Below are 144179 nucleotides of genomic sequence, written 5' to 3'. Positions count from 1 at the left end.
TTTAAATTATAAATGTGATTCTATTACTGTGCTTTAAAACTGTTAAAAATTTAATTAAATACGACGCGTTATTTTTATTCGTGTTTACGTATTTATAAAAGTAATACCATAATGTTTGTTTATTATTTCTATACATCCGTACCCTCTGAAAATATGACTCCGCGTTGAACTATGGTATATGTTTCTTTTATCGTAACACGGTGCAATAATGTCGAAAACTCATTAGGATCTTAACTTGAATTAAAAGTAAGATTTCACACAGAATTTAAATATCATGAAAAATTAGTTCAATGTTGATCCAATTTAGGCTTGCTTCATGAATCAAAATACTGTGCAAAAATGTTACCAATTTAATCAAGTGTTAAGTTGAACAAATGGCAAATAGAATTCTACTGAGTTTATATTTACTGTGAAAGTAGATGAGACCAGAATTTCTCCCTGGAAACGACGAGATTGATTCTTTTTTGAAGAAGATTCATCTATATTCTTTTCAAACAATTTTATTGTATCTTTGTTCTTGTTCTATCTATTCATTATGTTAGTGTCTAAATTTAATTTTAAAAGGATTTAATGAGTATCTAGAATAAACATAATTAAAAAAACATTTAAACAGATTTTAAATAATTTCTTTAGTTAACCAAATTTATTATTTTCATTTTTTATTTTATCAAAGATAAAACTTTTTAGAAATTAATTTGGATTCAGTTTTTAATATTGGGAGAAAAGTTTCTACAAATGTATGGGTAACTTTATCTATCAGATGTTTTAATTTTTACTTAAAATAAAAACAACCAAAATAAATTAGAACTCCATAAATCTACACTGAAAGTTCTTCTCCAAGTCTAGAAATTATTATCCTCTTTCTATTATCCAAGTATCCCTTTTCTAACTGAAAAAAAACTGCATATCATTCTAGTAATAGTAAAAACTTATCTAACCCCAGTTGACAGTATTTAAAAAAAAACTATAAATAGTAGTTTTATGTTAAAAATATTATATGAACAAATAATGAATCAGAGTTTTGAATATTTATTTAAAATGAAAGCAACGAAAATAATTTTTAGCACCCTAATTCAACACTCTAAGTCTAGAAATTATTATCATTTTAGAAATCATCCTTTTTCGAATTATGTCAATCTTTTTAGTAATAGTTTAAAGCTGGCCTAAACTCAATCGACGGTATTTAAATAGTAATTTTATGCTCACAGCATTATATAAATAAATAATGAATATACGTTGTTAGTTTGATGCTTAAATTCCTTTACCTACTCGTAAAAGATCGATCCAATATTCTCAATGCAAATTCTCATTTCTCTAATTACAGTTTCTGAAATGCTTTAATAAGTAAGTTTAACTGGTAAGATTTCGTTCCGTGACGTTCAAGAGACCAAGTCTCAAGCTAAAATCTACCTCATTAGTTATGTTATGCTAATTCATATCCTAAGAGATACTCTGATGACGTCTGCTATTAAGATGAGTTAATGTGTTGAACATCAGCAGGGGATAAGACGATTTATCTCGAATAGTAACTGTTATGCGAGTACATTGCGCAATGTTTTTACACGAAGATATCGGGTATATCTAGGAATGGAGTTAATTGATAACAATTTATTAAATAATCATCGTATTCCAGCATAGTACTGAAATGGATTGTTTAGACATATTGTTATTAATTAAATGCTTCTGATACCAGGAATTCGAACCAATGATTGACATATTATCTTGAATATTTAATTACGGGGAGAAATAAAATGTTGCTTAGTGGTTTTACAGAAATATCAAGATAGTGAAAATGCATTGATAAAAATTAATAATATCATTGGTAGCACTTTTTTGTTTTTGTTGCATGAGATTTTTGCTTTTTGTTTGATGATAATTTTGTTGCATTTGACAGATCTTAGAGGCAATTGGTTTCTCTCTTTAAACTACTGTTTTCTTTTGAAAATAACAATTTCAGTTATTTTTTTTACCAAACGTTAAAAGTTTAAAAAACGTTATAAATAACATGGGATCATGTAAAAGATGCCACAACATTGTCAAAGTTACATTGCCAGGATAAAAATTACATAGAAAACCATGTTTACAAATGCCGTCGTACACCGCTTCTCTATTAGAAGCTGTTTCTTCATTCACTTCTGTGAAGTAAATTGTGACAAAAAATGAACTTAAAATGTATTTGTAAGACAGTCTGCAGCTAGATTATAATACTAAATTATAATTATAGATTTGAATTTCTTACACCCGAAATCCGAATAAGGCAATATAAATTATTCGTAAATGCAACAAACAATTTATTCCCAAGTGTGATTAGTTTCTTTAATATGTGATATTATATATTGTGGGACTCTATCATTGTGTAATATTTTACTAGATATAATATTCCTAAGCATTAAATGATTACACACTTTTAAGAATAACATTAACACTAAAATAAGTTGAAATTCCTAAATCTTTGTAGCTGCAGTATGCTTAAATTCATAAATTATTATATTCCTGCCAAGTAATGTAACTTTTTTATAAAATTTGAGTTTAAATATTAGACTCGCAAATGATCAAAATAAGAACCAAAATAATAAATTGATATATATATATATATATATATATATATATATATATATATATATATATATATATATATATATATATATATATATATATATATATATATATATATATATATATATATATATATATATATATATATATATATATATATATATATATATATATATATATATATATATATATATATATATATATATATATATATATATATATATATATATATATATATATATATATATATATATATATCATAAATACAGCAAGAAAAAAAAAAGATTAATGTTTTTAATATTTTTTTTTAAATGTTTAAAGGAACTAATAAATTCGTATATTCATAGTATATTTTTGGATACAGTGGATTTTCGGTATGCATATACCTTATAACTACTAAAGGGAACCTTATACTAAAACCTGCCTGAAGTTAGTTTCGTTGTCCCTCTAGCCCTTCTCACCATTCTAAGTAAAAGGTTCTATATATACAATTCTATAAGGCTAACGAATCAATGATTGAATAAGTACCTAAATTGGATCAAAATATGCAATGCCAGAAATATTCAATTCTTTCAATAAATTTTTTTTTGTACTGCAGAACATTAAAAAGCGAGAGAGGTCAAAGTAGCTCCAACCGTCTTTTTAGTATTAAAAGTTTCAGGAACCAGAAGTTTAATTTATTAGTTAAGTTTAATCTTAAATCTGCTTGAAAGGTTGTTCGGTGATTTGAAGCTATAGCGTCCTAGTTTTAAAAACGTTAATAAACCCTTTTCTAAAACTTATATGGTTTGTGCGATGTGTATATTAAATAGTTATCAGTAAACATGCAACATCTTTTTATCACTTTTAGTAACTTCGGGTGTATTGAAAAAATATTTTTATCTGAGTTTACGAATTTAAAAGCGTTTTTGAGCTTGCTATATTAATTAAATCGATAAAAAGCATGTTTGAAATTTCCTCTCCCCATCTCTTTGACAATCGAGTTCGGTCAGGAGAGATAGGACTTCTTAAGGCTAAAATGAAGCATTTTCTGCTTTAATAACAGTTTAAAATTGCTTTGAAACTAAAAAAACTATATTTTCCTCTTGCTTTGAATTTCTCCCAATTTCATTTATAAAATGTAATATAGAGTTGTAGAGCAATGCACTTTAGTGTTGAAACGATTTAAAGAAACGGCGGTGGAACAAGGATATACTTTCAATGAATATTGAGCTCGTAGAAAAAAAATCAGCATAGAATTCCTTTTACTCTCTGAAATTGAACTTCTCTTCACTTGAACAGTCACTTACAACTAGAAAAGAAAGTATTACTTGTTCAGAACTTCAAAGACGATGGCTCAACAAAGACAATGCAGCAGTATTTCCATATAAAGTGCTGCCTTCCTCGAATAGCTCATGAATTTTCTACTCTAAGAATATTTTTGTTTTTCTTGTTTTATACATAAACAATGGAATATTTAATGTTTTGTTTTTGAAATTTTTCTTAATTTCAAAAGAAAAATGATAATTCGCACTAAAAAAAGTTTTTGCTGTGTTCGTTGTTTATGTTCAGTAATTATCCTAAAATGAACAAAGAATAAACGTTTTGAATTTAATTTTTACAAGGTAAATGTCATACTTATACTGAGTAATAAATACACGCAATATTAAATAAAGTATGAATAATAGGAATATTTTTATTTATTTATTAGTAAATGCATTATAACTGGATATTGACAGTTTCCAAAGTTTCGTTCACATATCAATGCGATATTTGTTTATTTCATGCAAACTATGTTTCTGAAAGCTCGCAAAAATGTCTTCGATTTTCTTTTTGGAAAAGAAAATATAATTGAAAAAGAAGGAATGTTTTCCGACAAAGTGTTCATAGAAATAATTTAGTATTGTGAAGTTAAAGAAATTTAAACTCTTCCGCTGAGGAAAATGAATTAAGAAAAACACTGTTTAACCCCCTAACACTTCAGAGAAAGCTACAATTTTTAATTATATGTACCCTCTTACAATAAAGAATCATCTTGGAATGAGAACAGACTCGAATCAAGGTGGTACTTTTTTTTTATTCTAGGTAGACATTGGAATTTAAAGATCATCAAAAAAACTTGTTTTTGAATTTCTTTTTGGTAAAGAAAATATTGTTGAAAAAATGGTGATAGAAATAATTAAGTTGAAACACTTTAAGCTCTTCTGCCAAAAAAAGTAAGAAACCTACAGTCTCTTAATGCAAAGTTGTAACTTTAAACTCTATGTAACATCTTGCAATAAAGAATCATCTTGAAATAAGAAAGAACACTAAGCAAGCTGACATTTTTTTAAAATTCTAGGTAGACACTGGAAAGAAAAGCTTATCTGCAAAAATTGGTTTTGAATTTATATTTGGTAAGGAAAATATAATTTATAAAATAATTATTTTAGACATATAACTCAAATATTTAAAAAGCTAAGCAACTCATTTTTTTAAAAGAAAAATTGGTGAGATTTTTGTTTGATAAAAATTATTAAACTCAATAAAACATCTAAATTTTTTTAATTTTCATGAACCTAATTAAGGCAACATTGAAATAATTTTGAGCTCTAGTACTTAAGTTCTAATGATTGTTTTTTATTTGCTAAAGCTTTTTTAACCTATAAAACTTCCTTCTAATGAGACAATTTATTTAAAATTTAATTAAATTTTAGGATAAGCAACTATTTAAATTACTTATCGATTTCAAATGGGTAATATAAGATTACGCAAAAATTTTAGTTTTCTCAAGGTATTCGAATTTCAAAACAGGAATTAAGATCCGTTTCAACTAAATGCTTAGCAAAATCAATACTAGCGGAGTGCTTTAAAACGTCTAATTACTTTTAATTTCCTGTTGAAAATCATTGATCTTTTCCACCCGTACAATATAGTTCGTTTTTTAATGCCGCAAGCAGTGAAGTAATTCTTTTCAATTAAATATCTTCTTCGCAATTTATTTTAAAAAAAATAAATTGAAAAACGATACGAAGTTTTTGCTCTATAAATTAAGAATCACATAATATAGATCTAAAATAGATTCAAAGATAAAAAGAATAGATTCACTTCCGGCTAAAATAGATTCAAAGGAAATTTCTTAACGCTGATAATGATTATAATTAATTATTTGTGCATTCAATGAAAAAAAATACAAAAATACTCCTTGTATTCTAGTTTAACGTTCTTGATATTTAGATCCTATAAGCATAAGTAATTACATATTTTCCATTATTAGCGATGAGTCCGGTAAAAAAGAATTAACGGTGGGAGGTTAACAAGATGGTAAATCAATTTCGAATATTTTTAAAAAAGTAAATAATTTAAAATTTGTAAAAAAATTTGAATATTTTCAAAATCCCCACAAAAATGAAGTAAAATGCAATACATATTTTAAATTAATATTTATGTGGCATACATTTGAAATATTATCAAAGTATGAAGACTCAGTACCAAGGTACATTTTAAAGAAGGAAGGATTAAAATAAATAAAGTTAAATGATTTTATGTAAAAAATTGAAAAGTGGCGAAAAAGATAATTAAAGCTTCACATTTTACTTTTATTCAACGATGAAACTGTCTTCGATTTGTTTAATCCCACATTCACTGAAATTAATAGCAAAAATAAATAATTGCTCTTTCTGATTTTAATTTAACAAGGTATCTAAAATCATATATTTAGCCAGATGATTATGAAACATATATGAGGAGATCATATAAGGAGATTTAACCCAGCAGTTATCAAACTTAGAGGGGAGCTTAAAGGTTATTTTTGGTGCAAAGCATATCCTCGTTTGCAACTTTAGATGCATTTTAATACACCCATTTACCTCAGAAAAACCTCAAAAACATCTTATTTTGTGTATGGGTTGATCGTAAATGCCATTGTAGACCACTAGGGGGTCGTTTTCTTATTATGCAGTTGCTATTCATATGTATTTGAAACAATATTTTTAATTCTTTCAATGTTTTTACTTTTATGAAAAATATTAAAATCATTTTGGTAATATTAATTTATAAGGGTAGAAAAAAAAAACTTAATTAAGATAAAATTTATTAAAATTGTTTGTAAAATATGATACAGAAACAAACTTTTTAACGTTATTATACGTAAGTTATACTAATTCCAACTCAATAATGGCAAATTAGGTATTAAAGGTATTTTATAATTTCAGATAATTGATAGGATTTTTTTTTCTTTCTGTCGAACTATATACAATAAAAAAAATATCTTAGAATGTTTACATTAAATAAGATACTTCTAACGCTCCTTTAGATTGATCATACAATATGATACAGAAATAAAATTTCTAATATTAGTAAGTACAAGTAACACTATTTCTAATTCAATAAATACAAATGATATTTATTTAATTTAAATAATGGCCAGGAAAATTTTTCTTGCACTCAAAAGATATACAATTAACCCACTCACTATTTCTGCACGTAAAAAAATCGTGTTTTAATCTGTAGTCTTCTCCGCATAGCAAAATTGGTTTATCCATGTCATTAGATAGGTTAATAGTATATTGGGGAAAGACATTCTCCTAAGTTTGCCCATTTACTAAACCACCAAAGTAAATGGTTTAAGATTGTATACATTTACTAAAAGACTACCAAAGAGTTTTACTTTAGCTTCAGAATTTATAATAATATATTCCACAGAAATTAAATTTCGAATAATAGAATTAAAAATAACTTTAATTTGCTATCTCAATAAATACAAATGTCCCTTTGCTATTTCAAATTATTGCCAGGAGAGTTTTTTCTTTCTATCAAAAGATGTACCATATAAATAAATGATCTTAGAATGTATTTATTAAATAAAAGACTGCCAAAGTGTTTTCTTTTGGCTGCGGAAATTACTATAAATTATGCTACATAAATAAAATTTCTAATATTAGTAAATACAAGTTATACTAAGTCCTACCCAATAAATGCAAAATGTATTTTATTATTTCAAAGTAAGGTTTTCTAATATTAGTAAATGCAAGTTATACTAATCCAAACTAAATAAATACAAAATGTATATTATTATTTCATATAATTGATAGAGAAGTTTTTTTCTTCTTACTACCAAAAGATATACAATAAAAGTAAATGGCCTTCGAATGTATGCATTCACTAAAAGACTACCAAAGTGTTTTCTTTTAGCTTCGAAAGGGGTAACAAATAAAAACACTATCTTGGGAGTGTAACACGTCCCGAGGTGGTTTTATTAGGAAAGACGATTTACTCCATGATGAAGTACTTATTGGTCGAAATAAAATGGAGAAAGTTCCTTGGAGCAAACCTTAACCTTTATTTTGGAGGGCATTTCTCAATCTTATTTCTACTTTCCAAATCTATTTCATCTGAAATGCATCTAAGCTCTTCATTTCTGGAGTAGATTAAATAACGATAATCTGATTACTTACTTGAGTTTTCTAAGTACTTTGATCTTTATGTATCCATAAGAAGAAGGAAAAAGTTCGAGCATTTCAAAGTTTCTATTTCTCAGTTTTTGGTTAAGAAGCATATTTATTACCATTCTATATGTAATATTGTGTATTTATTTACGATATGTACCTGTTCAGTATACTAAAAGAGCCTTGGGTCACAATTGTTTTTATTTTTAACTTATCTTAATTATTACAAACGGTTTATTTATGTTACTTTTTGAACTAGGTTTTAATCGTAGACTTTATAATAGTTTTAGTAGTCAGTTAGGAGAGTTGCAAAACATCTTTAAAAAAAACCTCCCAATAGAAAATAAAGATATAATAAATTTACAACCACGGTGCATAAACACTTGAACTTTACTCACACTTGAGGTTGGCAAAAATTTACATTAAAGCAACCAACCTTTGAGAGGTGTTTTTGAGGTGTGCAGAATATTTTTTTGCATTCCAGGTAAATTAATATATATGAGGTGGCGGAATTTTTAACTAAAACAGAAGAAGTATTAAATAACATGTGAATTTGCTTTTTCTTATTTATACTCAAGCATGTTTTAAGGAGTTATATACTTACAAAGTTGTTGATTTACAACCTCTGAAGTAAACAATAAAATACATTTGACCAAAAAAACTATTTTTAATTGCAAGAAAACACACCAGTGGTTGAAAATGAGGTTATATTTGCCCTAAAAATTACCTCAATGTACTTAAATTGTAACATCTTATAAGCCGCAAAAATACCTTTGTTTGTAATGAATTACTGATATTTATCAAAGTAAAGTTTTGTTTAGTTCGAAAACTGTGAATAAGCTCATGTGTGTTATTTTAAGCATGTAAAGACATGGTACATGTAAAGGCATGGTACATGTATGGGCATGTACAGGCATGTTCAAGCATGACAACACTCAAAATTTTAATATATTTCAATAAGTATATTTCATTTTACCTGCTGCGTTTTTTCTTATTTCTCAAAACCTAAATACATTTCGTTATCATATATATGTTATATCATTTTAATTCGGTATACTAACTTCTGTTCCATGCATCTTCTATATTTCCTTCCCCTTTTATTGCAATATTTAGATTGCAAAATAATGATCTCTAACTGCTGTTGCTCGGTAACTGAGACTCTAGGATTTTCATCTACGCTTATATTTATATGTATTTTAACCTCGTATTGATCTGACACATGGCAGTATCTTCAAGTTAAGGGCTAACGATGTTGCATACAAAACAAACATCAAACCTGAAACGGTATTTGTGATTCTTTTTTAAGTTGGGAGATGGGATTCGAAATACGCTACAGCACCTGAAATTTGTAATAGTCCTTCAACTAGTTAGTACTTTAAATTAAATAAATAATCCCGAGAAACTGAAACGGTAAGATTTTACTTGATTAAGAACTCTATTCACTTCAAAAATATGCACATTGAAAATACCAGTTGACATGTTTTCAATTCTCAAAAACAGTCGACCATTTTCAAGATTTGTCAGACGTGAATGTCTAGCTAGTCTTGAAAATTGGCGCCTGTTTTCGAGTGCTGGGAACTTGTCATCTGTTATTTTCAGTTTGTATATCGTTAGTACTTCCTTTTTTAACTGTGCATCAACTCATACTTTTTATCTCCGAAAGGAATTAAATACAAAAAAATATTTAGAGATAGAAGAGTCTATCAATTTAGTGTTGAAATAATCACATATATGGAAAGTCAACAGAAAATATGTGTTTCTGGTCACTAAATCAAACATTAAAAATACCAAACATCTCTGTTAGAAGATTGTTTTATTTTATTCTTGAACTTTCATAGATAAGAAAAGATTTATTTAGTAATAAGGATAAATAGTTTTTTTTCTTCAATATAATGTTTTTCAATACACGACAAAATAATACATCGGATCGTAGTTGCAATAAACAATCCGAGTATTTATTTATAATATTCTAAAAATGAATAAATAAAATTTATAAATGTAAAAAGTATACATCTTCATTCGATAAAATTATTTTTATAAAATAGTAAATTTCACTGCTGTTATTACATAATACACATATTAAGAATAAGTTTCAGTTTGAAGTTAAGGTTTTTTATTATTACAAAAGTTGTATTTTAATTATTTTCTTATCTGTGTACCTGTTATATTCGTCTTTAAGCACACATAATGGATAGCTCCTAAAGTATTTATAAATATTTCCAAATCTAGAAAGCACATAAACAGTAGGGAAAATTACAATTTGGATCTCGAGATCAAACAATTGAAAAACTCCCCCTGCTCTTGTGTTGCAACATGCAACACGAGAGCATGTTCTACAAATGTTCTGCTCAAACTCTGCAAATTCGAAATTTTTTTCCCCAATGCATTTGCAGATCTTCCTTATGTGAACTTGCAAAAATTAACTGAGGCTACGAAATCTTTCTATTTTTGTTAAATGTAACTAATTTCGTTGACGGCATTTCTTTTTCTCTAGATAGTGTTGCATCTCCTCTAAATGACATTCAATTGCCTTTAAATGGCATTTCATCTCCTCTAGACAACAAGTCTTACAAATGAACCATGGTGGATAAGGGGATAGAGCTTTCGCCTTCCAATGAGTTGAACCGGGTTCGAATCCCAGAGATGGCTGGTTGAAATGAATTCCGCACCCGGCTAGCACCGACCACAGTGCTAAAAAAAGTATTCTCAGTGATAGATGGATTATGGGTTAGAGTCCATTTGCTATCAGGCTAACAGTGGGTGGTATTCGCGGTTTTCCTCTCCATGTGACGCAAATACGTTTTAGTTTCATCAAAAAGTCCTCCACGAATGCATATTTTTATCAATATTGAACCAGGAGATCCCTTGAATTCTGGATTGGGTTCAAATTTTCGAGGCTATGGAATTGAACATAAACCTGAAAAATTGAGTCAGCTGTTAAACAACGATTATAAAACATGAAGTTAAAAAGTGTTGCAAATAAATGTATTTATATGAGATCGTAAAGTTTAATTTAAATTATGGTTAAAACTAACATTAAAAAGAAATACTTGTACTCATCCTTCATAAGACATTTATCTTAACTTGTTTCAGAATAAGTCAGAGACTTTATAAGAAAAATATTATTTACGGTAAGGAAGTATGCGAATTAAAATTTAAAAAAATGAGCACGGAATTGCATCGCTTCAAAATATCGTTTTAAATATATGTGCGTGAATTTTAACTCAAACTTCATAGTGATTTAATTATATGTTAAAAAAAATACATATTTATGAAACAGAAGAATTATTTAAAGCAAAAGCTTATAATGCACAATTTTTCTTCTGATAAAAACTACCTTTTTTAATAAAAAGAATATCATTTCAATCTATAACTACAATTCCTTTAACTATTTTTGAAAGAATTATTTTTTCTGGTTCTTAACTTTACTTTTAAGATTAACATTTCTTTACTGCATATTATTTTTGCTTCTAGTATTATGATCTATATCTGCTCACAATATCTTTTATATTATTATTGATTTTCTGCACTTCAAAGCGGGAAATTTATTTTGAAAGCTCCATTTTATAGGTTATTTTGTGAAGTTGAAGAAAAAAAGGATTTGCAGTAACTTCATTCGATAAAATCAAGTAAAGCATTTTTTCAGTTTAAGGGAAAATATTTGTATTTTCTATTAGCATAAATTTTTGTTATTTGTTTATTTTAACTATATGAAACTATATGAACAGATATATATATATATATATATATATATATATATATATATATATATATATATATATATATATATATACATATATATATATATATATATCTGTGATATATATATAAATATATGAGATGTATAGAACATATGAAATCTGTTATAATTATTTCAGTGCTTAGATAAATTAAGGAAAAAATTTCTTATTCTTTTGTTCTTATTCTCGATGTAACTTCATAAAAGAAAAGTAAATGTAACTGTGTCTTGTGGTAAAAATTTTAATTAATTTAAAAACCTATAAATGATTTTTAATGTAGAAATTCAGTCCTCTATGTATTTTTTCTAGCAAAATAAGCTTTGAAGGTTAAAGAGGACCTATTTATTAAGTCTAAAAATGCTCAATCCTCGAATTTGAGGTTGCTTTGTTTAATAAATGGAAGGAAAAACTCAACCAAATGTGGAGACATACAACATTGCTTAAATGTTTCAAGAGAAGTCTACAGATCTATTCAATCATATATAGCTAAATAAATATTTTAAATTTCATAAAAAAATAAATATAAATTATCAAAACTAAAAATTAGTAAAAGAAGAAATAAGTACAAATAATCCATTTTTATAATTAGAAATATTAAAATGGAAAAATCAGCACATTTTTTGAAAGAAAAAAAAAGTTCATTAAAATATTAGGTTGCAACTTTAAAAGTTTATTGAATTTAATAAACTTTTTTGAAGATTAACATTTATGTTATAAATTTGATGCCTTAAGTCATGATTTTTTTAATAGACATAGTTTCACATTTTACAAGGTATCGACATTTACATGTCATCATTTATTTCTTTATGTATTTTATTTTATGCAATATTATTTTATGTAATATTATTTATTATTATGATTAATTTCAATTTAGAATAGCATTATTAATTTTGTAGCTTACAACTTTATAAAAAGTAATTAAGAACAGATTAAAAACACAAAATCTATTTTGAATTACATTCAAATATATTTTTCAGCATCTTATAGGCAATGTTATCTTTAAATACCGAATATAGTCTATATTTTCATAGTCAGTTTCTAAATCAAGTGAAACAAAATACACAACGTGGGGTTCTCAAATCAATATTTAAACAAGAAAAAAATAGAAACGGTTAGTAATATATTCTAAAAAAATTCTACTAATGCCAGAGGGGCTAAAAACACCCAAAACCAGTTGTTTCCCGACGTTTTTTTTATAACGCAATTAAGTTAGCAACTAAGGACGTATCAAACTATTATCAGACATTTTATGCATATAATATGTCACGGCGAAAGACCGAAATCGGTGGTTGTTGACTTTCACCGGTGAATGTCGATAAACACCAAATACGTCGGTTAAAGATCGAATATTTCAGTACATTCTTGTACATTCGGACCCTCACTGGTGTATGTCGACAATCACAGATAGGCTTTGGTGAATGTCCGAAATATTTATTACATTCGATTTGATATGAATTTATTCATGGATATAATTACATTTATTCGATATTTTAACCCTACACTGATGTTTTTTTAAGGTTAAGTGCCACTGCCCGGTATATATTTGCCCGGTATACCCTACACTGATGTTTTTTTAAGGTTAAGTGCAACTTCCCGGTATATATTTGCCCGATACTCCAAACAGTGATGCTTCTTCTAATCAATTGTCAGTAAGTACTAAAATAAAGAATAAATATAAATATATCAAATAAATATAATAATATTAACGAATAAATTAATATAAAATTGGATATAACAAATATTTCGGACATTCAGCAAAGCGACTAGTTGATTGTTGACATTCTCCTGATTTCGGTGTTTCACCGTAAAATAAATATATATATATATATATATATATATATATATATATATATATATATATATATATATATATATATATATATATATATATATATATATATATATATATATATATATATATATATATATATATATATAATATATATATATATATATATATATATATATATAATATATATATAATATATATATATATATATATATATATATATATATATATATATATATATATATATATTAACTAAATTAAATACAATAGCAGTTGAAATAATTGTGATCAAGAATAATATGCCAAATTATTAAATTTGCTTCTAAACTAACTTAAAATTGTACCGGAATGACCAGATGAGTTAAGAGCTACTTTAATGTGTATACGTATTTTGATTTTTCAAAGAATTCCCTTAATGTAAATTAAGGGCAGGGCAGTACTTATAAATATCCTTGATTCAATAAAAATCCATTCCATTCATCTTACATAAATTTCATATATTAAGTTGTCCTCTAACTATTGAATTAGTGATCAAAATATTTGAAAACTGGATTAATTAGATACCGGATGAGTTGGTAGCTGTGCTAATGTGTATACACTTTTTGGCTTTTTTTCAAGAACTCTCATAATATACAATAAGGTCAGTGCTCAGGAATTACCCTATTAGAATAAAAATCGAAAGTTTAACATACCACATATTTTAAATTCGCATTTATTATTTAACTATTCAATTAGTGATCAAAATACTTGAAAACCAGATTAATTAAATATCGGATGAGTTGGTAGCTATGCTAATGTGTATGCACGTTTAGGCTTTTTTTCAAGAACTCTAATTAAGGACAAGGATTACGAATAACCCTAATACAATAAAGGTCGAAAGTTTAATATATCATCTGCCTTAAACATATACTCTTTAACTAGTAAATTCGTGATAAATATAATTGATCTAACTGAACAGATGATGAGAAGGTATAAATGCTGAAAATATTCTATAGTATTAAGTGTTTAAAGGTAAAAATATAAAATAGTCTTTTGTGAAAGCAAATCGATTTTTGTACGGTTTGTATGTGTAATAAGTTAGAAGATCAATAAAGAACGTTTCTATGCAAATGCAAGAAAGAAAGATAAGATTCTAAAGGCGAGTTCATCGAAATTCGAAAGAAAACAGAAGAATGAAAATTCTCTCTGTTTATCTTGAGCTTTCTTCTTTTTAATCTGATTAGGAAAAGTTTCTTGAAAAGTTGTTGTGTTTCCGAAATGTCAACACTGAAATTATTTTCGGAAGGACACCTTTAATGTGCAAGAAACTTTTAACGAAAACGAATCATCGTTAGGGATTTCCCCCTTTAAATTTATTTAGCGAGTGCTTAATATTAATTTATTTACAGGTTGTAATATTATAGCAAAATATCGAAATGTCTCTTTTAAATAAATAGTTTATTATATTTGTTACAATGTAGATCATATGTTTAAAAGTAACCTTTATTACTATCTTGTTTTTTAATTGACATTAAATTGTGTAGTTCACTGTAAATTTGCAGAGAAAAAAAATTTAAAGAAATGTAAAAAAATATAAATTTGCATAGCCATTTGATTCTTGATCTGATATTGACAGTGACAAGAAAAGCAAAGTATCCTTTAACAATTAATTTGAACATTAAGCATTAATTATGGTAAAGTATGAACCTTAAGAGATTGGAGAGCTTTTGTGGCTTTCGAAAAAGCGAACATAAATTACCGAAAGATAATTTTCATAATCTATTAAACAAAAGCTAGAAGTATATTTATTTGAATATTAATTTTTTTTCAATATAAAAAAGAATTCTAAAAAAGAATTCAATATAAAAAAGAATTATAAGCAAAGTTTCTCAAAGAAAAAGAGCAATTAGAATAAATATAAAAGTTCTACCATGCAAGTACTTAAAAATTATAATGAAGATGATTAAGTACAAATCATTGTTAGTAACTGCAATGAAATATTTTAATAAAAATAATAAAATGTTATATTACATAAAAATGTTTGTTAAAAAAATTAGAAGTTTTTAAAAGTCAGCATGCGAAATTTTAATAGTACTAATTTAGTTTCAACAATAATTGCACAAATTCCTGATTATAGCAATACCAAGTAAATTTCCCGTAGATAAAATCTTGATAAATAATTTTTAAGTGCTTTAATTTTGTATAAATATTAATGGATTATAAATTCAAAACATTTAGACTCGATTTATTTTTTAAAGCATTGACCTCATGTTTTTGGTGTATGAGACGATTTTTCAAATCCCTAAAAATTTAAGTAAATCAAGAGGTCGACTTATACACTATTTATAAACACGGACATTCGTTAATTCTGAAATATGGTTGCATCATAAGCAATGAGATAGATATGAATAATTCTATAATAATTTATCTTTTTAAAAAACTATTTTATAATGCTATATGCAGTTAATTTTGCATTTTTTCTCATCAAATTTTCTTTATATATAAAGGTCGTTTAAAAAATACATGAAACTATGTACAGAAAAGAAATGAAGAACATGCCCGGTTAGGATAGATGTATTCAGGAGAATAAAATTTATTCAATAGTATTAAAGAAATATCACACAATGAAAGCCTTTAAAACATAAAATAAAGCTACAAATTTAAAAATTAAAACACCATCAGTGTTGGATTCGATAACATTAGCAGCACTTAGCAACGAATTCTACATTATCCTCATTTACCACGTTCCACAAAAAAATAATCCCCACCCCTTCCAAAGAATTCGAAACTCACTTATTTTTGAAAGATTTTGCATTTAATATACATTTAAATCCATATTCTGCTGCGAAATTTGTATAATTTGTCACATGACCTCTATAAGAGCAGTACGGAAATTTTCTGTTTTTGTTAAGGTTTTTGATGTGAAATATTTTTAACTTAAGACAATTTTACAAAATTTCTATATTTGCTTTCTTTTAGAGGTTGTCTTAGAGAGGTTGTTTGGCCAACACTTTCAGAATATGGTAAAATGTGCATTGATTTTGGCTCTATGGGAACACCAAAAAGCTCATTATTTTTAACCGAAACGCTTTAGTAATGATTTTGGTAAAATTAACAATAAATTATGGTTTTATAACATATAAATTTTGTAATTTAATTGCGATACATTAAAGCATGGCACAAAAATCATTTATTCAGCTGAATTTACTTTTCAGTTTCATATTTCTTACTATACTTTCTTTAATTTTTTTCCCTTTATACAGAAAATTGCTACCTCGAAATCAAAAATAGGAGATAGACTTACACACCGGAATATACAGTGTTTGCTATTATTTATTATGTTACTTCTAACTAGTTTTTATTTACAAGGTATTGTTTAAAACAAGATTGAAATCAAAAAATATATTTTTAATATACGTAGTTCATTGAACATGATTAGAACCACCAACTCCATTAAAAGATTCAAATTTTTAAAGAATATATTAAATAATTTTCATTTTAATGATCTGTTTACGAGAAACAATTAATTTAAAATGTGATCCTTACTTTAACGATGTATTTTCAGTTTCTTTTCCTTTTCAGTTACATTACTTCACGGAAAACCTATTAAGATTACAATTTCGCTTTCATTTTCATTCATTAAGAAGTGGAATAATGCCAACATGACTTAAGATTATTAAAGTTAAGTTTATTTTCAGAGGCTGTCTGAAATACGAAAAATAACATAAAGTGAAAATTGCTTTTTCGCTTAAATTTTGTCTGAATAACAGACCTAGTAAAGGCGAAAAACGGACGTGTAAAGTTTTCCACTTTTACTGAGCTCATCATGAAATTTGCATTGAATTATGGAACACATTTATTTTCTAAAAATTGTTCTTACTTGAAATACATAATGGTAATACTTAATGAAAAATAAACACTAAGAAATTTAATTTTATTAATTTAAAAAAATTGTCGGATACGAAGATTCTTGAAGATACTTTATTTTAAATTTTATTTTCATTTTTCTTTTATAGAACAGCTATTTTTCCTAACGTATCTATTGAATCCAGTTGATAGCAGTGTGCGACTAAGACGTTTAAAAATATTATCTATGTATCTAGAACCAAAATATCTAAAAAATATACTCGCTTAATTTTTTTTTCGGAACACATATATTTACTCTAGCTTTAATAAAATGTCAGATATATTTTGGAGGATTTCGTTATCAGTGTTAAGAAATGTTCAGGTTTTTAGTCTAAAAAGCGTAATTAAAAATATTAAAGAAATTTAAAAAAGAAACAGCATATCTTATTTTTAGAAAAAAGTCTGGATATTTGTGAACTTGATGTGTAAACAATTAAGTACATATTATTAGTAAATATAAGTAAAGGTTATTTTTATTTTTACTACTGATACGTTAGTGATAGTAAAGTTAACATGGTTTAAAAACAGTTATATTTATGTACTCACTTTATTGTTGTTAGCATTTCAATTTAACGAACAAAACTAGTGAGTAAATATTTAACGAATATTAATCTATTCATAATTATGGAAATAATGTGCGTCGTAAATAAACAATCGTAATTAAGTACATAAATAAATTCAATGTGATAATTTATATAAAGAATAATTTGTTTATTGTAACAAACATTTTTATTTGATATTTTTTTTTAAAAAAATGGAAAGAATTAATAAGTAACTAAGCGATTAAATCATTTTTTTTAAAAATAATTTTATAAAAATAAATAATTATAAATCAAATTTTACTACGAAATTACAATTATAATATCAAAAAGTAAGTTTTTAAAAAAGTTGATGTTTCTAGTTGAAATTAGAATTTTAAAAAAGGATGAAACTAACGTGATTTACACTACCTTGTATAAACTCATTTTGATATTTTCTTTTCACTGATTCCACTTTTTAATTGTTATTATTAAATGATAAAAATATTTGCTCTTGTAATTTTGTTGTAAAACTTTTAAATACACCGTTAAGAAATCGATAATTTTAAAAAAGAAAAAAAAAAACTGCGTTTCATAATTTTTTTAAGCATTGAGTACAACATTCACAAGGAAGTCAAATGAAAACAAAGAGCATAATTATTGAATTTAAAATATTTTATTTCATTTTAACTGTTAAAAACAAAAGAAACAAATGAATTGCGAAGCTGAGAATTTATTTTGTGATAATGTAATTATCGTTTTTTTTTAAATTTAGAAAGAATATCCAAACTGTTTAAATATTTTATATCGAAATAATTTTTCGAAATATTTGATAAAAGTAATTTTGAACTAAATTTGCTAAGAAATTAAAATTATAATATCAAATGAATTTTTTTTCTTCAAAAATTTGATGTTTCAGTAAACTTTAGAGTTGTAAAGTGAAACTGACGTGTCTTAAATTGATTTGTAAAAACTCAGTTTTCTTTATCATATTTTTATTGAAATTATTTATTCTTTTTGTTATTGACTGTTATATTATTTTTACAATTAAAAAATATTGATTTCTGTTCATTAATTTACTTTTTAGCAGTAATATTTAATTACACCATAAAAAAGTATAATCTAAAACAACTGGTAAATACATTGAAACACTGGATAACACTGAAAATCTAATCTAAGAGCACTGGAAAATACTTTGCGATACATTGAAATCTGAATACAACAATCACAACGTAGTCAAATGAAGAAAAAACACAATTATTGAATTTCAATTATTTTTTCTTTATTTTATATGTTATCGAAGAAAGAAACAGAAGAAATGTAAAGCTGAGAAGTTACCTTGTGATAATGTATTAATTGTTTTCAGAAGTCAACATTCTAGTTACTTTCTTAAAAAAATGATTTCTCCGGTGTGTAAATTCATTCTCTTATTTCACTTAAACAAGAAAATTAATTAGTTTTGTTAAAAAATATCAAGGATTAATGACTTTTCTCTTTAATTTTTTGCAAGTCATTATTTCGGAAGCATAAGAAATCATTTTTCACTCATTAGCTTTTTATCAAACAAAAACAAACTGTATTTCTGTCATGTATTTTCTCGCAAAGTATTGTGAAATTAATTTGTATTTTTTGTGCCACGATGATTAATTGTATTTTTTGGTAAAACTAATGCAAGCAATTAATTTTGATGTTAAGTTGGATTTTTCATAGTATTTGTTTTTATATTCACTGTCTCTAGTTTCAACTTCTATTTTAATCAATGATGAATTTTCATTTTAAATGGATTTTTTTTTGGTTTTTAATTTTTTAATTATAAGATTCTAGCAAAATATTAATTTAAAAAACAGTTATTCCATATATGTTATTGATATCAATATGACAAAAATTCTTGATATTACATAAATTTATTCCCATTTTAAACTTAAAAGATACAAACTATAATTGTTTTTCCAGAATCTGTCTGTACAATTGATCAATGTCACCAAAACCCAGTTTTATCATATTATTTGTGTTTTCTATTAGAACACAAATGACAAACGAGTAACACTATACAAACTGAGCATTTCTGTATATTTAAAGAGACTTAAAGAGCCAGTTTGACCCTTCTCAGATGTGAAGATCAGTTATACTTCCGAAATCCCGTCATTTAATCCTAATTAATTTAATAAAAACCTATTATAGACCTTATCAACAAAATTCGTTGGTTTTGATTTCTATTTGGTAAATGAAAGTTTTGGTAAATGACAGATTAGTTTCTTAGATAATTAACCCTGCTTTGCTCTATGATTATACATGTTTTAAAATATTATATTTTGTCTGGGCTCCATTACTTACAGAAAAAGACCTGCCTAACCTGGGACAATAGGATACCTACCAAAATACCAAAGTTTCTTCTCTGGGCCTCTCTTAATTTTAGGTGCCACGTAAGCGTTTCTGTAAGGCTAACATACGAATGTTTAAATAAGTACTTAAGTAGGATCAAGCTATGAAAAGTCAGAATTACTCAACAATTTCAATGAGTTATTTTTTGAATTACAGAGCAAATAATAAATTGATACATTAAACTTTCTCTCGCTTGGCCTAGTGTTAAACGTGTTATGATGTGTATGTCTTGACTCTACAGTCTGGTTCAGGCTAAGACCATTTTAAAGATTTTTGAACAGTTGAACAATTGAATAAACATTTCTAAACATGAAAGAGTTTCAAGAGTTTTTTGACGCTTTTTGTTCGCTTGCGCATCTCGGCGAATTTCTTGGTGTTGTTTTGCAGCAATAGGTTAAATTCAAATTGTAAGAGTAAAAATGAGTAACCACCAGCGTTTAGATGATGGAATGATGTGGAGAATTCTGGGGAGGTTAGAAACAGGCTAATCCCAGGTCCAGAATTGTAGAGAGCATCCCAGACCCAGCATCGTATATAACTTATGAAACCAGTTCCAGGATACAGGATTTATGGAGAGAAAGCCTAAACAAGGCTATCCAAGAGTCATGACGGCCAGAGAAGCTCGCCATTTGTCCATTATAACGAGGCGTAACAGAGGGGTTACAGTTTCTCAGCTCTCTCGTGACTTGTATGTAGCCACAGCAACCCCCGAAAATGGCACCACTATTATTGATGTCTTTTTCGGTTAAGACATTGCAATTGTGCCATTTTCTGACTTGCCATATCACTACTTGGCGGTACACAATAAATAGATACATATTATTACAAATCAATTTTAAAAAACGAAGCACAAAATTAAAAAGTATCTGGAGTTAGCAACTATTAACAAATGTTTAAGGACTTTGCATTCGAAATGTCACCCTGCTTTAAATTAACACATTCTCTAGCCATTGCTAAATTAGATTAGATTATGATTGAGGTGAATTTAACCATCTGATAATTTTAAATTCTAATTAAAACGAAGACGTGAGTTTGATCTCGTCGGGTAGTAAAGCAACTGACGTGTATATGCAGCAAGGGGCACTCAAGTACTGTCCATGTCGTCTGACTCGGATCAAAATTACAGGACATTCCAACCATTGCATGTAAAAGTTCGAGCCCTAAAAAAGGCCAAGGTGCTTGGAAGTGATTAAAAGATGATGTATAGTACGTTTATTGCAATACATTGTTCTTATTTACTTCAATGAAAATAAAAATAAAAATTGAAAGAATAATTCTTTAATTTTAAAAGTCTTAAATTATATATCTGATGAAATTTTACTCTTTGTTGTTTTTAAAATATGGGGTTTTTCAATTACTCGAGGTTACATTAATAGTTTACTTTTAAAATTTAAAGGAAAAGAAAACATATTTGTGCTTTACAAGCATTTACTCACTTTCAGTTTTTACACCATTTATGCTCTTATAGTAGACCATCAGCTCTTATTGTAAACTAAAAATGCTCTAATGTAAACTACCAGCATTGTGTTCTTTATTACGATATATTGTTCTTATCTATTAATGTAAAAATTAGTAAAAAAATAAATAAAAAGCGAAGGACTATCTAAAACATTTAGAATGATGAGTTAATTTTAAAAATCCTAAATTTACATATTTGATAAGATTTTACTTTTTTTAAAATTTAAATTAGCATTTTTAAATGACTCATGATTATATTGTTTTTTCCCTTAAAATTTAAAGTAAAAGATCCCATATTTTTGTTTCACACTCATTTAATTCAATTTTAGTCTTTACACTGATTATGCTCGTATTGTAGACTACCAGCTGTTAGTACACTATCCCCTCTTATTGTAGACTGTAAATACTCTTTTTCTTGACCAAAAGCATTGTCGAGCAAGCTTATTATAATTCATAGTTCTTATTTTTTACTTTACAAAATAAGTATAAGTTCAAATGAAATAGCGAAAGATTATTTTAAAGATTTAGAATGTTTCCCAAACTTTTAATTTTGAAATTCTTAAAATCTTTTAATCTACATAATTAATATATCTTTTTTTGATTAATATGTAACTTTACCTTTTTTTTATTTAAAGTATTATTTTTAATTGACTTGAACTTGCATTATTTTTTTCATTTAAATACTAAAATAAAAGAAAACATATTCCTTTAATTCATTTTTAGTTTTTACACCAATTAATGTATTCAAGATTATTTTTTCTTAGTTTTCTGTCACCAGAAATAGCTAGTTTAAAATAGCCTGAAGTTAATTCAGTTTTTTTTTCTCTCAGAAAAGCTATTTTAAGCTGGAGCTTGGGAAAATGATTTAAAACCTAAGTAAATTGCTTTTTCGCTGTTCTCAGGAACAAAAAAGATCAGCATATTTTAATTTGCTAAAGAAAAGGTGTTGGATTCTTAATTAAAAAGAAGTGATATCATATTGTTATTTCAGCAGAAAGTTGAAAAATGAGCAGTTCCTATATATATATAGCAGCAGATATCACCGTATTTCTTTTCGAAAAAAAAAATATAATTATAATTTTTTTTCCTTCCTTTTTCAAAAATATTGTTACATTCTTCAAATGTAAATATATTTTACTTTAAATACGATTTGAAGTTATAGTGCTATTTTTTCAAGATATTAATAATTATTAACGCTTTAAAATTAGTGTTAAGTTATCAAAATAATGCCTAAATTACTTATATTTAATTGTCTCTTTAATCATTTTCATCAATCATTTCATGTTTAGCCATTTTCACATTTAAAACTTAAACATTAGGAGTACTAATTATAAGTAGTAATATTTAAATTGTAAATTTAAAAAAAATGTTATGAAATTCTTACGAATAATTACCAAAGACAATGATGATCGTAAAACCCTTAAATCATTAAAAGAATCTGAAAGGTTGTTTTAATAAAATTCTTTATGAATCTTTTTTGTTTTTTTGTTCAATTCTGCCTAACGATTATGGTGAGAATAAAGTTTTACACAGAAAAGTTTTTGTCAAAATTAATTCTAACTTAAACATGATGATCTACTCCAAAATACAAAATTATAACTATTTTGTAAAGTACTATTTTGCATTCTTGCAAGTATTTATACTATAGAGTTCTCGCTAACGATTTAGTGTATTAAACAAATTAAATATGACGTCGGAGGTTAGTTGATCGAACAGAAAAAGCAAAGATTGCACAATTTGACAATACTTGGTTACCATGTGGGAAATATTTTTTATTTCATTTTAAAAGCAATATGAAATTCTGATGTAACACTTTTTGGCATATTAAACATTATTAACTCCTGAAAATTAGTGATAAAGCTATGAGTTATCGAAATAATATGTACATTTAGGAACAAAATTGGAATGTGTAATTTACCTTTAATTATTTTCATCAAAATAAATACTAATAATTTTTCGAAATTATATATTTAAACCTTACGTACTTTGAGTTGCAATTATTAGTAGAAGCGTATACATTTCTTCGTCGTTGTTCTGTTGGAAAACTTCAAAAAATGAAATAAAAACTAAACATACGGATATTAGCAAAACTGATTGACTTGAAAATGCGTGTTTCACAAGAAGGTAAAATTGTGTTATTTTCATAAAAAAATTTTGATCAGCAATCATATAATCTTACATGTATGCCTGTGTCTTCAAATATGTTTGACCAATATAGATTCGGTAAAAAAGAAGGAAAAAAAATCATAGATAATATATTTTATTAATCAAGTTTTTTTATGTATCCTTTTCAATAACCAGGAATTTAAGGAAACATCACGCTTCCATTAGAATATTTCAAAATGTTTTTTTAATCTCATTTTTCATGATGCTAATATTTTTACTTAATGGTTTTTGAAGTCCTTTTAAATATGTTTTTATCTACTGTCATTCAATCGTTCAATTCTTACATTTTATGAGTGCTACCTGATATATGCATAGATCACAAGAATGCTATCTGAAAATGGAAAATCGATTATCTTCCGGATTTAATGCAGCGATACATGATTGTCTTCATGTGAGAACTAAATTGTTGATGCAGTGCAGTTGTGCCAACTCATGTCTGTCTAAAATCAGATTAAGATATCCAATAATAGATGGATATCTAATGATAGATGATTCTTCACAGAATATACTCATCAAATCATAATTCTAGCGACAGATATGATAAACGAATGCAGCTCTTTCAATTGAATTTTCCGATTTCGCTTATCAAAACAGTCATCTTATTTCCATTAGATATCAGTCCGGATTTTTTTTAAGGAATAATAACTCTCATAGATAGCGTGGACATAGTACTATCAGGACCAGTATTTATACTTTCGGAGGAGCGTTTTGTTTATTGGTAATGAAGTAAAAATCAATCGCATTGACTAATTGAAATTTTTTTTAAATTTTTTACCGGCCCCTAAACTTGGAGCAAATGATTTTATCAAACTTTTCATGTAGGGGAGAGTTGGGTAGCCCCGCCCACTTAAGGAGTATTGCTTATATTTCTGTATAATATTGAGTAATAATCAATATTTTTGTATGTTTCCTTTGTTTTATCATCTAATTAAATAATGCAGAAAGAATAAACGAAAAAAAGAATAGTTTAACTTAAAAAAATAGAAATTTAAAAAAACATGTTTTTCACCTCTTTTCAAAATGTGTCGGGTAGCCCCACCCAGTTACAAAAATTATGTTTTTTGACTATTTTTTCATGTGTAAATGAAAATGACCAATGTATTGACAATAGATAAACCTCGTTTATCATTTTTATCACAAAATTATTTTATTTATTACATATTTATATACTGTTAGTGAATCTATCATTTAATAACAATCATTTAATAACAACAATATTTGTTGTTAAAAATGCATATAACATTCAAATTTGAAGCAATAAAATAATAATCTTTACAGCCGTACATTTATCGACGAAATAAAATTCGGCGGTGTCCGAAATAAAATTCGGCCAAGTCCCCGACATTCATTTGAGCGGGGCTACCCGAAATCCAATTTTTATTTTGTACATTTATAATTACTCGAAAAATTTTTTCACATATAAACTTCTTTCTTTGTGCAAATTAAACTTAGGACTACATACTTTAATGCTGTATTTATAGAAAAATTATTTTTTTTAGTATTAAAATGAAGTTTAATCGAAACATTCAACCAATTTTTCTTAATTTCATGACTACTGTATTCAACATATTTTCAAAACTACTGTTTACCATGTTAACAGCTGCATAAATACTTGCAACTTTAAAAATAATCTTTTTTTAATATAACAATTAATGTCTGATGGCCCATTGATTTGAAAAAATATTCTATACATATGAAATTGACAGTGGATGGGGGTACCCGCTGGACGGGGCTACCCGACTCTCCCCTAAATGATCAAATAATATTTATGTAATCGTAGTTAATATTTTAAATACAAATTATTAAATTAACGGAATGATATATTAGGTTAGTCCAAATGAAGACTAAACATGTGTGATGACATCAGAAAAACCCGTAAAGACAGCAGTGCCATTCTTCAGAATTATGAAATAAGTTGAGTGGACTGAAAATTGCTTATAACTGACTAACCAGTTTGCTTGGCAACATTAAAAGTGGAACTGTAATTGTCGCATCACGACTAATTAAGATTCACTTTGTACTATTATAGATCGCATTTCTCAAGCATAATGCTGAAATTTATCGTCGAATGATTCTAGTGATGGCGAACACTGTCTAATACAAACTGTTGCGGACAAACATTGCTAAGGTATCGGTACTAGCAAATATTAATATGAAATTCACCAACACCCAAGGTAAGATAGCTTAATGATCTTCATGAAACCAACACTACTTTTGATTTGATTAATGGTAATCACTGATGATGATGAAAATGATTAATGCAAATTTCAACAATGATTAACGGTAATCAATATTTAAGATTGTCTTTGAGTAAAGAAGAAATCGCTTTATGACGCAAAAAATTGTTCCATTATGTATTTATTCTGGGTGCATCCCTTTTAGAGTAACTTTACATTCACTTTAAATGCTATATTGTGAACTTGTCAATCGGTTTAAAGCACTTTGCGTTATAACTCTTTTAACTTCCTTAAAAAAATTTTAAAAAGTGACTGCTCTTTAATGCATTAAAAAGTATGAGAAATAGTTTGAGAAATAAAAATTTTTCAAAATGCGATTTTCCTTTAGTTGATAATTAACTTCTTACTTTTCATTATGAATAATTGAAAATTTTTTGGGCTTTAAAAAAAATCGTTAAAATTAGATCTTACTTCTCTTACTCTTCTTATACTATACTTTATCTTTCAGCTATTTTACTTTATGTTTAAGTTATTTTGTTTATTTTGACTACAAACTTTAAATAGATGATACTCATTCCTTTAAAACTATATATTGAATGAAAGTAAGCAGCATACAGATAAGTTTGTATGGTTTGGGTAACATTGCTTGTAACACTGTAAAAACATTTTTATAAATTTATACAGCACTTTCTCCTCATTTTTGTTGTTTTTCCTCATTATATAGTAGTTAAGTGGTTCAATAAGTTGCTGTTTTCTTTATATCTGGTGTTAATCTTAAAGGAAATATATTTAAAAAAAATATTTCAATTTGCTGGACTAACCTCAGTGCTCTTGAGTGTCATTTCTGTTATCAGAACTGAATAAGAAAATAATGCTCAGCAAACTGTTAACGCTTATAGTGTTACGACTCTATACGCGTTACGATTACCCTGAACATGCGTTTCAAAAAATTTTGAAAATTTTTTTTCTCGGAGTGAAAAATATATTTTTCATTTTTTTAAATGGTCATATTTACTTCATAAACAATTAAACAATTGAATATATTTTTATTATTTTTAAATTTTACAACACTTTCTCAAGCAGTGTTCTCTTCTAACTCGATAGTGCCTCGATAGTGTTCGATAGTGCCTGGAATTTTCTCCTTATTAAGAGAATGCCTCTGTGCCTAATAGCCCAAACCATATTTCAAAATTCCCATAACACTAGATATATGGACTAATTCCTTCACTACTTTGAGTTCAGTACAATTACTGAGCAATAGAGTCTATTCATGCATTCGTGAATAAACGACTGAAATGATTAGCCTCGATTCGCGTTTTCCCTTTATTACTAGTTGTTAGCTAAAATTACCTATGCAAATGCTTGCTTACATTAATATAAATTGAAATCGAGCTAATTTCTAGTTATTTTACAAGAGCTATAATTACGTTGAAGAGGAATTCGCTTACAAGGCATTTATTTTAAATTATTTTACGTTATAAAGATTTGGAAACAATCTAGAGAAAAAATGAATTTCAAGAGTGTTTTAGTGAAAGCATTATTTTGCATATTTTCTGAAACTTACCTTTGGGCTTCTGGAAGTCAAATCACGAAAAAATAAATTTAAATTTTGATTTTACATGCAAGCCCAGCCCTAGTCAACATCTCTCAGAAGAGGAATTCACTTGCAAAGAATTCATTCTAAATAATTATTTCACGTTCTAAAGTTTTAGGAACAATGTAGATAAAAAATGAATTCCAAGAGTGTTTCAGCGAAAACATCCTTAAGGATATTTTATGAAATTTACCTTTGTGCTTTTGGCAATCATGTCACAAAAATATAAGTTAAAGTTTTGATTTTACATGCAAGCACAACCAGCGTTAATATCTCTCAGTTTAGTTACTTCTCATGTCTTGCTTTAAAAATTTTTTTTTTCATTAAGCTTTTCTTAGTTTTGTACAGAAGTTTTTGTTACAGACTTCTCTTATCAAGAGTTCGGCAAATCCTCTTTAAACAATAATTTCCATAATGACATATCTCTTTTGACTCTTGATACATCAACTCACCTTGAGAATTTTGAACCTTGCTTCATTCATAAGATTGGCGATTCCTTTATAAATAAGATTTTACACTTTCTCCTTACATATCATGCACACATCAAATACATAAGTTTTCGTAGCGCTACAGATCAAACTCAGTTCTATCTACTAAGATTGAGCAAAACAAGCGTAGGTCGAAGGGTGGGATTTTAGAAGAAACGTAAAATTTCTCTAGTCAACCCTTATATTCCATAAGAAATTCGTGTCATAAGTCGCTTAATACAGTCCATGCCGGTCTTATTTTATGGCTTCTCATTATCTTTTATTGAACCTAACTTGTACTGTTTTCGTCATTTAAGTCTTGTATTTAAAATGAGTGTCATATTTACTGGCTCAAAAGCTGTCGCCCTTTAATTATGAAAATAATGAAACTACACATGTGTTGGAAAAAATAGTTCGAAAATTGGCTCTTTTATTTGACATAAATTTGCATTTTTTGAACTGGCCATTGTAAGTTAAAGATAATATCCGCTTTTACTGTTTCTAATTTTTTTTGAAATTTTATTGTTTCTACTGTGTTGTTGCTGTGTTAAGTGCCACTTGCCTACATCAGCAAACCTTCCTGGTGAAACCAAGTGAATTTAAGGGAGAGAGTGCTTTTCTTCTTGTCAGTGGTGCCATCTATGAGCAGGAATATGACTTATCATCATTATAGGACAGACCCATTCATACATTCACTAATTTTGCCACAGAAAGTAATTTTGACTGGAACCAGAGAACGATCAATCTCCAATTCAGTAGCAACAGAGGTATAGATTGTTATGGAAACAAGGATGACCTTGTGACCCGACAGATTTAACATACACCAGTCTCCATTTAATACACGGGGAGTCTTCGGCTGCTTGTGATTGTACTCACGACCTGTTGAACATGGTCCCAACGTCCTACCAACCAAGCTATCCCGACGTTTCAATTTTTTCTGTATAATATCGATAAACTACTTTTAAACAAAGCTAACTTTCATCTGTCGAGCTTATAATATTTCTAAAATTAAGCAGAGTAGCACTTTTTTCTTTAACATTTTAAATTTTTAACTGGTGGAAAATATTAATCAATGAAACTACATTTATCTTATCTATGCATAACAGCATCTCCTTCGAACTTTTTTACCTTGATTTCAACAAAGCAAACCCTTGATTTCTTCCATTCCAAAAAAAAAAAAAAAAAAAAAAAAAAATACTGCTCTGATGGAAAGTTTTTGTACTTATTTTCTAAAGTTACTCCTCTGTCAAAAGGTTAACACTGATTAACTTTAAGCGTGTGTCCCAAAAAGATAAATGATTTCTAAAACCCATTAACAAAGAATGACCATTAACTTAAAAACTAGAATTCTTCCTCACTTTAACTTCCCGCATTATTTACAATTTGTTGATTAGTCCAAACAACAGCACTGTCTTTGGATAAACACGCAAATAATTATAAAATTCGATTGGATTAAAATTTTGTTAAGCAAGCGGTACTGTTTTTTTAATTTTACATCTTTTAAATTGATTATCATCCATTAGCTTATTAATTTCAGGTTAGCCTGTTACTATTTTTATGTTTCTTGTTTAAGTAGCATTTTTATTTTATTTCATAACGGCAGTTGGAGAACCAATCAATTTTTTAGGTTTACGACTACTAATATTTAACTACGCAGCTTTGTAGTTTTGGACTTAATCCAGAAGACAAGGTAACTCCTTCATCAAGTATTGGAAGAAAATTACCTACGTGGAGTAATTTATGATGGAAATAACCCCCATCAGCGTTATATGGACAGGAAAACAACGAGAACCTCCCATGGTTATCCTGACGGCAAGGGTACTCTAGCCCATGATCCGTCTACCACTGAGGATATTTCCCGTCATCAATGTGGTCTGTGCGGATGTGGAATTTGTATCGACCAACCATCACTGGGATTCGAACCTGGTGCACCTCACTGGAAGGCGAACACTTTATTCCCTGATTCATCACGGCTCTTAAGTAGCATTTAAATTCTTTGAAATAAAATAACTAAAAAGTGTCTCATCAACGTTAAAATAAATTTTAATCTCGTTCCCTTTTGAGAATCTTTTCACTCAATTGAAATCTTTTCCGCAAAGAGTATAAACTTTAACGGCTATCCTTCCGAATCACACTTGTAGCAACCCACTAAAAGACAATGCGGACATTTTTAATAAGCCTTTAAAGTTGTATTCAATTTAATACAAACACTTCATTTTGCGATGCTACAAAATGTGCTATTTATATGGGAAACTCATTACCATAAGACTTTGAAAAGGGGTTTCGCCACTGAGAGGACCCTGCATAATTGATTAATTAAGTGGGCCATTTATCTCATCTATCATTCATGTCAGGAAGGATTACGGAAGACCTGCATAAATTGTCCTGAAGATGACAGATCAGATAAATTATCCAGAATTTCATTCAAGTAGAGTTCTAATGTGTCACACTTTTGCACACTAGAAGATTTCCTTTCATTGTAACACTAGGATAGCTTTAACACAAGTGCATTATTTTGTCTTGAGTCACTTGTTGTAATAGACAATGAAACGAAGAGAGAAGAAAGAAGTTTTGAAAGCAAACAGAATCACTTGTATTTTTTTAGGTTTTTAGGCACTGAATTCAGGCACATTTTTTAGGCTCTGAAATGGAACTTCAAGTGCAGAAAGATGTACAAGCAGAGCAATTTAAACTTTTTCTAAGTGAATAGGAAACGATTTTGTAAAATTGTGAAATACACTTTTATAAACATTCAACTTATATGAGACAAGGCTAAAGTACCCACATTACAGCAAAAAGATATGATTATGAAAACACATGATTATCACGTATTTTATTGTCCCTACACTTTCTGAAATCTCATTAATGTTTTTCCGCCTCACGTAATTGTTATTTATAAAATGTTTAAGTTCTATATTTCTTAAAGCACTTGTCATATTGATTTTCTATTCAAATCATCCATGTTTTAATCACAAAAAAAGTTTTGTGTTAGTAATAAAAATCTAAGAAAAGAAAAAACCCACATTTCAAATAAAACATACTTTGGAAAAAAAATAAATATTAAATTAAAGAAAAATCTATGTTGAGTTGCAAAAACACACAAATCAATCCAATTTAATTAAAGTATGATAATGGTTATTTCAAGTGAATCGCATATTTTTTAAAGAAAAACATTTTATTCCCTTTTAATTAAAGATTAAATAATTAGGAAAAAATAATTGGAAAGTAATTAAAGTTTCATTTTTGGAAATATCGTTTTTGAAAGGTGTTGAAACTTTTTTCGGAGTTTTTCAATTGTTTATACAATGTTTTCGCTTAAAATGAAAAAATAGGAGAAATTCTCTGACAGTAAGCAAAAAAATATTTTTTAAAAAATTACATGCTAATTTTTAAAAATATTTTTTAAAAATAACCGATCTAGTTATTTGTTTTTTACGAAGAAAATATGAAGGAAATATATTTATGAAAATGTCTTTGAAATGACTATTAAGCAGTTACACTCCTAAAAAACGTTTTTTAATCCTTTTCCGAATTTTTTTTGCTAGTTTTCTTGAATACAAAATCTATATGCTTTGCCGTATACCTTAAAATAACTTTAAAATTCCTTTAACAATGAACTGTTTTTATCATTATTGTATCATTTATGATAACCATATTTTCCAATCATTGTATACTTCTTCTTAAAATCATACATCTTCTTACCCATTAAATACTTCTTCTCCGAATGGGGGGCCAATTTATTAAAACTTTATCATCATTGGTGGGTCTTCTAAGAATATCAAAATGCATGCTAATTTTACTCCAATGATTGCTTATGACGTATCTAAATTCAAAACAATTTGTATCAAAGAATGAATTTTTTGAAAATATTTAACTTTTTTTTTATGCTAAAATGTATGAAAAAAGAAAAATGATCAATACGCCAATACAAAAAAAAATCTACATTATCAGGCACAGACTGAAAGATTCCAACACAATTTACAAAGCTCCACCAATTATCCTTATTATACTTCCCTTTAATACATGGAATGTACACTCTTCAATAAGTCACCCCGGACAACTAGAATAAGAAACTACTATTCATGCATAAATACCCATAACTCACAGAGCAGAGTTCCAACTTTCCTTTAAGTTTTATTTTTATGATTATATATGCTATGCTATTATCAGTCTATGCTAGTTGTAAATGGTTATACAACCATATAGTTTTTTATTCACGTTTGTTTAACCGTTCAAGTTGTATACGTTTCCAAAACAGTGACGGTAAAAAATGTTTCTATTCATAAACTTTATGGTTAATCAGATAGTCCGACTGTGGCTTGTTATTTTACCGCAATTTCCAGACGGAATTTTCTCACAGTGTATTCAGTATTATTTGGCGTGATGCCGTTGCTCTGGGATAACTCATGATAGTCAAAATTTACCACAATCAAGATTTTCTACGCCCTTTCGAGGAGCCAGAGGAATTTTTTCCACAATATCTGTACTAAAATTATCCTATATTTTTGAAATTTCAATAGGTACCAACTAATATAATACATTTTACATATAGTGGTTTTTTTGGTACCTTTTAAATCTGTACCAATTACAATCATAATTGTTGTTCCCATTTTCAAAATTAGTTAAGAATCATTGGCTTCAATAATAGTACGACGATTTTTTACGATTCTTCTAAATAACTTAGTATCATTTCTGCCTAAATTTTCCTTTTCAGTATGTAACTTACTTTTATTTATTTTAAGTACTGTTGACTTTAAGTCATTTAGTATACCTTAGTAACACCTTTTTAAACCATAAATGTAATTAAAACAAACACATCCTTCGTATTTGTTTCCTATTTTTATCTTTCTATCATACTTCTTTTTTTTTAATTTCTTAATTAATTTTAGGTTTTTTTTGTACGTCAGAAAGTGCTCAAAGTCTTAAGACTGAACAATAAAAAGACATTAATCATTGAATTTTTATTTTGTGCAAAAAAAAAAGAAAGATTCAGCCATATCAAATATGTTAGTAGCACTGTATTATTTAAGTGCATTAATTTATCTCGATTTCTCCACGAAAGATTTTTCCTCATATTATTTTATTCCTTAATGATTTTATGTTAGACTGAAAGCACGATTAGAGTAAGAAAAGAATATTTTATAATAAAACATGTATTTAAATTTTGCAATTAAACTCAAAATATGTAGGTCATCTTGCGAGGAATTTAAATGCGAAGAAGAATTCTCAGTACTGATGAATTTGCCACAGAAAAGAACACATCGATTGTGGCGTTTGTTGGCGAGCACTTGGCGATTGGTCGCTTTGATTGGGGATAACCCTTCTTCAGACGTCAGTACACATGAAAAGAGTCCCAGTGTGTAACTAAACCGGCAGTGCTCTGTCAGAATTCGGACGACCTATTTCATTTCAGTTTCTTCCAGTGGTTATTTTAAAGAAAAAGTCTATGGTGCTTACAGAATATTCTAAAGACAGGATAATAAATCTTTAAATGATTTTTGGCATGCATTAATGTAAATTGCATAGGAAGTTTTTGGTGAACGTACAATATAAAATAAAACAAAAATTCTTTTTTTGGAAAGTCATACTTTTGTTCCAGTTTTCCAAACTTTTTACTGACTAAAATTAAAAAAAACTTTACTCAAAATTTTTTTGAAAAAACTTAATTTAAATTAAATTTGTGAATTATATATAACACTTCTCTAACAATGTGGTTTTCAGTCAATATGTTAATAATTTTTGCCTTTGGAATTGCTAGCACAGCTGCTGCAGTCACAGGTATGTTAATTGATAATCACTTGCTTTTGCATGCAAATACTGCTATAGTCCACATATTTAAATGGTTGGTGCAAAAATTTTATACATTATCTGTTACATTAAAATTAAAAATTACTGTAAATAATTTGTAAAGAAATTAATTTCGCCTGTATATGTTGCATATTTAGAATTAAAAAATAATAACATAATCATTTTGAAAAAAGAAATATCATAATAAAATGATATAAAGGAAATAAAAATTTTTGTTCACCAAACAATTAGATTAACATATAAGATATGCATGTCTAAATTCACGACATCAAAATAAAATAAAAAACGCTATCCTAAAAAAATATTAAATTGAATGTAAAATTAAGGTTTCAGAAAATACACAATAAAAAAATACGTTATTTTTAAAAAAATTAATAGTTAACTTTCAATTTTGAAATCATCACGTTCAAAAAAATTAATAATTTAAAAAATCGGACATTCTCTGCATATAAACAATAATTTTAAATTATAGCATATTGCTTAGATCTATGATGAACAAGAAATAGCCATGTATTAAAATAAGCCTTTAAATTGAAACATTTCGTTGTTTTAATTATTTTTTTTTAATTTGGGACAATATTCTAACGAATCAGATATAATAAAAATAAAAGAAATTGACATTGAACCTTAAAATAAAAAATAACAACGACAACTTCCTTTTCAAAATTCCACTTTACGAATCTAGTACATGAATGTCAAATTTAAAAAATTGTATTTTAAAATTAATAACTTTTAACGAGCATGAATCTTTGCAATACTTAAAATGTTGATATTAAAACCATACTGTACTAGTTCTCCCCTAAGGAATTAAAATTTCTGTTTTTAAATAACGCTATGAATTTCTTATATTGCTCTGGATTGTATGTTGTGACTTCGTACTGGTCTTTTCGATATTTTGTAATAAGTTGAATATTAATATTTTGGCGTAAAATAAGATCATAATTATTTGGTTATAATGAAATAAGAAATTGACATTTAAACTTAAACTTTTAATGCATTTATGTTAAATTTTAAAATTAGTAGCTTAATAAAAGTATTAACCCACTGATAGTTCTCCATGTAAAATGTCGTATTTTAATCTGTATTCTTCTCGGCATAGCAAAACAGGTTTATCCATGCTAATAGATAGGGGAATAGTGTATAGGGGAGTAACATTCGAGCCCAATTATGCCCATTTTCTAAATCGCCAGTGGGTTAAGCGAGTATGAATATCCTAAAAGTTGAAATAATAATTGACGTTAATAAAAATAATTTTGACTTTGTAAAGTTGTTGACTTTGTCGAGTAAAAGGACTTTGAAATAATAGTGTACAAAATCTGACCATAAAGAAGAAACAAATCTTATGTTCGGATAACTTTTTAGAACTAATATGTGTTTTTCATTGTTGTGCATGTTTCATCTAATTATGTATTTTTACAATAGTTCAGTGTTGTGCATTTTACCGCCATAAGTTAACAGGAAATATTTGATTTTTCGATGATATTTTTTTCCATCGTACTTTATTAGATGTGAAAAGTTATATCATTAAATTTTCCTTACACCCTTGTGTAAGATCTTACTAAATATATTTTTATTGATATAACTATTGTAAAGCATTAATAATATATATTTTAAAATGCAAATAAGGCTTTTCTTAGTAAGGAAAATTTAGATAACGATCTAATAAATAATTTTTTTAATACTTTTTAAACACGAGAATATTTTAATCAAAATAAACTCAAATATAAAAGTAACATGTTAATGGAATGAGTGAAACACTAGAGTGTCCCTGCATTAAGAATTATTTAAAAGAACCAGGCACCTTTGGCGACCTCACTGGTCACCTTTCAAAGTTATCTTGAATAGTGGATAAATTTTAATGATAACCAAGCCGAATACGCAGCACAACTGTGTTTAAATATTCTAATACTTCAACCTGTCCTCCAATTCGAACACCTTTATTAGTTTTACACAATGTAGTATCCCAATATTTTACTGTCTAGCTGTTTCCTACATTTTGCGCAAAAGTGCGTAGATTTCAATTTCAACTCTTTTCAAGAGATGTTCGCGATATAGTCACAGTTTTCTATGTACTGAACAGTAATAATGATTTCCCAATCTGTCCGGCAGCTATTAAATAACACAAACTACTGATAAGTATGAGTTCGGGCCATTTCAGCATAGCAAGAATCAGACGTATTAAAATTATTCCCATTCCTATCGTGAGATAAGACAGAAAACTCGTCCCAATATTCCATTACGCGTACTGTGCAACTTAATCTCGCACTTCTCGAATATATATATATATATATATATATATATATATGTATATATATATATATATATATATATATATATATATATATATATATATATATATATATATATATATATATATATATATATATATATATATATATATATGTCACCGTATGTCATAGGTACGATGGGAATGCTTCTCAAAGAATTGGTCTTCATCTTCTACTCTACACAATATTTTCATTATTTTTGAAAGCATCATAAGTGTTAAATTGTAAGAATTATATGAGAAGGATACTAGCTATTAATAGACCAGTCGGTGCTCATTACTCAATTTCATATTATGACCAAAAGCTTTCCGCATTGGCAGTCGGTTATTATTGACTAGGTTATAGCCTATTCCTAAGCAATTGTTCACGGCACCTCTACTTTATGGGTAGTTCTACAACATTAATTGCATTGCTATGATAGGGAAACACGTGATAGATCTCCGTGAGCTGTTCCAATAATATGATTGCTACCTACAAGCGGTACTTTTCCCATCCAAATTCTAAACAAATTTCGTCCGCTGAGTAGTGAGATTGATCTACGATTAAGGATAGAGACTCATTTCATTTCAATGTGCATCGTCGAGAACACTTTTCCTAAATGGGAGAATACGAATTCCTAATTGATATCACATAAATTATTTTTCCTAAATGAGAGAATACGAATTCATAGAGCAGTTCTTTTTTAGAACATTCGTATTCGTAGAATACGAAAGAAATTCTTAGAGAAAGCAAATACTTATTATAATTAGCATTTTTAACTATATTTATCTTATTTTGAGTTATATTACAATATGTCATATATACAAGTATTATAGACTGTTTTCACGTAGGATTAAAAATCTGATAGGTTCTTTGCTGGGTTTATTTGATTTAATGAGCAATTGTTACTTAAATAAGTTATATTCTTAAAAAATTACCATTAAATTAAATTTTAAGGTTAGAAGTTACAAACTTTAACATTTGAACTTTTAAACTTAAACTAAAATTTACGTTTGAAATTTACTTTTGGCTATAGTTTAATGTTTTTAAAATATTTATCTCTTTAAGAAATCTAAAATTGCCGAAGAATAATAAAAATAATTCTGTTTTTGCTTTAAAAAATAAGTAAATGAAAACGAAAATGATTCAATTTTAATCAAGAGGAAAAATAATGTGTTTTTAAAAAAATATCCGGAAAAGCTCTTTAAAGTATGGTTTGAAAATAAATAAAAATAATAATGATTAACTTTCGGCACATTGATCGGAACTTCATGTACTGTAAGACTCAATATTAATGGTTAGATGGCCTAACCTTTTAATACAGATGATGTTTTTCGTTGCAAAAAACGTCTTTTCTCTGTATCGTCTTTTCTTACGCCGGATTCGGATTCTTGACATTCAAAATTTGTTCTCAATAGTTTGGGTCAGAAACCAGTATTTGTACAGTTTTATGTTAATATTACATTTTATCATTATTTCGCTATAATTCGGAAACTTTTCAAGCGAATTTAAATTTTTTTTGGCAAATTCATTGGTCTAGGGCAGTGATTCTCAACCTTTTTGTTGTGGCGGCACACTTTTAACGATTTCGAAATTTGACGGCACAAAATGAAAAAAATTAGTTTAAAAGTTGTTTACTTACCTATAATACACTGTGTTAAATAGTTTGTGATAATAATTTTGAATGAGAAATAAAATAATATGTACTGCAAAAGCACGTTTATTAAGGGATTAATTATATCTTCCGACTAATTTTTTGTTAGTTAGTAACAGTTATTTATTTTTTTGCTAGTTATTAATTGTTAGCTTGTTTTCTATAGTTATTATATGTTCGTTTTTTTTACATTAATTCTTATTTTTTTGTGATTTCTTGTAAACTGGTATTTTTGCTAATTCTTAATTGTTGGCTTATTTATTGCTAGTAATCCTTTGTTACTTTGTTTTTATAACTATTTATTGCATAGCTTACTTTAATGATTAGTTTTTATTTCCGTTTGAAAGTTAATATTTAGCTTGCTTTCCTTTGTTAATTGATAATTTTAATAGTCATTAAATTTCCTACCTATAATTTCAATATTTTTTAAAGTTGTCAAAGACAATTTAAACACTTCCTTCTTGTTCAAACTTATTTTAAGATTGTCTGAGACAAGACAAAGATGTTCACGCTGGGAAAGTATGGAAAAATTATAAAAAGTATATATAAAAAGCATTATAATTTTTATTGCATCATTTCCAATATTTGGCGGCACATTTTAAGAATTTGGCGGCACACAAAAGTGCCGCGGCACAGTGGTTGAGAATCACTGGTCTAGGGGATGTTTTAAGGTGAAAAATTAAACACAGAAATGTTCTTTCTCTGACTGAATATACCTTTTTATCGATAGATTCGGATTTTGAACCATTAGATATAAGAAGTAGTCGAAATCTGGGAAATATGGTCCTAATAGTTGGTCAGGAGAACGGTCCAAAGTTTGTTTCCCTTAATGATAATTTTATTCTTTGCGTATTTCGCCATATTTCGGAAACTTCTTTAAGGGGCTAGAAATATTTTCGCACAACATTCATTTATTCAAAGATTATTCTACACGAAAAAGTAATTTTTTCAAATCATTGTTCTTTTCTACATAATAGTCGAAAAAGATTTGAATTACAAGGTATACAAACCTTTACACCATTTTGAAAAATGCAATTTTATATGGCAATGTACAAATTTTAAACGCAATTGATCGAATAGTTTCTGCTATATTCTGAGATTCTTCGACCTCCAGAAATATATTCTAATTAACTTGTCAATAAAAAAATAAGAGAAATCATATTTAGGAGTTTAACTTAGTCGATACATTAATGTATAGAGAAACGTTGTTTTTACTGTAAGTTTGGTCAAACGACGTTTTGATAATCGGAGTTTCACTTATTAGGACTCAATCCTAAAAGAATTTGAAAAGAGTGATTTCAAATATGTTAATTAATTTGTACATGCGATATTTTAATACACAAAATCAGACATAAAACATTCTTTTCGTCGGATTTGCAATCCTTACCATCAAAATATTGGAAGTAGCTACAATATCGGAAATATGGACCGAATAGTTTTACTCGGCTTACAAGAGAGCGGCCGCAAGTTCAGATCCCTTCGTTTAATATCAGAGTAAATTTTGTTCATGTTACTTTTTTGAACTCATTTTTAGTGTTCATAATAAGGGTAACCCCGTAATGTTGATTTTCGTTGCGTATTTCTCTATATTTCGAGAATGTTTTGAGTGAATTAAATTTTTTTTGCTCACAATTGTAAAGCTCGTTTATCCAAAGATAATTCCATCCAAAAGTATTTTTCAATAATTATTTAATATGTTTTATTTAATAATCATCGATTTAAATTTTGTTTCGTAAGTTACCTATGTATATTTACGTTATTTTAAAGATTGTAATTTCATGTGGTAAAATGCAAAATTTGGACGAAATAGGTATAATAGTTCTTAATTTAAATTCATGACTTTTTTTAAAACCGATTGCTCAGAAACTATTCGAATAAGTCGAATGCAGTTTACCTTATAAAATTACTTTCTTTAAAATGGTATAAAAATTTTTTTACGGTATAAATTATTTAAACAAAATAAAGTAAATATTTATTAAAAATGAGTTTTTTGGATAAAGTTATCATTGGGTAAACAAATTTTATAATTAAGAGCAAATTTTTTTCAATTAGCTTCAAAAGTTCATGAGATGTAGAAAAGTACACAAAAACTAAATTTAATATTAAGGTGCCAGCTCTCTTGATCAAATAATTAGAACAATATTTCCCATATTATGTTTACCTTCCATGTCCTGAGACTAAGGATTGATTTCAAATCTACCCGAAAAAAGCTATGTTTATTCAGAGAAAGTACGCTTTTGGGTCTGATTTCATAAAATAGAATATCATCTGCGCTAATTTACTTGCATATCTGTGGCGACCCACGTGAACCATTAAGATTGAGTCCTAGATCATAAAAATCCGATCATTCGATCAGAAGTTATTCCTGTGTAAATTTTAATCTAAAAATCGGACTTTTACCTCGCTTGCAATCTCTTTTGCGAGGGTCTAACCATTGTATTTATGAGGGTCTGTAGTTTTTGCAGGCAATATTTTAAGTTACGGAATTCGACTCATAAACATTCCTTTCTTGAAAAACATGCCATTTGCGATGCCTCCTTGAGTTCTCGGCTTTCAAAATTGGGTAAGGGAGCAGCCAAAAACTGGTAAATACGATCCCTGCAAATTATATTATAACGGGGTCGAATGTTGATAACCCCCTTAACTTTTTGACTTTTCCTTACCGCAATTTTTATTGATACTAATGTAGGCTCTTTTTTAAACCAAAACTATATGTTTGCGTTTTTGTGATATTTAGCGTAAAGTATACTCTTTTTTTAATATTTATATCAATTTTTGTTTTGAGTGCTTAATAAAAATTAACCTAAAATATATTTTTCTCTATTAACAACTTAATAGTCGCATGGTTTTTAAGAAAATGGTCTTAAAAGTGTCAATATTTTTATTCAAGAAAATTATATAAAACTAAATGTATGAATGATACACGATTTTTAAATTTTGGGTATGTCACAAATACACACATCTGATGAGTAATGACATAAAGTTTAAAATAAGATTTAATTTAAAATTAAACATAAAATTTAAAATAACGATCTCTAAGTACATTGCAAATATTCAGAAACTGCCATCTGGTGGTTAGATTGAGAAATAATCATGATTCCGAGAATAAGAAATAGATTTTATTAAATGTTTTTGGAGCTTTACTTTTGAAATTATCATCCTTGAAATATCACGGACACGAGAAATAGAGAAACTTCACTTAGTCATTCTGACTGGAACATGAAGGTAAGGGTTGAAAAATATATTGATATTAAGAAATCAGTTTTTCTTTGTCTTTACGTTTTTTGGAGAAATTTAAAATTCTTATTATACGCTTGATCATTTAAGTGATAGACGTTCATGATAATTTATAATGATTTCACTTTAAATTGCCCTAATTTTAAATCGATGTTTTTCGTATTTCACACTATTTTGTAATTTAAAAAATTAAGAATTATGTGAGTTATACTTGATAATTTGAACATCTCCCTTGCTTCATGAATTATGAAAGTATAAAAATATGACACGTCTTGAGCGCTTTAAAATAGGTATCCATTTTCACGACTCAGCAGACGGGAAAAGAAAACAATGGCCTAAAATCTTGGTATTTGAACAAATTAGGGAAGGAGGAAATTTCAAATATTTAATGAAGGGTAGTGAGAAAGTGAGCTCGTCAACCACGGAATTAGTATCCATATAAATGAAACATAACTCCAGATTAGTTTAGATGTTAGTGGTGGAAGATAGTTTTTTTGTATACCGATAAAAAATCAAAACATTAGACGCAGCGCACTACATACTTTTTTGAGAAAATGTTCAAATGAAAGTATAGTTTGTCTATTGAAAGAACTTCCCATGCCCCAAGCTCTAAGCTCACCTGCTGCTACAAAAACAATAAATAGCGTATTTCCAAGCAGGGAGCTTTACTCTTCTCTGACTCTCTTTTTCTCGCTGACCTTAGACAACACCTGTCGTAAATATTGACCCAAGATCTCATACAATACACGAAATAGTTAAGCCTCTGAACCCGAATCACCACTACAGCTTCAGACAAATGGGGATTTTTTTTTAAACACAGGCAATACAGAAGTTTAAATGCTACTCTTAAAAATAAGAAAAGTATATTACTGCAAGAGAAAACTATACCATGAAATCACTCTAAAAATTCCAGTTTCGAAAGAGTGCTTCAAATGTTATTTATTAAGCATATTTCAAGAGATATAAGTAAGAAATTTTAAATATATAATGTTAAAATGTTTTCTAAAACAAATAAAGTTCACAAACAGGTTATATAATACTTAAAATTAATGTCTGTATTTAATTAGCAAGTGAAAAATGTTTGACATTTATAAAAACCACTAATTATTAATTTAAGAAGCGTAGTTTATACAAATATATGGGCATTTATACTATTTGTAAATACAGAAATTCGCACATTGTTTAAAATAGTTACAATTGGTTTAAGTTCACAATAAAGAAAATCAGCAACGAGTAAAATTTAAAAATAAGACGAATAAATAGTTAAATCACTCAAGTAACTCAAATAAATTTACTCCTTAACGTAAATATTTGACTAGTCGAAAGAAAATTTTATGTATTGACAAATGTATTTTATGTTTATATTGCTGGAGTTCGTAACATTTTAAAGGAAAAGGAGTTTGCCTTTAACGGAAAGAAATATTTTTAGCTATAAAAAGACAAACTTGTATTAAAAATTATGAAGAAAAAAATGAAGCATAGAAAAGAAGATTGAAAACAAAATGCTAACTTCATTTTTTTGTATATATTTTTTTCGCACGGATGCTTAGAAATGTTTCTGAAGGTTTATATTTTTCAGGCTACGCTCAAGGGGACATCAGTTCTGGTAAAATCACTGAACTGTATGGTAATGACGTTCCTGATATATATATATATATATATATATATATATATATATATATATATATATATATATATATATATATATATATATATATATATATATATATATATATATATATATATATATATATATATATATATATATATATATATATATATATATATATATATGACATATATATATATGACGCTGTCGTGCCACAGGTCCCTGGTTCGATCCTGTGGCCGGGCAAGGTTGACTCAGCCATTCATCCCTTCAGTGGGTCGATAAATGAGCACCAAGCACGCTCGGGAACTAAACACTGGGGGTTCCGTGCTCGGCTGACCACCTGACCGGAACATCTGCTCCTGCGCACCTGAGCCCAAGGTCAAGAAAACTGAGATGGGAACAGTAGGCCTTGGCCCTCTATGGGCTGTCGCGCCACTGAGATTAGTTTATATATATATATATATATATATATATATATATATATATATATATATATATATATATATATATATATATATATATATATATATATATATATAAACTATAATTCCTGTTAATAAAACCAAATTACACAATACTTAAAAAATTCAATTGGTAATTTTCCATTCATACAGTAACGGTATCCCGGAAATTCTGATTTTTAAAATTATAGTTCTACATACCACGAATATAGTACAAAATACAAAACTTAAGAGTAAATTTAACAGTATAAATTAATTTTATACCTTGCTCTCAATGTATCATTCTAAAATTACCACATTTAACAAATTTTATTACATATTATAAAACGATATACTTGATTATTATTTTAATCAGAAAAAGTTTAATGTAAAAAAAAGTTTTGGTTCCTTAAGCTTTTACGGTAAAAATAATATACCCGGTAAAAATATAATATAAAATTTTATACCGTATATTTTACTGTAATAATTATTTAACTACAATTATTCAGTAATTTAACCATAAATATTACTGTGAAAATTGTGGTTACTCAGATTGTTTGTCCCATAAAATTGCACACTAGAAATATTATAACCTTTAAAAATGTAACATTATAAAATTTTATGACGTATATCTTACTGTAAATATTGTTTAAATACAATGATTCAGTGATTTAACAGTAAATATTGTGTGGTATATCAGATTGTTTGACTCATACAAATTAACTCTGAAAATATTATTTAAAAAACTTGTAAAATTTATTTTACAGTAATAATTATTTAACTACAATGATTCAGTGATTTTGCAATAAATATTGCTATAAAAATTACGGTATATCAGATTTTTGTTCCGTTCGATAAAAATGAATTTTACCAGAAAATTAATTTTACAGATGATGCACCCAAAGTTCCGGTACTTCTTAGCGTAATTTGATCCGGAATTTTCCTCAGTGTATTTTATTAAAATAACCTTGTCTATCTCATTAAACATTTTATTTTAAGATGATTCTTCTTTACCTTGACTGATGAAATTAGTAATCTTTCTCGTTTAAAGTTAAGCTTGTATCTTTTTACTTAACCATTCTCGCTTTTAGTGTTTGCATCAATCTGGTAACTCTCGGTTAAAGTTACAAAATGCCTGATGCAATATCCGAAGAGCGGTGATTGAAGTGAGCTTACCAATTACGCTTGAATGTAACTTTTCTGGAAAGGCAGAGGTTTCTCATTAGGGGCTTAATGATCAACTGATTCAGGACATTTAGACCAACGAACGGCTCGTTTCATTACTAGCCATGGCTCCGAAAGCCAGATTTGTTTGGAAAGTAGTGTAATGAAGTTGAGGGTGGAATTTTATGGAAAATTGAAGGATATTGATTAAATAGGTTTACTGAAGAGTCAGTGAACTCATTATTAAATTTTATTTAAAATTAGTTTGAATCACCGTTTGGGATCGAGATTTTGCTTTGAGGTTGAATTGTTTTGAAGTTTCGAAATTTGAGGTGAATGAAATTAGTATTCCTTGAAATTTATTCTTCAAACTGGAGTCTAAATCAAAGTTTTTTTTTTCCTATTGTGTAATTTATTTTCGAGATAATGCGAATTTCGAATAATAATAAATCTGATAATACTCTGCTACACTTGATGACTCAATGCGAGTTATTTAATTCGGAGCACTCTAATTTGCATAAAGTCTTAAGATTGCTTTGAAAAGAAATTTTCTTTGTAACTGAAAATTAATAATCCCGCTATTCAATTTCTTATATATATATATATATATATATATATATATATATATATATATATATATATATATATATATATATATATATATATATATATATATATATATATATATATATATATATATATATATATATATATATATATATATGCGTGTGTGCATAAATAAATTTAAATAGATGTTTTAGAAGCATTCGGATTCTAAGTAATTAGTTATTTTATATTACATTTAAAATGAAATCTTTTATCTTATAAATCAACATAGCAGATATTTTTTCATATAATAATAAGATATAATAATAAGATAAATCTAATATAATAATATCAAGGAATAAATCTTCCGTCATAATTATGATGAAAATATGATAAAATTAATTTAAATTTTTTGGATAAGAATTATCTGCTTTGGAAAGGAAGAAAATGTCTACTTTGTTCATTTAAAGTATAAAAGAAATGATTTTAATGTATATATATATATATATATATATATATATATATATATATATATATATGTAGTATTTATTTAGAATAATTTTGTATTTTAATAGAAGTAAAAACTTAGTTATGAAGTAATAATGTAGATTTATTTTTGACCTTTCTGAAAAGGCTTAGGAAATTTTAAACATATACTGTGCTATAGTGTCGTATACTGTCATATCAATTATTAGAGACGGAGCTTACCCTTTTCGAGCAATTATGCGATGCTCAAGTTATGGCTCGAGAGGTATGTGAGGAAACTGTACATTGCGTAATTGAGCATTGAGTGAGTTTTCTATCTGTTCTACCTGCTACCTACTGTGCTGAAATGTCCCAAACTTATACTTGTGGTGGTTTGTGTAATTTAATAGATGTTAGACACATTTAAAATTATTACTAAAATTTTATACTTAGAGATAGTTAAAAATATCGCAGATTTCTTAAAAAAATAGTTAAAATTGAAATCAAAGTTTTTCCGAGTAAGCAGCAAAAAATAACTGGGAACAGCTAGAAGAGGAAAAAATTTATTAATATATAGTTGAAAACTAATGAAGGTGTAACGATTGCTGAAGAGTTTGAATATTAAAAAACAGGTGTGTAGTGTTTTCGGTTTGGTTACCATTAAAGCTTATATGTTGTACAAGAAAATTTTAAAAGATTGCCCTCAAACTTTTAATCAAAGACGGTTAGTAAGGCAATATTTTCTTTAACTTAATTGTGATTTTAATTTTTATTGCGTTTTTCTTACTTTTTTATTACATTTTGAGGTTTTATTTAAATGCAATCGTTAGGGGAGAGTGGGGTCAATTGTAACATTTTTTATTTAACTATTTTTAACTAACAAAAAATCCAATATATTATTAGTATTAATTGACAGACGAGTAAAGTAGACTATCCTCTACTAGAAAAAAAATAATAAATACCTTATTTTAAATGTTATTATATTAGTTATTAACAATTTTTGCCAGTCGAGCACTTGTTACAATTGTCCCCACTTGCAGGGTCAATTGTAACAGTTCATAAATTCAACTAAAACATAGTTAATTATACATATTATCATAGTTGTGATATATTTTTTTATTGATCAAAAGAGTAGTGATATTTTACGAGTAAAAATAATAATGAGCAGAGACCTAAAGGGTTAAATTTTTAACTTTAAGGGGTTAAAAATTTTAATTTATATGTGAAAGGTGACAAATAAAATAATGCACATGCAACATGATATAAATGATATAGGAAACTATTGGTGGTTCTTAAAGAGTTAAGTAATTATTTGTAAACATAAGATTATTTATTTTCATCTGCTACAATCGTCCCTTTACACATTGTTACAATCGTCCCCAAGACGTCATTTCAGCTTCATTTGTTAAAAACAATGCTAGTTAATTAACAAAACAAATATTTTTTTTGAAATGTTAATTAAGGTGTCCACTTACATATTCGGTTAATAATTTTTATTTGTTTAAACAAAATTACTTTGTTACAATATAATATTCTAATACCAAAAAAAGTACTTACGTAACGTGAAAATATCTTTTGTGATGTAACTCTTTCAAAAGTACATAAAAATGGCTGCCAGCAGGGGTGTACATGTAGATTTATTAAATACACCTTGTGCGCCACCTAGGAACCAAATCTAGAACCCGGCTCTTGGAATTTTTTCTCTGTTACAATCGTAGCCTGTTACAATTGACCCCACTCTCCCCTAAAGATTATAAAATGGTGATGACTGTATTACCATTTTTACGATTGTGACTGGCTCCTATGGTATTATTCATATTGGATAAGATTCTGGGATACGATTTTCCTGGCATCATTTTTTTTTAAATATTATTATTATTCTGATAGCAATTCTCATTGTAATACAAATTTTATATTACTTTTCTTTTGAAAATTCTTATAACTTTTCGTATTGTAGAAAAATTTTCAATGTTTTCGTATTTTGCAATTAAATTTCCTTTCAATCGAATACCTTCCAGTACTGACAATAAAATGAACCCATTATTCTTGTGGCGATACAATTATTTTCTGTTTCTATTATGATTTTCGCTTCCAAGGCGATTTCAGTTTTTATCCTGATTTGAGATGTGGTTACGATTTTTGCTGTTAATGAGATAGTTAAGCGATTTACTCGCTACATTTTGAAAAAATTTCTTTATTCTGATTCCATATCCAGTTTTGATAATTCATATTATATTTTCTTATTTGAATTGATATTGATTTTTCTTTTGTAGTGCAATTTCAAAGCTCTCTTAATCTATTTGCAATATGAAGACAAAGGCATCAATATAGCAAAAAAACTGGTTTTACTTTTCTTGTTCCCAGAAATATATTTCTCATAAGGCCGCAAAGAGCTATAGTGTTCCAGTTAAATTAAAATTACTTTATTCGAAACTCTGACAGGAGCATTTGACATACATTTAAAAATTCTAATTAGATTGAAATGAAAGTTTCAAGAAATAATCGTTGTCCCGTCCCAAAATGGATGCCATTTTTTGAAATCTATCGTACAAACTCTTGCGATATTGTAGATATGACTTTTCAATATGTAATTAAATGAAAGGAATAAATTAAAGATTAGTGTTCTGAATGAGAAAAAGAGCAATATCACTTTCGTTTTCAAATTCATCTTACTCAAATTCATTACGTGACCACTTTTGCCTGATACCGCAGTACTTCTTAGATCAATGTTAAAATGCGGATTTCTTTTTGAGAATTAAAAAAATAAGAACAAATAATTGCATTTCTTGTTTAAACTAGTAGCGTCACTTGGTTGGTATTATAATACGGAATAAAGAAAAACAAGAACATTAATTAAAAAATGACACTATTTTTGTGTATTAGAAATAAAATAAATGAATCCTTTATTATATTATAAAATAAATTTTAATTTTTATTATATCTTCATGGAATTATTTAAGCAAACTCTAAGTTAAGTTGGTTACTGAGGTTATTTTATGGGCGATAAGTAGAGTTTTCAATCATAAGTAGATTCACAGTTTTTTTCTGATTCCCATGAGCCAGTTAAAAATTTAAATAGCTTACATGAACTGATTAGTTCTTACCATTCTGTTAATAGTAAAACTATTATATTATTCTTCAGAAAAGATGTTAATCAATATGGTTTACTCTAAAAATATATTGTATTTTAAAATATGTAAAAATTTAAAAAATTTTATTAAATGTTCCTATATTCTTTGACTTCATTTTTAAAAGTGGTATAATTCTTATATAAGTGTAAATACTTTTATTGAATTAATCTTCGTCGACGTTCAATAACTTTTATTCGTTAAAATGAATAAAAAAACACATTTTAAGGTAGCTTTTAATTATATTACATAAATTTTAAATAGAAAATATGTAAGGTTAAACTAACGATTAGAAGAAGTATTCTGAATTTGAATACAGAACTCGATGGAAATTCAAAATAACAAAAATAAAATCTTAATCTTTCATTCGAATTAATTTTTTGATTCAGATAAAATCTTAATCGAGGACAGGAACTGATTTTTGTGATTTATGTAATAGTTAATTATTTATATAATGCTATAGTTATTTTTGAATTAATACACATTGAATGAACGATGTTCCTAGAAGTAATAAATTATAACAAATCTGCAAAAATACAATTGGTGATTCTCAATTATGCTGTAAAACAAATATTACATTTTAATTTTAAAAAGTATTAGGTGATTAAGTACCAAATAACAAAAAATTTCTGATTTATGTACTTACTCGGAAAAAATCAAATTCTGATAAAATTAAACTACTGTATGGTATAGTCATTTCTGGTGAAAAAAAAACATAATTATAGTGTTAGAAACCAAAATATACGGCATTTCAATCATTCAATTTCAGCATTCATATGATAACGGTTTACCAGAAATTCTAGTTTTCAAAATTATAGTTTATGCTGTCACAAATTTAGTAAATGATACAAAAAGGAAAAGGAAATTTTACCGAATTAAACTTTTTATGTTATGATCTTGGCAGCGTGATGAAAATACCAAATGTTACCACATTTACCAAATTTTATCACATATTATAAAAGCATATTTTATTGTTAGTTTTACCAAAATCATTATCACAATGCATCGATAAAAATTCCCGAGCTTTCAGGTGTTCCCACAGAAATTGGAAAACGTTAAATTTTATCATAGTCGGTTAGTTTTGACCATAATTTTTTTCTCGGTGTATTATTTTTATCATTATTTTAATTTTAATCAGATTAAACTACTTATGAGGGTATTCGTCTTTAATCTTAAGAGGTATCTAATCAATTATTTTCAGAAAATATGACCTTTGAAATATAGGGGATGAAAAGTAATAGTTTAAGAAATTTATTTTTAGTCTCAGCGCAGGCAATATCTCTGCATCAACAGTATAAGCGATCGTCAGGGATAGAATAAGAAGATTGATGTTAGAGGTATAAATCCTCTTTTCTGAAAGTTCAAGAGTGAAGAAGATATCCTCACATTCAATACCTCGAATGTATTTTTACGGTAGAAAATTTTCCTTAAGCTCAAAAGAATTCGGTAAAATATTCTTAAAGAAAATTCTAGTTCCAAAACATGTTTTTCTCCGTAAAGTGAATAATGCAGGTCCCACAAAAGTTGCTGTGATTTATTTGGAAGTGAGAGAGAAAATATTCAGTTCAAATGATGCATTCGATCCATCCACTCTTTTAACTTTGAATCAAAGCAAATTTTAAGCACTTGTATTTACCTTTAAGAAAATCGGTGGACCCTTATAGCGAACTATAAGTGGGCAAAACTATACGTAAACCGGCATCATTTCAAGCATAAATGAATATCATTTCTGAATTAAAAGTTATCGGTACTTCAAATTTAATTTTGAATCAAATCAAGTTTTAAATACGTAATTTTGATCTTTTATTTTTACCTTTTAGATCATTGGTGGCTCCTGGTAGCAAAACCATATGTGTGCTCCAATGTATCTTATAGTATGAATGTTTTCGTTTCTGGATTCAGAGGCATGGATGTTTAAAATTACTATGTAGCAAATAATAAGTCATCCGGAAACATCTGAACCTGATCTTTTTTAAGCAATACGTACTAGAACGTCTTTCAAATAATGATAATAAAAAATTAATTATCCAAAATAACAGCTGTTTCTTAACTGGTGGCCTGTACGTGATCATTATTTTTAAAGTTTAGCTGATTAACTTTGAAATGCTTCAGAAATCTTTTTTTAAAATCTATTACTGATATTTAAAATGGTCTATCCTTGATTTTGCATATATCTTTGGCTTTATATGAAACACTTTAATAGGAATCAGGTACCGTGCATAAGAACGAGTCAGAAGCAATTTTATACAATTTATTTAAGGAAGCTAAAAAGTATTATCTATAATTGTTAGCCATGAAAAATCATAATGGCATTATTGACGCCAATGAGACTTAATCAAGTTTGGTGATATGTACAAATTTAAATAAAATATTATCTGTGTATTGAAAAGAAAAAAATAACTGAAAATGGTACTAGTTCATTTACGAGAAACGCAAGAAATCAAACTACGTATTATAAGTGCCAATGATGCTTAATTAAGTCTGGTAGTAAGTACTAATTGGAATAAAAAAATGCAAATTTAAAGCCGAGAAAAAAGCAAATTTAAAATCGAGAAATGAAATTATTATTAGCGCTATTGCGGCTTAATTAATTTGGTAATAATTGCAAATTGAAATAAAAAAAAAAGATATGTTAAAAGCAATATCAATGGAAATATCATAAAAATACGCCAAAATGTTATTGACGCCAATGATGCTTGAATAAATATGATAATAGGCACTACCGGCATTATGGTAATTGGTACAGTTTTAATGTTCACCAAAACTCCAAATATATGTACAAAGTATTATATTAGTTTATTTGATACATATAAGAACTGCATCAATACCTGGAAACTGTAATAAATATAACGTGAAAAGAGTTTTTTGCGGTTTCTCTAAAAGAATAAGTACCGCAGAAAATCAAGTGATTGTGGTAAATTTTACTATCGTGAGTTGGTCTGTGCAACAATATCATGATATAAATTCTGAATGCAGTAATCTCTATTTTGATAGGATATGCACTACTAAAAGCCTACTTTGCTTATTCTAATAACGTAAATCAACCGAAAAAAATATAAAAATAAATTTAATGGAATTAATTTTTAATTATGTTCGCATAAGTCTTTCAGTTCTGTATACGATTTTGTACTGTTGTTCAGTACTGATATATTGATTGCGGATTTTTACGTACGAAGAACGAGTATTCAGCTAGTTTCCTCTAAGTAAATAAAATATTAACTAACTCTACAGTTTAAATTACGAAAAGGTACAAGTGTTCAGAAAGGTCAATAAGCAAAATATATTTTATTCTTTCCTAATGGAGACTTAATAATACGTATATTAATTCGAAGAAGTCTAAATGTAAAGAGGATAGCTGACAATATGATTGAATGCGATGTACAAATAGGAGAGATAAATTTGCCTGAGATAAATTAGTCTGACATTCGGTGCACTACTAGATATAAAAATATCTATTTCTGGCCGAGAGACATCTAATATAGCCATCTATGCGGACTTCCCGTGTTTCCGGGAATAGTTAATAGGAAAGAAGATTGATACAGAGTTCATTTACTAGATAAATTGCGATAATAAAATCTATCATTCGAAATTTATATTCCAGGGATGAAGTTGCGATAAATTAAATTAAATATGACATAAAAAAAGGTATATATATATATACATATATATATATATATATATATATATATATATATATATATATATATATATATATATATATATAATTTCTATTTTATTTTATTATTAACGTGGAACAGATGATCAATATAGCAATTGGGGTTAGATTAATGTTATCAATTTCGTAATTTTGAATTGAACCTAGAGGACAAGTAAAGTCCTGGATTAAGCAATAAAGCATTTTTTGAAGACTTTCTGAGTTAAGTAGCATTCATATGACTTGAAGAGGAAAATTTTCCATGGTTGACCCAGAGGCAATGGAACTGTGGCCTGTTATCCGACTAACATGAGATATATTTTTCTTTTTTTCGTTAGGAGTGCAATCTTTACAAACTAGGAACAGTCTAAATGTTGTCTAGTAATCTCCGGGATTTGAAACTGGTCTTACCGATAAAATATTCAATCTATTGAGCCTATCCAGTTATATAAGTCAGTTGAGATAAAGTTCTCTGAAATAAATTTATTCAATTTCATCATGTTCAATAAAATATGTAGCCATTCAGTTGATTTAAAGTGAAGCACAGAGACTAGTGATTTTGTAATATTTCATCCAACTCAGAGAGCGCGATTTGTTTTTAAAAAAATACCCCACAAGGAGATTAGTATTGAGTAAAGTCTATCTTTGAAGAAAAAAAAAGTAAATTGTGCTAAAATTGGTATAAGTAAAGGAAGAATACCATGTAACTAATTCAAGCATTGTTTCACTACTCTACACTATTAGAGTGCGAAACTATCATTTCCGCATAAATGACGCAACAACCACAGAACTCTAAAGCACATTTAAGATTTATGTTCATGGTTTAGAAATTGTGCTGGTAATAAATAGATAAAAAACTGTATAATTTTGTATTCATGAATTTTTAACTGTACCAGTTAAGCACAGTTCCGAAACCGTACAGGTAAAGAAAGGTTCCTAACCATAAGTTTTATGGTTAACACTAAACGTGTCATAACCGGTCAAAAGACCGACGTACGTTGTGTTGTATTACATTGTAAATTGTTAGTATGTTTAATGTTAATCGGATGGACAGACGGCTGCCAGTTATTTGGTTATTTTACCATAATTTCAAAATGAAAATTTATCACTGCAAAATGAATGCGTGATATTCTGGGTATTTCGAAATGGTTGCCCTTTTGAGCTTGTTAACATTTCCGAACTTAACTTAGTTAGCAATCCCTTTCCTAGCTTTCTAACAGTAGGAAATCAGCACATGTTGATTTGACCGATTTTTTGGGATAGCGATTGTTGTTATAACTACAAGTTTCTAATAGAAAATTAAATGAACAGATGCTTGAAAGAATTTTGTCTTTTCGAGTAGTAGAGTCACCAATTGAAGAGTGTACTGCTCTATAAACTTTTTATGTACTGACTGATTCGAAGAAATACTGTGGTATCAAGGCTGGGATTCGACTTCATGTTCAGTCGATCATGAGATTGCCAAATTAACTCTCTCAGTTACAGTTCGTTCTCAGCTGAACAGAACAAAATAGCTTGATAAGGTGAGCCTGTCTGGCCAGGATAGAACTCTGGTTGTTAAATAGTGTTAGGTAAAAAAAATCAATGCATGTTTCTTTTCTCACACTTAACAGTATGAATAACATAATTTTTTAGTGGATATTTGAGTGCTTTGGTTGAATATGGTAAAACAACAATTGCTATTTAAACAAGATCTTTATAATAGTGTGTTGCACACAACAATAGATGACACACAATCAATTATTTAATCAGAAACTGAAATCGAATCACGAGGCATCCATCCTAATAGAGTAAATCTGCCCACAAGTAATTTCAGAATCTTCCAGGTGCTCGCAAATCAATGCATTTCAAACGTGGTGATACAGCCAATGTGTAGGTGCGCAAATGTCTAAACCGGAAACAACAGTTTTATAGAAGCTAGTGTAATCAGTTATTTATGTGCTTGAACACTCCGTGTTAATGCATTTTAGTTTTATTAAATAAATTGTATGCAATAGTCTCTAATATGTTTTTCATTGATTGTGTCTAATGAACACAACCGATTTTCTTGCTTTGTTGTGTCTTTGTTTACTCTATTATATTATGCAGTGATTATGTTTAACAACGGTATGATAATTATTATTGGGGATCTTACAGTATTGTCAGAACTATACTATACCTTAAAAGTTTTTCTTTTCTTTTTTGACTGTCTGTTTTCCGTTAGTAATAGTTACTTAGTTGCAAAATCATTACGTAAGGAAAACTATTTATAATCATGATTTTATAATCCTCCAAAATATGAAAGATGTTCCGATAAAAATGGATGTTTACAATGTAGCAATATTGTATTCATGACAGATCTGCTTCTAGAAAATCTGGACTAAATTTGTCATAAATCATTTTTATTCTATTATTTTTTTAGACTAACACAATCTCGTTTTCTCATGACCAAGAACGAGTTTATAAAACGTTTTACAGTTAAATCATTTTGTCAACAAACCAGCGCTTACATAAAACTTAGAAAATATAAGATAATAATATTAGATAATATCTTTAAATCCTACGATTTAGCTACATTAATACATTAAGTTTAATTTAAAAAGAAGACTGATCCCTATTTCGTTTCTGTAAAGTTACTAATTCAGCAGTTTTTTACTTGGATGGTAAGGCATTAGCAGAGTTACCAATTTTCTACGTTTTTTGAGAAAATTTCTTATAGTGGTAGCTAAGTATATGTTTTACTTGTTTCGTTAATTTAGTCTGAAGTTTTCTTCCCACCACTGTATGCAAATGATCTAAAAATTCATATGCAGAGCAATTTTTTTTCTCGGAAAGGCGTTTCAAATATTGGCAAAAATTCAGAAAGTTTCCGTGTTTAATCGTCTTCCCTTTTATAAGATATTTTGCAAAAAAGTGTTAGTTAAAAGTGTTAAAAAGTTAGCAGCCCTGCATTGAGTAAAAGGTAAATACTGAATGCTCAATAAATGACAAATTATTAAGAAAACATCAATTTATGAAAAACGGAAGATTGAAAAAAGTATAGTTTGATAAGAAAACTATTGCTAGTTCATTTTCGGCAAGTTAAAAAATTAGTAATAGAATTTATCAAATGATGGCGCTGCTGATGAAGCACTGAAATATAACTACAGTAAACTTATCAAACCGCTGCAATTGCATGGGTTTCCGTTTATTTTCTCCACAGACTTAACTTCATTGTTGAATCGCCTGGTGGTAATTTTGAAAAGAATTTTTCTTAGTAGAAGTTTCACTTGTTGACGAATTTTGCAACTATTTTTTAAACTTCTGGAGATTAAACGTTCAGTTTCTTGTACAGAAGGCAGAATCTAACTATTATATCTCTTTTTGATTTCCATTAATTGAATTTTCGGAATGCAGCAGTTTTTCCTATTTTATCTAGTTATTTAATTTTTCCAATAAAAATTCTTTTATTTACTGTCTGTCTATAAACTTCAAATACATTATTTTAAATTATAATTTCTTTACACTTATTTTTTTTTCAGGTATTATATCGCTTTCTACGCTTTACTTAAATGTCTCATTGATTTCTTGCTTAACTAAAGAAGAGCTTTTGTCTACATTTATAATTTTTCCAATATCGACTTTTTCGATACTCCATAAATATTTCAGAAGTTTGCGCATTACAGATTAAACTAAGAAGTTTCGAATGTGAAGATCATTTTCGCATTTAGAAAGAAAGAAAAAAAAGGTGACTCAAAAGTACTTTTGTCGTATTAAATATTAAACATAAAACCAGCACGTTTTTCAGCTAAAAGAAAAAGGTTGTCGTTGATTTTGAGGTTCTACGTGTTGAGTAGAATTTTATCACATTTTTTTTTTCAAAAAATTCTGTGTAATGGAAAGAAATAGAAATTGTAACAAGGGTTTGCTTTTTATAGTGTTAAGAGTTTGCTTTGTACCGGTTTTAGTTTGTTTAATCAATTTTTTTCAATGAATATTAAAAGCGTGCAACAGAATCGATTTTAGATTAAGATTTTACTTGCTGTTTTTCTTAAAATATATTAGGCCGACATTGATATTTTTTCAGGTATAGAAATAAAATTAGGTTTTATAATGAATTACTTTTGTTTTCTCAGCTTTGGTTTTCTTAAAGCGAATTCTTCTTAATATGTTCGTAGTATTTTATTACACGTTCAAAGGAATGTATTAGAAAATGACGTAAAATTCTGTATTAAATTTAAATTTCTCTGAATAAATAGTTTGTTTCAAAACCTTCTGTGTTATGGAAAGAAATAGAAAACAGGTAAAGAACATAATTCTTTTTAACAAATTATTGGAATTGAAAGATACAGAAATTGTAACAAGAGTTTGTTTTTTATAGTGATAGAATTTTAGTATGTTCCAGGTTTAGTGTGTTTAATCGATTTTTTTCAGTGAATATTAAAAGCATGTAACAGAATCGATTTTAGATTAAGCTTTTACTTGCTGTTTTTCTTAAACTATATTGGGCCGACTTCATTGATTTTCTTAGCCATGCAGTAAGGATTCATAAATTAATTACTTTTTTAAGTTGTGGTTTTATTTAAATAGTTTTCCCTTAATATATGTGCTGCACAATTAGAATGTAGCAGGAAATGATGTAAGTTTCTGCCCAATAATTAAAATGTTTTGAGTAAATATTTTGTTAAATTCTAACTAAAAATACCAAAGCAAATACATAAAACAAAGAATTTTTCTACTTCATATATATTTGCTTGAAATAAATCTTCGTTAAAATGTGTAATTATTTTGCAACACATTTACAGTAGGAGATAATGTTTGGCTTTGAAAATTTAAAAAAAAATCCGCTCTTTCTTAAATTTGCAAAATAGATACCTTAAAGAAACAATAGAAATGAAGGTTTATTTCAGCAGTATCATGATATTGTTTAATTTTTTTTTCGTAAGAAATAGCAATTTTTTTTAGTATTTAATTTACAGATTTGCAGAAAGTAAAGCTTGTTTCTCTAAAATACTCACATTTTTTAAAAGAATTCTTTAACAAAATTAAATTTAAGATAGTTAAGAGGTAATTCAAGAAATATTTTTTACGCCAAATTACGTATATATATTCTCATTTTTTACAAAATCGACGGTTAAGGAAAAAGAACAATGTTCTATTTTTCGAAAGAAAATCTATTAATCTATTTTAAGTTAACATGTGTATACTTGAAGCTTATTAGTTGATGGATATTTTACAAATTTCTTTTCTGTTTTGGAAATCGATATTTTTTAACACTAGGAAGACTGAAATGCCTATATTGCCCAAAAGCAGTCAAAATGACTGCATTGTGAAAGAAGAACTAATGTATAAAAAAATTTGCTTAAAATCAATTTTTGATATTTTTGATATTATTTCCAGTTATATAACAATCTAATAGGAAATATCAACAATAAAAATAATTGAAAAAGTCACAAAATTCTAAGAAATTGTGGCATCATATACATCATTGTTTTTACAACTTAAATTAGAAAACAGTCAAAATGATTTCCTTGGGCAATCTAGTGTTAAATAAATTCTGCATTAAGGAAAGAGTACTTAAAAAAAAGATGTTTTTTCTCAAGATAATAAAAATCATATAGAAGATAGTAAGAAGAAACCAAGGTGTTTTAAAATATTCCAGAACACCAAAAATTCATGATAAAGCAAATTTTTTTTCTAAACGAATTCTTTAAATTTTTGAAAATTTAAAATGATTTATGATGAAAAGGGATAAAACTTTAATTATTTTTTGTGAATGTAATTTTTCTGTTTCTTAATTTTTATACTTTTGTTAGCCATGCGAGATACAATAAGGTGCGTCATATTTTGACGAGTGTGACGTTGTTACATATCCCTACTGTCTAACGAAATGTTCTGTTACAATTTTACAAAATAGAGACAAAACCATCAAACTCGTACTAATGATTTTGTTTAAAAAGCGGCACCTGATTATCCAGAAAGTGAAATGAACACGTTGATTCTTGTTTAGTGAATCTTCACATTGTTAAAAAATTTCATTTTTAAATTACAGAGTTAAAAAAAAACGGAAGAATGCGGTCCATCCAATTAACCGTAGCGTTTACATTAAAGAACAATTTTGAACTTTCCGATCTTGATTTACAACTAGTCTGGTTAAAAAAAGCATAAAAACAAAACTATGCGTTTTTTTAACCATTATAAGAAGCATGGTTAGAAAACCATAAAAAAAGTAAATTTAACTGGACATTAGAGCTAGTATTTTCGTTAGGATTCGGAGTTAGATTGTGATTGATTTGCGTTTTCTCAAATGAACCGTGGAATGTAATTTAATTAGTTCATCTGGTTGTTTAACCTATCTTAAGAGATAAATAGTAGTAGACTTTTTTGTGTTAAGTCGTTTTATGAAGCTGCCATATATGAGTGAATAAGAGTATCGAATTCTAATAGTCCAGTGTCACCAACTGGGAGTGCAGGATACCTTCATAAGTTGAAGGGAATGGTAGAAATATTGTGATGTCAACGCTGGAACTCGAACCCCTGTTCTGTCTATCATGAGATTGACAGATTAGCCCTCTCGGCTAAAATATGTACTCAGCTGCAAGGAACTAAGTGGTTTCATTAGGTGGGCCTAGTTTGAGTGATAAAATTCTGTTTGTTTAACTGTATTAAGTGAAAGCAGTTCATAAATGGTTTTGCTTACAGTTAACAGTTTAAATAGCATCTTATTTGTGGTTATTGACTGTTTTGTTTAAAAATGGTCAATAAACAGTCAAATTAATTGTCATTTAAGCATTTGTTCTAAGAACTTTCGATTACTTTTGTGTATCATAGTGCACTAAGTGAAAAACATCATAGACCAACCTCCATTTTGTACCTGAGTGATATTTTATGAGGGGAGACTTATTTTTTGTTCGATAAACTTAGATTAATTGTATAGAAACATGCTTCGGCAGCTTTTGGTTATTTGAATCAATAATATTTTTCATGAAACACAATTAAATATATAAAATCGATCATGGTATTCTTAAGGGTGGTTATGCAAATTACTTTACACCTTAGTGATCTATGTTTTTATCTTATTTTCTATTCTTTTCTCTAAATATTGCACACATTTATTTAAAGTTATTCGCATTTTTATCACTTAATTAATGTAAAAAATGTTTACAACAATATATGGTTAGTTTGTGAATTTTTCTTTTCTAATAATCGATTCTAACAAAATTAAAATATTCTTAGAGTAATTAACTAAAGTTTGCTGATAAAATTTGATAGAAAACTAAATCCCAGTTGTCTACAGGCTATTGTTTAAATTACTTAAGGGGTTTGAGTAATTACGTTAGGAAATATTTTACTTAATCTTCTTTTAAAAGCGTGAAATTTTAATTAAGATTGGTAAAGTACTAAATGATCTGCCAGGTAATGAAAAACTAACCTTCTATTCAATATATCTTTCACACATCAACACTATCAAAGTATTTTTAAAAAACCCACAAACTTCAAGAATCATCAAGAACTTTTCATTCGCCATTAATTAGCATTTTAATGGTCAAATTTTCTGTGTGGAGTTTAAACGGCTTGATGAGTAATTTGTTATTTTTTATGCTTTGTATATAATGAATTTGAATAACTAGCATTGAACAGCTGATGGAGCAATCCTTGAATAATTATGAGGTAAAGATTTAAAAACAAGTTTTAAATTTTTCTGACTCAATAATTCAGTAGTCTTTTTTTTTTGTTTAAAATTTTCATTATTGATTCTGGAGGTAAATAAATATTTGTGGTGAGCATATTTCTACAGTACAATTACGTGGCTATGCCAACTGTTTCGTGATTGTATGAGATGCAAACTATAAGAAAATTTGATTTAAAAGATATTGTTTATGAATGTAATGAATGTATGATTATTTATTAATGTATGAATGTTATAAGTAATAATAATCGATAATTGCTTGAATTTTAAGGGAACTTTTAATAAAACATTGCGTTTCACGAAAACTGTGATGAGTTTTATCAACGAAAAAAAAATATTTAAGTACACAATGATTCAGAATAGTAAGATGTTCCAGAGATATTCTAAACGTATTTCAAGTGTTCATGGCACCGGTAGTCTTAACCCTCTTGCGTTTAAGCAAATGGACAAAATTGGGACAATTTTTCTCACCATTATATGTTTCTCCCAATGTTTCTCCCCATAACCCTATCTAATAGCCTGGAAAAACCGGTTTTGCAATGCGGTAAATGCTAAGTTAAAATACGACTTTTTACAAGCAAAAACCGTCAGTGGGTTAAAAAAGTAATAAAAAAAATAGTTCTAGATAAATTATAAAACAAATTTACAAATTAGAAGTGAGATCACTAGCCATTTTTTATTGACAATGTATTTAAAGATAAGACTTTTTGAAGACAACATTTTTTAACAATAAAATTTTTTAACATTATCAAAATGTGAGAAACGACAATGAAGATGAGATTGAAATCTTAAAAATACTGTTTGATTTTTATTTTGAACCTGAATGTGTTTCTAATGTACAATACGCTAAAAAGAAGCGGAACACCCTGAATAACTTTTGATCTAATGATCGGATCCTCACGTTTTTGGACTCAGTCTTAATGGTTCGAAGGAGTGATCTCAATTATGGTAGTTTATTTCTGAAGATGATATTTTAAGCTAAGAAATTAGACATATAGTTTCGCTTGAACTTTTTTTCGAAGGATCTGGAACACAATCTGAGAAATCAGATCACAATAGTTTAGTTAGAAGAGAGATTCAAACTTTGGATCCCTTAACATTAATTTTACTTTTTGCGTATTTCCCCATTTTCAGAGAACTTTTCAAGCAAATTGAAGAATTTTTGCACACAGTTATAAAATTCGTTTATCCAAAGATGATTCTAGGTTAAAAATTTACTTTTAGTAAATATTTCTTATCTTTTATTATTTTATTTAATAATAGTCGGAAAAAACGGGTTTTTACTTTTCGATAGATTAATTCTTTTGAGCTTCTATTCATCATAACTTTCTGCCCTTCCTGGCACATCTCCTACGCGATACCTATTACAGTACTAGTAGTGCTGTTATACTATTACATTATGATGGTATACAGCTATTGATTTTATATTATTGTGCCTATTACAGTACCAGTTCTGGTATTAAAATGCCAGTTGTAGTTTATTACCAGTAGTGTTACTATACTAGTAGTGTTACTATTTTAATTATTTTCTTTATGATTATTGCAATAATTTGTACAAGATTATGTGATTTTTTAACTTTTTATTTTTATAAATATCTATAAGCGTATAGAAAAAAAAATCTTCCATCTTGAGTATTCATTGAACTGTATTGGTTGTGGCATTTATCCAATTTTTTTCCGGTCATATCTCCTACGTGATATCTATAACAGTACCTGTAGTTGTTTATTACCAGTAGTATTATTAGTATTTTATCAACAGTAGTGTTACTATTTTATTTATAATTACTGTATTAGTTTGTATAAATAACGATCTTTTAACTCCTTTTTTTTTGGTCAATTTTTATAACCATAAAGAAGAAAAAATCTTCCACCATCTTGTGTATTTATTGAACTGTATTGGTAGTGACATTTATCTAATTTTTTCCTGTCATAAAACGTGTTTTTACTTGTCGATAGATTAGTTCTTTTGAGCTGCTATCCATCATAACTATCTGCCCTTCCTGTCACATCTCCTACGTGATACCTATTACAAAGTAGCTTAAATATCAAGGGATGTTCTCTCTCTAGATTCTTTTTTATTTTATTTTTTATATCTCAACAGCTTTTTCCTTGTTTTATTTTTTCAAATCAACTTTCTGGATGAAAAAATATATTTAAGTAAACTGTCTCAAAGAATATGGCGATTTTTATTCTTCTTATCTGTTTGTCTGCCAAAAAAGTTTCTCATTTTCGAATTCTTTTACATGCGTTCATTGTTAACATTAGCTTTGCAATGTTTGTTTTTGAGTTAACAAATATTCAAAAAAAATGTATTCCCTTGTTTCTTAAGTGTACACATCCAAAACAAACAAAACATTATTTTTTTTGCTTAAGTTTGAAATAAAGAGTTTGATATTAAGTATATTTTCTATAGTTTTTTAGCTTTAAATTAGGTTAATGTTTAATGTTTGCTTCGTGTAAATTAATATTAACTTTTTTTTAATTAGAGAAAGATTCTTTTATTAGTGCGTAACCAGTAAAACTCTATAGTATTCAAATTAGTATGATATTAAACTTACATAAGAGTTTACGTCTCTTATACGAAATTAAATTTAAAAAAGGAATGAAGATTTTAATGTTTTTAAACAATTGCATCTTTTAAAAATATACTCAATGCCGAAATTTATTTCATTCAGGAAATTCAACATTCGAAAATTGCGCTCGGTGTGACTACATTTCAGTTTTATGATTATTTATTCATTTATTTTCAAATAAAAATACCCTTCTTCTAACGGTTTTGATTCGAATCGAAAATAACTTGTCATGGAAATTTACCTAAGTACAACATTACCTCACGGTTTCAGTTTTGTTTCATTCAGAGCTTTGATTCGTTTCGTTATATTCAATAGATATTTGGGATTTTTCTTTCCATTTGACTTTGTTTTTATTTTATTGTGTCAAGATTTATAGTATATATCAGATTTTCCGTTTGTTGAGCATTCTGTAGTTTCTTCGTTTTCTTTTCTCTCTTTCCGGTGCAAAAAGTACTCTGCGTACGCTTGTGGGCATGACAGAATGTATCATATAAAATTTTTTTAATGGATTTTTACGCTTTCGTCTAAATTTTGACAGTCACTCGTGTACGAGTACATTACTTTGTGTTTTGCTTATGTTAATAAGTATTATGAGCATGAATATAAGACTTCTTTATGAATATTGTTGAGTTTTTGTGAAAACTTTTCATGAAAGAAAACTAATCATTAATTCATTTCTTATTTCCTATTTTATTTATTCTTGCTATTTTAAGTGACTTAAATATGCTACTAATAGCTTGCAACTGCCAAACGTTGCATTATTTAAAATTTTATTTATGAATTCTACTTATTTAGAACGAGACAGTGAATGAATAAATTTAAAATATTAATAAATATTGAATATGCATTTAATGAAATATGAAATATGCATAATAAAATTATGAAATATGCATTTACAATAAGACATCACACTCAAATAGACAAGAATTGAAGTATTTTAATCGCACAAGGTTCAAACTTTGAAGTACATTACATAATTTATATTTGAAGAAAAAATTAAGATACTGAAATTAAGAAAAAACTATATGCAGGATTGTTTTTCAAATTAATAATAAAATAATAAAAGGGTTGCATAATTTTAAAATTCTTTTTAATTTAATAAATTCTATTACTGTTATTTTTAAGCAAAATAACTGTGACTTCCATAATATGTTTTTACGCAGTTGTTACAGGTTAGTACAATATTACAGTACAATAACTAATAAATACAGTTTAATAAGTATAAAACTCTAGAAGTTTGCATATTATCTATTTGACTATAGAACCTCAAGATTAAAGGTTTTGAAATATAATTCTCACTGCTGAATTTGAGTTTTAGAATTCTTAATTTTTAACTAAATATTATTTAGCTCTTTTTAAATACATATTTATGTTGCGAGTGAATTGTAGATACGGATATTTTTTTTGGTTCTTAATATAAATAAAGTTTTAAACACTAAGTCTTTACTTTAATGTTTATAGTTTTTTTCCTTAAATTAGCTTCCCTTAAACTAGTATATGAGAATTTGATATTATTCCTTGTCAGAGTCTGAAAAAAAAATGTTAACACTAATTTATTACCCTTTAATAACTAACCTTTTAACGACGATGCATGCAAATGCTAAGAAACATACGAGCTTGAGGCCTCAATGCATCAAGAATCAATGTTGATAAATAGAGATATTTAACACTAATATCATACATAATTATTGCTCAGAATTAAAGGATTTTCTATATAGATGGTTTTTTAAAAATTCACAACAGGAAAACAATCAAAGAAGCTCCTAAGTAAGAATTTGGAGATATTTAAGGGAAATTTAATTATAATCAATATCTGAAACTATTTTCCATATTGAATTAGTTTTTGTCTTGTCCAATTCATCTTAATCACTTAAGCATGTTTGACGATAAACGTCTGATTGAATTTGTATTGCACTGCGTATGACGGGTTAACACGCCTGACCAAATCTGAATTGCAGTGCGGATAATGTGTATACTCATCGTGTGAAGAAAAAAAGAATATTAAAACTTGAAATTTCAATAAAAACAAGAGAATATTAATTGGTGGTAAGCTTCATTTAGATCATAAATAGCACTGCAAAGTATTTTAGATTAAGGGATGTTGAAGAGAAAGCCAGAAACTAGATACATTGTCACTTGAACAGTGAGCATTGATTTGCGGATAAATAGAATAACAATTAACTGGACAAAAATTGGACCTCTGCACTTTGTTTTGAATTGAATTTAAGAATCCAAAGCATTTGATTCAAAAGATTTTCGTTTCAAAAGCTTTTGACTTGATAGTTTTATTTAAATCAATTTAATTCTTTATCCTTTCAATAATATCAACAAGGTGGATAAAGCGTCCATATTGGGCCCAACCAACAATTTTTTTAATAAAAATATCCTACCATTTCATTATATTTTTCAGTAATAAAGATTTCTTTTTCTTTTTTTACAATACTTGCTTATTTGAGCTGGGGTGGCTCACTCGCCTTCCAATGAGGTGACCTGGGATTGAATTTCAGCGATTTCTGGTCGATACGAATTTCGCACCAGGCTGACGTAAAATATCAGTGGTAGACGGATAACGGTTTATAGTTAATGTGCCGTAAGGCTAACTATGATAGCTTTTCGTGGTTTTCCCTACTAAGTAAAGCAAAGAAGGTTAGTGGCATCAAAAAGTCCTCCACGAAGGCAAATTTTCTCCCTATACTTGATCCAGGGGTTCTTTTGTCTTCTGGATCGAGTTCAAAATATCAAAACTACGGAGTTGAACATTGGTAATCGTAAACTCAAAAATGGGTAGTCTGCTCAACGATGGTTATAAAAAAAATAATAATAATTGCTTTTTAAGGATAAAGGAATATTTTAGGAGCAAATTCATGTTGGAACATAATCTTTCTGTCCAGACTTTTTGAGATTCGATTAACGTAGTAAAATAGTAAACACATAAATCAAAAGGTAAATAACCGATACTCTTTTCCCTGTTATTATTATTTTTTTTTTAGATTTTCAATAAATGAAAGTTACTGTACACTCTACTAATCGTTTTACTTTACTTAGCTATGTAGTTACTTTAAGAATTAATAGATGGTGCGACTAAAATTGCAATAAAAATAATTTCAATAAATTGATACAATATATTTTTTTCTTGCTGTTTCAATAATTTAGAATTTAAATTAAATGTAGTCTGACTATTAGAATAATGAACTTTAACGTTAATTATTTTTACAAGCTTAAAGAAGCATATGAAAACATTTTGAAATACTTGATTATTAAGGTTTAAAAAATATTTTTGCGGCAAATTCATATTAAGACATTATTTCCCCTCCCAGACTTTCTGATTCTCGATTAACGGCACTCCAAATAGTATATAAGTTAATCAAAGAATCAGTAAATGAATAGTTATTTAAGGAAGAATGTAAACACTTTACTTTTCATAAGAGCAAAAAATTAAATAATTTTTTATGAGATACTTCATAAAATGTAAAAGAAATTTAAAAATCTTTGTTACGATGGTTAACTTTTTATCAATATACATGCACCGAATACATCGAAGTAAATATACATACACACAATAAATGTATCTGTGCATGCATACAATGTTGTATACATGCATACGACGAAGTAAATTACATATATACAATGAATTCAAAATAACTTAATTATGTTAGTAACCATAAAACAGAATTGTTAGTTGTTTTAGATTGATTTTCACCTATGTTTCTTTTAGTCGCACTAAAAACCAACACTAAAACATTTAGTTTCCTAATCTTACTTATGATTTCACACTTAATAAGTATCAAATTCAGTTCCTTTTTAAAACGCATATTCTATGGAAAAGTATATAGACTATCTGAAGGTTACAGACTGCTGTTTTACAGACTCCAACTCATCTGGAAATTTGTAGAAAGAGCATGCTTTCGACCTTGTCAATCTTCATCTGTCAAAAGATACCTCAAGAAAGAATCAAGCTAACATGTCTTGTATACTAGGGAATCGGTATTTAATAATTGTAGTAGTAGTCAAGCCTCAATATGTAGTAGTCAATATAAGTAGTCAAGCCTCAAACTGTTAAGAAAGGTAGATCACATATTGGAACAATATCAAAATTATATTAAACTTTATTTTATCAATAATCAGCCACACTCACACGCCATTATATGAAATGTTTAGAGGGAATTTTTAATTGCCTTCACTTTACTTGTCGTTTTATTATCCACCGCGCAATCTGACGAACAAATTTTGAACATAAGTTTAGGGAGGAATAATTTATGCCCCGTCTGATTTTTTTTTCTATGCTTGTTTTTGAAACTTAATTGTTTTCATTCAAAAACTTTTTATAGTTGTTAATATTACTATTCAATTTAGAAGTAATTAATTCCTTTTCATTGAATAGATAAACAGGAATGTTGTTCAAGCTACCGGCGTAACCTTTAAAATGTTCCTTCCCAAATTTATTAGTTTAAATAGTCACCGGTGTGTAAAAAGTTTCCATTTCTGATACTACGAATTGTTACTTATAACATGTTCCTCTTAAGTTTTAAATAAAGGAAATATTGAAGGATGCAAACTTCTCCGCTTTCTGCACGAACCCATTAACCCCTTACTCAGATGTCATATTCATGCTTTTCCGCTCCGAAGACATTGTAGACGATTACCTGCAAGGTATCTGGTAATTGTTTTAAGTTAAATTGTTTTGACCTCAATTCCTATTAAGAATTATTTAATTAAAATGATTGTGATGTATGATTTTTCCTATAAATTATAAAATAAATATATTAGTTGAGTGACATTTAATTATGCACCAATTTTTCCCGTATTGAGACAAATTTTGTTTTTTACCAAACAGTTTGCAAATTATAAACGTATACAGAATAGAAGAACAGTACAGAAATTATACAACCTTAAAATTTATATATTTTGAAATGTTTGATCGCCACTTTTTTTATAAATTCTCAGAGATATATTTTTACACGCAGAAAAAAAAGTTCTGATAAAATTACCGTATTGCATGATAAAAAAATTTCTGTTAAAAAATTCATAATTTACATTTGAGGCATATAAAACATTCCGTTTAAAGGCGGTTTCCGTTTACATGGTAACAATTTATTATAAATTCTGGTTTTCTTAATTATAGTTCTCATTAACACACGTTCAGGAAAAAAATACGAAACTGAAAAATAAATTTACCTAAATAAATGTTTTTTTAACATAACAAAAGTATTATAATTAAATTTAACAAATTTTAACTCATTTTACAGGACAATATTTTATTATAAACTTAACCTAAATAATATCCAAAACGCTTCGGTAAATATAACCGTGATTTTTGCTGTTTCCATAGAGACAGAAACATAATAAATCTCACCATATTCTGGTAGTATATACCATGTTATTTTACCATATTCAATACTTTTTCTCTCAGTGTAGGATTTTAAATTCTATTTATATGAGCTACTTCCATTTATCGAAAATATTTCCTAATGATTAGAATAATAGTTTGCATTTATATATAATTCGGATTAATTAACAGTAGAAAGTTCTAGCACCAATGGATGTAGATAATAACATAATTTAAATAAAAATTATTTAAAAGCTTTATGAATTTATATTTATGTATATTTTTTAAACAACTTTAAATATAATTGTTTGTGAATAAATTGCAGTTTTGAGAAACAATTCGCCATGCAAGTATTTTGATGGTTCCTGTTGATTTATTTTTCCCCTGTTAGATTATTCTTATAAAATAAAAATCTAAAACTGTTTGAAATGTTTGTCATTTAAAATAGAAGCCATGATATAAATCAAATTATATACTATGCAAAGTTTTGAAAACTCATAAAATATTGCACCGTATTAGAAAAGAAAATGAAAATTTTTGATAGCATTCCAAATAACAAATAACAAAAACCTTTAAAAAAAAAAATGCTTTCTCAAAAATGAAGCCCAAATTTGGATTTTTCTATATTTAGAATCTAAATCTTTATCCATTCATGAAAGAGACATTTGAATTGGGAAAAAGATTGATCGACTTGATTATATCCGTCCTCAAAGTTTGAAATTTTTATTAAAAAGATTCTAATCAGCATAAAAAAAACATCCTTAAGGAGATTTTTTTTTTTCAAAACTAAAAAATTGATCGAAATAAATTAAAAAGAATTATTTCAGTGTCTCGGAAAGGAAATATAAAATGAGGCTCACATTTTTTTATGTAATAAAAACTCTCTGGAGTATTTTTGATTCATTTCATATTTATTTAAAATAAATCAAATTTTAATCCAAAGAAGAAAAATATTTGAACAAGTTCAAGTACATTATTCATAGAGTTTTAGAAAAAGTGAGCTAATATTATTTTCGCTTAACAACAACCTTTTGATAATTTATTTTGGTGTTTTAATAGGTTATTCACGTCTTTTGAAAGGCATTCCAAATTACTAAATAAAATAACTAGTTAGTGATGGAGTCTGTTCAATACTTTATTAAGTAGTTAGTAGCATTTAACCATTGGATGTCCAGTTGGAATCTAGACCATGTTGGGGTGACTCCATTTAAACACATATATTTATTTAGATATTTAAATAAATTCCATAACTTAGCTTTCAAAATTCTCCTGTAATAAATATGAACACAGAAAAAAGGAGAATATGTAATGAACAAAATACTTCAAAAATAAAGTAATGAAAAACTCGTATTAGGATTAAAAATTATAGTATTGAAGTATAATATTTTGATCACTGCAATCATTGCGTAGATATTTTATTTTATAACCGTCGTTGAACAGCCGACCCAATTTCATGGGTTTACGACTACTAATGTTCAACTTCGTAGCCTTGTAATTTTGAACCAATCCAGAAGACAAGGAAACTCCTGGATCAGTACCCCCAGAGGTATTGATTTGTTATGGGAACATGGAGGACTTTGAGACTTGACAGATTTAACGTGCATCAGTCACCATTTACTACACGGGGAGTCTTCGGCCGGCGAGGATCGAACCCACGACCTCTTGGACTTGGGCACAGCGCCCTACCGACCAGGCTGACTCGGCCCTCATTGCATAGATATTGGCATAAATTTTATAAACAAATCGATTGCTCTTACTAATTCATTAGCATTTTCTCGAGTATTTTTTATGCCATATAATGCAATCTACGCCTGTCAGAAGGTGATATTTCATTATATTTTTCTACATGATCTTTTGTATTTTCCAAGTTCAACGCAAATATTTTAAAATATTTTATCGGATTAGTTCACTGGAAATACCAATATTTAAAGTATACTTCGGATCATATGCCTATTGTCATTGCTCGGCCATCGCTTCTCCATCTCATCTTTTGGATTGCATTGGTGCCTCTGTAAGGCAACTCATGAGCGATGGAGAGACTTTCTATGAATTGCTGATGTGACATGATCTTCAGGACTTGGTCTAGGGTTCTAGACCAAGGGGATAAGCAACAACAACAACATACTTTGGATCATTTCTCTGGAAAAACAAATATTTCATAAGGTATATTTTGGATCAGTTTGCTTCTAAAGCGAATATTTCATATTGGATCATACATAATGAATCATGCTTGTTTCATTCTTTGGATCAGTTCGCTCGTAAAGCAGAAATTTGAAATGGTACACATCGGATAAGTTCGCTGGTAAATCAAAGTTTATTGTTCATCTAGGCTAGTAAACTTTTTTTTCCCAAATTTTAACAGTGCTGCTTTATAACTTTATCAATCATTTGGGATTATTTAGTGACTTCACATCAAAATGTAATTTTGACATATTTTACTTTATTAATATTTATATATATTATATTTATATATATTATATATATAAATATATATTATATTATATTTTATATATATATATATATATATATATATATATATATATATATATATATATATATATATATATATATATATATATATATATATATATAATATATATATATATATATATATATATATATATATATATATATATATATATATATATATATATATATATATATATATATATAATATATATATATATATATATATATATATATATATATATATATATATATATATATATATATATTTTTATTATGCAGAAATGTTGGCAGATTAGTGTGAAATTTAACAAAAAAATATTCTGTACTTTTTTTTAATAATTTAAATATTACCAAAAAATTGGCTTTGGGGTATGTAAAGGGGTCCACTTGCTCACCAGGGGATTAAAGGTAAATTTGAAAATATTTTGGTTTAGGTGCTAACGGATGTTTAGCACTTTAGATAGAACACATATGAATCAAGTACGTAACGGGTTTTTAGTCATTTTTGAGATATAATAGATTTGTTACACTTCTACACTAAGAGAAAAGGCCAGTGATCAGAACGACATAACTATGATAAATTTTACAGTGTTTCTTGCTCTATAGAAACAACAAATTTTTACTAAGGAACTTCGGTAGAAATTTTGGTAAAATTATCATTAAAATATGGTTTTATAATATTTGACAGAGTTTGGCTACTGTAGTAAAATCTAGTAATTGTATCTTGATGTCTTAAAGCAGCACTTAAATTAAATTTATTTAGTTAAATTTACTTAACAGTTTTGTATTTTTTACTAAGTGAGTGGTTATAGGAGCTATAGCATTTTGAAAATCAGAATTTCTGGTGAACCTTTACCATAAGAACAGAAATATTGTCTAAGTGAATATTTAAAATACCATTTATATCACTACCAGACAGTGTGATAATTTTTGCAGAATTTTTTTTTGTTGATGTTACATTATGGAATATTTAACTTTTTTTCCCGAAAAAGGACAAAATGAGTTTCTAATTCTCATTTTTTGTTAAAATTAACCATAACTATTTGTTCAATTCGAAATCCCCATTCTTATTCAAATAATCTATACACCTGTGTTTGAACTGCACTAATGATTTTTCAGATAGTCATATCTTGCCGAAAATAGCTGAAGCTGTCTGGTTTATCCAAAATCTCTTTTTATATATATGAAATCATCAATTTATAGAAATATGTAATGCAGCTATGGTTATTTTAGGTTATGATAAAATTAACTAAAGATATTCTAAATCAAAGTTGCCATTTTGTATTAACTTCTCAATCCATCTAACATAGACATGTGCTAATGATCTCACTAATGGTTATTTCAGGTAATGCTTATTTCAACTAAAGCTATACACAGTAAGAAATGGATACTCAAACATCACAAAAAGTTTCTCATTTTAGACGAAACCGTTTCCTGGTATATGGTTCGAGCGAATAGTTCACCAAAAAGACGAAGTAATCACTTGTTTGGAAAAACGAATTTCATCAAAATTAAGGAAATATTTCCTCATTCTATTCTCCTTTCCCCCGAAAAAGAACTTCAATGTTCTTAATATATCTACCTTTCCTAATAATCACTTAATCGTAAGTAATATATAGACGCCACACCACAGTAAGAACAGTGGGATAAACTGCACCCAGCTCGAAACGGGTTTGAAAACCCATTTCTTTCTGGTAGGCGGTCGACCCCTTAACCACCATACGAGTCGTTTGGTTTACTCAGTTAAATTATTTTCCATTGTGGTAGTCTTTATTCTAATTTTGTCACTCTAACAATCTCCCACAATGCACTACGATGATGCTTTGAAATGAGGAAACATGTTCGTCATTTCATATATTTGAGATTCCGCTTTTCGTTACAAATCACGCGATTTCGAGACGAAATCATTCTCAAAACTGAGAAAAATTCGTCTTAAGTGAGAATTTCATTTTTGAGCAAAAAATAAGTTAAGTGCATAGAGCTAAAAATAAGGAAAATTAAGTTTTTTTAGGAGTATAATAATTATAAATGTAATATTTCTCATTAAACATTTCTCATGAAAGAAAAGAAGAGGGAATTAAATTAAAATAAGATTAAATATAATAAGTGTCAGCATATTTTTTTAAATATAAAATAAAGTATTTTACAATCTGAAGTAAAATTTATAGCTCTCATAATCTAATAATTTTGTTGCAGCTACATTACCTATGAATTGTAATTTAAATTTGAGAAAAAAAATTTGAAGCATTACCATCGTTCATATCGATAACATATTACGCTAGTTACAGAAAAAAAGACTGGGCAGTTTGAAAGCATAGAAATAAATCACAGAGCTTGTATTTTGATATAAAAATCCTTTTATGATTGAATACGGACAAACTAATCCGCCAAAAGAGACAAATAAGAGAATGCTATCTTCAATTCCAAATATAGCTACAATTGTTTTTCATCTGCCTTCACAAAAGTTTTTCCATTACTTTTGTTTCTATTTACTGATTTCCTTTGTCCTTTCCCCTTTTCGGGAATCTTAATCCCTTTTTTTTCTTTCTCACTTAGTTTTCTATGGTCTTCTATTGATCGCATGTGACCCAAAGTGTGTCAGCTTATCTAACACAATAACAAAAGCGAAATACTGAAAAGGAGAAGTTGCGTAACGACTTTTTAGATATTGTCCCCTCGCAGAATTGAAAAATAAACTTGCTATCGATTCCTACTTTTCGCAAATAGAATTACTCTAGTATCTTAAATATGGGGTAATTTTTACAGCGAAAAATGAAAAAATAGCATTTTGTACACTAAATAAAAGCGAAAAATCATTAAACATCTTTACACACTTAAGATTTCTTTTTATTAAAATAGCTATAGAACTGATTATTTTGTTTTACAGATAGTTTATTACCACTTTTTTATAATCATATGCTTTTATTGTTAAATATAACTTACCGTAAAAGAATTTTGCAATAAAAATTTTAAAAGATTATTTCATAATACTCTATTGAAATGTTCTTTAAGTATTTCTTTTGTACTTTTCAATTTTCAGGAATCCTAATCTTTTTTTCTCCTTTTTAGTTCCCACTTAATTTTTTATAGCCTTTTATTGATCACGCATAACCCAAAGTGTGTTTGCTTATTTAACGCAATAACCAAAGCGAAATACTAAAACAGAGACTTTGTATTACGATTTTTTATATATTGTAGCCTCGCAGAATTTAAAAATAAACATGTTATCGATTCCTTACATATCGCAAAAAAACTAGTCTGGTATCTTGAATATGGAATAATTTCTTCAGTAAGTTTATAGCTACCAATTCAAAGAATAAGAATAAAATTTTATACTTTTAATTAAAGGAGGAAAATCATTAAACATTTTTACACACTTAACATTTGTTTTATATTACAATAAGGGATAATACTGCTTTTCTAATTTACGTTTATATATTTTGTTATTGTTTCGTAGAATTGCGTGCATTTATTGTTATATTTGAAAATAAACATTCGCAATGAAAAAAATTAAAATTTTAGAAGTTTATTAAAATGTTATTTAAAGATTTCATTTTTTTTTTCTTTCCATTTTGGGGAATAAAAATAATTTTTTTCTTTCTTACTTAGATTTCTATGGTCTGCTATTGATCGCATGTGACTTAAAATGGATCCTCCTATTTAACACTATAACAAAATCAAAATATGAAAAAGGCCATACATTTAAAATTGAATTTCACAGGAACTATTCGACCGCTTAGGCAATTTTTTTTATTTTTCCATGTTAAATAATAAAAGAAATGTAAAGATAATAAATATTTATTAAAGTTATTTTTTGCATAAAATTATCTTTGGGTCAACGAATTTTATAATTGTTTGCATGGAAATTTTCAATTAATTTAAAAAGTTCTCGAGATATGGCGAAATATTCAGAAAGTTAAATTAACATTCCATTAATTAACATTATCTAATTGTTAATCAAAGTTTGAACCGCTCTCCTGACGAAACTATTGGGATCATGTTTGTTGAATTGTGGCTTCCCCAATATTTTGAGCAAAAAGATTTCCAAATCTGTCAAAAAAAGGTATATTTATTCAGATGTCTCATTTGTGTCCGATTTCGTAACTTAAAGTATCGCTTGAACTACTTGATTATCAATTTGCAGTCATCCCTTTGAATCATTAAGAGTGAGTATTAAAACGTGAAGATCCACCTAATTGTTAAATCGAAATTTATTCAAGGTGGTACTTTTTTTGTGCAGTGCACTGAGCATTTCGTCAGCAACAAGCCCAAATCCTAAATAAACTTTTATGTAACATTTGCTTCAGTGTTTTTTTGTTTTTTTTTCTTGTCCATAATGCAGTTTATGAGCATGGAATCACTATAAAGACTTAATGGAAAAGAAGTACCGAACATGTAGATAGTTGTAATATGGTGCCAAATGTATTTGCTTGGTTTTATATTTCAGCTCGGGAAATATTTTCACAATAATAATTTAGCATCGGTGATATGATTCAGATTATTAAAAAATATTTTTGAAAATAAAATGAAGTTTATATAGTTAATTATATTTTATTTTGGTTAATGCATCATAGGTGCTTAGTCAAAATAACACTAAATATTATTCAAACATATTATTTATTCAAATAATGATTGATAAACATTTTTAAGAACAAGTTACTATTAATTATTTTATAATAATGCTGCTCAATTTTTTAACATCATGCATCAATGATTGCAATTATTATAGTTGTTTCCAATGATACTTGGACAATACAAGACATTGGCCTGTTTGTGAATTGAGTACGTAAAGTGAGCCTTTTGATTGACAGAGAGCACCGCAAGGGTGAAAGCATGTCAGGGCTCAGAATCCCGCGGATGTCAGAAACTATCATTTATGTGTCCCCATCTTCAATTTAGACATATATCTGAAGGGAATGGAAATTATCTCCAGATCCCTGTACCCACGATACTGCTCAGCGACCGACAATAGGACTTTCGATGTGACAGATTTTACCAGCGCACGCATGGTACGTACTCGGTGGGTCATAGCAGAGTCGAAGATCGAACACTGGTCATTTCGGACTGGAGTCCGACTTTCTAAACGCTGGACTACCATGGCAAGCAAATGTTGTCAGAATGATTAAATGTGATTAAGCATAAAATGCTTAAAATATTTATGAGATGGCAAGCATCTAACATTTACATATTTTTATGGAAAAATATATGATAAAGAAGAAATTTTATTTAAAAATGAAATACTTCAGGTAAATAACCAAGCTAAAATAAAGCCATATAAGATTTAATACAAAAAAGGATTAATATTATTCTTAAAAGTAAATTGTTAAAAAAAAATATTTACAATATCATCTAAACAAGCATAGCTATTTACTAAATCCAACATCTATAAAACTTTTTTTTCTCTTTCTCAGATCTTCTAGAGATAGTTCAATCAGTAAAGATCAGCGCTTTTACGTTAATCTTTACTAGTAGAACTATCACTCGCATCTTTCTTAATATGTACTTAATTTTATTTTGTTCTTAGAGACAGGTATAATCTTCACACTTTCACCTAAAATACATCTAAAAGGATTATGTTGTTGAAAAGGTTAAAAGGTTATCCTCCATTATATAAAGAACAATGCAATCATGATACACACATTTTGCTTTTTTAATTTTATTTTCGAATAGTATTGAATGTAAGAAAATTAATTAAAAATAGAGTATTTTTTCCATTAAAAAAATGAAAATGGCTGCAAAGGAATTCAAGTAAAAAATTCTTAAAATCAAATTTTTAATAAGTCTACAATATTTGTCTACATAATCGCTGTGTTTTTTGCTGAATCTGTCATAAATAAAACTTTTCCCTCTATCTCAGATCTTCAACTAGATAGTTTTACTAGTGAATATTTTTATGGTAACTTGATTTTTTTCTTAGAAACAGTGATATTCTTCCAACTTTCCCCTAAAGCTCCTTATTTTGGTTAAGTAAGGAAACATGTTTTTCAATGTTAAAGGACAACGTAGAAGGACGTTAACAATAAACTTATAAGTGATTATAATATAGATGTTTATACTTAAAAATATTGAAACATAAAACGTGCTTAAAAACTAGATTATTATAACTTATGAAAATAAACTGAAAAATGCCTCAAGAGGATTAACTTTTAAAATGCATAGAAGTAAATTTTTTAAAACGAAAATGCGAAATTCAACTAAAAACTTGTATTTTTTGTTGAATCCAATTAAGACTAAATTCCCCCCTCTTTCTCAGATGTACTGCTAAATAATTTTACTAGTAAAGGTTATTGTATCTGTTACTCTTGTCATTCGTAAAACCTAAACTTGATTTTGTTCTTCGATGCAAGGATAATCTTTGCATTCCGCCCTAAAAAGCAGAGATAAGAACACAATTAAGTGCTTAGGCTACACTTTTTTCAACGCTAAAATACTAGAAAAAAAGCAACAACAAATAAATAAATATAATTAGTTTTACTTAAAAATATTAGAAAAAAATAGTCATAAAATAGTCATAATATATTTACTTGCACAATTAAATTAGAAATAACCGCAAAAAATAATTTATAAACTTCACAAAAGTAAAATTAAGAAAAAATGATATTTAACTGAAAATTTGTCTTTTAAAAATTAATCTAATTCTATTACTTTCAAATCTTCTGCTAGAAAATTTTATTTGTGAATATCACCGGTTCTATGACCTGCATCATTCATAAGACTTAAATTTAATTTTCTTCTTAGAGGCAGAGATAATATTTGTGTTTTCCTCTAAAAGGCAGCGATATGAAAACTACGGTTAAAATGGTTAGGCATAAAATTTTTCAATGTTAAATGACTTGAAAAAACAACAAGCTAATAAGAGATGTTAGATATTTTAATTTAAAAATATTGAAAAAGGAAAAAAAAAATATCGAAAAACAGAATATTTTACTTATGCGAATAAATTAGCAATAACTGCAAAAGAATTAATTTATAAATTTTAACAGCAAAATTTTTACAAATCTGGGAAATACATCTCAAAACTCATCTTTAAGCTGAATCCCACACGTACAAAATTGTCCCCCTCTTTCTCAAATCTTCTGAATAGTTTTATCAATAAATGTTATCATTTCTACTACCCGCATCATTCATATTACCTAAACTTTATTTTGCTCTTAGACGCAGAGATAATTTTTCAATTTCTCCTAAAAGGTAGCGATAAGAATACTATGGTATAAATGGTTAGACATCGACTTTTTTCAACGTATAATAGACAAGAAGAAATAATGAGCTTAATGCATGATTATGAGAGATATTTTTATTTAAAAATACTGAAAAAAAGAAAAAAAAATTAAACAATTACAATATTTCACCAATGCAACTTAACTAAAATGGCCACGAAATTAATTTATAAACTTCATAAATATAAAAAATCACGAAACTCATTAAAAATCGTTGTCTTTCTGTTGAACTCAACGTATACAAAACTTTTCGCCCTTTCTCAGATCCTTTGCTAAATAATTTTGCTAGCAAAGATCACCGCCTCAACGACCCGCATCATTCATAATACTTAACTTGATTTTGTTCTTAGAGACAGGGATAATCTTCGCATTTTCCCCCAAAAGACACAGATAAGAAGTAACTACATAACCTCTTGACAGGAAAGTTCTTGACTTGGCAAGGTAAATAAAGTTTTTCTTCTCACTAAAACAATTGGACGACTAACGATACCGTGGGGAGATTGTTGCAAGCAGAAAAACAATTACCAGGGGGCTTGACAATGTGCAGCAGAGAAATAATAAATTTATACGGTAAATTGTTTTGCTTCACTTTTCAATATTGCATTAAGTTACGCTATATTTTATATATATATATATATATATATATATATATATATATATATATATATATATATATATATATATATATATATTATATATATATATATATATATATATATATATATATATATATATATATATATATATATATATATATATATATATATATATATATATATATATATATATTATATATATATATATATATATATATATATATATATATATATATATATATATATATATATATATATATATATATATATATATATATGGAAATTACTTTCATTGTTAAAAATCCATAGCTTAATGTTTTGAACAATATTGTTGTAAAGCAAAAAACAAAAAAAGAGTATTTAATTGGAAGTTAGATATTAAGTACGACGTCGTATGCTTATGATGCTGAGATTAATTACTCTTTATGGGATCATAGTTAAAAAAATACAGAGAAAGCGTTTTGTAAGTTATGCAAAGAGTTTAATAATAAGTATTAAATGTGCACTGTTATTAGAGCTTAAAGCATCAAGCCAGTTTAATTGTTTGTGGCATTTTATTTTTGAATTGAAAGAAAGTACTTAGCAAAAAAAAAAAAAATCTTTCCGTCTGCAATTTTAAACAATCATTTTTTTAAATACTGAATTTTCCATGCTAAAAGATTCAACCTAGCAAAAAATGTTACTATAATATATTTACAAGCTGCAAAAACAGTTAAGTATATTGAGCATTTAATTCAGGTTTATATGTACCTCTTCCATTGACTCATTATTAAATATTAAATTTAGACTAACAAAATAAATTTAAGAAAAAATCAATATTCATTAAAATAATATCTTGTACATTTGATAAAATAATTGTTATTTTATTTATATCACTACTATGAACACACACGTTATAGTTATAGAGAAACATAAAATGTTTTGGACTATTACCATTTTGTACTACACTACTAACAGGATTATTAATGACTTAGATCATGAAGTCGATCTCCATACCCTCCCTCTGAACGTTCCAAAAATTGTCTTGAACTAAATCGAATGACCGTTAAATTGAAAAAAATAGGAAGAATTTGTTATTAGTTTCGATTTTGAAAATTGTTTCGACTTTTTCTAGAATTACAATTTGTGTTCATATTGTCATTAAATTCGATGATATTTAATTAAAACATAGATAGTTTGGAGTAACGTTGGCATTGCCTCTGATGCTTTGTATCATAAATTAAAATACTTGTATTTATTTGCTTAACTCAATTTATTTAACTTAAATATGTATTTTATTTATTTATTCTTCTTATTACAGCGCCATCTAGCGCTTAACAGATTGCTTTCTGCAAAAGAACGTAACGCGAAGATATTTCTACCACTCGGTAAATTTTTGCCATGAATTTCGGAACACCCAGAATATTTCTTACTTTTGTTTTCAAACTTAATTTTAATCATCATTTTCATAAATCCCATATATGGATTTTGTGTGAAAATTTTTATGCACAAAATGTTGTTGTTCATAAATTTAATAAAACGTTTAATGGACTATATTACAATTCCTGTAATTGCCTACCATATCTTACAAATTTTAAATACAATTTAAAAATATGTTATAATATTTATTGCTAGAGTAACTGATTATTTATATGGTACTCAATTGGGTTCTTGTATGTCAAGAAGATTATTGATATCCAGACATGTTATCCCTCTGATAATTTACGCATAATCACAAATAAAGGTGCAAGTGGAATTTTTCCCAGATAATTTTATGATATTATGTTATTCCCTATTTGTTGAGGAGACAATTGGCTTACAGTCGAAACATTGTGCATCATCCCGCATTCGTGGGTGCTTTCTTTATTGATTTTTGGAGTTGGGGAAATTAGTAAAAAAGGCATTGCATTTTATTATAGATGTTTTTTTATTCATCAAGCACTTTTAACTGTGAAATTTTAACTTGTCATGTAAAGTTCCATATTTACGAATCCCCTATTTCGTAAATGTGTATTTTTAAAATGAGTCAGATAAGAAAGAAATATTTATTTTATAGATAAAGTTTAAAAAAATGCTCCAAGTTTAAATTAAGATGCTTTGGAAAAGAATTTTTTTTACCAATTATTATTTTATGCAACCGATTTCAAGTTCGCGAAAAAAGTTATATTTTTTTAAAAATAATTATGCATTGATTTCACAGTACAAATGTTTAATATAGTTACATTTTACTTAAACTTCCAAGTCTACAAACTGTAAACAAAACGTCATAAGACATTTCACGTAATGAATTTTATAATAGTACATGAAAGGAAAAAAAAATTTATAATTTATATATATTACGTACTTGTTTAAAAGCTTTTCGCAATGTTCATTTAAGCCCTTATTCCTGGCAATACTGTTTATATATTTGATTTTCGATTGTTTATTATTATAGTTAGAGAGATTAAAGAAAAAAAAATGTGTATATAAGACAACGCACTTTAAGAACCAGTACACGCTTGGTATATGAGAATAAAAGGGCTAAGAATATTCTGGATCTCTTAAACTGTAGGCTTTGTCTAAAGCTTCTTTACTCTTTTTCTTTGAAGATAAATTTTGTTTTTTAGCCTATAAATCAATCCCTTATTGTTATTTATGTTTTTGTTTGAGAGAAGAGGATTTTTTCGTGTTGACTTTTGCTTTTTTGGCTAAAGTTTTATCTTCTATGTCTGACAAATCCCTCTTCATTTTTTCTTTTGTTTTAGCTACGATCCATCAAATAAGGTGACCTATAGGAGAAAACTTTACAGAGAATAGTTCTCTAAATGTATTAAAGTCTTGAGAAGTACGCAGTATTAAATCGGAAACGTCATTTTATATTAAACATTCGATTGATATATATATATATATATATATATATATATATATATATATAATAGGAGACTCATATTTCATATATTCATACAATTCCTAAGAAATGAACAATATCATAAGTTAGTTTAAGTTGCCGTAATTCATGACTAGGTAAATGTGAAAAAAATTCTGTATCGCTAAAAAATCTTCACTTTCGAACAATGCAGATTTAAGAAACACTTTCGTTAGTATTCACAAAGGCTGATAAGTCGATTGCAATCATAAAACTTTAATGCAAAAGGAGCAAGTTCCCTGTTACAATATTATCCCATATCTCTTCATTCCAACCATCAGAATTCCCTCTGTCACGTGATCCCACTCTTTTTGGCGATATTGGCGGGCAAAAAAGGGTGTCGGGTGTCTGTTTTGTACTTAAAAAGGCAAAGCAAGAAAGTAAAGAGCTTCAGGAGCGTAATAAGTGCAACGGTAAGATATTCACGACAAAGCTTTGCTAGATTGAAAAGTAAATTCGAATTCCAATAATTGGTATAAACTCTATAAAATAGTTTATATATTTTTCAAAACTTGAGAAAAGTTTAATTTTTAAATGGTTTTTAAAATCGATAAAAATGTGTCTCCTGATAAAACACATTATACTTTTATTTAGTTGCTTTCAGAAAAATGTTAAGTTAACAACACAGTATTGTAATTCTTGACTGATTTATCGATAGTGAAGTATGTTAAGAAACGTGTTTAAATAAATTTTACATCCAGCATCTTGAAAAAACATGGATTTTTTACCAGGTATTTGGAATATCTGTAAGCATTTACAAGAAATTATTTTAGGCATGCCTTGGAGTCGAAATATAATATGACAAATCAGTATAAATATAGCTGCACCATCTTAGCTAGCTTTAAAAAGACATCGCTCTTTTAAACTTTCCTACTATATTTTAACTTTAAATCTACGAAAACATGGTTACAAGCTTTAATATTTTATAATGCTTTAATACTTTATAATAAGCATAATGCTTTTATTTTCATTTTCTTATATATTATTGTAATCTTTATAGAAAAAAATTAGTCTATTTTAATTTAAATAAATTCAATTTAGATAGACTTATAATTGTTGACGCAAACTTTGCTCTATTTAACGAATAGTTTTGTAAGTAATCTTTTATAACGCCTCAACTCTTTGAGCAATTGCATTTTATTAAAAAAAAAAGAAATTTTTTTTTTACATATTTAAAATTTTTATTTTATTTTATAATCGTTGCTGAACAGCCGACTCAATTGTGGGTTTACAACTACTAATGTTCAACACCATAGCCTAGTATTTTTTAACCCAATCCTGAAGTAAAGAAAACTCCGAGATCAAGTATTGGGAGAAATTTACTTTCGTGGAGGACTTTTTGATGAAACTAACTTGCATTTATGTTACAAGGAGATGAAAACCACAAAAATCTCCCACTGTTCGCTTGACGGCTAGGGGACTCTGACTCCTGATCAGTCTACCACTGAGGATAATTTCCGTCAACACTGTGGTCCGTGCGAGCAGAGAACAGAATTTGAATCGACCAGCCATCACTGGGATTCGAACTCGGTTCAACTCATTGCATGACGAAAGCACTATTCAGCTCACTGCAGCAGTATTGAAGAATTTATTTTTTTCAAAAGCCTTATAAAGATATAGATATATATAGATATATGGTAAAACAAACCATTGTCAATAAATGGAGAAAAAAGAATTAACATTGTCACCAAAACTTCAGCAACTAAATTTATATATCTATATATACAGGTGATTATCAAAATAATGGAAAAACTTGTGAATAAAAGGGACATTTAAGAATTCGCTTCATAAGCATTAAAATATAATGTTAGCTACCAGTTTTTTTAATATAAAAAGTACATATATTAGGTGGTATGAGAGAGCTTTAGCGGAGTTACCTACGTTTTGATTTTTTGTCAGAAGCGTAAAATGTCAGACCTCACAGATTTTCAGAGAGGCCAAATTGTAGGAGCCCGAGTAGTTGGAGCAACACTGACCGAAACATCCCAGCTTTTAGGCGTTTCAAGAGGTACGGTGTCTAAATTCATTACAGCATACACACAGCTCGGAAAGACAAGTTTAACAAAGCAAAATAGTGAACGGAAGGAGAAGCTGAGTGAAAGAGACCGACGGGTATTGAAGCGGATTGTAATGTCTAAAAAGAAAACAACTGCAGCCACAGTGACCGCAGAGCTCAATCAGCATCTGGATTATCCAGTGTCAACAACTACAGTTAGGAGATACCTTCGTAAAGAGAACATTTACGGTACCATATTAATAAAGGATTCCTTCAAAATCTAAGATGTTTCCATTATTTTGATAACCATCTGCATATATATCTACATATATATATATATATATATATATATATATATATATATATATATATATATATATATATATATATATATATATATATATATATATATATATATATATATATATATATATATATATATATATATATATATATATATATATATATATATATATATATATATATATATATATATATATATATATATATATATATATATATATATATATATATATATATATTACTTCTTATTTTTCTCCAATGCCTCTCGATTGACATTCGTTATCCAGGTATTACTAGAGCAGATTTGTTGGCCACTCTTTCAGGGGCACCATATTAGGTGGGCTAATGTTGCTCCCCCAGTAAGGACAAATAGTACAGCGAATGAAAGAACATCCATGCATGTATATATATATGTATATAAAATCCGTTCTTTGCAGGCTAAAATAACATGCATGAAAGATAATAGTAAATGTGTGTGTTCTTGTAGATGGAATTGATTACTAATGCCATTTGCCGCCTATATATTAAATTATATTTTTATTTTTAAAATTCAGAATTATAGCTCTTGAAAAGTATGTAATGTACAATTAAAGATTCTTTTCAAAAAGTTAAAAAAATTATTTCAATTTATGATACGATGAGGAAATGAGGAACTTTATAATAAATATTATGACTGGGTTACATCATAAAATTCCTTCATTTGATTTACCTTTTTATCTCTTACTTATTTTTATGTAAAATCAATAGCATATTCTAACTTCACGCACTGTTTTGCTGAAGACAGGAAAAAGACATTGTAATACATTTTATTTGAAACATCAAACGACTGTACAAAATGACACATGTACTACAACTAACAATGGAACAAAAGATTTTTTATATAATCAATTTCAGCTCGAAAGCACAACAAAGAGTTTTTGCTATTGGTAGCTCTACGTATTCAAGTTGCTTATGCAGTCATTGATATACCGAAACGTGCCGCGTAAACCAATGTGCTGTTTATGTCCGTTCAACTTGAAATAATCAACATAAGAGATTCCTATGTCACTCCAACCATAAAAGAGGGCTTTTGTAGAATGCCTCGTTTAGCTATTTGCCATGGAGAAAATAGCACAGTTTCCATTTCCTTTTTTTTAGTTCTTATCTCTGTATTTGCTCATAGGCTAGAAAAATTTTCGGAACTCACTGAAGTAACGTGACATAAATATTAGACCAGATTTAAATTTACTTTTTGTTTAATTTTTAAAGATTATTATAAATAGGAGAATTTAAATCCGATATTTTTTTTTCCATTACAATAAAAATTTTATTGATCTAAAAATTTCATAATTCTTTCAAGAAACGTGAATTATATATACGATCACATTTTAGGAATTTTTTAAAGTATAATTTCCTTCCTTGTTTTCTCTACAATAGAATAAAAAGATTGAAAATTATATTTAGGATAATAAAAATTATGGAATCCCTGAAGTAACGTTGTCAAAACATTTTACCCGACTTAAAATCTCTTAGAGTTGGCGTTGTTATATAATAATATTGTAAAATTGACCCTGTTATTATTAATATTCCTTCTTTTACTAGTTTTAAACAGATTTTTCATTTACTTTACTGTAAGGATAGATAAATGCACTTAGAGTAAGAACAATTTCAGAAGCGAATAAACAAAAAAAAAATTTAATTAATTAATAAATAAATCGGGACAAATATTTAAACATATTTTTAAGGGATGAAAATTCTCATTACTAATAAGCTAGATTTTAATATATTTAATTAGTTGTTTGTATAAATATTTACTTTACAAGAGAAAATATAAAAAATTGTATTTAGGTTAAGAGAAATTAATGAATTCCCTTCACCTAGCTCAAATATTTTTCTTATAAGTATAATTTTAAAAAAGATTGAAATTCTTATAATTAATGATTTTTTTTCTTGATATTTTTTAATAAAATGTTCAATTTAAATTTCCACATCAAATAAAATATAAATATTTTTCCTTGGATTAAGAAAAAGCAAACGAAAAACCACTAGAGATACGCGATTTAAATTTTAACGGATTACACTTTTTCATTATAAATGATTAAACTCTTAGATGTCAAGAAACAAATATTATTTTTAATTTCAAATTAAAATTTTATGATTTTAGCTAAAGATTTTTCTCAGTGGTAGTTGAAAAACAGGGTAAACGCATTAGTATTTAATTAGTATGTATATTTATTAGTATTTAGTATTTATATTTTTATAAGTATTGGTACTTTAAATTAAAATATTTTTGAATCAAATTTTTAATTTAACAACTTAATTTTCGTATAATTTTGAATAAAACGGGCTTAAAAGAGCATAATATTTTATTCAGGAAAATTATATGAAATTAATTGTATCTGCTGTATATATGCTTTCAAATTTTGGGTAAATTGCAAACACTTATGTTTAATGATTGCTGACGTAAAGAATTAAATTACTATATCTAAACACATCACAAATATTCTTGTTCTGCCATGTGGTGTACAGATTGTGAAATAAAAATGAATTAGAGCTTAAATACACTGTTTTAACATTTTCAGTGCTCCAGGTCAGGACTTTTAAACACTTCAGGCCGGAAATATCTCGGGCAGAAAAATTAGAGGGCGGAACTTCCCAACATCTTTTTGGCGAGAGCTGGAAGGGTTTAATATTTACTATCCAATACGGGAAAATGATAAGAGGAAAAAAGAAATTGAGTGGTGCAACATAAAACCAACAAAAACTTGCAATTAATTGATTTTAAAGCTGGTAAGATGAAAAACAAATGTTAAATTGCTTGTTTTAAATATTTTTTAATCACCTGCTTACTATAATATTTATTGCATAATAAGAAAAAATTACATTAAATAAAGGAAATTGAACATTATAACATAACTGCGATGGCTCAGTGGTTAAGATGCTGAAGTATCTTTGAGATAAACTGGGGTTCAATCTCGGCTATGGCTTGAAGTCTAGCCAGGCCCCGATTGATCGGTAGCACCTTGCGTGTGAAGTAAAAGAGGCCTGTGCACAGTGAAGTACATGTTGCCACAATTATCCCGTTGGTCACGAAATTGTGAAATCGTCACCTACATGACCCTCTCCCAGGCCCACAGAGGACTGTTGCTTAAATAAATAATTCACTTATAGCGAACACGTGTGAAAGCAATATTTATTTTTATTCAAATTGACATTAAAAATTTAATATTATTCCAATTTAAATAATGTCGGATATGATTTGTTTTTTTAAATTTATGTCACTAAACACTTTTTAAGGCTCTTTTTTTGTTTTTTGTTTTGACATACAGAATTTGGGGAGCTTACTTATTAATAAGTTACTAATTAAAAATTGTAAATGAATTACTGCTTGCTTAAATTGTAATTTAAGAAAAAAAGCACATTATGACATGACGATTAAGTAAGTTTTATTGTTTGAATGCACAGATTTTTAAAGAAAAAAAATTAAATGGGCAAAAGGCCCCACCCCTGTACGTTTTGCTCACCAACCCCTATTGTGATCATAGCATTTATCCTTAATTTTTGCGAAGTATTATTTTTTTAATTCCTGCTTCCCAAAAAAATAATAAAAATAATGGTTAATGCGAGATTACGATGAGAAGTATTTTCATGAGAAGTATTTTTTGTATACATTTTATATTACATTAATATTTTTGAAATATTTATATTGTTTACATTTAAAGAAATTGTGTTAATTATAAAATTAATTATAAAAGTTTTATACAAGATCATTTTGTCAAGAGGTTTATCATACTAAAATAAACGATTACTTAGATTTAAAAAACGATTACTTAAAACAACTCTATTTGAATAAAACGAAGAAATATAGAATGTGACACAATGTGATATAATAAATGAGAAGTATTTTTACTTCTTAACAACACTAATCGTTATAGGCATTACTCCTGCGTTTAGCATGAATGTCAAAAGGCGTGATTGCACTCTTGAAAAATTATTTTAGGATATTAACCTGCTTTTAGATAATTCTTTTTATGAAAGTTTCCGTTTATTAAAAGTGCTAAAAGATATTATTGTTTCGACTTGCTCTAAGAAATACATTTTGGATACTTTTTATTATTCTCGAAGGGCATCATGAAGTGAGCAATAATTATATATATATATATATATATATATATATATATATATATATATATATATATATATATATATATATATATATATATATATATATATATATATATATATATATATATATATATATATATATATATATATATATATATATATATATATATATATATATATATATATATATATATATATATATATATATATATATATATATATATATATATATATATATATATATATATATATATATATATATATATATATATATATATATATATATATATATATATATATATATATATATATATATATATATATATATATATATATATATATATATATATATATATACCTAGCAGGAAAATAACTTGGGCTCTCATTGGGCCAATATTCATGAATCTTCTTATCTCAATAATTGTTTAAAGAGTCGTTATTTTGCTGATATTGGAACTATATGGAATTTACTAATTCATCCGATCAGCCGCTTTACTACCAATATCGGTCCTATATAGAATTGTCAGATTCCTGCGATATTTTATATCTAATATTTTGCCAAAACTGGTTCTATACTGATCAATGTAGGCTCTATATTGACCATTCTAGGACCCATATTAAGGCAAAATATTTGCTGGGGTGTATATATATATATATAAATATAAAGTTAAAAATGAAGATAAAACAAAAATAATAGAAAAATTATAGACATATGGAAAAGGGGGGGGGAAATAATAATTAAAAAAAAATAACAAACAACTGATTTAAGGGGGAAAAAAACAGGATGAAATTTTATAAAAAAAAACTGGAAAAAAATATATAATCTTCTCATCAGCCCACACGATTATATCCGCAAAAAAAGGCTATATATATATATATATATATATATATATATATATATATATATATATATATATATATATATATATATATATATATATACATATACTATATGTCGTTGCATTTCTGCAGTCTGTCATGTGGCTCCCGAGTGTTTTTACTACAAGTTAAACAGCTAATGAATCTTGAATTAACTGTCGAATTGGAATTTTTTTCTATTGTACACAATGAACAATATTTTTCACATTTTCGTCATTTTAAATGTTTCTTCATTTCTAGTAGATTTAGTGCAAAAACACAAAATGTACGGTTGAACTTCCAAAGTTTAACATCCGAAACAATTGCGTTGGCCCTTACGATTTTTCAATGAAGGAAAAAAGTTTTATGACGCTTGATTAATTCTATATGCAGATGCAGTACATTATTAGATATGTTTATGAATGTTGAATAACAGTGCCATTAAAAGTTTCTGCAACCTTTATGGTGTTAAGTCAAACCATGTTATCATGCATTTTAAATTCAGCTTTTGACTTATCACTCTTAAACCAACTCACCCCATTTTAATATCAATCTTGATTTCATCGATCTTAACTCATGTCCATCCACCATTTCATCATATTGCCCGTATTTAGATTTTATCAGCTCTACTTCACAACCCACTTGAATTTCTTTTAACACATGTATCTTTTAAACTCACTGGTTTTTATGGTGTGTTTTATGGTATCCCTATTCAAGCTTATTTACATGATATTTTCTGTTACTTTGTAAAAAATGAAAAAAAAAAAAAAAACATATTTTTGTATGTTATATTTTTACAAAGATCCTTTGACCTGATAATTTTAATTGTATAAAACGATTTATTTGATTATTAATTGTATATTAATTGTGAAGATTTACTAATTGTATAAGAAGATTTTGCTTACAATTTTACAATGCGCCTGTTGCCATTCTTTTTAATGTAATGATTGGTTCTAAATAAATGCCACGAGGGGGGGGGGGTGTGCTTCACCGAGTCTCTCGACCGGCGCATGTGATGGTGCTGAACTACCCTCCCCTTTTGAGGGAGTGGGCTGTCGCGGCGACGAGTCTGTAAATTCCCACGTATCCACATTTGGGGGGGGGGGGTCGGAGCAGTTAAAATTCCTTATCCTATACTATTGTTCCTCTTAATATGTGGATCTATGTAGTGCCTTATTATAGCTAGTGGAATTGCTGCACTATGCTTAAAGTTGAATTAAAGCACTATGGATTGCATTCTGATTCAAAGCGCAAAATATTTTTTTTTACAAAGTTTTATTGAACAGGTAATATAGTTTTATTATACGTTTTGTTCTAAATTGCATAATTTTAATTTAGTTCAGCGATTTAGTCATGTTGAATGAATTTTATATATTTCAAGTTGAAACCTGTTAATTCATTTTGAAATATTTCTAAATTTAAACACTTGGTTCCCTAATAAACTTTACGGAAACAAGTTCCATTGAATTTAGTTTTTTTTTAATCTAAGTTTTCTTTTAAATTACTTTTTACTGGAGAATATGCTTTGAATATGTTTTAAATGAAGTAATTTTCGGTATCTCAAATATGGCAAAGCCTATTAAATATCAACTTGTTATTTATTTGCATTAAATTAATTTCTGCGATAACATTATCCAGTTTAAATTGTTTGTCGATTACAAATTGGAATGTTTGGCAAATATGAAGTGAACTAATTATGCTCTTGAATTATTTTGATAAGATTTTGAAATTACTTGATAGAAATTTCAAATTTGTTTTAATTGAAAAACTTTCCGGTTTTAAATGAGATATACATCTGAAATGGAAAAGCACGCCATTTTTTTAATTCAAGGGATATCATTTCATAAGTTGTTTGTTAACGAGATTAAACATGTAGTATTTCGTTATTTGATCTTCATTAAAATAAATTTTCCTTTATCTTTCAGTCCGAGAAGTTAAGAATCTGACAAATTATAGATAAAATATGAACTTCTATGTCAAATTAAATAATTCTGAAACATTTTTAAGATGTGAATATGTCTGTTTTTAATTCATTAATTAGCTTTAATAGAAGTTTGGTTTAGGACACTAAATGCAAATTTATCATGCAATTTTTAATTTCAAATTCCTTTTACCATATTTTTAATGAGGCACTTTACAAGTTAAATATTAAAGTCAAAAATGTTATGAAAATTTTCTTTTAATTAACCTCCTTAAAACTACAAGAATTTAAAGATGAATATATTTCTGATTTTAATGAGAAGTGCACAGATTTATAGAAAACTTCTTTTCAATGAAATTAAAAGTTAGATTTATTATTAAAAATGCCGTCCAATTATGGAAAGAAAATTAAATTCTGAATGGTGATCTCAAAATTACGCTATCAAAATTATTGATTCGTCATATTTTAATAAATATTTAATTTCAGCTAAATAATCAGTTGCGATTGCAAAAAAAATTCTTTTATGACAATTTAAAAAAAAAACAAATATTTTCTATACCTATTTGGAGATTTTTTTAAATTTTATCTCTTAAAAATTAGTCCGTGTGTCCCATCAATCCGTCTCTTCATCTTTAGTTTTTTCTTCACTTTTAAAAACAAGGAAGTTTATTCGGAGGTTTGATTGTGTAGTAATTTTCACGTTAGTTTACTGTTTCTTTAAACTCTATCTTTATCGATATAATATACAATGAATTATGAGATGGAAGGAATTTAACACCTTCTATATGAGTCGGATTGCACACCGAAAATCTTTATATAACGAGCTTATTTTTTCATCAAAATAAAAACAACTTATTTTATTGTTTGATTGTGCAGTAATTTTTTTAAAACATGCAAAGTAATTCATTTTCTTCCGTTTCACTAAAATATTTAGCAGTGACCCTATAACGAATATTGTTTCTGTTGCATGTACTGTTTAAAATTTTTCGGAATGTTTTCCGTTGAGTATTGACTCTTAATTAAATATGCAAGACTAACAAATGTATATAAAAAAAATCACTTACAAGGCAAACTGCATCAGTGATCATAATGCAAGCGTTAGCTCTTCAAAAGCGAAGTCTTGAATTACTGAATCTAAGAAAAAAATATCTCATAATTTATTTCGAGAAATTTGAGTTTATTTCAGAATAGCAATAGAAGAGTGCAAAAATATATAAGGTCATGCGAAATGTCATCAATGTATTTTTCATCTAAATGCTACAAATCTATTTTTGATATATTTGAAAACCATCCAATTAAGATACTATTCGAGAAAAAAAAGGATAACTCTAAGCAACATTTTGTTTATTTTTTGTTTTCTGTTGCATGCGATTTCGTACCAGATCTTAAATACATTTGTATCGTTGATTTAAACTCTGCAATCAGATTCTCTCTCCAAGCTACAGTTTTTTTTTCTTTGAACTGATATTTTTAGTTAATTTTTTGTCGAAATGTTCAGAAACGTTATATTTAACACATGGCCGCTTAAATGTTTTGACTACCGTTCAAGGGAGTTAGGGCACTTCATCGAAATTAAAACTTCATAAGAAACAATTCTTGGAAATATCGTTATACACAGCTAGGGGTGTTTTGCTATGATTGGTAGGGGTGATTATGAAATAATTCATTGTGCGGTTCGGAAAATTTCATAAGAAAAATGCCCCTAGCAGCGTATGACAATGTTTCCAAGCAATTGTTAGACAGTTTTAATCCTGATTAATTACTCCAACTCCCCTAGAAGTCTTCCTCAGTGTTATCAATCCTGTTTTAGGTAAAAATATACTTGAGGGTGACCCTTGGCGAAATTGGTGACTTATGTTTGGCGCCATTCCTGTTTGAACGGAACACCGTGGTAATTACTGCCAAAATATAATGATATTTCAATAAAATTTGGGAAATTTCAACAAAACATCGACCAAAACTTTATAAAATTGCCATGAACCCGATATGAGCAAAATTAATAAACCCAATAAAATGTATTTTGAATCAAAACAAAAATTAATGGAGTCAGCACAGAAAGAAAAAGAAAAAAAGAACTCACTCCCTCGGTAAGCTTGAATATCCTCTGATTTAGGTGAACCGAATTCTCTAATAGCACTTAGATACTGTCTATATTTATCATGAATAGAATCTGTGTACCTCCATCGCAAATACGAATACGAAATACGAATCGAAAATGGCGCCTGTGGTACCGGACTGGCGATGACATTCTTTTCTGAAGTCCCTTTTCATGACTGCCCACATACCTTCGATCTTATTGACCAGAAGCAAGAGTAACCTTACCAGTCGGTATCCAACTTAGAACTAACGGACCTCTGTACCTGAAATTACATGTACCGTTGAACATTTGAAAATAACGCTAGAATCTATACCAATCAGAATCACGATTGGGTTTCAAAATCGCCCAACTTGATGATCAATCGCGATCACAACTTGGCGAGAAACAAGGGGCATCCTCAAATATAGTTTATCCCTGTTTTTTTAGCTAGTGCATGCATTGTATTTTTTTGGCTTATTTCAATTATGCTTTTCTAAACTTTTCTTTCCTTTTTCTTTCCAGATTACAATGAGCTTATTGCTGTGATTGATGCTGAACTCACTATTCCGTGTAATGTGACTGCATCGTTTCCAGATGATCAAGTAACCCTGATACTTTGGTACAAGGGTGATTCTGGCAATCCTATTTACAGTGTTGATACGCGTCAAGTAGATGGCGTGTCTTTGAAGAAGTTATCACATAAACAATTAGAAAATCGTGTCACCTTTAGCATAAACTATACTCAAGCATCCTTAAGTGTAAAGCCGGTGAAAGAAACTGATGCTGGTGAATACAAATGCCGAGTAGACTTCAAAAGGTCTAGAACGTTGAGCTCTGTAATGAAAATTATAGTCATAGGTGAGTATTTTAATTACTTTTACAAGTATGAACGTGAGCGAATTCAAAGTTTTGTGAAAATGAAGACTTAAACTTTTTTTAAGAAAAGTGTGATGAAAAATATTCAGCACTTACTAAAATTAAACTCATTAATTTTTGCCGCATCAGCAACTTGTATATTTGAAGTATATTTCATTATTTTGGTCAATTTTCCACCACTACCACAGAAGAAAAAAGTATGGTCAAAACTACCAGAATATGGCAAAATTTGTAGTGTTTCCAGTTCTATGGGGACACCAAGATGATCGGTAATTACACTTCGGTAATGGTTTTTTTTTATAATGAGTGATGAAATTTAATCAATGCTATAAAATTTAGCAATTTTATTATACCTTAGAACATGAAAACCAGTAATCGGTTAAATTTACTTTTCATTTTTAGATTTTTTACTAAATGTGTGGTACTAAGAACTATAATTTTTAAAAACCAGAATTTCCGGTAAACGTTACTATATGAACGCAAAAATTACTAAAAGAATGGTAATAATACCGTATGCTCAACCAGAATCCTTTCTTCATGCATGAAATCACTGAATTTTTTATTACATGACCTTCAAATGTTTGTCAAATTTCTAATTGCATCGTATTACTGATTTTGTATAGGACAAGATCTGCTGTAATTTAATCAAATGAATTATCCAGGTTCATCAGGGCAGTTTCCTTACTAATGCTACCACAGCAACTTTTAGTTCTATATAGTTAAGATTTCTGTAATATATATAAATCTTTCAAGCATTATGTGCAGCAATCAAACTTAAAAACAGAACACTCGGTATATTTTCTGACCAAATTATCAGATTTTCAAGTATTAACGTAGGTGGCTGGGTGGCGCAGTTGGTTTGTCGTCGGCCTTCTGAGCCCAAGTCTGCGGGTTCGATCCCCGGCCCAGACACCGGATTTTCGGGATGCAGAAAATCCTCAGCGGCCATGTAAAAGATCCTTGAAGTGCCTTATTGGCTCTTGGCATTTCTGGCAAAATTAAATTCCTAGTGCACTTTAGCATCCAAATAGAGTCTCGGTGCTGCCATCTAGTGTGGCAGAAACTAGACGTCTTAGTTAACATGACAAACGGTATCTCATCCATTGTGGTGGTCCTGAAAGACTGGATACCACCTCTGGAGAAAGCACTAGGTCTGCTCATCGGCAAGATCGATTGTGCAGATCATTGGAAATAAAATAAAAATAAAAAAGTATTAACGTTCAATCATAATGGCTCGAGAACCTTATTTTAGATAAGCAAGTTAACTATTGGAACCGATACTTCAGCCCACTGCCGGTTTTGCACTTAAAAAAAGTAGTATTTCAGCCTGAAATCTTTTTCGCGTAGCGATACCGTTTTTTTTTCTTCTTCTATTCATGTTATTAGATACGGAAATTGTGTATAGGGGAAAAACATTCTTCCGATTTTTCCCCTTTGTAAAACCGCCACTGGGTAAAAATATGAAATCAGGCTTCAAAACGTACATTATATAAATAAACATACTTTATCTACGATAAGGATTTCTGACCCTTAGAGTATCGGAAGAAGCCGTGATCCAGGAAATCTGATCCCAATAGTTAGGTAATGTAAATTTTACTTTTGGTGTATTTCACTGCATCTCGGGAATTTTGTAAAAAAAATCGCTTTCTTTATACTATAATAAAATTTGTTTATTTAAAGGCAATTCCATGCAAAGCTGAGTTAACCAAAATGCTAATCGGCATTTACAAAATAAAAAAAAACATTTATATCATGCACCAAATTAAAATTTAATCAACCTGTTTTTTTAAAATAGACGAGTTAAAATTCAAAGTAGCCACACATTTTGGCCCTGATATCAATTCGGAAAATAATATAATAGGAAATAAACAATAAATAACAGCAAACATAACATTCGTAACAAAATATTATACTTGTAAACCAATGCTTCTTTTGGACTAAAGAAATTTAAAAACAGGTTTAATAAACAGTCAACTGAACAGAATATTTATAAATTTTTAGTCAAATCGACTTTAGCGTATGCAGCTGAAACAGGGACCATGGCAGAAAAATATAACTGTTTGTAGGTTTGCTGCGAAAATGCTCAAGACAAATTTTTTTCGGAATTCAAAGTGATGTCAGCCGGAGGAAAAAAAAAAACAAATAATGAACTGTGCGAAACCCTCAAAGACTTAGATGTAATAAATTTCATCAGCATCCAAAAATTGAATATTCGCTTTTTTTAAATGTTTTTTTTTAAAAAGTAAACATTACGTTATCCTAATTCTGCTTACGTTAAGTACCGTGATAGTATTGGAACTTTCAGAAATTTGCAAAAATTACTATTCTTGCAGATTTTTTTGTTTCCTTACTGAATAAAAAAATATATGCATAAATATTCCAGATTTCGCATAACGTACAGTGTCAATGTAATTAATGAGTTGGGTTTGTATTCTGTATTAAATCTCAGAAGTGGTATTAAAATAAAGAAAAATGTCTTAAAAATGTTAAAAAGCAATTTATAGTATTACTAAAACATTCTGTTTCCAATTGCGATTTAAAAGCAAAGTATTTCTGCCTGACTCTCTTGATAATATTACAGCATACCCGAACTAAAAAAGTTCCCTCACCAATGTTAGGAATTTGCAAAAATTGTGAACTGTTAACTTAATGCTTATCGAAAATTGAGAAAATTCATTGTGTAATCTTTAAAGTAATAATATAAGTAATAATCTAAGTAATAGTGTAATATGATGAATTAAACATCGCACCTTTTTGCAAAGAAAAAGCTTACAGTTGATTAAAGTAGAATTGTTTCTCTAAATGAATTTTGCTAATCTCTTGAAAATATTAAGTTTAATATAGAACTTTTGCTTTGTACATACCATTGGATGAACAAACGCTTGATGATCACTTAGCGTATTCTGTAAAAATTTCGGATGGACTTACTGTAAACAGTATCAGCATTAGGGGTTTCAGTACTTTTTACCGTAAAATCTATTTTTACCTTAGCGTCTTGTTACGGAACAAGAATTCTGATATAATTATAATTATTTTGAAATCAATGAACCACTTTAATTAAAAAAGTATTATTGTAAAAATTACTGTATAAAATTTTATTGTAAAGTGGGTTTTACATTCGCTGTATACATGGTGCATGGTACTTTAAACCGCAATTTCATCCCGAATTTTCTATAGTTTAAAAAACTTTGATTTTTAAATGATTAAAAATACTAGAAAATTTGATTTAAGATTTAAGTAAAAATCCCGTGGATTATTATATATTTAATTTTTTTAATAATTAAATTTATCTGCCCAGCAAATACCGACATGTTCTGCTATTGATCTTCAATTCTGCTATTGATCGTCAAAGCAGAGCAGAAAGTCTCAATTCTGCTATTGATCGTCAAAGCATGTGTAACAAAATATGAATTATAAAATTGCTGACGAAAATATAATTAACATTTAAGTGTGTAAATCATAAAAGTGAAACGTATTCATATAAGTGTAACATCAATATATGTCTAACGTAGAAGTAAATGTAATGTAATGCGATTAAGAATAGTGCAATCACAGAATGTAGGAAAGTAGCAAACACATGAAGCGCAAAAAAAAAAGAAAAAAATCGGATACTAAATGCATTTAATTGTGCTTAAAAACACAAAAGTGTACCTATTAACTGAGTGCATATTTATGTACGCAAATTTATATAAACTGTTTATATAAGTATTTATATCCGTGTACAAATTAACTTAAATTTCTTTTGCATCTCTTTTCCTCCTCTGGAATATTTCCCAGACCGTCGCCAATAGCCCATTGTGCAGCTCTAGTGTGACGTAAAATTAACAACCAATCAATCAACTTTTGCATTATACAAGTAATAATGTAAAAAAAAATAATAGCTAAGCACATTATAGTTTACGCAAAATTCAAGTCAATAATTTTCACAAAATTACTTTTTTTACTTATTTTCAGTAAATGTAATCCAAAGTTTTCAGTTTTTATTATGATATATTTATGAAAAACATTTTACTGAAAGCAGATGTATATTTTTTGTGGAATTGTTTTCTTCAGCGATGTTTATTTTTAAGTTATGTTAACAATACACTTTTATCGACAACATTTTTTGTTCGGTAGATAATCCCTCGCTTCTTATGAAGGTATTACTTTTGAAATAATTCAGATGGCACAACACTGTGTTCTTTTATTCAAATTTGATGTCATTTATTCTTGAACGAGTATTAATTTTAATCCTAGGATAAAAATTGGATGTAAATTTATTTTTTCTTTTGTCAGCAAGTAAAAGAATTAGAACTTTTGATGAGTTTCCAAGAATATTTGGTTTTATGATGCTATTGTTAGTAACAACAAGAACTAAAAAGAATTATTATTTCAATAATCTTGTTTTTGTCCATATTTCAAAAAAAAAAAAAAAAATTAAATAACTACTAACGTTTTATTCCTTCAAATATATTTGAATATAAACTTATGAATGGCATATTCATGTAAGCATATTACAAGCCCTAATAACCCAGCACAGAGCATTGTGTATGATCCTAACGGATAGTACATGTGTCAGTAGCAGTTGCCAGAAACTCTATTCTAGAGGAAAATTAACAATACAGTTATATGACAATTCTGTATATAACACAGGGTATGAAATTTAGCAATAATATATTGAATTATGTGTGAAAAAGAGCATTAAAAAAGCTTAAAAATTATTATATAAGGGCTGTCCAAATGAAAAGTGTACTAGTCAAATGGAAAGAATCCTTCTAAAAATAAAATAAAAATCGCCATGGGTGTTGTAACACATGTCTCATTGTTTAGGTAGTAGGTCTATGTTTTAGTTATAAGAAGATTGTGGTTGATTCTAGGAAAGTGTTCTGCACAGTTTCCTTCGTCTTCGGAATGGAAATGGGTTACCTCTTAAGTGGCTCAAAGATATGTAAGTGACAGGGTGACAAATCCAGACTTCACAGAGAAATGTGGGCGTATCCACATTTCTAAACTGAAATTTTGTAAAGTCGTCTGGGTTCATAGAAGATGCGTGGTCAGGCCTTGTGATAAAGAATGATAAGTTGTTGCTTGAGAAGGCCATGCGGTTTGCTTCTTATTGCTTTTAATAGTTTCGTCAGTGTACTGCAATATTGTATTGTATTAGTTGTGCTCCAGTGTGGCAGAAAATAATTGTTCCGATATGGAACCATTCATGTGTATACGTCTTTACTTTCAATCAGTTTCCTCTCCCACAAACAGCTTTCACTGTTGAACGTCGTATGCTGTGCACACCTCCAACCGTTCTTTATATCCCTACTCGGGGGTGCTACTTTAGCTGCAGTCATTCTGATCAATCGCAGTTGTCCACTTTTCATTTGGGGAATCCTTACATGATAATCCTATACAATAAGAAGATATGGAAGTAGAATAAAATGTGCACATTATAATGCTTGGATAGATGTTGTGATTGGCATTGCCTAAAAGTTTATTAAAAATTATGTGTTTAAAGATATTTAATTGGAACACTAAAAAACATGAAATATTCCCATGTATTTAAACAAAATTGAATCCATGGAAAATTAGTTACATAAATTAATACCCCAATAAAATCGAACTAAGTTTTTAAAATCATACGAAACACTCATTCACCCTTTGAGAATTAGAACATTTAATGGAAGTCAAAAGCAAAAGTTTACATTTGATATTATTTTTAAATTTCTACATCTAACGTGGAATACATTTTATACGCAAAAAAGGATTATTTTAAAGATCGTGCGTTTTTATATGATGTATTTTGTCATTTTTTATCCGAAAGTTTGCCTGACAGCAAAAAAATTTTATAAATCAGTTTTGAGATTTTATAACCGTCGTTGAACAACCGATCCAATTTTGAGTTCACGGCTACCAATGTTCAAAAAAATTTTATAAATCAGTTTTGAGATTTTATAACCGTCGTTGAACAACCGATCCAATTTTGAGTTCACGGCTACCAATGTTCAACTCCATAGCCTTGTAATTGTTATCCTGATCTAGACGACAAGGGAACTTCTGGACCAAGCATTGGGAAAAATCTGCCTTAGTGGAGGATTTTTTCATGGAACTAACCCGCATTTGCGCTACATGGAGAGGGAAACCACGAAAACCTTCCAAGTTTAGCCTGAGGGCAAAGGAACTCTGACCCATGATCCGGCTTCCACTCAGGATATTTCAGGTCAGGACTATGGTCGGCTCAGGCCGGTCTGCGGTGTTCGTATCGACCAGGGATTCTAACCCGGTGCCCCTTTTTGAACTACCATGGTTCCCAATATTGGGATTTCATTTTATTTTATAACCGTTGTTGAACAGCCTACCCAAATTCAATTTTGAGATTGTAATATTTTCTATTTTTCCCAAAGCAGTCAAAATCATTTTGATAATTTTGAAATTTCCCTTCGTTTTTAGTGCCTCCAAAAAACTTAACTATCAAAGATGGTAAGAACAACACAGTATCTGGAGTCATTGGACCTTATGAAGAAGGTGCTACTATTAGTTTAGTGTGCGAAGCTACAGGAGGTAGTATTCTTTTACAAATGCCTTCTTTATTATTTTAAAGTGGCAATAAAGCAGATTTAATCAAAATTCAAATTCGAGATAAGATGTGCATTTTTCGTTTTTCCTAATCTTTCTGTTATATTTTTGGTTTAAAAGTCTTTTGACGTGAATGCTTCTAAAATAAAATTAGATAAATAAAATTTAAATCTGCCCACATTAATAACTTTAAATTGTTTACAGATTCATTACCTTTGTGATCTACTTACTTATAATATATATACTTTTGCAAATGCTCTTGTAAATAATATTTAGAGTATATAATTATTTACTGATTGTAGGTAATTTATTGATATAGTTTTCAGAACTTCGGCAATGTCGTTTTAGTATTTCTTTGCAAATATTTTAATAAAACAAATAACGCCAAATGAAGTCAAAAATTTAATTATTATTTTTTAATATAAAATTTTGAAATAAATCGAGCATAAAATGTTTATTAAATTTAAATTTAATAAATATTTTATGCTTGATGCATAAATTATTTTAAAAAGAACATATTAAAGACATGCTAAGTTATAAAATCAATAGGAGAATCTACTTTGTAAATGCACCATCTCTGTCATACATATAAAAGCAAAATGTTTAATATTACTCAACCGTTCTAATAATCTCATTATTAGAATGGTTGAGTTATATAAGAATATTTCTTCAAAGATTTCCTCAGAATTTTCTGATTTTTTTTTACTTCAATAATTCTCTGTAGGAACGAAAATTTTATGAAATTCTTTACTTTTCATGAATGGAATTTAAGCTATGAAATAAATTTTTCTTCTTAGAACGAACGTACAGATGTAGATAGGAAAATTTTTTTGTCACAGAACATTTAGAAATTTCGTAAATTATTTTGGAAAGTTTCCAAACGAAAAACCTTTTAAAAGCTGTCGAACAAGTCTTGTTGTATCATTAGATAAAAAAGAACAAGTCAAGAATACAGATTGAAAATATTCCCTGGTCAAAGTAAATGGAAAGCATTTTTAAAAATGGAAAATTACATTTCATCATTTTTGAAATGAATTTGTTTTTATTTAAACTTGTCAAATCTCATGCACAGGTCCAAAGATTGGTGGTAGTAAAATATGTAACAAAACGCAGAAAAATTAAAAGAAAATTTCAGTATAATAATTAGTTTCAACTTTATATTAAATTGGTCATATTGCATACTTTAAATAATAGGTTATTTAAAAATATTTCTGAGATAGAATGCATTTATAAGTTTTTTTTACACTACAAAGTTACAATATTAAAAATTTATTACAGTTACAATACAGTTATTATTTTTTGGGAAAAAATGTATTTCTAATAGCATTCAGAAAATGTTCAAAAATGTAACTACTGTATCGCTTTAAGTGGTAGTTTTTGACTGTTGATTTGCTATTTAAAGTTTTGAAACTTGATCTTCAAACTCTTGAGTTAACTTCAAAAAACCTTAATTTGTACCAGGAACTCTTTAAAAAAATTAAAATTTTATAATCAATTATTTAAAGTTTTTATTTATTCCTATTATTTATTTGTAATATTTTCTGACAATTTTATATTTCGTAATTTAAAGGTTTGCAATTATTTTTTAAAAAAATCCAAAAAATTTTATAGTTATAATTTTCATGCAATTTAGAGCAATCTAAACAATAATATATATTAATAACAATTATATGTAATATTGACAATTTAAAATTCCCTATCCTTACTAAATTCTATTTTTACTAAAAAATGAAAGATTATTGTTAGAATGAATACCTTTTACCCAGTGTATATCGAAAGAATTTTCTCAATTTATTAAAGAGGTCATCACTGATTATTGCATATCACTTGCTATTTCTCATGAAAACAGAAAAAAATGCAACATTAATAAAAAGTTGAATCGTTTTTATCAATTACATTGATAAATAATTAAATTAATTTTAGAAAAGTGATCTTTAAACTAGTCTATATAACAAACGAATTGCAAATTCGAAAAGGAGAATGAAGCCACGATTTAAGTGCAATTTTTTTTTTAAATCATAAAATTAGTCTTAATGCAACTAGAATAAAAAGGAATGTATTGTAATGTATTGTGATTTTTGATAGCAAAAGGTAGTTCCCTGAAAAAGTTTGAGTTAAAGTATTTATGATATGCATGATTACTTTGTAGGTCGTCCAACACCAGCCTTAACGTGGTGGAAAGGATCAACACTTTTGGATGATTCTTATGTAACATTAGGGAGAGGATATGTAAAAAATGAGCTTGTATTGAAAAAATTACAAAGAGATGATCTTTTAGCCACATTGACTTGCCAAGCGTCGAATACGAATCTCACTGTTCCATCATCAATTTCAGTTACTATTGATTTAAGCTGTAAGTCCTTTAACTTAATTAATTTTAATTATTATTCTATTCACTTATCATAAAAAACTAAGTTATAGCTGAAAAGGTAATACAAATTTGAATTAAAACTGTATGCATATAATTTTAATTACGCAATGTGTAGTTATAGCTATATAAATTTTAGAATTTTGAAAATTTTTTAATAATTATACCTTAAGTAATAGAAGTTTCATAATTCATATCTGATTCGCCAACAGCCTCTTAACTGTACTGGGCCAAAAATATTTCTTATAATAAATAAGAATTAATAGTGTTACTCTTTACATAATAAAACAATGCCTGAAATCGTTTAATCGTCTGCTAAAAATTTTTTTTAGGTTCTTTTAATTTTTTTCTAATATGCACTTAGTTGGAAAATTTATTTATTCGAAAATAAAATTCTTGCATAAATCTGTCGTATTTTTTAAGGGAAAATTTTTGCCTATTAAAATATTTTTAAAAATGTTCGTTTTTGAAATATCTTGAAAATCATATTAAGAACAGAATTATAAACATGAGAGAATTTACAGAAATATAACCATGCCTAACTGAAGCAAAAATATTACATATGCATTAAATCTATGCTGTTTAAAGATCTTTGCTAAATGTAGTTTTCAATGTATAAATAGAAGATGCGAAAAGAAATAATATTTATTTATTTTTCATGGAATTTGTTACTTATGATTATGCATTTACATAATAGTAATATATTTAATCATTTTACAATAAATAAAAATTAAAAATAAAAATATTAATTTATTAATGTGTTCTTAAAATGTCTATCTCTAGTGTCTTCTCTAAAATAAAAGATGTATTTAATTTAGTTATATATACACTCAAATCAGGGTGTGACGTATGGTGTGGCAGAAGTCGAATTCTTGGCCATAGATGGCGCCATTGGAAAACAATAACAATCACACCCCCTCTGCCTAAACAGGCATACGTTAACAACAACAACATACAATCAAATCGAAGTTATTTCTGTCCTACTAATAATAATGTTATATTTCTTTTTAGTATCACCACAAGAAGTTCATATTTTAACACCTCGAAGACCTTTATCGTCTGGAGAAATTTTAGAAGTCGTCTGCCAGACTTTTGGATCTAGACCACCTGCGAGGTTAACCTGGTGGATAGGAAAGAATCCTTTGAATGAAAAATCGAAAGAAATCGTATCTGGAGATGGAAATTCTACCCTCAGTCGCATACAATTCCGTCCGAATCGAGAAGAACATGGAAAATTCTTAACGTGCAAGGCTCATAATCCGGAAACACCAGAAAGTGCCTTAGAGGATCGATGGGATTTAAATGTTCATTGTGAGTAGTTTATTTGTTCCAGATTTATTTCTATTTGTATTATTCTAACTATATATATATATATACTTGCATATTTTGACGATTTTTTTATATTTGTTCTAGCCTAGTCTTTTATTTTAAAAGTATATTTTTATGGGATTTAAATGTTTATTACGAGCAATTTATTATTTTTTTTTCAGGAAACATTCTTCTATTTGTAATATTCTGTTCATTTATTACAAAATTATATTTTTTATTTCTTATGAGCTTTAAATGTTTACTGTGAGAAATTTATTTTCCACGTTACATTAGCTGAGATTTTCAAAATAGTTATTAATTTTCAAGAATTAAAATATTTATTGTGTGTTATTTATATTTTCGCTATATTTTTTCCCATTTGTTCTATTCTATTCAATTACTAGAAAAATATATCTATTCTTTATGGGATTTGAATGTTCAAAATGAGAGAAATTTATTCATGGATATTTCATGGATGTTTTCTTCACTTTGTATGATTCTAGTTATTTATTATAAAAGTATATTTATTTTTATATGGAATTTAAATGTTCATTACGAGTAATTAACATTTCACAGACTTTTTCTTTTGTATTATTCTAGTCTTTTATTATAAAATTATATTTATTCTTTCTACTTTCGTTAAATGTTCACGGTGAGAAATTTATTTCTTCAAGCTGTATTATTTGATTCAAGACAAAACTATACACTTATTAATTTTTAGGGATTTAAATGTTCTTTGTTACATTAAACAATATTTAGGCCTTTATTGTGAATAATTTACTTTTTGTCTTTTTAATTGAGTCTTATTATTGAAATATATACTTAATACTTTTTTTTATGATTTTTAAGTAATAATAGGGAGTAATTATTTTTTTACGAATATTCTATATTCCAGTATTTTTTAAACCATATTGATTACTTTTAATAGAATTTAAATGTTTGTCAGTAATTTATTTGCACGTGAATTTTTTACTAGTTGTGTAATTCTATAGTAATTTATTATAGAAATATTTTTATGGGATTTAATTATTTATCGTGAATATTTTATTTTTTTCGCAATTTTTTTCTATTTATATTTTTTTAATATTTCGTTTAATAAAAGAAACTAAACTTGTCACTTTTGACGGATTGTAATTTTTTATTGCTAGTAATTTATATGAGCTCGAATATTTTATTATTTGATTTTTTTGAGTAATTTTCTTTAGAACTATGTTTTATTAACTTTATGCGTAAAGTCCTATAAGTTATGGATTGAGTTAAGTTTTTAAAAAGATTCCTAAAATTGAAAATAACTCTAATACGTATATTTTTTTTAAATGAATCTAAACACATATGTATTAAGGATGTATATATAGAATATCTTATATACATTAGAGTGTTATTTTATGCTTTTATTAAATCTCCTATTTTTTCTTTCAGTTGCACCTCAACTGTCTTTAGCTCTCGGTGCAAGCCAGTTGTATGAATACATCAGAGAAGGCAGTGATGTATATTTTGATTGTAACATACAAGCTAATCCTCCTGTTACTAGTGTTTCTTGGACTCTTAATACAATGTCTCTCGAGAATCAGCCTGCTGTTGGGATAATCGTTAGAAATCATTCCTTGCTTTTGCAAAATGTAGGAAAGAGGCACCGTGGCAAATATAGATGCTATGCATCAAATGCTGAAGGTGATGGTGTCAGTGAAGAAGCGTTGCTAATTATACAATGTACGTATAGGTTTATTCTTTTAAGCACTTCATTAAAAACGCTCACATTTTTTATCTGTGAGTTTGTTATATTTATTTATAAGAAGTATGTAGTGTCTTTCGAATTTAAATTTAATCTTTAAATTTATATATATATATATATATATATATATATATATATATTTTTTACATAACTGATTTTCCGTCAGTGTATCTTATAAATTTTTCATGTAATCCGAAAAATATTCCATTTTTTACAATGAAAAAAACTGGAAAATATAGTTATAAATTACACCTGGAACAACATTTTTAAGCTAAATTTATCATTTTCTTTTTATAGACGCCAATTCATGGAGTAATAATTCGTATGCTTGGAAACAATTAATTAAACGGAAAGATGACTCCCGAAACGGAAAGATGACTCCCTTTTAAAACATTTGGTCTACATTAAAAAAATAATAGAAGGTATTTTTTAGGGATATAAACACGTATAACAAACATAGTTAAAAATAATCTTAAGGAGCAAAGTAAGCTTTATTATTAGGCTAATAAGTAATATAATCGATCGACTTGATATTATCTTCTTATGCTATTAAATATATCAATATAACAGTAGTTATTTCACTGAGAAAAAAATACGGTCTGATTTATCAGAATATGGAAAATTTACCGTACTTTTGGCTATATGGGAACATCAAAATGCTCGATAATTTTTGTCGAAGAGCTTCTATGATTATTTAAATAATATTAATAATCTAATAATATGTAATAAAATTTGATATTTTACAGCAGTGTGCAAAAACTATTTATTATGTTAAATTTACTTCCCAGCTTTTTAATTTCGTGAAAATAAAAACTACCATTTTGAAAACCAGAATATCTGTAAATCATTGCCATACAGTAGCTATGATTTTAACCGGAATTCGATTAACCGTTCTAAACACTAGCTGTCTAATTGACTTGCCTTTTGCGCCTGCCGCTCGAGCTTTAGAGTTTTCATAGTCTACTAAAATGTAATGCCTCCGGCACATGTAGGCTAAAACACTATGAGTAAGGAAATCCAGCAGCAGATTCCATAACACAATGAAAGAATTCTAAAATTTATCAGCAAAGCGGGCGGTAAAATATGTGCATTCAAAGGATGAAATTCAGTAGGTTCATACACGACACAGTACCGGCAATACTAACGGTCAATGACACTGCTAGTTAAGGGTTAAAGGTGCACATTTCTATAATAAGAAATTTCATAATATGTGTTCATTATATCTACTATTTGTAGCGGCTTCAGTTTAATATTTTATTTATAGATTTGGATATTTAATTTCTGCATGCAATCATTTATTACTTCCATTTTAGTCTCACCTGTATGCATATCAAATTTAAAGAGAACTTATGCTGTTGGTAAATATGAAGAAGTCAACGTCACGTGTGAAGTAGAAGCTGATCCCGAAGACGTAGAATTTAGATGGATATTCAATAACACATCTGAAATGACTGATGTGCTGTCTTACACATCCGAATCTACTCGTAGCATCGCTTCTTACACACCCAAATCACGAATGGAATATGGTACACTCAGTTGCTGGGCGAAAAACAGTGTTGGAAAACAAAGGCATCCTTGCGTGTTTCTAATTATGCCCTTAGGTAAAGAATATCTTTATCCACACTTAATTCAGTTTATTTAAAATGTTCATTCACCTTGTTCATGTAAAATACTTCCTACCGTATTTTGTTAACATTAAATTTTTTTAATTAAAAGATTTTGGGAAAATTAGGAATTTTTTACTATTTTTTGTTAGAGCCGTGGTAACTCACAGGATAGAGCGTTTGCCTCTCAATGATGTGGCCCAGGTTCTCCAGCAGGGACTGGTTGATATGAATTCTCTCCCAGATCACACTGACTACAGTGCTGGCTTAAAATATCCTCAGTGCTAGACGGCTTATGAGTTAAAACTCCCTTGCAGTCAAGCTGAACCTGGGTGATTTTCGTGGCACTCCTGTCCGTATAAAGCAAATACAAGTTAGTTCCATTAAAAAAGTTTTCCACAAAAGCTAGTTTGTCCCAAGGTTTTATCTAGGTGTTCCCGGGTTCATAATTACAAAGGGTATTGAGTTAATCATTGATCGCTATTCCCGCTGGTTATAAAATAAAGTCTTCGATTAAGAGTTTAGTAAGTAGTTCTTTTACGTGTTTAGAAAAGTACTCACAATGCACGTGCTCACATTGCAAATTAATAGTTAAGTGTTAACACGCTCAAGAGTGAAATAAAAATAATGATAATTAATAATAATTAATTTTAAGGTGAATAAAGTCATGAAGAAAATAAGAATGAGGTAATACTCCTAATACCATAAGAAAAAGTAACTGATAAAATATTTAAAAAAGCATTATCACATCTCAATTTAAGGTTAAATCGTTCTTTATCAGAGGAAATTTTGCATCAAAATATAATCATATGATACACTTTCCATTTTTATTTTATCTCCCAAACGAAATTACGATAAACTATCATATTCTTCTCAACGATGGTACTTTCTAGGAGAATATTTTTTATGAAAGCCAATAGCCAAGATTTCTTTGTAAATTCTGCTAAGGCAAAATTACTGAAAAAATTTCATTCTGTCTTCGAAATCCTTTGCTTTTGCAAGTCATTAATTGCAGATACTTAATAATTACATATTTTTTCACTTTATTTGTCATATAAAACTCATTTTCTTTACTAGGACCTCAAAAACCTATATTCGAATTACTAACTTTATATTTTTTCTATAATTTGTGGAAAATTGACAATGAATTTTAAATTTTTTCTAGACCAGGCAGATTAGTAATTGGTGATTCTAGAAATTTTCAATTTTTCTAAAAACTCCAGCATAAATTCGTACTTTTTTTCAGTAAATATTCCTATTTTTTATTTCAGTAAATATTCCTATAATTATTGACACTATGTTTAGTTTTTGCTTCCCTTATAATGTTCTATTATACGTACATTGTTACGTAAGTTTTTTTGAAATTAATAGTTTTATTTTCTTTTAAAATAGCAAATGTTTTGGGTTTTTTTTTTAAAAAAAGGTAAAATCCATTGAAAATATGCTAGTTTAGTTATAGTTGCAATTATGCGCATACTCTGTAGAAAAAAACTCGGGCAAAGGCTGACAAAAAATTTGTAATTGTTTTTAAAGCATCCTTTTTAATTATTACTAAAATATTATAGATGATTCACCAGTTTTTCAAGTCTTTTAAAACCCATTTACGATTACGACCTTAAACGTAATTATAAAATGTTGTTCAATAGATTTTCAAAACATAAAAACCAAGTAATTATAATAAAAATTAGCTGCTTTGTCCCAAAAACGAAGACAAAAACAATTACTTATTTGTAAAACTATACATTTTTTAATGTTAATGAAAAAGCAGACATTAAGAATGCTCTATTTTATTTCTGAAGTATGTCCTTAATGCCCCATAATTTTCTAAAAAAAGCTTTATAAGTTGTCATTTTTAAGACATATTTCACCCATGCTGCTCTTTTAGGTATCAAATTTTATCAATGGAAATAAATTTTTACGTCAGAATGAAAAGAATTTTAAAGAAATTTACGTTTTCTTTGGAAAAGAAAACGTCAAAACATCCATTATATACATTCTGTTTGTAACATTTTCTATTCAACTACTAACGGTTTCCATTTCAATCCATAAAATATCAGAGTTCTTAAAGGAAATCTATACAAAATGAAACACCCCTAGGTTTTTGGAGACTGCAATATCTTTGAGTTGTATTTACCATTTTGGGTAAAATTACATGTTTCACATTTTGTATTTAACTTGTTTCAGATAGAGGCCTTCATCAAACATATATATATACAGCATTCCATACATAATTCATTAGCAATATGTTTCCATCAGAGTTTTTGTCAATCTTAAATCGGAGGAATCTTTCATTGAGTTACTAAAATGGAATGATATTGCAGTCTATTTTAAATCTTGATACGACTTAGTCATAATATTTTTGTTATATTTTAATTTATTTAGGGAATACTAAACTGCGCAATGTCAAAAAATAAAATTCAATTTCAAAGCATCTTAATTGGATATCTTGTAATGTTAATAGTTCCTTTAACTATTGCAAATTTAAAGGAGAGCAGTGAGCACTCAGAAGGGAGAGCGCTTGTCTTCCAATGATGTGACTGGAGTTTGAATATGCCAGCAATGGGTGGTTGATACGAATTCTGCACCAGGCTCGCGCCGACCACAGTGCTGACCTGAAATATCCTGAGTGGACGACGGATAATTGGGTAGAGTCCCTCTTGCCCCTTTTGATTCCATCAAAAAGTCCCCCACAGAGGCAGATTTAACTCAACACCTGAGGAAAATAAAATGCCCATATCTTCATGAATATTTTAGTTAGGTATACGAAATTGTACGCAGTTATTGAATATTTTAATCAAAAGCTTATTGGTTAATTTTTTGGCATTGGATATTCAAAAGTAATAGTTTTTGTTCGTAATTCATTCTCGGTCCTTAAAAACAACTAAACGTTTCAAACTTAATTGATATGTATGAGAGATTGTACAACGTGAAAAATTATATAATAATTACGCTATAAAATAATTATCTAATAATATTAATACTAATAATACAAGTATTTCTTGAGAAATTAAAACAAAAAATGCCGAAATCTGAAAATTTCTCGTTTATTATTGTAAGGTAGTGTATATTGAGTGTAGGTGAATTAGCGAAATGTGCATGTTAGAGCAGCAATCAATTAGCTTTTGTTAAATTAAACACGAATATGATTTACTGATTGAAGCATAATATATTTGTTTCTCATGAATTTTCTCTTGTTATAGGAGATGAAACAGCAATTACAATTAGTACGATTTTAGCTGTCCTCATTGGTGTCGTTGCTGCCCTTGTAGTTATTGCCATTATCATCATTTTAGTTTTAAAATCACGAAATGGAAGTGATAGCTCAGGTAAGACCCATGCGTTTAAACAAATAAATTAATTTCAAGTCCTATTTTTTAATTAACATTTTTGATCACTTACCCTGATAACGTCTAAATGAGCTTTGTGTTTAGAAGTATTAGGTGAAATCTGTATCTGCCATTAGCATTTAATTATTTGACGCGTTTTATAGATGCATTTTTTAATGTGCAAAAGTTGACATTTTGTGCTAATTTGAACTCAAATATCTATCTATCAATAAATAATGTATATTGAATGATATCAGCAATAATTGATAAAATTATTAAATCTGTCTCAATATGCAGTATATATTGCAATTAAATTTAAAAGAATTTATAATTACGATAAGATCTTTTGCTTTCGTGCAATTCTTTGGGGCTAAATGTCTTCAATGTTAATATAGCACTAAATGTTCTCACAAAAGAAACTGAAACTGAATTAAACTAAATATGGAATTCCTACAATTCAGAAAGAAATGGGGTTTGATACAATAAATAAGTCAAGATTAACAAATTGTTGCTGTTAATAAAATAAAATAAAAAACAAGCTTTTAAGTTGATAGGTTTTAGTATGTGCCACATTGACGACGACATATCACATCCGTAAAATTGTTCTTTGGCTTATTGAATCATCTATATTATACAGACTCTAAAGTGCATTAAAATAAGTCTGATTCATACAAACTATATATAAAGAGAATTAGGCTGTTTCGAAGGAAAATGTAAATAAAATTTCGCTTTGAATTTAGCATTCATTTGGAAATAACTCAAAATTTTTATCTCCATACTTTTATCGACTTGAGTGCAAAATCGAAAACATAAAAAGTATCTACAGTTATTTATATTGGGATATTCCTTTTCACATAATTTAATAGACGGGCCAAGATTCCTTTTGACATGATTTAGGATATTTTCATTTAATTTCGAAAGTTATAAGAGTTAGAAAAAGCGCACAAATATCACTTTTGCCTTCATATACGCAATCTGCGTAAAATATTTTCAATAGAAACAATATTAAATATTCTTATGATAGACAATTATGAAAGACTACTTTTTTACACTTTTCTTATTTTTATCTAAATTGTTATATTTATTTTTTTGAAATTCCATGTAATTCACGATTTTCTTTTTAATTTGTATAATTCTTTGAAAGCAAACCTCGAAATATTTTGTCTTTAAACACTAATTAACGTTTCCTTTCTTTCTTTAGCGGATGGAGGAAGTCCAAAGAAGTAAGTATTATTAAAAATAAATATTCATGATTTCATTCATATTTACGATACTCAAAATACCATTCAGTTGCCGTAAGAAGACAATTGAAACTCAAATCTTAAATAGTTCCGTTAAATAAAATAAGGGTGAAAATTAAAAGGCATTTGAATAAGTTTCGCTCTAAAGAGTTTTTCTCAACAGAAATATATCTTCTGGTCCTACCTTACTATTTGAAAGTAATAATTTTTATGATGGTGGCAGTACTAAGAAAAAGACTGATCACTGATCTCCCGTGGAAAGAAATAATCTCTAAAATATTTTAAAAAAAACTTAAGTCATCGTGTGTAATTTTATAATATAATATTATAAAATCAGACACTATGCCCACATATTATTTGCTCTACTTATTCATAAAATAATATTCGTAAAATATAGTTCTACGCATTTGATATTTTTAACCCCATTAAATATCTTCTTACAATATTAAAACATTAATCGTCGTGCTTTTCCTTAGATCGTAAAAATGTATACCAATTTTCGAAACTATAAAATATAACCCTTTTACAGTTGTACTGGAAAAAAATACGTTTATTAATGAGTCTAATATTGTAAATCAAGCTTCATATTATTTATTAATGATTAATGTAACTTTAAAATTTTAATTTTTAAATATTTTTTATGAAATTTTAAAACAAAAAATATTATTAAACATATTTATGGACAGTGGAAATCTTAAACGTTAATAATGCTTTGGTTAAATATATACGTCAGTATAATTGTTTTAGTTTATTTTTTATACTTTAGAAACAGTTTCCGAACTATATGATCTGCATGTTTATACTTTTAGAGCGCAAACTCCAACACTGAAGCATTTAGAAGATGACAGCCCAGATGTGATACCATCAAAGCCATTTTGCACTGGTAAGATGCTGAGATATTTTTGTCATACGAACGCAACTTGAAACTAATTATAATACTATCTGCTGATGAAATTCTATTTTTTAAGAAAGAGTTATTACATCATATTTTAATTGAAACATCAATTTAATCACATGGCAACAATTTTCTTTTAATATCTGCATTTTAGGCTTTGAGATTCAGCATTTAAAACTCAACAATTCATATTCATGCGCTTTTTAAACCATAATATTTTAAACCATATTTTTTTAATATTTTGTTTACCGGTCTTATTTATTACAGCAATCGATTTTTAATTGGAATGAATAATTCTATTAAATACTATGTTTAATGATGAACTTAATTAACTATTTATGTTTAGTCATTATATTGTGGTGTCTAAAATTTATTTATTTTCCTTACTCCATTTGAAAGAAAAGGCAATAAATGACATGCGTATAGATTCATCTGCTTATTTTAAGTTTGGTATCATTTTAATATGAAACTATTTTCACTTCCAAGTCTATGTAATGGAAAAGTTAGTTTTAAACTTTATTTAATAACTTTTTGTTGTTTGAATAATTTAACTCTTGATATAGTTCACATACATTTCAATAAATCTCATCGATCAAACAAGCAATCTTAAAAACAACCGGTGATTTAAATAATCAATTAACGAAAAGCAAGTATGAAAGGAAAAGCATTTTATCTGCATGCTACAAAGTAAACAAAATTATAATTATCAATAAATTTTAAAATTATTGAAATGGGTTTTCGACAGTAAATCTATCTATCTATCTATCTATCTATATATATATATATATATATATATATCTATATATATATATATATATATATATATATATATATATATATATATATATATATATATATATATATATATATATATATATATATATATATATATATATATATATATATATATATATATATATATATTTCAAATTAATGACGAAACAATCTATTGCAGTTTTTACAATTGCAGCAAATAATTCTCTCGGAATGATATAATATACACCGTAAACTATTTTTCCTTATTATATTCTAACTACAACGCTATTCGTTTACAAGCTTTGCATCAACTATTAAAAGAAGTTAGAATGAAATAGTGTTTTGTTAGTAATTCCTGACATTTCGTCTTCTTTCAGTTTCGCTTTAATTAAAACTTCAAGTTGTAAATCACTTTTGGATTGTCAGATGCATAAAATAAGGTGGCTTTTGGAATTTAAATAATCCGTTACGTTAATTTACAGATTGGATTAATTTGTTGATTGACTGATTTCCGTACATTGGTACATTTAGAGATAATTCATGTTACACAATAAAAGTTGCTTTTATAATATAATGAGCGTTTTAATGAAAAATAATGCTTTCTTTGCAAAAAAAACTTTTTTTAATTTCAGATTATTCAAGTAAAGCTGCGCATGCGAGCTCTGACGTAATTTATAAGAATATTTCTGGTGAAGATCACAAGTACACAAGCATAATGAATAGTGTCCATTTAAACGTAAGCATTGTTGTCTTCTTTACTCAAATTGCAAATTTAAAGTCGTAGTTATAACACATGGGAATTTGAAATGTTTTTGCGCTATAAAATATTCATTTGACAGTTAAACAATTGACTGATATTCCATTGTTCATTGTCTTCATTGGCATTTAAAATATGCATTTTCTACTGACTTTTTATTAAAAAATAAATATTTATCATCTAATAGGACTGGACAATTAGTAAATATTGAACACAAAATATCTTTACACGTTGTTTCAACAGGTAAAAGAGTATGTGTTTTTCTGTAGGCTTGTAAATTTGTTTTCCGATTTCAACTGAATTTTAGGACATATTGACCTTTTTTTTTATCATGGCTTTTTTCCACTTTTTTTAAAAAATTCTGAAATTAATTTGATAAATTTATTAATCAGCATATTTCAATAATTTCGATGGAATTAATCTGTATTTTTTAACTGAATGTTTGCATTGTTTTTGCAGCATTACGATGGCATTACATACGCTGAATTAGCTCTCCCAGAGAATCAGCAGTCATTTGTAAGGCGTCATCTGGATCCACCGACACAGTACGCAGATATAGATTTTCATACCAGTAGGGGAACTTTTCCAGGCACGACAGTTATTGGAAATGAAGGAGATTCCAGTTGTAATCCACTTGTTTTACCCCCACACCCACTTTCCATGGTAATCATTTTTATCCTTTTTTTTTAAGTTGCTTTTCATTTATACTGTAATCACTATCTCCGTAAACTTAGATTCTCTCCCCGAAATCAACTTTCTTTTTTCTCACAGTCTACTTCATTATCCAGAGTCCCAATTACCTATTTTAATCACCATTGAAATCTGCATTTGCTTGATATCATTTCTTATTTATTTATTGAATTAAGGTTTTCTCGTTTTCTTTATTAATTACAAATAAAAAATATTTATTTTCTTGCACTGTTTCTTCCGTCATTAAGGTTATATAACAGGGGTGGCCAAGCTCCTTGATAGTCGAGCCATTTTTCAAAATTTGACATTTTTCGCGAGCCGCAATTAAAAACGTATTTAAAAGGTATGCAAAAATGGTATTAAATTTCTTTCACAGAAATTATATTTATTGAAAACATAAAAATAAAAGTATAAAACATGTGTATTGAATTTAAATATTAAAAATTAAACACATTTGTTTTACTTCCTGATAATTCTTTAAAATTTGGTGAATAATTGGTGAAAACACTTAGCACTCAATAATTCTTCAGTAGAAGGCACTCAGTAATTCTTTGAGATGCTGGTTAGTTAAGACAGATCGGTGTTTGGATTTCACAAATTTTAAAGTGGAATAAAATTATTCACATAAATACGTTGTTTGTCCCGAATATTGAAATAATTCGACAAGCGTGTTTTTTTTAATTCAGGATACTTCGATTCTGGTACAAATTTCCAAAATTTGGAATATACGGAACGATAGTAATTTTTTGAAATATAATAGTACAAAAATGAAAAGGGAACTCGGGTACATTTATCGAAAGCGGCAAACAATCCTTCAAAGAGCCGCATGTGGCTCGTGAGCCGCATGTTGGCCACCCCTGTTATATAACAATGCCACGTATTTAATATGTTGTGCAGTGAAAAATGGTATTGGTAATTCATATATTATTCCTAACTTTCACTGGATAGGTAACACTTTTTGATTGCACAAAGCATTGAATATTTTGTAGAACTACAATTTTTTAATGGCTAACAGAGTTCTTAAAAATGAATAAAGAATAATTTACTGTAATTGACTTAATTTTTATTTTACATAGAGTAGATTATTCAAATCAGTAACGAAAACGAACGTTTAAAAATATTTAAGACATTTTGCTTAAAAATATACATTAAAAAGGAAAATGTATACTAAATTTTTTTAATTTCTTTCGAAGCATTCTCCATCATAGGAGAACGAAATACATAAACATTCCATCAATAAATGGAATTTGTCATCCAGATTTGTAAATTTTAACGCAGTTATATATTATCAATTCACATCATGTCGATACTAATATGCATTTAATTAACATCTCAGGCTGTTTCGTTCCGGATTAAAATATCTTTTATGATTGCGTATTTAATCTAATTACTTCCCGGATTTGTTAATATTACTCTTATTGTAATAAAGTAAAATAATAATGTATTCGTTAATTTTTACTGGCTTATAAATTAGAAAGAAAATAGTTTAAATATTAAATAATAAAGTTAATTACAATTTTTTAAGTATTTTAATCACGATGAAAATAGTGTAGATACCCCATTTTAATAAGACTCTCACCCATGATCCTTAAACAACAGGTAGTATTATTACAGGTATATTTCCATTAGAAGTGTTCGTGAGAGCCAAGAGAAATCCGGATGCGAAACTATAGTTATCCTAGTGAAAGTGAATTATTTATCTCCTTAGCCATATAGGCTCTGGCAAACTGTAGCTTACAAGCAACATGTGATATTTCTGCAAATCGAGAGTGGTTGGTATTTAAGTGCAGGCTAGCAAGGCCTATAGACCTGGTCTAATTTCTAAATTCGCCTACATATGAGGGTCGCTGAATACAAGTGTTATATATTTAAAGAACATTAAAAGTTTTATGCTTAGAAGTCTTCTGTCCATATTTCTAGGTTCACAAGATAGGCGATTAAATGCTTCCATGTGAGATAATTCGGTTTGGTTTGAAAGTGCAGGGTCCGGCAGTTTTGTAAAGAAGATTGATATACTTGATCGCAAAGACATAAAAAGGTAATTCATTGTTTTCTTAATAAAAAAATACGTTTTGATTTCTTAACATTTTGTATGATTTTATATGATATAATAAATTTGAATTATTAAAATAGATTGATTGGGATATGTGTCTTAAATTATAAATACAGCATTTTATTTCGGTTGCGGCTTATTTCGCAAAGTTGCCTTTAACGACTTCAGGACCCTATAATAATTCATATAATCAACTTCAGATAATCGACTTCAGAATCAAATAATAATTAACGCCTAACGAGATTTACTGTGATAACGAGATTCTCGATCACAGTATCATAGATTAATGTGGTCCAATAATAATATATTGGCGTGTTTTCAATTAGATACGTATAACAACTTGAACTGATTCGTATAAAATTGGATTTTCCAAGCTTGGGGAAGCGCATCTCTCTTCTTCTGATGGTCCTGAAGGGGTTAAAGCAATAGTTTCGAGAAAAGAAGAGTTTAAACAGATGAATAAAGGCAATAAAGTGAATGATTCATAACAGAACTAAAATTTTTTTTTAAAACTTAAAATAAAATTTTAGGAATATAATTTATTTTATAATGTTTCAGACTATATTTATGTCAGACTATTTTTTTTACGTAAAACTTAGTGCAGGTCTACTTTTCTTACGAATCCCAAAAAGTTAATAATTAATAAGTGATGGGTGTTGATAAACTAAGCGAAATTATCCGTAGAACTGAAAAGATATATTGACATAATTAAGAAACTTAGAAAATTTTATTTGTAATTTACTATCTTTTTCCATTCCCGATGGCATTAATTTATAAGACTAAGACCTTTTCAGAAGCTCATCCTATCAAATCAATTTAGAAGCTTCGATATTATGCTGTTACTAGAGGGTACAATTTACCACAATCAAGTGATTTTCTCTGGTACTAATTCTTTTCAGGCAGAGGGGCGTAAGAAACTTGTTATCACAGTACTTAAGTTTACTCAATAATATTACAACAACTTGTTCGTCAACATGAACATCCCAAATATTGACAGCGTATATCATAGCTGAGTCTTAGAAAATAGATAATATTTGTATTCCAAAACATAGTCAATAACTTAATGAGAACTATCTTAGTTAATTTTCAAAGCCGCTGCTTCTCCTTTTCTGTAAGAAAATTGTAACTCCCAAAAGGATTTATAAATATTTAGCCGTTAAAGAATATATTATACATTAAATTTATAAATTTAAAAAGAAACATATTTCATTTCAAATATGTAATTGCACATAAAATTTCAAAATATTTAATTTTTTTGAAAATGATTTCTTTTCCTTATTTTCTTTCAAAAAATGATTTCTTTCGATATTTTTGTTACGAACGCTGTACTTTTTCCCAAGCAATTTAACGAAAAGTCAAGAAAAACTGAGAGGCACAAGTAAGAGTACACTGTAATTTTACTCTCGTTACAAGCAACGAAGCTAAAAGTATTTCCACATATGCACTCTAATAACTTTGATATTTACAAAATATCTTTTTTTTAGTTTCTACCTTTATTTGACAAGAACCGCGTGATCGAAAATTTAGGATTTCTATCCTTGCTGCAAATTTTTATTTTCATATTGGGATTGTTATAAATCTTAATACCCCACAATTACAAAATATCAGTAGAAAATTTTAGTTTTTTTATTCAGCTTATAATAAATACATGTTCAAAATTTAAGGCTTCTATCTTGGTAAAAACGTGATATTTAAGATTACTATTAATTAGGCTAATTTTCCCAAAAATTAACAAAATATCGAAACGAAGCTTTTTTTTAATTTTTCTTTTTATATGATAAGGAGAATGTGGTCGACAATTGAGACTTCTGTCACAATCGCGAACTTTTATTTAGCATAACTTTCAATTCAGGTAATTAATCCCTAATTACACCCAACAACTACAAAATATCGAAACTACTACAAAATAACATATAGTTTAAATTTGAAATTTCTATTTTAATAAAAACGTGTAATTTAGCATTACTGTCTATTGGGCTATATACCCTCTAAATACCTAAATAATTACAAAATATCTAAATGAAACTTTTTTTAAATTTTTCTTTTAATCTCAGAAAAAACAAATGTTGCCAATTTTAGTTTTCCAATTCCTTGGGGAAATGAGAGAATTAGTGATGAGGGAATAAGTGAATGAATAAGAGCCTTGCCTCTTAAGCAGATTGTTACTATCTTATTTCAATATATAGAGATTGCTTACTATCTTATTTCAATGTATTCAAAACTAATTTGCAGATTAGAAGCATGGTGTCAAGCAAGGACCAAACCGGAATATTCAATGGCAAATTCAATGCTAACGAATAACATACCCACATCTCATTATTTAACTCTTTAACGGGCCTTTTATTTCTAGTAAAGATACATTAAAATACTTTTGGAATTGAAATTGTTTTAAGAACAGTAATTGATACAAAAAAAACTCACTTAGTTTATAAAAATGCAATTTTTTTGGTTTTAAATCTGTTTAACATGACCTATTAGGAACTTACTGACTTTTATTTTTACTTATTTTTACTTTATTATAACTTTTATACGTTTTTTAAAAGTGACAAATGGTTACCAATTTTATTCAAACTCACTTCAAGAAAGCTGAAGTTATTGAAAAATAGAAACCTAAATTAAAAGTAGTAAAACGTGGTGGTAAGTATACTTACCACAGCTTTCAAAAGGGTTAAAATAGCACGCTTGTGAAAGTTCGTATAGAGATTCGTCGTCGATACGAGGCATATGTTGCAGCTGAACTTCAACAATTCGAACAGCTTCTTTTTATTTAACAATAATATTGTGCTAACTCGTTTTCAGGTAATAAATAACCACTGGGACCTGTCAAGCATGTTTCAATTTCTCGCTTTGTGGGAACGAAACCTATTTTCATTGTGTTCGCGGCCACGTATACTTACATGCTTTTCTTTAAAAGTAGTTGTGAACCATTTTGTACTTTAGAACTTATCCTTATTTATTTAAAAATTTCAATTTGTTTTGAACACAACGTGCCTGACCACTCGGTATTTAAAGAAGAAACTTTTTTTTTCTTTTCTCCCAGACGTGGACACGTAGTTTGTAAAGCCCTTAACAGTATAGTCCACGTCTGGCCGACAGTCTAGCTCGCACAATACACAGCACATAAGCAAACAATTACAAAATTCATAACTACACCACAAATACAAATCACAATTGTGTTATGCAGATGACAATAATGTGTAACACATTAGTTCATAAAAAATAAATAAATAAGTAAAAAAATGAAGCAACAAATGAAGCAAGAACAACAGTGAGTACACCAGTACATATAGGTGAACAGCGAACAGCAAATCGATATGAAAAACAGAATATGTAGTTGTTGACAAGAAGAAACGTATTTTTTCTTTTTTAAAATTTTCGTTGTGTCAAATTTTGAAGAATAATATAAAAAAGAGAAAAGAAAATTGAAAAGTTCTTCAAAAGTCTAAAAAGTTATGGAAAAAAGTTTTTTTTTTCTAAAGTTTTTTAAGGTTTCATGAAGATCAAAATTTTGTAGGAAAACATTTATAATGTAAATGTATCTAGCTGTCGATGAATTTCCTTCTTAGCGAATGTAGTATTTGTTGGTATGTCGGACAGTCTGAGACGAAGGCTGAATGATCAGAGTTGTAGTTGGTACCTTTGTACGTGTTCGAGTGCCAACAGTTAATGCAATAGCACTCATCGCAATTGCATTCATGGGTGTGATGATTTCCGCCTCAATTTGCACAGGTTGCAGAATCAGCCGTGCACTGGTTCGTATGGTGATCCAGGCCTGGACACCACTGGCACCGTCTGAGAACTATGCGTTTCTTGATGATACACTTATTAAGACCAATGAAGATATTTTTCATTTTCAGAAGATGGGTAGCTAGTCTATGCGATACATTTACTACGATGTGTTTAACGATTTAAAGAAGAAACTAGCAGCTCATTAGATATTTTTTCATCTCTTAATTTATTTACGCAGGATTAATTGTATACTTTTTTTGCAGGCAGGCATTTTATTGGCCTAGTACAGGGACGTTTTCGTTTAAAGACGAAAGGTTGGATAGAACAACTGTAACTGCAAGATGATGAGTAATTTGTAAAGAACTCTGAATTGTATTGGAAAACTAAGAAAGTTGGGAATTAATCTGCAAATGTATTAAATATTTGTGTGATATGTTACTTTCATAAATTTTTCTCACTGTTATACTAATCTGTAAAGATCACATCTAAGTAAATATACCAAGTGTATACATTTGAATTACGACGACACTGTTAACAAATTTCACTTTCTTGTTAAGATTTACATTTTCGATTGTTATACTATTGTTATAAATGGAAATAAATGTTTACTTTTATATCGAAGTCTGTTTCTCTTGAAAATATTTTTTTTTTAAATTTTCAGAATTATTTTTTTTCAAAAAGACAATTGAATTTAAATATAACGACTGTTCTCATAATGAAATTTCACTGAAGTGGGTTTCTACTCCTGTTTTTAATTGGAATCATTGTTTTATATGTATCCGAGTTTAACTGAAATATCATCGACAAAACTCCTCAAAAGTATAATACTACATAACAGAAATTTCCCCTCAATCTTAACTATAATATTGACTGTTACTTAAATCTCAATATTATTACGAATTAACAGAAAGTTTACTCGAATAAAACATATCAGTGTGGTAGTATTCAGATTTTAACAATACACAAGGACGTGAATTTTTTGATAGTAAATGTCTTTCGATGGCCAAAAGGTCAGATATGGCCGGTTCAATTTTCTATGGCCTGCTTTAAGGTTTTGTCTATTTTTTTTTACTCCTTGGTATACCCGCCACTTAGCCGCTCCATATTGATCGTTTTTAAAATGAAAGCTTAAAAATAAAAAAGACAAGCAATACAACTACGGCAAAATAATAGCCAGGAGAAATGAAAATAAAAGAAACCTTAACTCAAAAAGTTCTGAAACTGTGGTTACTCAAATAAACTAGCAAAATATCGAATTTAAAAAACAAAACAAAACAATGAACAAAAACGGAATTTAATGTTCTATAATGCTTGAAAAATACATTGATGAGAGTCCTTCTTCACATATACTGCATTCTCACATTACCGCAAGAAACATTATTTTGAACATATAAATTTGTAAAGTGTTTTGTTTATATTCTTATAGCTTATTTTTTTGCGAAATATTGTTGTTTCGCCAAAAATAAAAAATAAACTACTCGATATATTTTTAGTGAAAGGAAACAGAATTGATTGTTAGTTTAAGAAAAAGTTCTTCAAAAGCAATATACATTACCGATCATCGAAATATAAGAATTTCTTCAGATATTGTTCGTCATTTACTGAAGTGCTAACTGATTTGGAATTTTGCAATTTGTTTTTATCATTATACTGTCTCCTCCGTTACAGTTATTTTGCACTCATACATACTAATAGTTACGCAATATTTCTTCACAATTATTTCGTCCCAATTAAAAAGAGGATATAATACATGAAATTCCAATATATTTTCTAATGACACAAACAATAATAAATAATAAACCATTATTAAAATATGTTTTTGAAAGTAAAAAAAGACGGCTTAAAAATACTAAAGTAATCACAGAAAAATGATGTAATGCATGAAATTCACGTATATTTTATATACGTGAACAAGATATGCCTATTAACAAGATAGTTAACTTAAAAAGACTTTCTACCAGCTCGGAGAAAATTATTCCACATTTTTTTTTATAAGTGCTGAACACTAACTGAGACCCAGTGATTGCAAAACCATTATTATAATAATTTATCGTTATTTTTCAAAGGGGAATAAGTCTATTTAGGAAGTTGTATAAGTCGAGACTTTTCAAGTGAGTGTTTGAATGAAGTTAAGATTATTTAAAAATTAAGTGAAAGTTCTGATAGTGTGTACTTCGACATCTCTTTGACTGCTACTTCTGCCTTTTTATGCATATTATATATATATATATATATATATATATATATATATATATATATATATATATATATATATATATATATATATATATATATATATATATATATATATATATATATATATATATACAACGAAGAGCCATTACATTATGACCACCCTCCATCTATAACAATGGGCTCGCCCAGGTTTTCATATTTCCTCGCCCAGAAATAGTGTTTTCATGGGGCACATTAGGACCCATAATGCTCATAGAACAGTCCCTGACGTCTGTAAGCTACTTGAACATAGTTTCAGATAAGGTTCACCCATTCCTGGCAACAGTTTTTCCTGCGGGGGATGGTGTTTACCAACAAGATAATGCACCATGTCATAAGGGTCGAATCATCGAGGAACATTCCAGTGACTTTCAAGTCATGCCTCGACCCCCAGATTCACCTGACCTTAATCCGATAGAGCATTTGTGATCCTACTTGGAAAACCAAATTCGTGCTGCCACGCTACCCCAACGCAATGTGAGGAAATTTCTGGACTAGTTGGTGAGCGCTTGGTACCAGATACCTCAGATTACCTATCAGCACCTTGTGGAATGAATGCCACGGTGGGTGCTAGCAGTTTTGAGGGCTAAAGGTGGTCCTACATGTTATTAGAAGGGTGGTCATAATGTAATGGCTCTTCGACACACACACACACACACACACACACACACACACACACACACACACACACACACACACTATATATATATATATATATATATATATATATATATAGAAGTAGCAGTCAACATGCAGAAGTACACACTATCAGAACTTTCGCTTTAAGCTACTCATTTTGAGTGAAAATATTTAAGTAATAAACATCTATTTTTTGCATGAATTTCTTCAAATTTGTAAAAATTTAGTAACTGAAAAATAATGTAAAATTGATTTACTTTGCAATTTATTTATTTTGATGACGCAACAAAACAATTAGCCAAAGAAAAAGTGAAATTTTTGACGCATATTCATCTGGCATTATTTATGACGCCATGGACCAAATGTAGTTTCTGATAAATTATATGCAGGGATATAGAAATGGTGCATTTTCATAAAATATTTTAATAATGAATTATAATTAGACCCCAAATCATTTTATTTATTGACATTTTCTTTACATATCTCTTCTAAAAATCATGTGTTTTGAAAGTAAAATGAACCTCAAATTTGGAAAATGATAGACCATTTAAAAGTTATAAAAAAAAACTATTAAAGATATTGCTTCACCTTTGTTAAAAACAGACAAAAAAATCATTAAATTCCATAAGAAAATTCACGATATTCATATATAAACATTTTACCACAAGTATTAAAGTTGGTTTAGTTATTTCAAACATTGCAACCATATGACATATAAATTACGAAATCACTAAAATGAAAATTATTTTATCTGCTCAAAATACTCTAGCAAAATTTATTGACCGTTTAATTATTTTTAAAGAAACTAAAATTAGCAGGTTTCTCCGAAAATGTGATGTTGACAGTTAAATTGAATTTCATTTCATTTAAACAGCTATGAGGTATCTTACTTTTGAATGTACTTTTGTAACCTCATTTAAACTCTAAAAGTATTTCATTTACTCGAGTATTAGTTAATGGGCTATTATAAAATGAAGCAAAAAAAAGTTTCGTTTATTTAACTATGGAGAAATGGCCATTACGCAGAGAGTTATTTTCTATACATTTTCCTTTACTGGATAATAAATTATGCGAGAGTTATTGCTACATATGCAAATTTTTTTAAAGTTGATTCATTGGATGTTTTAATTATACCTAAGGCCGGAAACACTTTTATGATTCAGTTTATTTCTCTTTCCAAGGAAAAAAAAACTCATTTATTATTTACGAACGATTCAATTGATAATAAAAGTTGAAAGAGAACGTCGTTGCATTAAGTACAAGAGCGATAAATTAAACTAAAATAATTTTTTTTTCATTATTTCCTTGGTTACCAAAAAAGAACAAAAGTTTTGAATTATGTAGACTGCGTTATTCTAATGTTGCTATTAAAGCAAAGTATTTCAGTCTAGTTTCTTCTAATTGAAAGCAAAAAATACTTATTTCAAGTTTTTAAAGGCCAATTAATTCAATTAAACCTCTAAAATTATAAAATTATGTGAAAAAACAGTGTTCTCATAAATCTAATAATTTAAGATCTGAACAAGTAGCGTAATTCCCCCCCCCCGAAAGTACTTGTGTACTATTGACTATTCAACAAGATAGTTTGAAGCAAGGCTTTCAAAATACTATAGGATTGTATCGCCAAATATAACAATATTTTCATATTATTAGTGTCATCGGTAATAATTAACATTTTAATGAATTTGCTTTTCTCAAAACAAAATTGAAGTTTCGTCAAACTTTGAAACTTTGCTATTGCAATTAAAATTTCGGCAGAGTTTCAATAACAAAAAGATTCAAATCTTGAATGAAACCCTGCATTTGATGAAATTACAAGCGATTCCTTATCACTGCAAGTAGAATTGGCGATATTTTTGCATATGGGAATTTACTGCCATTAAAATATACAGACAGATTTCCCATTTAAATTTTGATACTTAAATTTTGATCTTGAGGACATCACCAGTTAAAGTTGCTCCCTGATCCCTACTAGCAGGAAGTCGAAGTGATAATGCCAAAGTCAATTTACTGACAGTCAAATTGGCATTCAACTTTTAAGCAATGAGAATACTAAAAGTTTCTCAGGAACTTTGTTTTAGATGACTTCATAAGTCCTTTTGCTGATAGCCACAATTAAAATTAATTGTGTTTTTAAAGTCAAGATGAATTTATTGTCGCAATTCCGAACACTTTCTGACACACTAATACACTTAATATTTAATTAGATTTTACAGCTTTCTCGATGATTTCATAATTTTCAATTGTCCCCTGACCACTACAACGAACAAATAGTGATATATTGTAACTAAAGAGAAATTATTATCAATCATAATACTGACCACTTTCTGGTAAGCTTAAGTTGAACAGGAGCTCAGTACTAAATGACAACTTGCGTATTAGAACAATGAAAATTTTTATTGATATTACCGGCAAATAGAATTCCTTAGTCACTCAAAATTTTGCTTAGCAAGAACACTCAAATTTTGCTTAGCAAGAACACTCAAAATTGTGCTGAAAGACGATACTAGTTTCAATTGCTTTTGAGACCTGCAAGTAGAACGAAAAAATTAACAATTAAAAGATATATATTATAAAAAAGGAAATATCTATAATGTTTCAAAAGTGAAGCTCATCTTGTAAGTGATAGACAAGGAAACAGAAGCTCTCCTTAGGAGTGGTAGAACAAAACAAGGACTGAACTTAATCAATTTTTAAGTAGAATTCAATAAAAGTTTAAAAATAATGCAAACGACATAATAATGGACAAAAATGCTATATAATAATTATGCTTAAAATTTGCGAAAAAAATTATTGTCTCTTTATGAAATAATTTACAAAAACTTTGTGATAAGCACGAATTCAGAAAAAAAGGTAGGTAACTGTCAAAAAACATTTTTCAATTCTAACTGTCAAAAACTAAGTAACTGTCAAAAAACATTTTTTATTTTTCATGATCTATTTAAAAATAAAAAATGTAAAGATTAAAAACAATGCAAACGATAATATAATCATTGAAAAAAATGCTAAGCAATCATTATGTTTATAATATCCAAACAATAGTTTTCTGTCACAATATTTTACAAAAGCTTTGTACGAATTCAGTGGAAAAGTAGATTCTGTCAAAAAGTTCTTTTCACAGATAACCTAATGAAGTGCCTCTTTTATCCAATCAGCGCCTGTTAAAGTTTATAGTTTACATAAGAAATAAATAATTGACATAAAGATAGAAACTTTAAAGTTATACAAATAAAAAAGGGAAAATCTCGTATCTCGAACCATTTCTAGTTGAGGTAAAACTTAATTTTTAAGTACTTTGCATAGTAAATATCTGATTTGCTGAAATCTATTTTAAAATAAACCCACCATGAATACAATATTTCCACTCTCTCAAAATGCAATGTAGCTATGGGTAAAGTAATTTGTATCCAGTTATTAAATCAACAATATCTCTCTTTCGCTTACCAAACTCTCAGGATTATCATTTATTTGATTTCAGCGGCATCACTCAAGCAAATCATTATATGTTTCGCCACTGTCTATGAAATTAAACTCTTAAATTTGAAAGCTTTATCTAATTTCCTCTCACTCGATTGATGCGAGCAAGTTGCGTAAAGAATTCAAGAGCCAGAGTAAGCTTAGTCAATATTTAGATTACAGTAAATGAGATTCTCTACGAATGCAAGAATGAAGGAAGTATTTCGAAGAGTAAATTTTCATAAATTAAATTTTCAGAATTCAGGATATTGAAGCTGAAACCGTAAACTAACTAGTTCGTGAATTGCTAATCAGCAGGTAAATTGATGCCAACATTGTTAGATCATGGTTTAGTTCATATTTAAAACGTTAAGATAAAAATTTCATTGAACATAACACAATTAAAGTTTGTTTGTTCATTACAAACAACTGTTTACTCTGAAGCTTATTTGTTTAGATGTACTTTTCCACATCATTCTCGTTCTGATGAAACTAGTTAATGCTTATTTGTCGTAAGTAACTATTTGTTTACTTTTAATCTTAGATATCTATTAAACTGTAAGTAGTAGTCTATTAAACATTCATTTAATATACTACAAAATTTCATCAGTGCTGTGAAGTCTAGACACTTAAACATTTTAACATCGACAAAGATTGCAAGCGTTAAATTTTATCACACATGTTTGTTTTAATGAAAAATATTAAGTGTAATTTTCTTAATTTATGCTAATTTGTTTGACATGGAAAAAAAATTAGTAATAGTAATTTGTTTGAAAATAATTTGTATAGTAATTTGTTTGAAAAATTAAAGAAATATAAAACGTTTTCAGTTTATAGTCTATAAGTTGCATGATAAGTTACATTGTATTAGCACTGATTTATATTTAGTCCTCAATGGTTAATCCTATTTGTGCATATATCCCTATTACTCCAAACAGAGGAATGGGATTTTTATGAAGAAAAAAAAATTTAAAACCTTAGTGAGAATTGCGAACTTGAAATATATTTTCTTTAAATACTATAAAAAGCTAACAATTATCATATATATATCACATTATCATAAACTTTTATTCACTAAGTACTGTCAATTGAAAAAACCTGGCCTTCCATAATGACAACCAGTTCTAGTTAAATACGATTTTTCAGTAGCAGATTCCTATTTAACGCCCTTTTGTAGCAGAAAATATTACATTTTCTTTAAATCATAAATAATATATTCCTCTTATATATAACTACATACAGGTATCATTATATTAATAATTAAAATATTAACTAATTGATATCATTCTTAAGTATTTCTTAAGACTTTAAAAAAACGCAAAGTCTATCCTTATATAGATACTTTAAAGGAACTTTAGGGTCATGCCTCTTAATTTCCCTTAAATTTTATTAAAAAAAAGAAGGAAAAAAACCAATGTATTGCTTTCAGTAGTTTAGATTTCTTTGAATTTGAACTAATAGTTTTATCTGCGAGAGGCATTTGAAAGGGAAATTTTTTTTCTTTGGGTTTAAGCATTTCCATTGATAAATTAAAATGTAGACTATTCGGATTTTACAAGTAGGGGAAGGTGGTGTACAGTGCGAAAATTAAAAAACAGACCATCCCGAATAACTTTTGATCTAATGATCAAATCTTCACGTTCTAGGACTCAATTTTAATCGTTTGAGAGAGTGAACTCAAATATGCTAATTAATTGGCGCAAACGATATTTTAAGTTTCGAAATTAGATTCAAAAATGCACTTCCTCTGAAAAGACATACCTTTTTTTCAACGGATACAGATTTTCGACCCCAAATTATTGGGGGTAGCCGCAATCTTTGCAATATGGTTCAAATAGTTTGTTCCGGACAGCAATGAAAAGTGTGGACCCTCGAATGCTAATAGCATTTTTTGCTTATTTCGATAAACCTCGAGGACATTTAAAGCGAATCGAAAACTCTTTGCAAACAATTGTAAAATTCGCTTACCCAATGATATATTGTGCAAAAAAATAACTTAGTAAATATTTACTATTTTTTATTCTCTTAACGGTTGAAAGAATTTGAGAATGGTCGAAAAAATTCAAATTGTAAGGTACATAATTTTTCGTATCGTTTTACCGAATTTAATATTACATACAAAAATACAAAAGTTAAGCGAAAACGCAAAAGCAAAATACAAAAGTTAGAAAAGCAAAATACAAAAGTTAAGCGAAATTGGTTGAATAGTTCTTGAGAAATTGAATTTTAAAAATATGATTTTTCAAAGTTCGATATAAATTCAATATACACCTTCACCTTCATAGAAATTGGTTTGAATATTTATCTGTGAATCTGCAAAGTAGAAAATAAAATAAAATTTAAAACAAAAAGGCCATCTGAAAATAAAGATCAAAAAATAAATCAGAAATTGTGGGAAAAAAAATAATGATCCTATAATTCGCTCATCAGTATTAGTTAGTTTGCTTTTGTGTTAGAGATCATTAGCAAAGTGTTAATGAATGATAAAATAAAATTTGTGCAAAAGCATGAAAAGAGCTGAACAGGTTGGTTAAAAGGATTTAGTTGCCTAACAAACTTACTTTAATTTAAATAACTTCCCTTATATGCTAATAGAGCTGAAATATATAGAGGATGTGATGTATATATTCCATATTTTAAATTTCATGGAACAACAAAAGTGGAAATAGGATCAAGATACTTCACCAGTGATGTAACTTCATTCCATTTCCGATTTCTTTTCTTTTTTTTCTTATACTGAAATACTTCAATTAAAATTCCAAAAAAATATATGTATTGTATGAACAAGTGAAGTACTCATGGGGATTGATTTCATTTATTTCTTTTCAGTAATTATCATCTTAAAAATTAAAATGCCAAAATAGAACCCAGGTAGACAATCTTTCCCTGTTTGTAAGATAATATCAGTGACGTTTGCTAGCTTTATTTTATAAAAAGCGAAATCTTTCCATGTTCTTTTAAATTTTTTTATTTTAATTTTATTTTCATTATGTCAGGTTATCTCGATGAGAAACATTAACCTATGAGTGCTATGTGTCCGAATTAGTCTTTCTGAAGTAATCCGAAACCACTTGTTTTGTTTACATTTATGATTTAACCTGCATTTCTAAAGACTTGGTTTTAATAAATTTAATATTGAAAAGCCACCTGAAATGGCCGTATACAACAATATTTAAAAAAATTAATCATTTTAATTTAACTAATTTTGCCGGTTCAATTCTGTGCATGACTTTGGATGGTTGATCGATACCAATTTATTAGTTACCGATTCTTTCCAGTCTATTCAAGGAGCGGTATTCATCTAATATTTAAAAAATAAAAAATCGAATGCATGAAAATAAATTTAAAAAAAACTTTAAAAAAAGTCTCATAGAAGATTTTGAGTGTTTAATGTTGATGAAAAATTTTGAAAAGTCCTGAAACTTAAAACGGATACATCAATTAAAAAGATTGAAAGTTTCGAAATTGTGGTTTAAAATACACGCTAAGCATTTGCATTGATGACTTTTTAGCTTCCTTGCTGTAGAAATATAGTAAAAAAAAGTTTGCCTGAACTTTTTTTTTGGCTAGTTTAAGTGCTTAAGAGATATTTATATGCATTACTTAATGTTTTAAATTTTTTTTAAAAAAAAAACAAATATTCATATATTAAATAGATAAATTAATTCAAACTATAAGCATATTCGAAGTTTATTTCTTTCGCTTTTATTTTTATTTTACAACAAAAAATGTAAATTATTTACACAAGATAATTTAAACGAAAGCGTTCTTGTAGTATGTGCAAATTTACAGAGTATTAAAAATGGATTTTTGTTTTTTAAAAAAAAATATAAATTTTGGGGGGGGACTCAAAGTAACAATAATAAAGTAAAACTACATAAATTACTTCTTAATCCTTTAGATCTAAGCCCATTGCAGTACGTCAGTTGGCGCTGTAGATTTATTTTGGTGTTAAAGATAAAAATAAATATTAAGTTAATTTTGTATGCAGTTCTCTCTAAGCTTCCTAACCTGTATAAATCGTTTCATCTTCTCTAATTTAAATTTTTTATGACATGTATTCTCTAATTCTCCCTGATTAATTTTAATTTTCTTTAATTTAAATTAAATGAATGAACTTTAAGTTCTTGTTTTCTGTAGTAAAGATACTTATTTATTAGCGTTAGACAATGTTGCCGTTTAAAACTTATGAGCCCACAAATTACATCAGTTTCATACAAATATTTTACCTTACAGAAAAAATTTAAGTACAATTCAAAATCGTTCCGTGATTCTGTAGATTCTGCTAAATGCACCGGATGCATTACATCGGAGTGGAATATGAACCTTTGAACCTTGAATATGAACCTTTAAAACGCGATCATCAAACGCAAAATTGAAGCAAACTAGGCAGCTAATGTTTAGCCAACATTTCCTAGAAGAGAGAATGCCTAAAAATTGGGTTGACAATTAAAATCCTGCCTTCTTTTTTTTCTAAATAGAATTTTTTTTGTCATAAAGTTCTGAATCTGTGGAAAGGGAATAAAAGAATGTTTTGTTCCACCGAAACTGTGCTTTCGTGTTAATTTATGTTACATTTCAGATCATTAAGGCGAAACGTCAAGGTGAGCATTTTAGATACTTTTTTTTAGTTCTTATAACCAAGAATTTATGACCGTGAAAGATCCTCGTGAGACTTGTGCTGTGTATGGAAAGGGTGTCATTGCTGAAAGAACCACTCAAGTTTGGCCAAGCAAAGTTTAAAGATGAGAATTTGACATCAATTAGAGCGCTTTGTTCTGCCCTTCAAGTCAAGTTCAATGAAGAGAGATTGAAACAATTTTTGATCGAAAATTTGTTTCAAAACAAAAAAAGCAGCAAAAACATTGGTAGAGAAAAGGGAATACTACACTGATTTAAATTTTCAAAACAATTAGATAATAATCTGGAAACTGAAAGCTTGAAACATAATAAGAGACTTTTACTAATATAGTTAATGAAATTCACCTTTTGAAATAGTTTGATGGTTTAAATCAGAAATTTATGTAAAATTCCAAATTTTTTATGAAAATTTAAATAAAAATCACAATCTAAATTAAAAAACATTAATATGAAAACTTTTTATCTTTAATATCTAAGATACCAAATAACAAAAGCAGAAATACCCATAGATATTTCAAAAGAAACATATGATATCGATTTGCTTCAGGTGGTGAAGTAGCATTTATCGATAAATTTCATTTTAAACGGGAACTGCTGAAAGTAAATGCTTAGAAGTTCAAACAAACAAAGATCCGGAAAACTGCCGCAAAGAATAATAAACACTCCGGAGAAAAATTCAACAGAGTATAAATAAAAGCATATAACGGGCTTTGAAATGAACTTCACGTTCACTTAGTATCTAAAAAAAGGAAAAGTAAACGTTATGGGCTCAACTTGGGCGATTTATTTCAGTAAATATGACATAGCCAAAGCAAAAACCTATCGCCAAACTTTTAGAAAAACCATTTTAAAATATGAGCATTATAGGAAATCTTTGAGTTTCTTTTTTTTTCATTTCTAAATTGGGAAACGCGTTTTATTTTTCTAAAAGATAATTTCGGTAAATTATCTTTTTCATGTTTGTACAAAGCAGATTAAAAAGGGGCTCAGTTACTACGTAAATATTTTTTGAAAGAAACTTTTATTAAGCCTTAAAAATTCCAGAAACTGCTTTCATAGTTTTTAAAAATCTGTAAGTATTGCTCAAGTAATTGAACTGATAGAAAAGATCTCTGTATTCAAATTTGTGAGCGCTACTAATTTAAAAGAAATTTACACACTAATACTCCAGAGGGCTCCCGCTCATCAAAGTGGTTTGGAATTCATCTTTGGTATTTTATTCTTAAAAGTCTACAGTTTTCAAATAGATATATGAATAAATATAAAAAAAGATTATGTTTGCAAAATATTTAATGCTTATAATTTTATGTAAGAACAGTTTGTTAATATGTTTCTCGTAATAAAATGAACGATTGCTTGAAATCAATGGAGCTTAAAAAAGTAAGTAAATGTATAGTAAAATAAAATAAGCTTAAGAATACAGAATGTATAATAAAATAGGAAGTAATAAATTAAAACTAATTTTATTTGTTGGCAACATTGTTCCTCATCAGTTATTGGATTGATGATACGGAGCATTCTAAACAGTAGAAGACAAGGCGCCGAATTCGCCAACTTAACCCAAGGTTCGGCTTAGATCTTATACTTATTATGAGAAATATATTTTGACTACTTTTCTTTTATCGCTCTCGCCAAGAATCAAAAGGTGAACAAGGGCTCTATATTTGCTTGTCTACTCGGATGGAGTGTGAAAAAGAAAAGTTCTTGGATGAGATTGAACAAAATCGTCTCGTTCGTTTGAGGAAATATATATGATTTTTATTTTATTTAGCTCCACATTTTGCTTTAGTTTATTTCATAATTTACTTTAAATCTTATTTTATGCTTTAAGATACATATTTGAGATTTGCTTTTATTTGCACTTTATACTTAACTTTTCACTTTTTTTTAACACCTTGCTTCATATTTTATGCCTAATCTTATACTTTAAACATTACTTTATACTTTTTATTGCAATTAACTTTTTACTTCTCTTTGCTTTTTAACTAACGCAATTTCTATTCCACACTTAACTCTTATTTTATATTCTACGTTTCACCTCTCTTCATAATCTACACTATTTTTTTATAATTTTATAATTTATATTTTATACATTACACTTTATTTTACGCTATACGTTACACTTCATATTACTCTATACTTTTCTCTTTACTTTACGATTTACTGTATTTTACGATTTATTTTATACTTTGTGCTATATTTTCTTTCGGCCCTATTTAATGCTTCGAGTTTTACTTAATGATCTAATACGCTTTACTTTCTACAATAATTTATTTTATTTTTGAAAAAAATACCATTTTAGTGTATACTGAAAAAAGATCTATAATGCGCAAAGGCATGTACTTAAAAAAGAGATGATTAAAGGGTGAAAATGATAAGGCCAAAGAACGAGTGAAAATGCTAGATTTTTTTTAAAGAAATCACTTATTTTTTTAGAATAACTTTTAAATAAATTAAAATTCTGGAGAAAAAAACTAGCTTTACGTTTATTATTGAAAATGACCCATTCAACACAACAAATTTCAACTCTTTAATTGCATTTCAGAGAGCAGTAGATTAGCCAACTCGAAGATTTTCTCCAGATAATTATCGAATGTTTAATTTTTTTATTCCACTCTATTTAAGTAAATTTTCTTACACACATTCCGATAGTCTGATAGATTTTGTGCAAGAAGGAAAAATTTAGTGTTAAGAATAAAAAAAAAAAAATATTATAAGCAAAAAGAAGACACATAAAATTGCAATAATTTTCAAACAAATTGGAATTTTTAAAAAAAAATTGAAATCTGTGCTAAATTTATAAATGTGGCAGTTTTTTACAAGCATCCAAGTTAATATTTCGTGAACTAATTATCGAATGTAACATTTTTTTATTCCATTTTACAACATGTACGTTTTCTGCACACCATCTTAATTTCAAGTTTTAAAGTCTTATAGTCTTTCGCAAAATGTAACATTATCTGGAATACTTAAGACAGTGGCGGTGCCCTTACGATTTTTAATGTAGGGCAAAGCGTATTTATATAACACTGAACAAAAAAAACAATATTTTCTTTTAAATTTTATTATCGATAATGTTTTGTTTGTATATAGCTGTTAACTTGTACTGTCACTGGGAAGGATTTCACTTAAAAATTAAGATTAAGATAAGAATTATAAATTTTATTCAAATTAAGCTACTTCGATACCACTTCAAAAATCTTAACTGCCTAACTAATACAAATTAAATGTTTAAATTATTGACCTAACGTGTAAATTAATTAGTTTAAAATTTGACTTTTAAAATAAAGATAGCAACTTTTAAATATTTCATGTTATCACTAAGAAAAATTGTTCTTAACAATGGTAGAAGTTGACACATATGCTACTGGTATGTTATTTATAATTATATCATTAATTTCATTTAGTTTAATTAACTCTTTCAATTAATTCAGAAATTTAAAATATTTCAAGTTATCACTAAGAAAAACTAAGATTTATTTATATATATAACCATCGTTGAACAGCCTACCCAATTTTTTGCGGGTTTACGTCAACTAATGATCAACTCCGCAGCCGTGTAATTTTGAACCCAATCCAGAAGACAATGGAACTCCTGAATCGAGTATTGGGAGAAATTTGCCTTCGTGGAGGACTTTTTGATGGAGCTAACCCGCATTTGTGTTACATGGAGCGGAAGAAGCAACTGGATTTATTGTCATTGGTTATTACATTTATTAAATTAAGAAATGATAAAATAATTGAAATAAAAGAAAATAAATTTAAATGTTATGAAGACCCGCCAAGTCCAAAATGGGCATCAAGAGCCAATATAAGTTTTAAACTAAACTTAAACTAAAAAATACGCATTTCATTTCAGAAATTTCTAAACTCTAGACATAGATTTTCTATAAAATGAAGCTAATGTGTTATCAGTTAAAAATAACTGTTTTACCATTTAAAACAGAAAGAACCCCCCGAGGAGACTTTTTTACGCATGGAAAACTCTACTCAATGAATTAAAGAATGCTGTTTTCAGAAAAAGAAATATGTTTGCCAAGAATAACTTGTCCCTCTTTGTGTTTGCTAAATAGAAACAGCGACCTAAAACCGTTTAGTCAAGTTCAACAAATACTAAAGCATGAAAGATTGCTATATACAGTAAAAGAAACTGCCTTTTTCCTCGGAATTCTTATTAGTTATCGTCGCAGGTACAAGCTCCAAATATATTTTAAGAGCAAGAAACCAGAATTACGCCTTAAGATATCATGTTAGTTACGACAACTTTTGTCTTAAATATCAGTTTGAAATTTTAAAGAACTAGTTTGATTCATAGCGTGTGAAATTTTAAAAAAATGGCAATAAAAATTATTATTTTATTTTTAGTTTTTAAATGATCATTTTTAGGAAAAATAAGACGTTTTTACATATACCCTTAACACTATAAAAATATTTATAACCCCCAAATCAAAAAAAAAAAAAAAAAAAAAAAAATCTTTGAGAATTTTATTTAGAAGGTTTTCTTATTTTTATTTTTCTATTTTTTGGTCAATGGCGGGCACTTGGGTCTATTTCCCCATTGACCTCAGAAATGCCAGAATCGCTACTCTCTTATCATTACACAGAGATAAAGAAACATCTATGCCCTGAGCGGTATTCGAACCTGCAACCAAAGGCTCCGCAGTCAGGCACGCTAACCACTCGGCCACCTGGTAGGCTTATTTAGAAGGATATTAATCATGTCTTGAACTATTGTCTTAAAAGCAAGTGTGTATACTACTGAGTTAGGCATCAATGTAGATAAGGAATATAAATGTTTAAAAATTTTCGCACTTGTCTTTACAAAAAAAAAAAAAAAAACACGCATAAAAATTAAATTCTTGCTTTTTCTCTTAGTCTGTGGTTCAAAACATGTAAGATATAATCATAAACACCCATCAAAAAATGTAAATAATTACTTTAAAAAACAACTTGAGATATCGTGTTTAAGGTGGGGTAAAATGTGAAAAAAATCTGATTTTGAGATAAACGCATTGAAAGACTTAAAATCACTAGTCTAACTGGTGGATAGACTAGTGATTTTACAGAAGCACCTTGCAGAAAAACAGTTGTTACTTTGTAAATAAGCGGAGTAAAAAAAGTAAAGTATTTTTAGAAAGCTTAAATTACAGAAATTTCAAATTTGTAATAAACTCAATTTCGAAAATTTTCTTAAGAATCATGTTTTTGCACTAGACAGATGCCTGAAATATACTTTCTCCATCGAATATAAATTTAATTTTACAAACAAATGTAGTATGATCAGATCATTCGATGTCGTACCAATTAGTGAAACGAGGGTTAAACAAGAAAGAGCTATGCTATCATATAAGTATTAATATATTTCTTTATTTTTTAATGTTTTGCAATTCAATATCGATTACATTATGTACTAACACAGAAATAAAAATACGATTGGTAACAAAGGCTGTCATACAGCTATTACAAGCAACTATCATGCTTCTGCGCAATAGAAAAATCAACTCAACTAATAAAAAATTCAAAACTGAGATTTTTATTTAGGAGAGAGGGGAGGGGGAGTACGGGTAATAGAGTTAATTCAAATACCTTTTCTTTTGGCAAAAGAATTTCTGCTTCCTAACGGATGAACTTTGAATTACATTTTATTAGTCCAGAAAAATGACCTAATATATTGGCTTGTTGATTAATTCATGGCCTCTGTATAGATAAGTTTGTTTTACTATATCGACTCCCTAATGCTCTATTGTTTTCAAAATACTCTTATTCATTAGTCATTATAGTTAAATAATTTTTAGTCCAGTTTATTATAAGTTTATAAAAGATTCATAACCTAACTGATAAAAAGGATTTACTTAAATAATTAGCCCTTACCATTAGAACATACATGTGCCTTACTTAAACATTCAATTTGGTGATATGAAAATTAGTAACAGAATTTTTGAAAAATTCTTAATGTATTAGTGTTATACATTTACCATGTTAAATGGCTGTAGTTACCCTAATAGCTTAAGAGTAACCTGAATGACAAAATGTTATAAAGAAAACCGAAATGAATAGGTCCATTTTTAAAAAAAAATAATCCACGTTTGATTCTTTGAATACAAATTACATGTTTTTCATCCGTTTAAAAAGAAAAATTTAAAAAAATAAATGTTCTAGGGAAAATCTTTTTAACAAAGATTGAACCAATTTAAATCGAGGTTAGTGTCTGGTGCATTTCATGGGGACTATAATTTACTGTCTGTGTAAAACCTTTTAAGGTCAATTAAAATATTTGGAAAAGGAAAATAAAAAAGAAATTTAAATATATCAGTGTTATTAAGTATTAAAGTTCATTGTTGAAATATAATGCAAGAAACATTATTTGTAATTTTATGATAATCAGAAAAAATGTTTTTGTAAACAATTAGTATATTTGACAAAATAAAAACTTTAAGGATAACATAAAAAGTAGCATACAAAAACAAAGCAAAAAATTTAGTAGCTTCTGTAAGAGTCATTTTTGAATTACAACAAACATTTTAGTTTTCCTTTATGAAACAATATTTTGACAAAGCTCAGGGTTTGTTTTATACCACTCATCTTAGAAAGTAGATTTCTACTCCACTGATGATGTAAAATGCCTACTATTTGGATAAACTCTTCGTACTAAGTCTCCCCACAAGTTCTCTATCATTATTGGATTCACGGTGGCTCAGGAGATGGAGTATTCGCCTCCAAATGAGGCGAACCGGGTTCGAATCCCAGCGATGACTGATTGGTACGATTTACGCACCCGGCTCGTACTGACTATTGTGCTGGCGTAAAATATCATCAGTGGTTGATCGATCACGGGATAGAGTTCCCTTGTCATCTGACTAACCGTGGGAGGTTTCGTGATTTCCATTTCCAGGTAACGCAAATGCAGATTAATTTTATTATAAGGTCATCCATGAAAATAAAATTTTTCCAAGTACTTGATTCTGGAGTACCCTTGTCTTCTGATTGGGTTCAAAATTACAAGGTTATGGCGTTGAACATTGGTAGTCGTGAACTCAAAACTCAGTCGTGAACTCTTGTGTGTTTGTTATTTTTTTCTGATGATTACATACATACAAATCTTGTTTGTTCTTAGGGGGAGATAGATTAAAAATATAAATATTTTATGTTGTAGACGTAAGCAGAATAAATATGTCTATTCAAAAGAGTAATACCCTTTTGTTTCTTTGCCTCGTGGTTATTCTTGCCAAACATAACATTATTTTATGAGTACATAATATCAGTCTCGCAATTTCGAATAGTTAGATCATACTGTGGAAAATTTCGTTTTAAATCCCTGTTTTATGAGTGGTGCTGTAAAAACAAATATGTTTCGGAACGAACATTCCAGTGCCCGTAATCGAACCACTTTAATCACCCCTTGCACGTAAAACTGTAATATAAAAATGATAGTATCTTTGAATGCTTCGACAGCTGATAAAAATGAGACTCGTTTCATAAATGCAAAATTTATCCAAATAATTTGCAAAAATATAGCATTATGAATTCATGATTTAAAGAAATAGCTGTCTTATACTCGTATCTCTTAGCATTCATTTAATTATAGTTAAAAAAATACCAAAAATATCTTGAAAATAATATACATGGGGCTTCTATAATCTATATATATTTGGCATCCTTCTAAGAAAGAAAGGGAATTTTCAAATCAGATATAGTAGACTAATAATTATTTCAAAAAAGAACAAGAAAACCCATTGAAATTCTTTAACCATCTATGAAAAGCTAACCCAATTTTCGATCTACAACTACCATTGTTCAATCCCGTAGCCTTGTAATTTTGAACCCGATCCAGAAGACAAGGGGAATCTGGAATCAAGTATTGAGATAAATATTACTTTCGTGGAGGACTTTTTGATGGAACTAATCAGCATTTGCGCTACATGGAGAAAAAAAATCAAAAAAGTTAGTCTGACGGCAAGGGAACTCAATCCCATGATCAGTTTACCACTGAGGATATTTTATGTCAACACTGTGGTCAGTTCGATCCGGTTGCGAAATTTGTACTAACCAACTATCCCTGGGATTGAACCCGGTCCACCTCATCGGAAGGCAAACGCTCTATCCCCTGAGCCACCACGACTCGCTATTAAGAGTTGTCAACTTCAAGAACGAAGAGGGGATTTTAGACATCGAAGCAATGATTTATGAAACTTGAATGTGCTTCTAAGAATCACTTTTAGCTGATATAGTGTTGCACTCAATTAGAAAATTAACTTCACTCTTCTAAAATTTATACGGTCCATGCATTTTTTTGTGACCTGTCATATTCCGTTTCGAGCGCTTTTACAGTTTAAGCATGATTACAACTATTCTGTTTCGTCTTTCTCATTTGTGATTCGTAAGGATTTCAATAGCGTTTTTCTCCTTCGCTAAAATACTCTACTAAAATACTAAAAATTTCAGATTCCTCTTTTCTAATGTGCATACTCATCCTTTGTCACAAGGATTCTAAACACATATTAAATGCATTAATTAAGGAGCACTTCTGTTTCAGCTGGTGATTACTATCGAGTTTCAATTATAAATGCTATCCATAGCATAAATTTAATAAAAGTCACACTCTTAGTCATAAGATATTACATAATTCCGCAAATGTAATATATTATTCAAATTTTACTTCATTTGCATAATTTACTTAAAGTTTATAATAAAAAAATTTACTTTTTGGGGCACTAGATAGTTAGTTAAAATATTACAATAACATCTCGTCAAGATTTTAAATAAACCTCTCTTTTGCATTAAATGTTAATTGTAAATATTTAGTACCGGTAGTTAACTTATTTTTCCTTCAAAATTCAGTACGTAGTGATGTTTATATTTTGTATACACCAGCATTTTTAGTTTAATAAATAAAACCTGGCTTAAAAGTTAAATAGTAGTGGCGGAACTAAATGCTCATTTTTAATAATATTTTTTGCTTTCTTTTTCTTTTTTACACTCATAAATATTCATCTTTTAAACAATTCCCATACACATTATCTGATGAAGCAGTCTCAAAGCACAGCAACACAGAAAAAAAAAATTCTACTAATATTACTTATCAGTTTCAGTGCCTACAAAATGTCTTTTTTTGGCAATTTTGTTTTTTATAGCCCTCATAAAGCAAATATACAAAACGATAGCGCCTTTTTTTAAAACTCTAACAAATGCAAATTATGAGGCCGGCATTATTTTTACACAAACGAAAGTTATTACGTATGACAAGCCTAGCCGCAAGGAAAAAAAATATGACGCGTCACTCTTTTATTACTGTGTAAATATTCTGTAAGCATGTCAAATATTAAACAGTTTCTTTTCAGATAAGAGTTGGTGTATATGCAAAACCTGATTGATATACCCTAAAGGATATTTCTAGCTACACATCAAAATGAGTAAAATGGACTCTTTTGTTGCTACGTTTTTATAACCATTAACCGTGATTTTGAGAATGGACAGATATAATTGGAATTTCGAGCATTTTAAGACCAAAAAAGGTTTTTAAAATCTTTCCGGAAGTTGTGTACTCGGTAACTATGTTTCCATCGCTTGCAAATAGCTATAAACATCTCGGCATTTTTGAAATCTTTTTCATTTCTTGATTAGCCAAAATATTCAAAATTTACCTTCAGTTCTGTGTTGGTAGAACTTATCGCCAACATATTATCGTCAAATGGAATTTAGCGCCAATCAAAAACATTTTGACAAATTTCCGAATAAAGACCTTAACCTTTAAGTGGAGCTTCGTCCTGAATAACCATGCACGTTTATACTTTGTTTTCTAATCTCTACAATCGGAATTCATCTTTGAATACAATTTATCACCTACAGAATTGCAGATTAGTTAGAGTGCTTACATCCCCACTGATGATATGTGTGTGGTGACAATAGAAATTCAAATTGCTTGCTAAATGTTGCACGGGAAACTTATTTCTATTTTATTGCATATAGAAAATTTCAAATACTATTCGAGATCAACTAACAGACACAGGGATAAAAAGATGACTGAAAAAAAAAAGAAATAAAGTCTTGAAAATTACGTTTCCATATTTTATTTTATAACCGGTCTAAAGCAGCCAATCAAATTCTGAGTTTACGACTATCAATGTTTAACTCCGCAACCTTGTAACATAGAACTCCAACCAAGAGATAATGGAACTTCTGGATTAAGTTTTGAAGCGAACTAGCCTTCGTGGTGGACTTTTTGATGGAACAAACCCGCACATGGGTAGGAAATTCATATGAAGAGGAAAACCACGAAAACCTCTCATGGTTAGCCCAACGGTGAAGGAATTTTAACCAATGATCTATCTATCAACGAGGATATCTTACAGAATTTGTGGATTAACCAGCAACCGTGGAATTTGAACCTGGTCACCTCATTGGGAGGCGAATGCTCCGTCCCCTGCGTCATTGTGGTTCAACATTTTCTTATTAACAAATTGAAAGAAGATAATTTGATATTTGTCTCATCTGAAATGAAAATTGCTTACCTTTATTAATTCCTCTAGCCACCGAAAATCATGGTTGTTGACTCCCAAAATGACTACGCTTTACATTTTCCATTTTAATTGTGATAAAAACTCAATTTTTTCCTTCTTTTTAGTTAACTCGATTGACGTAATTCTTTAAATTTTTGTTCAATTATTTCCTACTCAATATTAGGATATCCTTTTCACGTAATGAGATGGAACATCAATTTTTTCTAATGGTCATATGCAATATTTCTTGTTACGTTTTAACAATTTAACGTTCATGTAAGAAATACATTATATTGTTGAAATTTTAAAGGCTCAACTAAATTACACTTGTAGCAAAAGAAATACACATTGTGACTGTATTATGAAGGAAATATAATTTAAAAATACATGTTTTGAGAAAAACTAGTGTTAATAGTTGTTAATATTTCATTATCTTAAGTAATTAGATCAAAATCTTTTAAGGAAAAGTCTTCTCTTTAAGAATAATCTTTTCTAACGCTATGTATCACACATAGTAAATTTTTGACTAATTATAAAAAAAAAATTAGTACGATATAGGTTGATCAAAAAAATTTTATTTATAATTCGAAATCGAAAAATAGTGAGTTATTTAATTTTAGTTTAATTCCTTCTATATTCAGTAACATAACAAGTATTTTCTTCTATCGTAAAATATTACAGCATTTTATTGTATATTTAATGGACTGGCTGTATTTATATTATTTTTTGTTAATACACAAGATAAAAAACTACGTTCTGAAAGAAGAGGTAATTTTATAATTGTACATTATTCCAGAATAATTTCTTAAACATTTGAAAACAAACTGTGTTTGAAGCAAAGCCATTGGTAGCCATAAACGCATTGTCAGCTTAAACTTTTCTGCATAATAAAGAAGCAATATTAAGCTTTCAGGGAAAGAAAATGGCAGCAATTTTGGTAAACTGTCAATGTCAAGACATTTTATGTAGATGAAGTCTACGCCTTCTTGACCGAGGTGATAGATATGATGAGTGACCTACTTAGAAAATCAATTACTCAGCCGCTTAAAGAACTTTCTTCAGGGCTATAAAGAGGTTACATTATTTTGAGAGAACAGTATTTTTTTGAAATTCAAAAATTTAACCTAATTAGAATTTTTAATAAAAAATAAATTTTTTTGAAGTTTTTTTTTTACAAAACAAGATTACAAACAGATAAAAGTTCCCCATAAATGCTTATATGCATTTCATAAACTCCTACCCGCCAATGTTTATTTCAAAATTAAATACTTACAATAAGTAATTTTTAAGATTTCATCGAGACAGTAAATTTTTCACTGGGAATAATTAAGATAATTATGAAGTTTAAATAATACTTACATTAAAAAATTCAAATATATACATTACAAAATTAAAAATGCAAGCAATAAAAACAATAAACAAAATTGTTTAAATTATCATATCATCAAACGAAGTGAAAAATTTAAAAAAAATGTTAAGCGCAAATAAGGAAAAAACTGTTTATGATCTTCTGAAAAAAAGCATTTTTAATGTTGACCGGAGTAACAAATATACATTTGAGTTTAAAAATGAGGTAAGATTTACAACATAAAAAAATATACATTTTAATTTAGATTACAAAACATATTGCAAATCTGCGTTTATGATTATTTGATAAATGAAAAAAAAATAGTAATTCACATTTTGATGATTTTTCCCTGTTACTTCGAGGTACGAGGAACAGGAGTTGATAGATATCTCAATAAAAATCCGAATATAAGTACGGTTTTAAAAACAGAATACTGTTGAAATTCTACTTACAGAAGTACTGAAGTTATTCGTAATTAGCTCATCTCATCAAATCAAGAAAAACTAGGCAACAACTCCACTATTACAAATTTATTTTAGAACTAAGTCATTTGATTAGTTTCACTTTACAGAAATTAAACCTCCTAAACTTCCGTTGAATTTCAAACAATGCATGTAATATTAGATAACGATTTGTGCTGATAATAACATGAAAAACAATTTGACCCCTTGAAGGTTCTTTCTAATTATGTGCTTAATATTTATTCCTTATCATAACTTCTTTTAATGTATTTAACGTTTGAATTTTAAATGAAACAGTCACGCCTCCTGATTTGATGTATGTTTTACCCTTTATAGGGCCATTTTCACCCACTATTTTCATGTTAAAATATTTTTAGGATTATGATTTTTTTATAGAAAGAAATTTATTTAATTTACCTAAGATTTGATTCCAAAGATTTAGCCTAGAGTCTTATAAATGCAGACGGTACCATAGCCTCTGACAAATTTCATAAGCATTCATTTGCTATCTAAAATAAATTTATTAAATAACTCGTGATTGATTTTATAAAACGTACCCTTTGAAAAGTAGCCAATGGGAGGTAAATGAGACAATCCCTAATAACCTTAGCGTTATTTCCCTCTTTTCTACTCCTCGTGCTTAGTTTTTAACATTGTTGAATCGTCCTCCTCCTAGCAGCTTGTTTCTGAATAGGTCATAATAGGGAAACGCCTTAGACGAAGAATATAAATAGGGGAAGAAGGCTAGAATCGATAGACATAATGAAAACCGGTCCCAAGGCTCTGTGCTGTCCTTGTGTATAAAGGAAGAAGCAACATTTCGGGGCACAGCTGAAGGGATTTTTGAAACTGGTTTTCTTCCTCTTCTCAACCACAACTGGAGTTTGAAGGAGATCTCTATTTGTTCTGCCTTTTTTTGCTATTTACATGCAGTACT

At 28.0% G+C, this 144179-nt stretch overlaps 1 protein-coding gene across 1 annotated transcript; it reads left to right on the top strand.

Moving 5' to 3' along the window:
* The first annotated feature begins 33458 nt into the window (after positions 1-33458).
* Positions 33459-120580, top strand: LOC107438344 (nephrin). The gene is made up of 14 exons (XM_043043606.3): positions 33459-33915; positions 92608-92943; positions 99382-99492; positions 101657-101860; positions 102887-103186; positions 104603-104893; positions 106229-106516; positions 109720-109845; positions 111047-111068; positions 111896-111969; positions 113370-113473; positions 113954-114157; positions 116105-116222; positions 120230-120580. Exons 1-13 carry the CDS (start codon positions 33846-33848, stop codon positions 116123-116125), a joined length of 2151 nt encoding a protein of 716 aa, XP_042899540.1. The 5' UTR covers positions 33459-33845; the 3' UTR covers positions 116126-116222; positions 120230-120580.
* Positions 120581-144179: the final 23599 nt, after the last annotated feature.

The sequence above is a fragment of the Parasteatoda tepidariorum genome, chromosome 3, assembly GCF_982258835.1.
Source record: "Parasteatoda tepidariorum strain Cologne lab strain chromosome 3, Ptep-v5.0, whole genome shotgun sequence".
Classification (NCBI taxonomy): Eukaryota; Metazoa; Arthropoda; class Arachnida; order Araneae; family Theridiidae; genus Parasteatoda; species Parasteatoda tepidariorum.
Note: the sequence above shows the minus strand (reverse complement) of the source record. Positions and strands in the feature narration are given on the sequence as shown.

Excerpts from the sequence above, each read along its gene's own strand:
- LOC107438344 (XM_043043606.3), top strand. The coding sequence starts at position 33,846 with ATGTGGTTTTCAGTCAATATGTTAATAATTTTTGCCTTTGGAATTGCT. Across the intron at positions 104,894-106,228 it reads AGCGTTGCTAATTATACAAT|TCTCACCTGTATGCATATCA; the intron begins GTACGTATAGGT and ends CTTCCATTTTAG. Across the intron at positions 109,846-111,046 it reads AAATGGAAGTGATAGCTCAG|CGGATGGAGGAAGTCCAAAG; the intron begins GTAAGACCCATG and ends TTCTTTCTTTAG.